The 126,464-nt window shown below is 43.5% G+C and overlaps 4 protein-coding genes across 5 annotated transcripts; 1 reads left to right on the top strand and 3 right to left on the bottom strand.

The window, feature by feature from the left end:
* Positions 1-10,420: 10,420 nt before the first annotated feature.
* Positions 10,421-19,904, bottom strand: LOC116788414 (astacin-like metalloendopeptidase). 2 transcript variants are annotated; one of them, XM_032691246.1, is made up of 13 exons: positions 19,810-19,904; positions 19,567-19,591; positions 17,496-17,512; positions 17,061-17,085; positions 16,153-16,224; positions 15,012-15,146; positions 14,270-14,387; positions 13,381-13,559; positions 13,172-13,256; positions 12,643-12,770; positions 11,805-11,920; positions 11,173-11,402; positions 10,421-10,676 (listed from the first exon to the last, which is right to left on the bottom strand). In XM_032691246.1, the coding sequence occupies exons 1-13, from the start codon at positions 19,876-19,878 to the stop codon at positions 10,646-10,648; spliced, it is 1,230 nt and encodes a 409-aa protein (XP_032547137.1). In that variant the 5' UTR covers positions 19,879-19,904; the 3' UTR covers positions 10,421-10,645. The 2 variants fall into 2 exon arrangements, with proteins under 2 accessions (XP_032547137.1, XP_032547136.1); XM_032691245.1 differs by having other exon boundaries at positions 10,421-10,680; positions 11,177-11,402; positions 19,810-19,896.
* An 18,947-nt stretch (positions 19,905-38,851) lies between these two features.
* On the top strand, positions 38,852-59,413 carry SYT13 (synaptotagmin 13). Its single transcript, XM_032689946.1, is given in 7 exon segments — positions 38,852-39,394; positions 44,276-44,498; positions 46,382-46,516; positions 48,103-48,416; positions 52,671-52,800; positions 53,583-53,695; positions 53,697-59,413. Coding segments are annotated over 7 exon segments (1,308 nt in total). The 5' UTR covers positions 38,852-39,211; the 3' UTR covers positions 53,907-59,413.
* An 8,518-nt stretch (positions 59,414-67,931) lies between these two features.
* PRDM11 (PR/SET domain 11) lies at positions 67,932-112,907 on the bottom strand. Its single transcript, XM_032689945.1, is given in 9 exon segments — positions 67,932-71,160; positions 71,162-72,951; positions 73,790-74,437; positions 77,529-77,716; positions 92,726-92,793; positions 93,753-94,015; positions 94,911-95,014; positions 95,379-95,497; positions 112,748-112,907. Coding segments are annotated over 8 exon segments (3,552 nt in total). The 5' UTR covers positions 95,495-95,497; positions 112,748-112,907; the 3' UTR covers positions 67,932-70,785.
* Positions 81,532-86,910, bottom strand: LOC116787894 (myb-related transcription factor, partner of profilin-like). The gene is made up of 2 exons (XM_032689947.1): positions 86,315-86,910; positions 81,532-84,724 (listed from the first exon to the last, which is right to left on the bottom strand). The coding sequence occupies exons 1-2, from the start codon at positions 86,751-86,753 to the stop codon at positions 84,141-84,143; spliced, it is 1,023 nt and encodes a 340-aa protein (XP_032545838.1). The 5' UTR covers positions 86,754-86,910; the 3' UTR covers positions 81,532-84,140.
* Positions 112,908-126,464: the final 13,557 nt, after the last annotated feature.

Raw genomic sequence — 126,464 nt, 5'->3', positions numbered from 1 at the left:
ACCAATTCCCATAGTACAACCATTAATGTGACACATGCTAATACAGCTGCCAGCTTCAGTCTCTCTGACCTCAGTTTGTCTCTCACATAGAGCATGATGAAAATGTCTGGAATATTTTCTCATCCCCTGAAGAAATGTAAGAATTGCTCTCCCAAACAGCAAACTAAACTGCCCAGTGACATCAGTATTTGGATGAGATTGCTCTGTTTAAAGAGACCTGGGAAACGGCTGGAGGTCTCATTTCTGACTTTTTTGGGTTTACACATAGAGAAACAAAAAGGCAGGAGAAGTCTATTATGTATGAAAATGAAGTGAAATTGCAAAAAAGGAAATCACAAGAGTTCAACAACGACCAAAAACCCCTCAAATATTGAAAGCTACTACCTTGTGGAATTAATCCTTAAAAGTAGTGAAGTGTATTGAACTGTGGAGCACAAAATCGGATTTGAGCCAGTGCTGGAGAACATTAACTTGGGAACAATGTTGCATAAACTATGATAAAAAGAGGTATCCAGTGCTGAATAACCGAGTCACAGATATAGTGAACCCTATGGATTTATCTCTAGAACCAAGAGAGTCAGTTCTTGGATGTCAGCTCTTTGTAGACTATTGTTTTAACTTCCTTATAGTACTCTTATAAAGAGTACGAGATTTAGTCAGGGATTTTGACAAGCATCTGAGGAGAAGCTGTGTGTGGTCACAGAATGGCTCATAATGAAAATTCTAACCATCAAAAATGGCAGTAAAACATTCTGCCATATCATTCTGTAAACATAACTAAATAGTTTCATAAAAAGGCTATGGATATCCTCACAAAAAAACCCCCTCTGTTTACGAGAGCATAATTTACTATTGTGGTTTCCATAGTTCCTCTTCTGGGTACAGATGATAGGCCTATGGTGAATTTTGTGATTCAATCATTTTGCCAATATTCTCCCCTTTAAAATTGACTGTTGTGAGAGAAAATTCTCAGAGGCTAACCTTTTAGACTATATGGAAAAGAAAATGTTTCCTGGAGAAAATGGATATGTTGGATAGTGCCACTTCAGAGAATCTTTGCAGTAAGATGGGTTCTGTCTCTGGAAAAAGACAAGGTAGATCTCATCAGCAAAAACTGGTATGTTCCTACATGTCTAGGATAAGAATACACAACTTCTGAATTTACAGAATATATTACAGAGAGAAATTGCTCCTGCAGCATGGAATAATTAATAAACCAATTAAAATAAATGAAATTATGCATTTGTATAGAGAACAAAAAAAGCTTGGCAACATGCCCAGCTCTGCTGTATATATGTGAGATTCATAAACAGTTCTTTCATTAAACTGACATAATCTCCCCAAATGACTAGAAGAGACAGTTAATATCTCAACTGAGATATTAGAAAAAGAAGGGATTTTGATCAAGGATAAAAAAAAAAAATTATCTACTCTATAACAGTGTTGATATTACTCTCTGATGCTCTTGCTGCCAAAATTTCCAATGTGAAATAATGAATAACTCCAAATCATATTATACAGGAAGGAAATAAATTTTCAGTTCCTGGACACTATTCTGTATCCTGAGACTACTTCAGGCATTCTTAACTCTAAGAATCTTTCACCCAATCGTGCTTTCACTACACCTTTTGTTTGAAGCACAACCACCAGATTCTGTCCCTATTTCCTCACGTTGCTTCTTCTTGGAATGGTTGAGGTTGAAAGGGATCTCTGGGGACCACCAGGGCCAATCCCTCTGCTCAAGCAGGATCACCTACACCTGGTTGCAAAGGACTGTGTCCAGATTGTTTTTAAATATTTCCAAGGACAGTGATTCCACAACCTCTTTGGGCAATCCGTGCTCAGTCATTCTCATGGAAATTGACTTATTGAGTAAGCCCTGAGTTACTCAGTAACTTCAAAATCTTTCCTTTGGCTTCTGCAGTAATTCTTTCACCATGGCCATGAGAACTTCAAGATGTTGTTAATGTCGGATTCCTACACTAAGGAAGTGGATTTCTGAATTGCATAGAAACAGATTAAAGTAGCAGTGCTGGACAGAAATGAGGAATTCAATCACCTAGGAAGCCAAGTCTTCAGTGGAAACCTTCCCTGATATTCTGTATTTCCCACATAACCATCAAGAACAAAAGTGTTTCCAGACACCAGCAATCTATAGATTTCATTGAAGCTTGTTAAAACCTGTGAAAATTTATTATTGTACGTAGAACGACATCTGCCCATGGCCAATATTTACAGAATCTGCTTTACACTTGTATAGCTACCTTTGCCTTGATTATCTCAAAGCACTTTAAAAGAAAGTTCCTTTAACCTCACAGCACCTTGTAATGAAGGAAATGTAGAATTTACAAGTAGGGAAAAAAACCCCGACAGTCATCCTAGAACTAAATGCCTAAATATCACAACTTGAATTTACATTTAATTTAAAAAGTGTTAAATACGTATGTAACTGATACTGACTTCAAAGGAACCAGAAGACAATTTATAGCCTTTTAAAAAAGTATTTCTATTTCACCATATAAATACATAAATGCCTAATTTTAAACAATACATTTCTAGGTTGTCTTTAGGAAGAATATGGAGAAAAATCTTACCTCTTAGGGTACCTTTCATCAAACTCTCACAAATGACTTCATGGGATAAACAGATTTTACTGGTATGAAGATCTCTGCAGTGTACAGTGACAAATCTCTCCTAGCCTGTAGGAACTTTTCAAAAGTCTGGAAGATGAAGTGAAGGGAGAAGGCTGTACTCAACTGAAACTGCTGAAACTGCAGGGAAACTCTAGGTCAGCATAATGTAATTACTAGACCTGGGTAAGAAGTGGAAAAAAATATACTAATATTCATTAGAGAAAAAAAAAAGGCTTACTTTAAAGTGCAAAAATAAATTTAAATGTGAAAGGTTAAATAGCCCCAAAATATATGTTTGAATGTGATTATTCACACTTTATATTCTAAAGGGGAAATATGTGGAAAATACATTGCAGAAACCATACTACTTAGGCATTTTACTACTTAGGCACTGAATTAATGCTACAGTTTGAATCATGAATATCCACAACAAATTGTTCATAAAATATTCACACAGGGAAAACATCTTCTAAATAAATTTACAAACTCAGGCAATAAAGTAATGTGAGGATTTTCTGAACATTTTGTGAACAGAAGAAAGAAAATAATGTACTGTTTAAATTATCCACCAGAAATAACCTCTTATTTTGTTATTACTGACTAGATTGACAAGAGTAACAAAAACTTTAATGGAACCAAGTATTTACATTTCATTGTACAATTTATTTGAATGGGAGCATTTAAGGATTTCAAAATTGCAAGTCTATCTCATTTTACACAGCTGTTTCAGAAAAATTACTACCACACTTGTCCTAAATATTGTTCTATGGGGAGAAGAACTGTATATCCTGCAGGAAGGGGATGTTTTTTTCTGTTTTGAAAACCACTTGAATGCTATTATAACTATTAGAATAGATTTTCTCACAGGTAATTTGGGGTAAGATATTTCGCGAAATCTAAATGTAGGCCATCCTAACAGAATATGGTAGAAAACAGAATCAGATAAGAGACTTCAGACCAAAGCAAATTAAGAATACACATAGTTTTGCAAAGATATTTATTGGTAACTCCATTTTAATATGCAGAACATAACATAAAATATTTTGGGGCAATACCAAAGGATTTGGGGGTGAGTTTAAATAGATCATTACTCCTCTTTTGTTTATAAATATTATTTATTTAAATAAATATATATAAATATTTATTTATATTTTATAAATATTTATTCTCAAATCAAACAATGCTATGTATTCATTTCCCAGGTCTAATGTATCATGTAAATATCCAACACATGCAGATGCTAGAAAGAAACATTACTAGCAGTTAGACTGTGAAACAGTTTGAATTGGAGTATTGTCCATCACCTGAGATCGTAGCATTGCTTAGATACAAAAACCAATTCCAAATTTCTGCTTAAAATTGCACGTATTTTGGCTAAAAATAATGAAGATACCTTCTGGAACCAAGCCAAAGAGGAATATGAATCCCAGTGTATCAAACATGCCTAGTGCTATATCTGCCAAAATGTCTTGCCAAGTACTGTGGAAAGAGGCAGGATCAAAACCAGATCAGATTTAATGGGCTACTTATTTTGTTTCTAAAATATATCAATGGTTTTATTGCCTGCAAAAATTAAGACTAGGTTTCATTTAGAAAAGTATATTTTATGCTCTCTTGCACAGCTGCATTCCTGTGAACAGCTGTTTTACTTCCAAGAGATTAAAGAATTACACTTGGGAGTAACCACAGGATCCATTCTTTGTCCCTTTGGGGCATTCAATATTGCACTTCCTGTGAAAGAGTCACGTTTCAGATTCTAATAATATATCTCAAATCTAACCTGTAATACCTTACATGAATGAGGTTTTGGGGCCCCATACAGCTTTGCATGTTCCTGTAACAGCTTCTCCTTTTCTATCCTTACACTCCTCTCAAATAATATAACCTTGAGTTTGCAGTCAAAATGTAATGTTGAATGCGCGTTTACATAAGCCAGGCCCATCAACTACCCCTAACTTAATACTTCTGCTCCACAGGCCTATGCCCTTATCCCATTTTACTCTAAGTGGTAATTTGCAAATGTGATAAATTACATCTAAATATATTAGGAAATCGAATTAGCAACATTCACGTGCATTTGACAAGTGGATCTATATAAGCTAGGGAAGGCAAAGTATAAGACAGTGAAGAACCATTGAGACTTAGAAGCTGAGGGCTTTCAGCCAGTTTTGGATTGCTTACTGATAAAAAATTATTTCTGAATTTCCATAAGGAGATGATCATGCATCTTCCTAAAATGCGTAAGATTTTTAACTCTCTTTGGCTAAACTCAATAGAAAACTTCTCCAAGATTGCCGTATACAAGAACAATTAAACATATAACAAATGGAAGCTTGAAAGTCAACTGAAAATAATTATAAACATGTAATCTCCCTGTGTGAATGTTCTCTCTGATTATATTTCTTTCAGTTTAAACAGATTATGCACAGGCAGTGTGACTAGATTCAATCATTACAACCCTATAACACAATGATGCAAAAGGTAATAGTTATAGATTCAAGCATCAGGAAAGATGTTCTAGAAGACAGTTATATAATGGAAGTACTCATCATGCAGATACACTGAGACAGAGGACTGGAAAGAAAAGCTAAAGATTCTGCCAACAAGTGGCTTAGCATAAAAGAATCAAAACAAATAAAATTCACAGGGGCACAAAATACCAGCAGCACAAGGCAGCAGCAAGATCATTGTGGAAACAGGCATAGCCTGTTGGTGTTCACATATTAACTCGAAATGCAGGTAGAGCATTCAGCTGCCATAAAAAATAACTCCTACCATATAGTTACTGCCTAAAACAAAGACTCATAGCTCTAGCCTGTAATTCAGACTGAAGTTTGAGAAAGATAGAAAGCATTATAATTAATCAAAGAGCTACCTAAGCATTCTCATGAGATTGAAGAGCTTTTATTTTGTAGATGGTTTAGCAGTTCTCTGTTCATGAGTCTCTGCAGTACTTGCTGCCTGGTTACCTTGGGACCCGCTGCAGAACCATCCTAAGTCTGTCCTAAATCACCTGCTACTTAAGAAACAGCAACCTTCTCAACACTATTTATTTCCTGCTCTCAAATCCCTGGGAGCACTGAGACCTTAATTAACCTGATCAGCCTCACCTGGGAACTCCCTCAAAACCTTCCGCTCATGGGCACAGGAGCCTCATAACCAGAAACTCGTTTAGTCTCTGGTTAAGCTACGTGGTAGGTGTATCCTTCTCCAGTGCTGTCACAAGTGTGCCTCTACTTGGCCATGGACCTTATTTATCCTGGCCTGCAGACCAATTTCCCAGCTTGACCTTGGACTTGTCTTGTCACTGTGAACTTTCCTGGTGATCATGTGCCTGCATCTGAGTATTCCTTCTGATACCAGCTTTACCATTTTCCTGAAAGAGATGTAAGACAGGCAAGTTTAGGCAACATTCATTTTGCCTATTAATGACAAACAAAAATACTTTATTTTCATTTCCATCGTGAGGTCTGTCACCCTTATGTCCATCCCTTTATTTAAAAGGACAGGTACTCACTAAAGATATAGAGCTACATTACTGTTCAATGAACTTCTGCATGTGCTTTTAGCTGTAACCATTTTCTTAGATTCTCCCAGTCAAGGATGATACCAATTGCTTTGAAGCTAGAATGAGATACAGAATAGTTGTTATGAATGACTGTATCAGCTACAGTTGAAAAGAGAAAGGGAAGGTTGTGGTTGTTGGTACCTTTTTTTTTTCGAGCATTCAAAGTAGTCAAAAAAGACAGAGTAAAAGTTACTACCTTTCTACAAGCAAAAAAAAATTTATACCTCTTATAAAATAATAATGTGAAAGATATTTGTGAAGAAATTTTCCTTCTCAACACAGAAAGCCTGTAAGTCAATAGAAGAACTTCTGCTCAACCAAGCTAAAATTCTTTCAGATGTATCACCAATGTATGCATCAGTTTCTACAAGAGATAAAAAGTCAATAGAAAGATTGTGAAGAAAGTGGGGTATAACATCAAATGAAAGTATAACCTATATATAGTAAAATTGCAAATAGTGCTGCTGATATTCCTCCACTGTTGGGCTTGCCCTGCTTGTTGCTGGGGAGAGGCAGGGAGAATCTGGCTGAGGCTGATGCTTCAGTTCGGGCATCCTGCTGTGCAGAATCTGAACGCAGCTCTGCAGCCAGTGGCCATGGGAGCTCAAGGGAACCTGTGCTGATCCTGTCAGGCCTTGTCCCCAGGCCAGCCTGCATCTTGTCCAGCCCCACCTGTGACTGTCTGCTGCCTCATGGCCTTAGCTCCCCTGCCTGAGTCCATGTAGGTGTCTGTGCCTTCTGTGTGTAGCACAGGGGAGCCAGAACCTCTCTGCATGCATCTCTTCTCTCTGTGGATGAGAGAAGAGCTCTCCCATGATGAGCTCGAGGATTGGGGAGGATGGGATGTGAACAAGGACAGGCAATGGGGTGGGCAAAGAACTTCAGGACAGGAAGGAGTAGAGGGTGTATGTGAGGGGTGCCACTCTCTGCATTGTTGCTACCAGCATGGACAGTGCGGCAGGATGGTGCACAGCCCAGGCAGCCCACATCTGCCTCAGGACTCTGAACACACAGACCCCAGTGGGGCATCTGGTGTTCAAGGTGACAGTATAATTGCCCCAAGTCTGCATAGAGCCTAGTGAAGAAGAGTTCAGACCATGAGGGGGAAACACACTGAAATAAGCATGGGAATTACAGCCTTCTGCCTCCCTACAGAAAAGCCCCTCATGTTCAAAAAACCTGTTTGTCATTGCTGAAAGGATACATCTTTATTCCTGCTGGGGTAACAGGAAAAAGGAATGGCACACGTAATATCTTCAAACTTGCTGGCACAAGTGCAGGATCTTCCACTGACAAATCATCTGTGCTGTTGCCTGAATGGTGTATAGAACCCTGTGGTCATGCCATAAACACTGCATTCCACCATGATCCTCCTGGGTGCAGTGTCATGGGAATTATGTCTCTTGTTATCAATACAGGCTGTTCTTGTAACCCTTGTTTGGCTGCTTCTTTCTGTGCTTTCTTGCACGTGCACATTTCCATCTCCACAGCATTCCTGGCAATCTTTGTATTTCATTCCACAAGGACTGGCTTGGCTGGATTGCTATGGATGTAGTCTGGGGGAAGAGCTGGTATCCTAAAAGATGTTCTGCTACATCCCTGGAAGCTTTTGCATATGTGAAGGTTTCCACATGCCTAAAGTGTATTTCATCCAGAAGTCCCAGCTTCATACCCCTTGGATAGCACCCCAGAAATATAAACCTGCGCAGGAGCCTCACAATATGCCTGGTGCTCTGTCCTGCCACTATAGCTTCCGGGCTAGGATTGCCTGAGGGAGATGTCCGTTACTGTCCCAGAGGAGATTGTGCACATGCGTATGGGTCTGGGACAATCCCAGCTGTGATTTTTGATGTTGCTCTACCTGCTGAAATACTACCTTGCTCAGCAGGTGTTTTCTTCAGCAAGATGGTGTCTCTGAAGATGATGTTTCTGCATTATCTGATGTTTCTTCTAGGACGAGGAAGAGGATGTAGATATGACCATGTGTTTGTGTGTGTATGTGTGACAATGAGTGTTTGGAGCTACAACTGGACCCGCACAAGGGTAGCCTCTTGAAGCCATCCCTAGGCTGACGCTCAGTGGTAGTCCTGCAACCCTGTCTGTAGTGTAGTGCATGTCCCTAGAGCTGGAGGGAAACCCCCATCTGCATGAGAGAAAGGTTACACTTGCACTATAGGGCAATAGGTAGAGATATGATCCCGTCGAACAGGGTGGCTTCTGCCTTCAGGTTGAAATTAGACTGAGGGGCTTATGTGGTCACAGCAGAAGGATGTTGGAGTCCTCAGGCTAGAAATGGTTTTCAGACACAGACAGGCAGGTTGCCTAGTACTGCTGTTCCTGTACCCTCTAGCTGATGGCCAAGAACCCAGGTGACGTGGAATCAGTGACTGTCCTGGGCTGCCCACAATGTCCTGAGCTGCTGGTATCTGTGGAGTGTTGTCCTGGGGCAGTTGAGTAGTCGCATCCTCAGGCTGAACCTTGGCTCTGTCTCTGTGACCAGCTTTAACCCTGTCCTGTGCAGTAAGGATCAAACTAACTCCACAGAGACCTGGACTTTGTTGAATGCCTCTTGGCAGGGAAGTGTTTTTCCTTTCAGTAGAATTAGAAGGGGAAACTGCAGGCTCTTAACATCCACTGGGTTTAATATTTTCTTGATGTAGATTGCTTAATTTCCCTTAAAAAGAAAACCTCTTCATTATTTTAGCAATACAGAGATGACCACAGCTTTATTAATTTCTCAACCATTGCCAACAATATTTCAGAATTTTTACTGAAATCATTATTCCTCCTTCAAGGGTAAGTATCTAATTCACCTGAAAATTCGTTTTCTTCACCCTGTCGAACATTTTAATCACATCTGAAATCCCTCTTCAAAAAAAAAGTGCTAGGATGTTGGTCCTCACCAACTGGCTTTGTGGTATTATTTCCTCCATTTTGTTTTGTAGGAGCTCAAGAATCACAACTGGTCAATTTTTTTCTCTAGAACTGCATTTTTAACAACATTTCAGAAGGGCTACTCCTTTTATGATGTGCTGATAGCAACACTTGATTGCTCAGAGTAACTAGAACAACATATCAGAAGCTGAACCCATCCTGCAATGTCTGAAGAACAGAAGAAATGTCTCTTCTAAAGCAGACTCAAATTGTTCAGAGGCATTTGCACAGTAATTGTGGATAAGGAACCAATTTTCAATGGAATTAAAATTTCTCTGCCATCAAGAACTGACTGATTCTTCATCACACAGTATAGATATAGACAGGACTTCGAGGAAATTCTTTCTGATTAAATCTTTTTGGTGCCTTGTTTAACAAAATAAAAAAAAAATCAATAATTTTTCATTTGCCATGTATATTTTACTCTGAGATTCAAATTAATTTCCCACAATTCTTTTCTGAAAATGTATTTCTATAGGAAAATTTCCCAGGTTTCTACTGTTGCAGGGTAAAAACTTGAAGGGTATTTGCTTTTTTTCAGCCTTAAAAATACAAGTATTAAATGCCCACGTTAGTCATATGTTTAACTATCTGTCTATGCTGCAGATTAAAATAGCAGCCTATTTTGCTCAGATCTGTTACAGGCTTGTCTTGGTCAAGAGAATGTAATTTTAAAAGTGTAATTGCAGGCAAAGGACTCTCCAGGATTTCTGACACTTGCAGCCCTCTGTCCTCCTTATGAGATCAGAAGAGAGAGCTTAGCTTCTTCCCTGACAAAAAATTTCTTCCCTGAACGTATGTGTGAACTCTGGCAGCCTTATCTGGTCCACCTCTCGTCCTCTGATAAGCATAATCATTTCTGTGGACCAAAAATGTGGCTAAGGAAGCACTCTTAGATGTTCTCTGTCTACCAAAACTGTACAAGGAAAACTGCAATGGGAAGCACCAGTCCTTCACTGGGAATAGATTTGTCTTGTCCATCTTTCTGGCATTTTAAGGATATAACAGAATTGTGAAGAGAGATGTCATTTTTGGAAGCTTAAATGTTAGGCTGGGATAAGAGTCTGTGTGGAAGACCTTTTCATGCTGAAGACCATGAAGACCACCAAATGAATTTTTAAAGTTTGAAGCTGGTCTCTTCAGCCAGCTAACTGAACCCATGATGATGTCAGTGGTATACTTAAGAGACATCCCTAGGGCTGAATGAGGGGGGCTGGTGGTGTGTTTGATAGTGCGTTTGAGTTGAAGTGACTACTGGAAAACAGAAAGAGAAACTTTTTTTTAAATTAAGCTCTTTATTCAATTGTTAAATAGAAAGAGGTAATAACTTAACTGTGCAGACAAAAGGAGGAGTATACAAGATGTATAGAATTTGTACATTTATATGGCTTGGGGAATAAACTTTCTCCAGAAGATGAAAACTTTGATTCTTGATAGAATTAAATTTCATACTGATCCAAGCCAGGATAGAAGCAAAGTAGGAAACATAATTTCAATATTCTTCATTAAGTCAGTTGTGGATGCTAGGTCTTCTTTGATTACTCACTGTAAGCAAAATGAGAGAATATTTAGCTTTTCTGAACAAACTGTAGCATCTCTAAAATACACGCATGCTAAATCACATTTTATCTGGCAACTAAGATTTCTTCACATTTGTGGACACATCAAAGTGGAATGAGTTTTTTTATTCTTTTTCCTTCCATAGCTACAGTGGACAGAATTATGATTTATTCTATTTCTATTGTGCTAGTGATGCAGTAACATTAAATTGATTGCCTATATTGGCACATGTTTTGTAATGGAATATATTTGAGAGGCAAAGGGAACAGTCAATCACCTGGCTAACACCACTTAATCCTGAGTGTGGCCCCATCTGCATGAATGAGCAAATAGTATCAGTATATAACTGATCCATTAAATCAAAAGCAAGAAAGGAAGTGATGGCTCTCGTGGAGAGCAGTTCCTCAGTATTTTTCCTGAGTGAAAAGTTGATTTGACATAGACTGTTTTTCTTTGCCATTCTTCCTGTCCTCAGACTTACCAGCAGCAAAGGTGGCTTGGAAACCAGAAGCTGTGTAAGCACCATCTGTGATGAATTCTACAAGCATAAGATTACTAGAAGCAACTATGTAATTTGGTATCTTTGATCCACAGGTCTTGTCCATTAGAACTGCAGAAGACCTGCTGGATCCATCATAAACTTTGACATAATCACCCTGACAGCCTCTGGTTTTCTGCAGCTCGAAGGCTTGAAAGTACAGGGAAACCTGGAAGGAAAGAGCAAATCAACCTTTAATATACATATATACTTCTTTCATGGAACCTCCATTAAAACAGACTGACTGTAAGCTGTAGCCAAGCATGAACTGGCACTGCTTACCCAGCTTTGCCTCTCATTCCCTGAGGTTGTGGGCTTCAGATCTAATGACTGAATGCTCCCATGCTCAGGCAATTTTGTCTTGATTTTGCAAACCTGAAGCCCAAAGTATTGAGGTTTTTCAAAATCACAACTCTGCAGTTGTCTTGGCCTATATCTGGCTTAAGGATATAAGAAGTAGAGACTCATGGAGAAGATCTTATCTGGGAACTGCTGTGCAGACAAAGCTTGAGGTGCTTAACATAGAAAGAAGTTCAGCCATATTTCAAGACCACTATAAACCTGTGATTACCTTTCTGGATCGGGTTCGGATGAGCCAGACACAGTTGGTGTTATCTGAATAATTTCTTGGGTAGTTGGCAGATTTCAGTGACCCAGAAGTTCCGTCAAGAATAGTGCTGCAACGACCTGAGAAAAAATGTTTGCTTCAGCACCAGGGTTGCAGAAGCTTCCACTAATTTACAAGTACAATCTGTTCAGAATGGATGGCTCTTGGTTGTCTAATCTGTCAGCATTCATTTCAGAGTACTAGTATATCTTGATTAAAATGAAGAATCATCTTGTCCTAATTTTCACATAATGCGTAGAGAAAAGTAAAGTAGTACTTGGAAAAAAGCATTATTTTTTTTATTGATTAGCTCTGTAGTTTAGCAGTGGTTAAATTTAAAGGGTTTAAACATACAAATTTAGAATGACAGCTTAAACATTTGAAAACTGGACAAGGCAACATGAAATGGTTCCAGTTCAGAGGAGCCTACAACTGTTTTGGTTTAGCTCAGGTCTTAAATACCAACTGCCATGAGGAACAGTGATCTCTGGCTCTCTTGGGATCAATAGTTGTCTGCCGAACTGTGAGAAACCAAATTACCCCATTGAAGTATGCAATGTGGTATGCAGTTAGTCCAGCAGTTAGTTGCACAGCAGCCACTTACACCAATAGTGAATGTGTTTTATTTAATTTAGAAGCAGAATATTTTCTCACTAATCACAATGTGCCTCCAGCTTCACTTCTGCATTCTCTCCCAGAGTAACCCAAATGGGTACCATGAATTTATGACAATAGTCTCACAGTCTTCTGCAACATGCCCAGATCTGAGTTGAAGATGAAAGGGTGGCTTTGAGAAACTTACTGCAGTTGTAAAGTTTGTTGATTTTGGCCACGTCCAAGTTGCTTAGCCCCTGCCTCTGTCCAATATGTACTGATCCATCAGGAATTGGTACAATTGTTGCTTTTCCAGTGGTATTAGTGAATGTGTATCTGAAAAAAATACACGAGAAATTATGTTCTCTAAGTACTATATCTTCTTTCAGGATTCAATGGCATGCTTTGGAGGGAGAACAAGAACTGTACATAAGCTGTTGCTGTGATCAGTAGTGTTGTTTAAATAGATTTTATTGAGATGTCCAGCAGTAAGCAGGGTTATTGTCCAGATGCTCTCCTTTGCTCCCAGGCTCAGCAGTTAAGGGCTCCCTAATGGAAAGCTAAGGGATATAAAAGATATCGAATTAATCCTACAGAGAGGCTTGTATGAACTGACTCATACTACTTTTCTCAGAAGCAGAACTGGGGAAACTGGTAGTTAGGAGACAGTTATGATAGAAACTAATTCTCATGTAAGATTTGAGCTCCAACAACAGGAATGCCATGCTGCTACTTACGGGCCATAGTGCATTACTGAGGAATAGTCATACGGAAGACCCAGGTTATTGGAGTTTTCAAATTTCTTGAAGTCTGATCTGTCAGCTGTAATATATGATATTGTACTTAGAGTATGCTTTCAACCTTCTCCCATCAGGGAAGAAGGGAAGGCTGGAGCAATAGGATGTATCTATACCATTTTCTACATTGAAGAGTTCAAAGTACTTACGTGGACTGATGTACTCCCACATGATCTTTACATGCTTATCTCTGTCACTTCGAGAGTGTTCATGCAAAAAGCCCAGAGCGTGCTCCAGTTCATGCTGAATTACTCCTTTCCACAGGCATCCTCCTTTCATCACAGAGACAGTCTGTCCACCTCCTACTCTCCCATAGTTGGACCAGCAGCTGAGAGAGACATAGGATTATAGGATTTTTATTGTCAGGCAGATAAAGGGGAAGAACAGAGAACCTTGCTTCCCATACCTCTTGTGGGAGTGGAAGGATTCCTTCCTCTCCACTGTGATAGTCACAGTGGCAAAACCAATCATGGTGTAGAAAAGAACACAGTATGATCATTGCTAAATCTTCCTGGAAGGTTTTCATTAGCACAGAGGCTCCTGACTTCTGACTTTACAGTGACTTTAACTCCCTTGAAATTACAATTTTTTTCCAAAATACTGAACACTGTATCAGAGCTGGAGCTAAGGTGAATAGCACTTCAAGCTAACAGGTGTTGAACAATTTTCTCATAGGCTCCAATTCTGAGCTTGAGAGCCAAATCTGTGATTCAGAAAACTGTTTATTTCATAGGTTGAAATTGGGTTTACTTGTGTAAAAAGTAATTGATATATGTTGTTCTCAAGTGTGCATTATATCACATAGAAAACATGAGCTTATTCTTTCCACTTTAATGGTGCTTTTCCATAATTTGCATTACTTCAGTGTCTGCAGTGAGTTTGTGATATACCTGTTGAGCCCTTGCACTAGTGAGGTATCCAAGGAGAATACATTGGCAATGTGATAAAACAAAGGCCTCTCTAAGGTCACGCAGAATAACTGTTGTGAAGAATTGAAAATCATTGTAGAAATAACTTGTTAATTTATCATTCACTTACCCATCGGCAGATTTAATGCTGAGGTAATCACGTTCTGTCTTGCGCTTCACAAAATTAATACAAGTCAGTGCTTCAAATTCTGCCATGGCATCATGAATCCCTTTTATGTGGCTCTCCTCTGGAGAAGAAAGGGTTAATTTTAGGCGTCACAGGAGGACAATGGCAAGTGCCATTAAAATCTCACATGTTCTCAAAAACAGGGTAAATCAGAGACAGAAACATTAGCCTAGGCTCTTCCTTGCTTTGTATTGCTTAGTACTTAATTTAATTTAAGATATCAACAGCCTGGCACAAGATCCTGTTTATCCAGATGTTTGTCCAGACGTATTCTGGTGCCTTTTTTTTTCAACCACTTGTTCTTAGTTCTAGTGATGATTGTTGATGTATCTTCTTATTGGACACTATGGCAAGCTGTTCTACTAATGAAGAGCTGGCCATTGAAGCTGCACTGTAATAGATATGAACCTTATAAAGGCAGGTATTCTGGAAAGTACCATTAGATGGAATGACCATTCTTGTCTCCGAGAAAACAGATCTAAAACATTATAGATGCAAACTTTTCAAAGACATTTGATCTTTTTCTGGTTCAGGTCTTTGTAACTTAAAATTCATCTGTGCTTGCACAGCACAAGTAAATCTTTAGAACTGATTTATTCAACTGTTTGTGTCATCACTATAAGTAGCTTTCTACGTGAATTTTACTGGATAAAATCCACTTTTTATTTTTGAAATTTAAACCCACCATAAGTAGGATCCAAGACATAGGGAACACGAACAATCCCATCATGGGACTGGGGCCAGTTGCAATGGCGACAGTTGATGGCACTGCGACTCCTTCGTGGAACTATGTCACCTTCTTGCAAGTATTGAGAGCTGTCTGTGGTAAGAGAGAAAGGATGGCAATATCTGAGCCACAGGTTGCTGGATGCTTGCTAAGCACACTTGGAAAGCTGTGACTCCCTACTAATCCACTTTTCCTATTTTTCCCTAAGCATCTGTTCCTGGCTAGCATGAGAAACAGGTTATTCAGCTAGATGGATGTTATCTGCCTCCCTAATTTTGCTGTTGTGTCCTTAGCTAAGAGGACATAGAACTGGGAAGATCCAGTTCTGTTGGATGATGTTGAGGCAGGATATGGAATGACTGAAAGCAGTTGTAATAGTGAGAGGGATGCTGTACTTTAGTACTATTTGATCATCCATCACGTGACACTGAATGAATGACATCAAATACCTCTCCAGGAAGGGTACTGGAAAAAGCAGGAGGTGTCTACAAGGAAACCCAAGAAGGCAAGCAAACCAAAAAGAGAAATGAGTCAGGAGAAAACTGTAGGTATGTTTGGTGTCTATTTTTACAGACAGTAGTAAAGCTACTTGAATGACTGCTGAAGGAAAATGTGAGAAAGACAAGCTGATAGATCGGGAAAAATTTGGAAGGGTCAAGGAACAGCAAGTCTGGAGCAGGGAACATGGAACTGACTGTAGGTCATCCAGGAGTCTGTACTACAAAGCCATATGACGACTGAATGCAAGTGATGCTTGAATTCAAGTAAAAGGCAGTTAAATAACAAAGCATCCAAATATCTGTGTTCACTCTTGAAGTCCAAAGAATGACAAAGATGTTGAAAGCTACAGCTGAAGAAACTGTCTGGATAGTTCAGTTGCCTCTACACCTGGTAGCATCTTCAGTATTGACTCTATAGGTTTGAGTTACTATAGGGTATCAGCAGTAGTCTCAGTGTCCTGTCTCTGGGCGTCTCTTACGTGATGGTGTGTAAGAAGGGAAAATATTCTCACAGATTGTGGTAAGATATTGTACCTCCCATATCACCCCCAAAAAGCAACAAAGACAGATCCATTATCAACAGGGTTTGGTGGCATTACCTTGGTTAACTTTCAGAATTTTGTTAAAAATAACTTCTTCCTCAACATCAGTCTCTGTAGGCAATGGAGATTCTGTGCAGAAATACAAGAGTATCACTTTCTCATTCCCAGGGAAAATATGAATCTTGACTTTTAACCTTATGATTTTCCAGTGATGCATGACACTGGTAGACACTAGAGACTGGTAGGGTGTTCACTCATGTAGATATTTGTTCAGTGACACAATCTTGATACCACCCCAGCTGTAGTTATTTTGGCATTAATCAAGTCCCAAGAGTCCTTCTTTTTATTTCCCTCTCTCCCTTTTTTTCCCCATAATCGTCACATTTTAAGGCCTCAGACTGCAGAGTTTCACTTCTGCATACACAATTTACACTCAACCCTACAACATAAGACACCAGAAGCAAAAACAGACGGAGAGCAGTCCTGATGCTTCCTGCTGGACATGCTGACCTCTTGAAAAACTCTTGAAACCAATAAAATTGGAACTGCATTCCTATTCCATGAGTCATACTGATGTCCCCAGCTAAGCCCAACATCAGGGCCTCCTAGGTCTTGCAAGCAAAAACAGCCAACTCTGAGCATTATGCAACAAGCCTTGACATCAGTAAAAGCAGAAACACGTGACCTCTATGCTTTCTACAACCTTTAGAAGGGATTAAATCAGGACATTATTTAAACAGAATTATTTTTAGCAAAAGTAAGAAGTGAGGTTTTTAGCAAGGCCAAACAATTGGTCAAAACCAAGAGACTTTGCTTTGCATTAAATATTGTGGTGAGTGCATTCATTTAAAATTCCTTCCCTAAGGTTAATTTGTGTTAAGCAGGTATTATTTTCTGGAGTAACTGAGTAGTTAGCAATTGGTATATCCTCTCATATACGTACTTGTAGATGGAATAATACATACCATATATATCCTCTTGTGTAGTAACCTGAAAGAATGATATATTAGTTTTATCTCACACTTTATAATATAACATTAGATAAAATAATATAACACATAAAGTATCAACAGTGTCCAGGCCCATTAAATGTATCTTCCATCAGTGCAATCTTGAGATTTATATACTATGCCATATGTAAAGAAGTACCATAGCATGGTAAATAGTCTTCTTTGATATCTTGGCAAATATAGATATCATAAAGGGAAATGTAAGGCAAATATAGATATCATAAGGGAAAGGGAAATGTGGAATAAGTTTCAGATACATTCTGACACACTGTTGATCTGAGAAGACATTACTCCACTGGTGGAGATACAGGTGGAAAACAAGAGTCTTGACCTTATTTTCACAATGTAGAACCCCAAAGTGATCAGAAGAGCTGATTTATCTGCCCTTACCTCAGTAGGTTCTGTTGCTGCAAAAAGCAAGGAAAAAAAAGACAAACAAGAGGGATAAATTAGATTCTGAATACAACTTCATGGTGTTCAATAGTATGGAATTCCTCAGCCATGGGAAGGCCTTTGCTTGGAGGGGAATGGAGTGTACTAACTGATGCGTGGGCACAGAAATTAAATTGATATTCAGAAAAAAAGCTATGAAAATTCCTACTAGATCATGCTGAGGGACAGAATTCTAGCCACTTGCCATCTAAAAATCAACAAAATATTTTTTCAGCTTCAGTGTGGAAAATTACAAAAGAAACCAGGGACAAAACCCCCTCTATATCCCCAGGTTTTTTTGCAACAAATGCAGGCTAACTAGCTCAACAGTACCCTCTGGTTTCACAGTGTCCAAGAGTAATGTTATAACGTGAGATGAAGGCTATAATTTAACATGGGAAAATAATCTCAGCTTCTGTATGTACCTGATAGCAGCATGTACCATTCTGAGTCCTAAGGTGTCTTTTTTGATTTTTACCAAATATCAGTTTCTAGACGCAAACTAGAAGTGAAAATCTGATTTGATGTGCAAATTTCTAACTTCACTGTTATAATATCATAAAAGTTTAGAAATTGCAAGGACCTCCAGAGGTCATCGATTTGTCTGCTTTCCCTAAGGCAGAAACAGTTTTATCTATATTATTACTGACCACAGTTTGTTTGACCTGTTCTTAAGCATGATGGATATGCTGCAAGCCTGTCTGCAAATCTCTTCCAGTTTGTCAATATTGCACTCTTCCTTGTCAAAATGTAAAGCAATTGCTTTTTTCTCCTATTCGACACTGACAGGGAGAACAATCAAGTAAATAGTTCTTATTTCCAAGCCTGTCTGTGTTCAAAAAGACTTCAGTGTCTTTTTCCAAATTGTTACTTCAGTTACATGGAAAAGGAAGCCCACTGTAATGATTGTGGTTTGTTATAGAAAAGTTCAGTCAATTCCCACCAGCTGCCTCAGAGAGATCCATGACATCTATAAACATTCTTCAGGGAAGAACATTTCTGAGATGAGTTGACCAGATTCAGAATTTATGCACCCAAGAGGATTTAGATTAATTGAGTAGCCAAAGTTAGTAGAAATTAGGCTCCAGATTCTTAGGCACATAAAGCCTGCGACTTCTTTGTAAAACCCAAATGAAACACCAGAGAAGGCATCTGCCAACTTCTTGATGAAATGAACATCTGGTGTGATACCGCTTTCAAAATTACACAGCTCACGTTTTCCCTGTACTGTAAATACTGAAAGAGGTTTCAAAAGGCACAAACCCCAGTAACAATGGTAAATTAAAACTCACTGTATGCATTTGTCCCCGTAACCCTGCAACTTTGAGTCCCAGAAACCGACTACTTTGAACTCAAGTAAACGTGTCCCTTGGTCTCTTCTAAATACACTGAGCAGTAATTTTACAACATCCCTTTGTTTCTATGCCATAAATAACAGTTCAAAAGAAGAATTTGTCAGTTTTCTTTAGTCACTTACTTGCTTTGAGTATGTCAGGCAAATTTTTCCAAGGTGTCTTCCTCTCACACACATTACCCCCAGTTTCTTGATGTAGTTAAAGTCTACCTACAGGTTCCTTCCCATTGTCCTCTGGAGGTCTGCAATTATCTCCTTGTATTTTGCAAGTTGCCAGAAGCTGTTCAGCTAAGCCTGTATTATTTGTTTTCCAGCCCAGAGCAAAGCAAAGCTTTCTTTGATGCCTGACATCCCTTTCTCTTACTGCTGCACCAAGGTAGGCAAGAAGTCAAATGAATAGCAGTCTTATTATAACACTCAATTTAATGAAAAGGTAACAAAAAGGCCTATTGAAATTTTATTTTCAAGCCTGTGAAAGCGCATACAAATTAACCTAACAAACCATAACCCAAAAGACTGTGTAAAGCACATCTTTGGGAAAACACATCTGCACCTACCTCAATAACAAATTATGAAACATGACCTAATTCAAAAGGCCTGTGTCAGTGCTTTCATATGCTCTCAAAACAAAGTGTGTGATGCACAAACAGAAATAGCAGTCTAAATCCTACTTACTTGTTGTGCTGTTTTCACACTTCTCCTGCAAAACCAATAGATAAAAGGCATTATTCTTCTATAGCTCACTAATGCAACAACAATAGCATCAAAATCAGGCTGAAGGGAGGAACCAAATTATTAGACTGCCTTTATATATTATTATATTACTAATATTTTCTTGTAGGAAATTTATCAAAACAGGTCTTCACAGCTTTGCTTCCAGCTAGAAGACAGAGCACAATTGCATGGAGCTGCTCTCACCTGAATAGGAAAGCCCAGGGAAGTGTGAAGCAAAAATGCAGTGAAGACCAGGAACATCTTCAGATCCATTCTGCAGTCCTGACAGACCACCAGTGCACGTCCTTCTCTCTGCCTGCTCAGGAGTGCTGCTGCTAGATATACCAGCAGAGCCTGCTCTGCCGGGGCTGAAAAATCCTACCCCAGCCAATGGGAATCTCGGCAGGAAGCAAACTTCTTTTGCAGCCTCAAAAACCAGTTTAGCCTCTGGGCATCCCCCGGTGCTGTGCTATTGCTGTCACCGTGATCTGTAGCATCCCTAGTCTTCACACTGTCATTCATGCTGCTCTCTAGAGCTGGATCAGCCTCATGCTTGTGATGCCATGTTCTTCCTCTGCCTCCTGGAAGATCCTACCTGAAGTGTTCAGTTTGACTTTTACCACATAGGAAGCAGTTGTTCCTAGATAACTTTCCAGAGTACTGTATTGTTAGGATTTCAGAGGGTAGGTGACTTTTTACTTTATGTTACTGAAAACACAGAAGGCCATGACAGTATAGTGTTGCTTTGGAACATACAACACATGGCTACTTGGTGAGTTCATGACTGTGTCTTCTCTTTTTTGTTTCCTTCTCTGTGTTTCTTTATGAAACACTGGAACATTTCCTGTGTTCTATTATTTTTGTCAGTCTGACGGTTATAGGTGCCCTGATGAGCTTTGTGACCAGCAGTGAGAGAGGGGGAAAAAACAGCAGCAGTGTAAGCAGCACTTACCCATTTTGAGAATGATTAACAGGTTTGCTGCTTGCTGGAGTGCACTTGTCCAGAAGCAGATGTAGGAAGCAGCGAGCAGAAATGCAGTGAGCAAGAAATGCTTGAGGAGGCAAACCAGCAACCACTGAGCCTCTTGTCATAGCAACCTCTTCTCAGAGCAAAGATCTGCTTAGTGAACCATTTGCTGAAGGTGCTGTAGCTGGGGAATGGTGTTGTAGTCTAGTCTCTGATACACATCTGTTTACTGTTGAGTACATTTTTTGTGCATGGAGAAGGAAACTGAATTATAAGATGCACTGATTCTCTCTCTAGACCATGCTAGTGGCTAAGATACCCTTAGAGTAAGTTTTAAACCCACTCACACTGCTAATCCCTATTTCTGTATTGAATAAGATGTTCTAGCAGTTATCCATGTTGGCGAATGAATCAAGAAGCATCTTTCCATCTATTTATCTCCAAATCATGCCTAGTCAAGGGTAGGAGTTACATGGAAATGCAATCTGAATTGTACTGGAGGGAATTACTCTTTGTTTTAGTGGAGGAAAGCTCACAGTACACACTGCTGACTATTTTAACAAAGTCTGGACAAACAAAGTCCGGAGATAGATTTTTATCACCCCCACAGGGAGGCAGCATAGAAGGATACTACTTCTCCCTTTCTGTTCCTGCATCCTGGCTGAATTTAGGTATGCCCTAGGCACCGGATAGTAAACAGCAGGGTAGCACATGGGCCTTGTGACCATGAAAGAGCAAAGATCAAGCAGCTATTGTCAGCATGTTAATCCTGCTGACATAGGCAGTTTGTGTGTCCTTTGTGCATATAAATGTTCTAACTAAGCAATGTTATGTGCCTTTTTTTGATTTTGTATTTGTGTTTCAGAGGGATGAAAATCTTCCTTGAGCTGAAGCAAAGTTGTGTGGCTCTGGTCTGCAGTGCTAGAATGGTTGTCTGGGTTTCTCACTCAACACAAGGGCAAAACAAAAGTCCGCGATGCCAGATATGGCTTGTGGTATGTCAAAACCATACCAAAACCACATCATAAAATGAGGTTTGCACATAATCTGCTTACATTAGAGCTTAGGGGGGGGAAAAGGAAAGATCAGACCATTCTCAGGGAAAACCAGTCCAGGAACAAAAGCAAGAATCAGAGGTAGTGACAGCATAAAACAAACTTAAAAAGCAAATTGGGAAGGTTGGTAACCTTTGCAGCATGCTATTGGGAAAATACTACAGCCCCCTGAATGACTGATTAGCTGCTTGTGCTCAGGAAAGAGTGAGGGAACTGGGCTGGCAAAAATGGTGCTGCACATTTTACCCTGGCATGTTAATATGTTGACATACTAAAAGGTTCATCAAATAAATTGCTGCATGCCGTGTTTTCAGTAAGCCAACAACTAGTGCTGATGGGGGAGGTTGCTGTTCTGATCAAGAATGCAGCTGTAAGTGCTGCAGCTGGCAAAGTACAAACAGAGCAAGGGGGAGTGCTGGCACTCATGGCTGCTGCCAGTCCTGAAGACTTTATCAGCTTTGGTTTGTGACTGATATTTAGATTCAATATTTCGTTATTTTCCTACATGTGGAATTCACCGGGGAGGTGTTATCAGCAGACTGTTTTCACCACCTAATTTATTGAGACTGCACTGAGTAAAGCTGGTAACTCTAGTAGAAAAAGTGCCACAGAAATTGTTTTGAACCTTTAGGAACCAAACTAGGGCTTAGTAAAAAGAAGCTGTCTTTGCATGTGTAGAAGAAAAGCATGTGGGAAATTTTGTCAAACCCTAGTTTTCTGTCAGTATAACCCATTTTCTGGTGGAAAGTAGGGACCACACAGATTTTGAAGATGTGAACAATGATTAGCAGATGTCCAAAACCAACAATGAAATGTCAAGAAATACTTGGACAGTGTCATAGTCTGCAAGGAGTCTCTCAGGAAAAAGTTTACTGCTCGTGAATAACCACTAAGAAACTTGGAGTTATGTCTGAGGGCATAGGCTGGTTTGCAGAGATCTGTAGGCATAACCAAGAAAATAATACACAGACATACCAATGAAAAAAATGTATTTTCTCTCATGTTGCATATGGGAATTCACTGGAAAGTAGACATAGTTAAAATCAAAAGAGCAGATATATAAAAGGTACACTTCCGTAGAAATCTTTCAGATTTTGCTGTCATGTGTCATTTAGTCATATGTGTAATACAGTTATTCTCTTTGGAGTCTTTCATTGTAAGCAGCTTCCAAAATATAATGTAAACTTTCAAGATCTAATTAAAAAAAGAAATTACACTAATTGCTACTAATTGCTGTGTTGTAAAATGCAGGGAAAAAAAATAATTCCAGGAACCAAGAAAATAAAAATATTTATGTTGAACAGCTAATGGAAGTTATGTGATAGCTATCATAATTGATTCATGGTAAGATACTAACTAATCTTAAAGGTTTAAAGTCATCTGCTTTACCAAAACCAACCATTGAAGCAATAGTATGGGCCAAAATATACAACTGAAATTGCTGTGGATTGGCATTACGTAAACAAACACTATGCAATTATATATACAGTCTGAGGTTAATTACAAATCTGAACCAAGAATATATTATTTTAGACAGAATTGCTCAGTATCATTTTTCAGGAATGTCTGCTTTGTGCAGCATTTCAGTATTTTGGCTCACTTTCATCTGGAAAAGGAATTCTGGTTTCCACTCTGGGTTCATTCATTCTTTAACCCAGTCTTCTGCTCAGGAAGTCTGCTCCTGTGCAATGCTTCCAGCTCGGTGCTTTTTGCCTCACTCTCGCTAATTTCAAGTGTCCTTATCACACAGAAGTCACTTCCTTTTCTGTGGTGTCCTTATGATCAGATACTTTTCAGATATAAATCAGTCCCCACACAAGCTTTTTCTGTCCTGGCTTAAAGGGCCTTCTGCCCTTTAGTCTAATTATTCAACCCTTCTTGGTTTTACAATTACAATTCATTTCAAATTGTCTGTATTTTTTTGGTGGTGCAGTGATTAGGAGTGGATAATTTAGTGGAATTCATCTCACTCAGTACTGCACTTTGCTGGTTGAGACTATTATTGATGTGCTGGCAGCTTCTGAGTGTTTCACAAGTAACCAGCTTAGACTTCAAGTCCCTATATAGAAGACTAACACTTGTTATAAAAGACAACTCTAGACAAGGTACAGTGCAGTTAGGAGCTATTTTCCAATGTCCAAGACCATACTTGTTGAATTCATAGATTTACTTTTTCTTCATTTCCCTCCCCACATTTTTTTGGATCCTACCTCCCGGAAAAGACCTAGAGTTGCTCAACATGATTCCTATTCCACTTCCTGTTATGCTTTCAATTTTTGAGGGGCTCCTGTGCGATTCTCATGTCATTGTTAACATCACCTGTAACAATGAGTCTACATGATCTGCAGATTCTTTAGCAGAACACTGACACATCCTCCATGATATTAATGACTAGCTCCAGCAGCAGTCCAAGCCCTGACAGTGTTTGTCAAAAGAACTCAAACCTAAATGATGAACATTGGCTTACTATTTATTAGTCACGTTTCTATTCAAAGAGCCAAACCTAGAAACTTTGAACAGTCTGTCATCAGAAGAAGAAGGACAATGAAGAAAAATATTTCTGTTTTTGCAAGGGATTCTTCTTCAAAAAAGAAAAATATGCAGTTAGAAAAAAACCCCAAACTAGTAAAGAAACAAGTTGGAATAGTCACACCATTGTAACTTCTAAAATAAAAGTTGAAAACAAGTTGATTTGAACTTCAAAATCAGATTTCAAGGCCAATTTTAGCAAAGAATAATTTAGCAATTAAACTAGCATTTATAATGATGTATGATCCAACGACTGTTTAGGCTGAGGAAGGGGAACGGAAGTAATGAAACTGGAACTTTAATTTGAACAACTCTAGTAATGAACTTCTGATTGTCTTGAAAAAAACCCCCAACATATTCCTTTCTTTTATCAGGAGAAGCCATCTGATTTGTCTGCTGCCCTTAGGTGAAGCAAGGATGGATCAAAGGTTTTACATGATGTTCCCAGCCCGCAGAACAATGTTATGCTGATTGCAAAGGAATCCATGTGATGGGGTAAGGTGCAAGCTGTTTGAGTGGTGCCTGGGGTTATCTCTGGTCTCTCTGTCCTCTGAAGGGAGACATGCCATCACCCAGTGCTGCCCCAGCTGCAGGTATAGCACTGTGGAGGTCTCCTTGTGACAGGTTGTGCAATGCCAGCCAGCTCCCCTGCTTGGTTTCATTTCCAGTGAGCAAGGGTGTCCCATTACCGAAGGGTAGCTTTTGGTTACATAAACCGTGGCATGAAAGTTTCCCTTGCAAGTGTTTCCTTGGCAGTTTAACTAAGGGAAACAAAATGTCGTCTCATGTGTGCCTCTCAGTTGAGTGCATGGGAACTGACTGTGTGCGCTGTAAGTGAAAAGCACATCTCTGCCTCTACTGCACACAGATCTGCCTGATAAAGAGTTCAGTGGTGATTGGTCAATGTCTCTCTCTCTCGAATACCATCAGCTGGCCCCACTTCACCAGCTTTTTTTTTCCTTTGTACCTCATCAGAGGGGCTGTCTCTGCCACCTGTTTCAATATCTTTGGTTGTTATTCACTTACTGGCTTCCCAACTGTCCTCTTGGTGGGATTTTTTAATATTTCAATTTGGAGTCTTGAGAAGACAGTTTTAGTCTTACTGTGCTTTTCTGAATGCCAGTTCCCTGTGCAAAGTGAGCCTCTCTGTGAACTACACCCATTCACCAGGTCAGTGTGCGGCTTTGCTTCCTCTTCTGGGAGGATAATTTGTAGCTCCTCTCATGCCTACTGGGCAGGTGAGTTTGGACACCTTCCCCTGCTACTTCTGACTTTATCTGGATCCACAGAAAGATATTTTAGGAAAAGTTAAAGCATAGCTGTTACAGCCTCTGTCTTGTTTTGAGAGACATGATATCTGGGCAGATAACAGTGACTGAATATTAACATTGGAAAGATTATCTGACAATAAACTTCAAGTTATTAAGACAAAGAATCTACTTGATGTTTCTGGAACCTTTTGCAAAAGAGAGTGTTTGCCTCCAAAGAAGCAGCCCTTGATCTCTGACAGCTTTGACCACTACAACCAACACAGCGTAGGTTCCAGCCAGCAGTGTGTTTTGCTAGGGGTCTGTTGTGAGCATCTAAGCAAAACCTGGTGAGTCTCAGATAGACAGACTGAGGGGCATGGTCTGGCCTGGGTGCCTAGGATCCAGGCTGGACCACCAGGGTCTGCCACCCGCCAGGTTGGACAAAGGTGCTGCAGCAGAGCTGGGGACGGCAGGGAGAGTGACTGGATGAGCAGGTTTGATGCTAGGAAGGCTAGAGGAGTGCTAGCAGAGATGCCAGTGAGTAGGAGAGGAAGGATGGGAGGCCGAAGGCTTTCCTGCTCCATGTTATTAAACAGTCCCCAAGGCAGTTTGCACAGTGCAGCCTTGGCCTGAGCTAACCACCTCTCATTGCTGTGGTTTAGCTTATACAAAGAAATAATTAATGTTTTAAAATCTACAACTGCAACTCAAGATTTAACCATGTCATCTGTCACACTGGAAAACCACCCTTCATACTCTCTGTTTCTGAGGGTTGCCTGTTCCTCAAGGAGCACAAGATTTCGTCTTTCTTTGTGCTGTGCTACGACTCCTGCTAGCAGCACATGCAAAAAAACGCACCATTATGCATTTACCCTTCCAGTTCTTCCATATGGAAAGGAAAGAAAACTTTTTCCCTTTTCTGCACAGGAGGAGATGAATGCATACATGTCCTTGTGCCTCTCTTCCCCCCCCCCCCCACCCCCTGCCCCCGTCACTACTGATTTTCTTCAAGACACCAGGAATTTCAGAGCTTTCCTGGGGCCTGAAGGATGCTGGAGGAGGTGGGTGCCAGTCTGGTGCCTTCACCATTCCTTTGGAGAAGAGTGGACCTAACAGGGAAGAGAGGATAGCTGCTACCCAAACCATGACCTATCTGTGATGTTTCCCAGGGGAGCTGTGGCTACATTAACCTTAGCTTACAGCTGTGATTACATTAAGGAAAAGGCTTCCATGGGGGCCTTTCTTTTCTGCTCATCTGCAGTGACTATGCTATTAGTTACTGAACACATTAAAGGCACATTGACATATTACCTACAATTACCAGTTCTCAAGCCCGTATCAGTGTTCTCTCTGTTACTCAGTGAACACGTCCTTCTCCTTAGAGAATGTGCAGTTGAAATATATTAGAGAGGCTGCCTTGAGATCTACTGAAGTGAAAAGCCTATCTATGTTTTCATATTTTACTTATTTTACATTTATCTAATTAGCTGATAGAAGCATGCATGGCCAGACTTTAATCTGAGGGCTTTCAAGTCTAGACTTTTGGCTTTAGATTCATCTTTGCTAATAGTTTCAATTCTCCTTAGAGAACTCAGCTTTGGCTCTCAGTTCACAGGTGTGTATGCAGGAAAACCATTTATTTGTACTGGAAGATTTGAACTGCAGCTCTGGTTTTTTTACAGGATGGTTCTGTTGTGTATCTGCAAATGATATAGTGTGAGTTCAGCAACAAATCAAGGTCAATCACTCTGAAAAAGCTTCTACTTAGACATCTGCTTCCATCCTTTACACAAGTATCTGCCTTGTATCTCTGATAAGAAATGTCATAAAAAGTATTTGTGAGGATATTTGTATTTCTCCTTTATGTAAGTAAATCTTTTTGTAGGAAACTGAAGAAGTGTGTGATATGGAATATTCAAAGTGTTTAGTCTTTGCAAATGAGAGAAGGGTGGAGTATTTATTACTTTCTTTATTCTGATAATCTCTTCTGATCTAGAATAGAGAGAGGACCACGTGATACTCATTTTGGACCACCATAAAAAGAAGAAAAGAATGTGGAGTTTGTCTCTCCAAGAATTTATGAGGGCCATAGAGGCAGTCTCTGTGGCCTGCCATTATAGGAGTTATGGTTGTAGCCTCGGACCATTGCAATTCTGATATCCTAAGATCTGTCAAAGAAACAAGGACTAAGTGCTGGTTTATGTGATGACATAACTAAAAAGAAAAGCAAAATGCAAATAGAAAAAAACCTCTTTATGTATCAAATGACCAAGTGAACCTCTTTAACCACAAAAATTGTCATTTTTTTCAGTCATGCAACTAACTGGGCAGCACACTTGCTGACCTACTGGTCCTCACAGGAGCAGGATCATGTGCATATCCTACTCAAGTATGGGTATAGTTGATTAAAGCACTCACAAACTGAAATTAATGGGGATGCTCTTTGCTGTCAGTGAACACACTTGTCCCGTATTATGAGCTGTTATAAGACAACGATATCTTTTTCACACTCCAGTGTATGGTTATTACAGCACATGGTTTGACTGCTATCCTAGGGTAATTTAGAGTAGTCTTACATTAAGCAGTATTTCCACCTAAATTCTTCACTTTTTGCTGCTTATACATACATCTTTGCTATCAATCACTTGCTAGGATTAACAAACCAAGTCTAGGAAAAGAGAAGTACTTCTTCACTTCTCCACTTCTTTCAACACTTCTCCAGAGTGATAGACACTATCACACTTTGAGTGCATTTCTCCACAGATCACATCAGAATGGGTCATTCCCCCCCAAGCCTATCCCAGCCCAGGTCCCTGCTGATGCTCAAGGGGCTCCCTCACTTCTCCTCTGCTCTCCCAGTGCTTTTCCTGCCCTGTGCCATTGAAGCTGTCAAGGACTTAAAGCTCTTCTTCCCGGTAGCATGAAGAGCAACTGAGAATGAAGGGTTGAGTACATTTGAAGCATATATGATGGTTGTGTGTCCCTCTGTTAAGTAAAACTGGTGAAGTATGGGAAACACCAGGCTGCTCCATGTGCTGAATACTGTCTGGGTTTGCAGTCCTCCACTAATGTCTGAATGTGCTCACCTGGACAGATTTGAAGGGAGCGACAGAAAAAGTGGGGAGAAAATGGGATACTGCCACCCTTTTAATGTCTGCTTGTGAGTAGCTTCTCATCTGCATTCTGTGCCCCTCACCTTTCCTAATGTTGCAGGGCACAGGGAGGGAGACCTACTCCTAACTGAGGTCCAGGCCCTGCACCCTCTCCTGTCCATCAGCAGCATCACTGGGCAGAGGCAGTAGTGAGGGGCTGCCATGTGCTAATTATGCATTATGAGAAAGGACTGGCAATATTTGCCACCTGGTAACTGCAGCCTCATTTATTCTTCTGATCACTCTAGCTGCCGATTTTCTGATTTTGCCAGAGATCAAGATCATTGTCATGATCGGAAGCGTTCCTCTTCTTGTGGCAACAGAGGCAAAAGGTTTTTCTCCTTTCTCATGACATGCCAGAAACCTGGTTTAGAAGATCAAGCTATAATTTTTTCTTAGCTCCTTCTCACCTAGTCTACCTGGGCATTGCTGCAGAGTACAGCATTACAATGTGTGTGTATGTGGTACCACATTCTGCAGAGACTGATATCTTGTGCCTTGTCTTTTCTCTGGCTGTGACATGAGATGAAGGGGGTTTGGGATCTTCCTCTTAGGGTCATTAGTATGATCTGGTAGGCACTGTGCATTCCACTGTGTCTGGAACAACCTCACCAAGATTTTCAGGATGCTTAGACCATCTACATGATTGTTACAAAAAAACCCCAAAACCAGTGAAGTCTGAATCATAGTGTGGTTTTTGTGTCCTGATCATTTCTGTGACCTGATCTGTGCAGAGCAAGCCAAACTGGGAAAGTTGTAAGCAGCCATCTCTTCTACACACCTTGTCATGAAACCACTGAAGATTACACAACTGTTCCTGTTCTAGAGACAGGGGCTGACCTTTCCCTCCTACTGTCTGGTACCAAGTGTGTCTCAACTTTGAACAGAATTTTTGACACAAGATTAATGTCTTTTGCCACAACTTAGGTGAAATGCAAAATTTTAACGTTGTTGGAACAAAACTCCTTTCTCTCCTAAAATATAGCTTTGGTGTGATTTAAACTTTATTACATACTTTTGTCTGATAATGCCATGAAACACCTTCAGTGGAATTTGTACTTCAGAGGAGTTAGGCTGTACAGAAAGCAAGAAGAGCCTGACAGTGACCAAGAAAGTGCAAACTGCTGTTGATGTGATATATGTATGTCATGCTAGGGACATACAAGATGTATGGGCTTGAGTGATAAGTGCTTTTGATACGTAACTAGTGATGTGGCAGAAGATGGTGAAGGCAACTTGCATGGGAACATCATGAGTTTTAGTATTACCATGTTAGACTTAAGCTCATTCTTAAGCTCCCAAGTCTCTTGGGAGAAGTCATCAGTTGTCAACCCGAGATTTCACACTGTAAGAAAACAGATCAGTAATCTGTTTATGGGATCTGTAATCTGTTTATGAAATATGACAGTGGGAATAGATCAGGAAAAGATTAGGTGAAGATAAGGTATAGAGGAAGAAGAATCATCTATTCTCTCAATAGATAACGGATTCTCATATGGTGAGGGAAAGAGAAGAAGACCTACAAAATGAACAGTAAGAACAGAAAGAGGAGAGAAAGGTTTATGAAAGCAGAGGAAGGATATAACTGAGTTTCAAAAGTCACAAGTGTATCCAGGAGGAAGAGGACAGAAGAGTGAGCTGGTCAGTGTAAGCACAGCAGTGATGTAGAGACTGTGGAAACCAGAGTAGAAACAACTGAGTCAAGTAAGGGAATTTGCACTAAGGGTTTTACTCTTCACTTTAACTGTGTTAGGTTTCCTCCTACCTTACCAGGGAAGAGCCTCTGACCCCCTTTGCAGTTTTGCAGCTAGAAGACAATTTACTCTGGAGCTTTGAGAGTGTCTAGGAAACAGGTGAGGACACAGGACTTTAAGTCATGGAGCCCACTGGGGAGGGGACAGTCCTTTGAAGTGTAATTTGGGCAGTTATGAAAACGAAGAAAACAATTCCCTAGAGCTATTGAAAGGAGCACACATGGGAGGGTAACTTAAGTCTTATGTTAGGGGAAGGTTCTGCCTCAACTACTTGGGAGATTGAAAGTTGTGTACAAAGCAAGTGTAGCCCTCTGGGGCAGATACAGTCAATGCCCCTGTGCTTTCCACTACAGAAGTGCCTAAATCCTGGAGGTGGTGGCTGTCTCAAGATCATTTGGATTAGGCCTGACTGCAAAGCTGTCAATAAAGGCGCTAGCAGTAGTGTAAAGTGTGAAAGACATATTGCTCTATTTTGCACTGGACGACATTGATTCTGAGTAGTAATTACCTGTCAAATTTGACCAGCGTGAGGTCAGTTCTCACTGTGATCTCAGTCTGAAAAGCTAAACATAGCAAATATTTCTGCAGACAACAAAACCAATTCCCAGTCTCAGCTATTTCAAATGAAGGCATGGAGGTCAGGCAGATCACAACAGTAGAGGAGTAGGGATACCGTAAGTATGGACCCATATCACTTTTTGCAGTTAACTCAGTGTCAGTAAACTCAGTGGAAGGTATCTATCCTGATAGCTGAAGGCTATTTTCTGAAAAGGCTGTTTTTGTAGAGAGTGTTTTTCTCTTGACTGGAATGTCTGGCTACATGGTCATATGTGCCACCTCATTTTATCAGAATGCCGGCTAAAATTCATATATCAGTGTAACAGAAAATATTCCAAAGCCAGACAGAATCTCGTGGGTCACAAGGAATAGCTAGAGGTGAATATGAACAGAATATAATTTCTCAAGTTCAGAACAAGCAACTGTGAATCTTTCTTATCTCCAGTTTCTTATCTCTTTGTTCTCTGTCTCTATGTCAAGGAACAAGATACAAGATCAAGAAATGTCATCTTAAGGAAAAAATGTTCCTGAAGTGTTCTTGATATTAAAAGGAGTAAAAGTCATTCATCATTAGGCACTAAGAACTACCACTGCTGAGGTACTTGCAGCTTCTACTGATTGGGGTACCCAGCAAAAGACTCCAATAAACACAGTGAGCAACTAAACAGAGCAGGTCAGTCCCCAGTCCGTTTACTGTGGCTTCCTATCTGTGCTGCTTTGACAGAGGGAGGGAATACATGAAAACTTTGACTGAGACTCAAAGGAAACATGGAAGTAAACAATAAGAGACCAGCAGCTGCTGCCAAACTGTTACTCTACATGAGTGACTCAAAATAACATTTCCAAAAAACTATGCTGATTCTCAGGATTTTACCTAAAAGATGTAGGAAATACAATTTGTATGGCATGTGATGTTTACTAGAATAGCCACCCAGGATTATACCACAGGCCTGTGTCCTCTGTGTCCTCTGTCTGGCATGGGCCAAAAGTGGCTGCCTAGAAAAGTACCTCAGAACAGGGCAAACATATAGGATACTTCCTCCTTGTTTGTTTTGATGTTGAGTCCTGCTTGAATCCTCCCTGTAGTCCTTATACTGGATTTGGCAAGTTGATCCTTAGCCAGTTTCCCCTGTACTTGCAGGATTTTAAAGACCTCTTCCTTCTCCCTTTGCAGTATCTCTTTTCATGGCCGAGGAGCTGTAGCTCACAGAACCTGTTTGACACCTTCAGTCATCCTTTCTAATTCATCTATGATTTTTCTTTGTTTGGTGACATCCTATTTTAGATTGGAAAGGCAAGAGCTGCATATAACATTTAAGGGAAAGGCCATCTGCTCCAAAAATGCAATTAACTCACACAAAAGCAGATGCTGCTTTTGTCACTATGTTGCTAGTTTGATTCTTGAACTTCAGTGAAAAGCACAACAGCCTTTTTTATGAGTCTTCCCTATCTTTCTGTGCAAGTTTCTTCCGCAGTGACAGTGGTATCTGCAGTCTGAGAGGCAGTGGGACGAGGAACACAGCAAAGTGGAAGACACAGCCTCCAAGCTCTGCTGCAAGTTCATAAGGACTGCTTGCCTTCTTGGGCTTTCTCACACAATGGTACCTCCTAAAGACCTGCTGTAGGTTATTTTTTTCAGAATGTTGCAAAGTGCTGCATATGTTCCAGCACGACTCCCATGGAATTTTGCCGCGGAAATGAATATTCAGCTCTTGTGTAAGTCAGTCCACAGGGTGCCCAGATGAATGTACACTAAATTAGAAAAAAAAAACCCCATGTAATGATTATGTTTATTTCCAGCTGCTTAAACTGTAATATCAGCCAGTAATCTGGAATCATATTTTTCTTTATCTAGTCCTTCACTGGAGGGAGAGGGACCCACATAAAACCCAGCTTCTTTCAGTATATAACCCTGATTCATTATCAGCCCAATTGGGCTCACACTTAACCTTTTGTTAAGCATCTTATCAAACTATTCACAGTTCATTTGGAAATAAAATGTTGCTATCCTATACTTAAATGTTTAAAGACAAGGCTGACATTGAAGTGGATAGAACTAAGGCAACAATAATTCTTGAATTTCCTGGCCTTGCAGCCTTAACATAACTAGAGATATATTTTTAACTAAAAGTACGAAATCCTAATGCTTTTCTCTGCAAAATATCCTTTACGCCATTGGAGCTGCAAAAAGCTGTGATCTCTCAACAGAAACTTAAGAAAAACATTGTCACCTCTAGGAGGCAGCAGTTTATCGCAAATACACAATGTGCAATCTGGTGTCAGGCACTTCAGAAGGTTTTGAAGTTTCTCACACCTCCTGTGATTATTAAAAAAAAGAATAAATCTATTAGAAATAAACGTATACTTGCAGTGGAACTACCTGCACAGAAATCAGCTCTGCTTCTCCAGTCACAAGAGGCAATTATCAGATGAAATTGACATAGGCACAAAACGAGTATTATTCTCCTGGATTTTCCATAGCAAATTAGCAGAGTTTGATGGAGAAGGAGAATATCTATCTGAGTCGTTATCTGCTTTCAGCAAGATACCCTCCACCATTTAGGAAAGCATTTGCTCTTTTGCTTAACTTCACCTGCCAACTGGGCTCGCACTTCACCTTTTGTTTGCCACATCACTGAACAACACTCTGTTACATTTGCAGTGATTTCTTTTTCTTTCTTTCATCCAAGTCTGTCCTGAGCTGGAGCTGATATTTTCTTTCTGAATCTCCATTACTGAGGTGTTGAGACTTCACACTAAGGCAGTTCACCTGGTAAAGCACAGACATGGTTTTTCTTCTGGGATTTGTGGTGTGATGTGATGTTCTAAGGCACAGCTGCTTTTCTCTTTGCAGCTGGCCCTTTGATGCTCTTAGAGGAACTGTGATTTTTTAAAAAACTTGCCTCACACATTAATACTTTCTTCACATCTCAAGTGGGCCTATGTAAACATGGAACAACAGAGGACACCATACTGGAGGTGTCATTGGTGGTTCAACATCAGTGTAGCTCATAACTGAATGAAAATAGTCCCATAAAAACAAGATGTACAACACTAGTCTTGATTTCAAAACTACCCATGATGGATAACCCTCTACAATCCCTCAGATATTGCTCCCAGTGAAACTATGCCCATTGTCGAAAATCTGCAACATGTTTCTACTCTGAGTTTATCTGGCATCAGCTTCTCGCCATTAGCTCCTGGTAATGCATTGTTTGCTCAACAGAAGAAGACCTCTATCATCAAAGGTTTATTTCACAACTGGGTACTTAAGGATTTTTGACCAAGACACCCCTTAGCCTTTTCCTCAATAATAAACTGACCTTCCGAATCACACTCTGATCCACTGGCTTCCAGTCTTTTATTCATTCATGTGGAGCTTTCCTGAGCTCCCTTCAATTTTCCCAATGCCTTGGCGCTCTGCTGAACAGAGCAGGGTGCAGCATCCTTCTACAGCAGTCACATCAATGCCCAATTCTGATGTTACAGACCCTTCCTATTCTTGCCCAATGGTTTTTTGTCTTATCCTCCTGTAGATCACACTATCCTTCCTGACCATTTTTGCTCTTTGTTTCCTTCTCCCTATTTTCTAGTATTGAGTGTCCTACCCTCTGGAAATATTCATCCAGTGTTGCCACTAGGAAAGCAAGAGACATACCACAGTCATGTTTCCAGTACTTACTGGTGATAGGGGGTGCATGGCAGCCTCCTGAAACAAGTGGACAGTCATATTTTTTCCATGGATCTCTTGAATTCCTCAGATATTGGTCTCAGGACAGTGTAGTGTGCTAGAGTAGAATCGTTAACCACAAACCCTACAGTGCAGGCATGCAACTAGCTGTGTCCTTTTGTGTGCTAAATCCTTACCATCATCCTAAGGGTAGCAGTGTGGCAAAAGACTACACACAGCTGGCAGGTACTCCTGGAAGTCTGGAGGTTTCAGTTCTATATCCATTAACACCAGTTGAAGCAGCATGGCTTGAAGCTCATTTTCTTGAGGCTGATCATTGTGTATCTTCCCTTTAGGAAATTATTCTTTGTTCTTCCCTTAATTAGTTCATTTATTTGATTTATATCTATAGGTATGTTTCAGTGACAGTGACGGAGGAACCAAGCCCACACTCCTCTCACAAATTTTCCTTCTTTATTTTCTTTTTGCCTATGAATATGTAGAGACAACTTCTTTGTCTTAATAGCACTGCAGAGGACTATTTCAGTGGTTTGTAATACTTCACCATCTGGTGGAGGAATACTTCACCACTTGGAGGAAGACAGAATTCCTTTCTTAAAGCTTTTTCAACCTGAGGCAACAAGCACGCAAAAGCATAAGGAGTTAGATAGAGTTATTGCAAGAACAAGCCTTTTGCCTTCACTTTTTTTTCATGACACTTCATTTACTTATTAAACAAAATGCATGACAACCATATGTGGTCTTCTTTTAATAACCGACTATTTCAGTGCCCGAAATCGGGTGGTATAAATACCTTGCTATGATCCAGAAAATTATTTTAGACCACCATCCTGTTTGAACCATCCCATTTCTGTAGCATAGAATCACATAAGTCAATACAAGTGAAAACATGAGCTTACACCTTCAGGCTAAATCTGACTGTCACAAGGATTTCCCTGGGAAAAAAAAATGCCAAAACAACTTCCTTTCCCATTTCCATCTGTTAACTCACACTTCTGCCTGGTGAAAAGCCTCAGTGAGAAACAGTGCCTCTGATACTCCATCCCAGCCCTGGATGGAGTGGGCTGAGTCAGGGAAAGTAGTCTGCAACCATCTTTCATTCAGATGTATGTCAGCTTTTCCTTCTGGTAGTGATGGATTTTGGAACTTTAATTTGTGTCTTCAGTTGCCAGAATAAAAATTGCAAATACCTCACCTTCTTATTCAAGTGATTGGCAATTACATTAAGGGCCTTTTTTTCCTGGTAAAGCATGAACTACAGCCAGGCGATACAAAAGCTCTTCTAATTCTCCGTGTGATCTGTACTATCAAGTCTTCATTCAGAGAAAGCTTCTTTCTTAGAGTCAACAGTCAGAAAGGCCCAAAATATCAGCAGAAGAGCTCACAGCAGGAACAAAGAATCTATAAGCACCAAAGGTTGACTGGTACCTTATATTTTGTCATCACAGAATATTCCTGTCTGAAATATCAGGAGTTGAAAACCATGTATATGCTTTTGTCATTCTTTTATATGTCTTCTATCAGAATCTGGAGAAAATACGTGGATAGGGTGACTGCAAAATATGTTTTCAGGCCTGAATCTGCCCCTAAAGTCTAGCTTGCAAAAACAGGCTTTCATCTTTCCACCTTGGCAAGTCTCTTTCTAATGGCAGATGTGACAGAGAAGAAAGCTATGTGATTCTGCACAGTATCAGTGTGAATGGCCAGTGAGAAAGGTCATTAGCCTGACCCTATTTTATGCTACTACTGCTTTAAAGAATAAGAAGAAATTTAATTATTTGGTGTTAAAACAAGCAAGAGAAAAGATGACTTTGAAATACATTTATGGCCCAAATTTTTTAGAACAAGATATGTTAAGTAGGAAACTATGACAGATAGATGCAGTGGTGGTACATGCCAAAGTTACAGTTAAATTATGTACATGGACCAGTTACATGCATCAGTGCACACACAAAATTCTGAAGTCTTTGGCCTGTCATTTGTAGAAGCTCACATACTACTACTATTCAATGTCTAGCAAGAGCTGTTTTGTCTTCCTAGCAATAGCAGCAAAAGGCTGATGCTTGGCTATTATTATTAAAATATAATATCCGACAATGATTCTATACATCTAACATTTCACAGCAAATACAATTTCTGGCAAGGAAAACTTAATCATCATATATAAGCAGATAGAAAACATCTTGGAGAGTATATTATTAAATTACTGTCTTACAGAGAAATTTTGTTGTGACCTTCCTTCTACAGCATATTGTAAGCAGCCTTTATATAATTCTCAGAACAGCCTGTAGAAGACACATTAAGATTGCATCTCATGAATGGACTGAATGCCTTCTCCACTCAAAACGTCTCTCACTGTATTCTACCCTTAACAGAACCTTCTTGTTTTTCATATGGTTTCCAAATCTCAGGGATCTCTGATCTAGCTATGTTGATTTCTTTAGCACTTTTAGGAAGAACCCATCCTGTGGAGGAAATCAAAGGCATCTAAAGAGTGCGCCTATTCTTTTTGTCATGTTTCAGACTCTTCTCACTTCTGCTTCTCTTAAGTGGTGGTAGAAGTCCATAACAACATGGTTCCTTCTTCAAATTCAAGATAAGACTTCATGGAACTATGATTACAGTGTTACCTGTTCAGCTAGGGGCTGAATGAAGTAACTGTTAACTAAGTCAGCAAATTGTTGGAACAGTCTACCCATGGCAAAGAAAATTCAGATCAGAAGAGGTAATCACAAGGATGCTGCTTAAGGCTTTGGAATCTCCTGAGCCACAAAAAGCAAGAAGCAAAAGGATCCTTTGGTCAGATTTCTCAATCCCCTCTATATGGTGTTCTTCCCACTGCTGAGCACAGCGAGAGATGTGCTAGTGGTCCAGGCTGGTGTGCCCATCTTTTGTTCTTGTAAAGATAGAAGGCAAAGCTCAAGGTTTTCCTTCCATGGGCTGAACTGAAAGACCAGTGTCCATGGGCTCAGCAATTTATTGGTGAATTACCTCTGCCTAAGGAATCTGTTGTGATTTGGTTCTTGATGGCAGTGGAGTCAGGAGGGTTGGAAGTGTGAGGTGAGATGTGTCTAATAAGTGTGGTAGAGTGAGGAGAAGACAAAATGACAGAATGTGCATTGCATCAATTAGGATGCTGCGGTGTTACAGAGAAATCTTTAACAATTAAAGTGAGAGTCAGATGTGTAAGGGAAGTTTTGTGTGAGGGAGGTGAACATGTTATCTATAGTGGAACAAAGGCTGAGTGAGTTGTCATGAGTAAGATATGAAACATCAAAAAAATAAAAAAGTTGAGAAAAATTATGGATAATCTGAGCTCCAGAAAGATAAAAAAAAAGAATTTCTAAACATTTCTCTGTACATAGTTCATTTTTTTCCTGATCCATGGGCATCAACTGTATTCCAAACTAGATAGACAAAGAAGCTCCCAGTAGAACTGAGTATTTTTTTTCCAGAGCCTTATAAGGAATATTTTGCGTCTTGCTTACTAGTTCCACTCAGCCCAGATATATGGTGACCAGAATTATAAACCCTTTCTGACCACTAGATTCTTCTTGTGAAGTACCCAGAAAAGGGTTGTACACGTCACAAGAAACATATCAAATGATGGCATTTATTATCCTCTTCCCCAAACTGGGCATTCCGAGAAAATAAGGCAAAAATAAATGAGTCAGTGAAAGATAACCACTCCATCATCTCAAGAGAAAACTGGGACAGACATCTAGCCCTTCAGGTCTATTCATGTACGTTCTTCTCCTGTGCTCACCAGCCCACTGCCTGACATCAGTGTGGTAAGCAGTATGACTAATATCTAGCATATGTTGTTTGCTTTCTCATTCCCTCCAGAGGAAGCAGCATATGCACTAGTGTGTCTTGTTTGGTAGGATTTTCTGCTGTCTTTTTAAATGGAGGTGCTGGTCTGCATTGATCCTACAGAAAGCAGCCCCAAAAGGATCAGACCCTGTGCTTTAATGGGAAGGTGGTGAGGCATAGGACAGTGCTTAGTTCTTGCAGTGTTTGTTCTCCCAGCCTCTGAAGAATGAGAAAGTTTTGCCTGACTTTCACACAGGCTTTACTCTGACTATAGAGTATCATGCAATGCTATCATAACACAGCTTCTCAGGCCAGCAGCTTTTGGCAGTCACTATCTTTGCCTTAAAACAGTAAAATTCAATCTCTTGAGCATATCAGCAAGTCAGGCCTGAGAAATATTGCTAGTGAGCTGATCAAACATTTGGATGCACTTTCTGTGAGTTAGCTAGCAAGGCCAGCCCCTTCTGCTGACGTCTTTCCTCTCTATCACACATCAGACTTTTCCCAGTGGAGCTGGAGAACAGGCTTCAATGAAAACTGCCTGTTTGCAGTTACATGGAGATTGCAGGCACTACAATCACTATTTCCTTAATGTGACCTGGAGCAGAACCTCCATCATCAGGATAGAAAGGTAGCCTTGTTGCCTAGCAAAGGTAGGATGATTTATCTGTGTCTCTAGATTGGTCCCTTTTCTTTCCTGCACAACAGAATTGCTTTCAGACTTCCAAGGAGAATGAAGCCAGGCTAAAAATCGGAGTGGATGTGGGAGAGCTGCTCTTGCAGGGAGTAGGATAGTCACAGGGTTTCTGCTCTTTCTGTTCTGTGCAACGCAGGACAATGGTTTTGTCTGCTCCAGTTATAGCCCTGGGGGCTACCTTAGGGACTGCAACTAGCATCCTTGCCCTCTGTGGTCTCACCTGCTTCTGCAAATGCAAGCAACCTGGGAAAGGACTCTCAGAAAAGGATCAAGAGGAGGAGACGGAAAATCCTAAGCCCAGCGTGCTTCAGCCAGTCCAGCAAGTAAGACACAATCTCTAATTTACTCCGTGATTTTTCTTAAATGCAGAGGTTGGGAATGCAACTCTTCCCTGTTAGGCTACTCAGCATGTGATTTATGCTGTCTGTTTATCTGCTTACTGTGTTCACGATGTAACAACATGCTAGTGGGAGGAGGAGTGAGGGAAAAACAGAGATGAGCTGGGTAACACACAGAATTACCGGAGCAGGAGACAGCTGCCTCATTGCCAAAGAGAAAGCTGCTAATGGCAAAAATGGGGGAGAAGGACTGGAAATGGTGTTTAGCTGTCAAGATAGATCACAAGAAAAATAATTTACTGAGAGGAGAAGGCATTGAAATTACAATAAAAAGCAAGTGAGAATCTAGACTGTGATGACTGGACAATCTCATCACATTGTGAATTTCTTTTTCACTTACTGTAAGAGCAATGTGGAGTATGAAACATGTCAGGCATCCCTGTGTGCTCTTTTATTCTTGTTAGAATCCAAATGCCCTGATTTACTCCTGAGCTCAGTGCAAAAGAGAACAGGGGAAATTACAGGACACTTCTAATATTCTTATTGATGGGAATGTCTTCTTCAAATGGAAATGTTAGATGATTTCCTTGGTGACTATGGTCTTTAGCATGAGCTTCGGTCAGTCTCTGAAAGTATTACCTCTTGGCTGTTGCTCCTGATATCTGTATTTGCCTGCATCTTGTCACTTTGACTTAGCCATTTAACCAAGTGTTATGCCATATAGTCAATTCCAAAGGCCAGTGATACATTGTATAAGTCTTTGTTTGTCTTTCAATTATTTGAGCTGCCTACTATTTTTGTATTCTTAAAGTGTGTAGCAGGAGTCCTAATTGAACTTCTCTGTAATGTTTGTAATTAAATATTTAGTCTCTCTTTGGCTTCCAATCTTAGGCTTTTAGTAGAAAAGAAACCGGGCATCTTTGTGCTCCCGTTACAGTTTATTCTGAGGAAAGATGACCAAATCTACAAACTGTATTGTAAGAACTGGTGCAGATATACAGACTGGCATTACCAGAACTTGTGATTGCTGGAGAGGGAAAGGGAAGTGAGGAAGGAAGGCTCTGCTGACCATGTATTAACATCCACGTGGAGTTTAGGACTTCTCAAGAGATTGCTGCTAATTCTGAGCCTTCATCCATGAGCATGGTGAATAACTCCTAGTACCAGTTTGCATTTTCTTAGGATGAATTTCTTCTGTTTGATAGCTTAGTCATGTCCTTTTCAGGCTCCTTTCTTGTCTTTTCTACCCTATACAGGAGATTTGCCAATGTCTATATATAAGAATGTACAATGATGCTGAGATTTTCCCAAGTTTACTGTTAACATGAATGAGAAATGTGTAACTTTGACAGTCATATCACTTTATACAGCGATTTTTCTAGCTGTTCTCTGGAGCAACGCTATCCACAGACAACTTTACCGTGAGGCTCTTTCTACAAGAGACTTTTTGTTGTTGTAATCTAGCTCAGAAACACCTCAGATCTTTATTTTAATTCCATCCTTGGACTGGACTTCTTTTCTTTATATGCCTTTTGGGAAACACCTTGTGAAAGTGTTAATCCACCCTGAACCTTGTCCACTGGCAAGTTATCCTGTTTACATGACTGAAATAAGCATTGTCTCCATATTGTCCAATTAAGCCTCAAGTACCCAACAGCTATTCAGTCATGGTCCTTACAATATTTTTACATTCATCAGATTTTGCCATGACTTACTCCAGTATTTGACCAACAAGGGTTCAAATTATTCAACCTGCCCTCAATGTATCACTACTACCTGAGCGATTGCATTATTTTAGCATTGTAGACTTTTTAATTTGAAGTATTATTTCTAATGTTACTGGCTTTGGAGTTTTTTAAAGAAATCTGGCCAAATTATAGCAACCAAGTGAACATTCTGTCACAGAAAGCGCAAAATGTTCTTAGTTTGCATATTCTGTATGTTTAGCAATTCTTTCCGATTTAAACAGTTTTCTTGCCAGGAACATGTATTTCCCTATGCTGTCACTGATTCAGAATCAGTCTATATACCTCCAAGGAATGAATCCCAATTTCAGTTTGGAGCATATGAAATTTTATCATCTCTGCCTATGTTGATAAATTGTTCTGTTGAGACTTTTTTCTGACTACATTAATACACAGTATGTCCTAGTCAGTGTTTGACATACTTAATTATTGAAGCCTGTCAGGGCAACTGATTCAGATAAACAGAGATGACAAAAGAAAGATGAAGCAAGTCTGCATTTTATTCGCTTGGCATGTCTCCCATGACAGCGATGCTTGTATTTGCTATAGACAGAGGCTCCCTGTGGACATGCCCTGCATACATGAGGAGGAAGAGTTCAAACACAAAGATACATCTACAGAACAATGAAAAACTGCTGTAAATATGCAAAGTCTCAGCAAAGCCTGCAGAATGAAGATTCCTAAACACATGCAGCAATGGCAACAATATCTGGCGCTTTGTTTGAGTGACACTGGCCAGGGACCCTGAAGGGTCAGTTGCAGGCCTCCTTGCTACTTTTGGTGTATTTGCTTTCATGCATTTTTACAAAACTGTCTGAACTGTCCTGTTCATCTCTTTATATAAGACACTGCTGCTGATTTGCAAAGAAAACTTCCATAGGGCACTGCTATGTAACTGGATTAGCAGATAGAACTCGGGAAAGAGCTGGCAGCAAAATAATAAACAGAGGCAGATGCAGTTGGAAGAGGGGTGGGCTAGTCCCACTGTGCTTGCATATGTCTCTCATCTCTAGTTCTGCAGAGCAGACAGGCAAGAGGATATTTAGACCCAGTGGAGTTCTTAGTTGCTGTGTGCTGATGGATTTCCTGACTAAAGCCTGCCTGACTTTCAGCAAGAGGAAGAAAAGATTGTACTAGCAATACCTTAAACTTGTATGGTGTTTTCATCCCAAAGGATCTCAAAGTGCTTCATGTGATAGCAGCACAGAGCAATGCAGGCATGGGGCTCTGGTGTGATGGCCATGCCCAGCAGGACAGCAGCCTTATGCAGTAGCTTCAGGATAGAGAACAGCAGAGACTGACCACCATGTCAGGCCCTGTATGTGTGCCAGATATAATGCCTCTGCACAACAAAAGCATCCTGTTTTTCAAGCTGTTGTCCAGTGATTCCTCACATATTTTGCTTGGTTGGTTTGCTTTAATTTTAGAAGAATGGAAAACTGCATTTAAGGTTTGGATGAGTAACTTCACATATCCCTAGAGGATTGATGAGGTTCACATCTCTGAAAGAGGGATCTCACTTACAGGCCCACACCATATGACTTATGTAACATCTAAACTCAGCCGAACACTAGGTGAGGATGGCACACAGTGACATCTTTTTTTTCAACCTACTTCTCATTCAGACCCCTTAAAATTAGACAAGATAAAAATGCTATATTACATGGTAAACTTCCTAAACACTGATGCACTGGCTGCCTTGAGAAGATGGAATCACTGATCTAATTAATTCTCTACCACTGCCAAGTGTTGTAACCATGGTACTATGATCTCCATAAGCAGAATATGACTAAATAGCCAACATCCAAGACTGCTCTCTTTCTTCAGACTCTGTTTCTTGAGAAATTGGTATGCTTCCTCTGGGCATACAAGCTGGGAGCTGGAAGTCCAACACAGACAAGTGCTTCGGGCATCATCTACATTCATTATTAATAGGAAACAATAAGACTAATGAAAAAACTTTAATTACAATTATGAACCTTTCTGTCTCACTCTCAATCTTGACACAAATAGGTTGGCAGGCAGCAAGGTTGGAGATAATCCCACTGCACAATAATCAACCAAAATGGCTGTTTTACTTCTGCTTTTTGTCTCTCATGTTTTGGAAACATTAATAAAATCTGTTGCAAGGATTGGGGTCATTGCTAGTCAGCTTTTGTTTTTCCCCATTGACGAATCCAAACATAAATGAATCAGGAATGATTTCAGTTGTAAGCAGACTGGATTCTTTCTTGGGACACAAGGAAAAGAGGACTGTTCTATTCCACTAAAATATTTTCTTTGTTTAGGGAGAACAATCATGCCTTTGTGTCAACCTTTGCTTGGACTCCCTGAGCATTGCACTGTCTTTCAGGTTCTTCTGCTCATCCCATTTTCATGATTCAGCAGGGAATTGAAGTGTAAGAAACAAACTCAGGCATAAATCCAAATTTCAATCCTGGTGTAATAAAGAGGAAATGTGTGTCTGAGGGTCAGTTGGAGCTCTGGTCTAGAAAGCCAGGGGATAGTCCAAAAGGCTGAGATGATCATTTAATCAACTACTCTTGGTATTTCATTGCAGAGATCATTTGTTCAACTAGTTCTCCTTTTTCTTATTACACCATGGTCGTACTTGATCCAAGCGACTATATGACCTGTCTCGCATTCTAATGCTTACTACATATTCAAAATATTCTAAAATCTGTGATGGCTGTAGCCTCTTGCTCTTGGATTTGACTTTCAAACATCAAGGTAAAAATTACCATGCATTATCACAGCAAAATTAACTTTATGGGTAATTTCTGTGCTAAGAGGAAACACAGACTTATGAAAAGACTAACTGGTACAGAAACAGGAAAAATCTAATTATAAGAACATATCTTTTTTTTTTTTTTTGCAACTAGTAGAGAAATAAATCTGAAAAGACATACATAAGTAGACATCTACCAGTAGAAGGGTATCAGCTTTGGCAAGACAGTCTCTGGACGTACAGTTAGTGGTTTCTACAACCAAAGAAAAAATGATGGTAGGACTGACCAGAGGCACCACTTTTTCTCTCTTTGTCTCAGCTCATTTAATGCTGTGAGAATTGGAAAAATGAGTCTAATTAGTTCAAAGTAATAAACAAGGTTTTAATTTTCAGTTCAACGTTAAGAAAACCGCAGAGCCAGTACAGCCTCGAGCACTCCTGAAGTTTCCCAACATTTATGGCCCCAAACCAGTAGTAACTTCACCTGAAATTGTTAACTACACACAGTACTCTCTGAAGACAACAGAAGAACCAGCTACTGGAAAACATACTGGTTTGGATGAGAGCAGGATGAAGATACAAGTCAATGAAGAGCTGTTTGTTCTCCCTCAAAACGGTAGGAGCTTTTGGTCTTCGGACTAACATTGCTTTTCTGAGTGTAGATCTGTGATAGTTCTGAATATAATGTGATTTTCTTAGATAAATAAATGTGAAAATGAAAATAGTGGATGGTTTTTATTCTCCTTTATGAGCACCTGTGAGTTCTGTCTTCAATACATTTGTTTAATAGAAGGTAGTCATGGAGTTCATCAGAACATTCAGATAACAAAGCTGTATTGTGTCTTGTTGCAATGTTTTTTTTTAACTGAACATCTTTTGTGTTGAAGAATCTGGCTCACTGGTAGCAAACAGTCTGTAGAAAAGTGCATTTAGTATAGTTTTACTGAGAGCAGTTGCCAGAGTATGTGTGAAATATCTGGCGAAAATTGGGCAGAGTATCGCCTCCAGGACAAATGCTAGCTGTCCAGCAACTGTCCTTGTCAGGGACAGTGGGGGTTGAAGCTGCAATTTTCTCTGCTTCCTTTTTCTCCGCTGGTTTGGTGAGATGGTCTTGGCTTTTTCTAATGTGCAGTGAAACGAAGGCTGACACCTCAAATATTTCTGCCACACAGAATTCCTGTTTCCCATCCAGCCCAGAGGGTTACACTCCAAAACCTGAAACATAAGATTCCTGGAGCCTGAAAGAAAATGCAATGTTAATTATATACATCTGGCAGCATAGCTAGGTTGCTTCCATACTGATTTTAACTTCACAGCTATCTTTTAACAGGACAATTGACTCTTCTGGCTATCATGCTAATAAAACCTTCCTGAAGATTGCCAGAGAGCCAATGCCATCTGTCATGATTTTTATTGAATACTCTTTTGGTTTTTTTTTTTTAATTGCTTGAGATTATATTTTTGCCATTCTGGAAGGATGATTGCTACATTCAACTCCCCACCCTGAGACTTATGAGTGTGGAAAAGAAAGTACCATGGGAAGCAGCTGCATTGGAGGAAGAGAGACTGTCTGAGGCACATCCTTAGGTGTCAGGAAGAAGATTATAGGGTGACAGAATGAAAATGATGGCTGCATTTAGGCTAAAGCTTTATGTAAGTGTGTTGGTGTAAGAGCCTCTCTGCACTGCTAATGGTACAAGCAAGTTTCCTTCCTGCTGTGCCTGATTTCGTAGCTCAAGTGGTGCTAAAATTAAGCAAGAATTGTTGCATTCTCCTTTTGATGCCACAATGAACTGGTCTAAACTGTGTTTCAGATTTTCAGAAGGAAATGTGCTGGTCCACTATTGTTTTCCATGTGAATCAGAACTGACCCAGCAGATTACAGCTTTTGATGACAAAATCTCTGGTTTCTCTTTTAGTCTTGCAACTTGCTTTATTTCAGTATGAAATACATACTCAGCTCCAAAATCACACATGGAAAAATTGTCTCCTGGATTCTCAAGTTCATTGTCTTCAGCCTGATCAGGTGCTATGGAATTAGATGTCTTTTGCATGACAAAGACTTTGTTAAAATCTAAAAAAACTTTAGAGAGGCCTGACCTAATGCAGAATTGCATAGCAGCTCAAAAGCAGACTCACATTCTCATTAGAGAGAATATAAGATTCAATTTAACAACGCAAGTTAAAACAACATTAAACAATATAACAAGTAATGAGTGTCATTTAGACATCTTGGCCTAAGAACAAGGTAAAAGAACCACGATAAAGCACAATGCGGTAAACTGCAAAAGTCTTGTCCAGGTACTGTAGAAAGAGCTGAAAGTTGAGTAAACAGAGCAAAAATGAGATATGATGATGGAGGAAGAAGGAAAATAAATTATATTCCTGCATAAAAGGTGCAGGATAGTAAGACTTTTAGAAAAGCTGAGTCAAGACAGGGTGGATTAGTTCTCTTGGGAAGGTAAGACCTGCTTGCTAAAGGGGTTTTTTCAGTTCCAGGTGTGGTAAAGGATGTGTGTGTCACAGAGCACTTGAACCCAGAGAGGGCAGCCAGCTGTAACCAGGCCCCTGAGCTGCACTACTCCCTTGTGTATGATCAACAAAGAGCTGAGCTGCGTGTGGCACTTCTGGAAGGTAAGGGGCAGAGACCTTCTGATCCAAAGGTACAAGACACCTATTGATTACATTTATAGAAAGTTCCCCTCCTACCTTAAAACCAACATGTGTTCTCAGGACCACTGGATGTTTCACTGGTTCTAGGCTTGTGGAACAGAAGTATCTGGCAATGTCACTGCTCGAAGTGAGAGTGCAGGGCATGACTTGGGAACAATTGTTTGCACAGCTCAAAAGAAGAATTCAGGAACCATGATGGGTTCCTCCAATCCTAGACATGGTACAAAGCAACCTCTTCTTTTTATATTTTCCTTTGGGGTGGAGGGGAAGGGGGTTACTATCTCCTTCCTTTCTCAACCTGACCCACTTCCTACTGCCTCTTCCTCAAGTCAAATCAAAGACTGAGCTGGAGATACCAGACTTATTTGAGGAAGAACCCTCTGGCTGTGCTTGGCCAGGCAGCCAGGTTCTGTGTCACACTCTGAAGTGGGGAACTGACAACTGTAACAGCTTCGCCACTCGGGGCTGAAGCATCATCAGCTCCTCTGGGAAAGTAAATAAGCTGACTGAATAATTCATGCACAGTGCAGATCTCTGTGGAAACCTAATCAAATCACACCCTCTGAAGTGAGAACTGAAAAGGTGCTGAATGGCAGCCACTGCTGTGGGCCTGATTCCAGCAGCAAGCACACAGTTCCCCTCCAGCATGGACACCCACGCCTGCTGGCTGTCACCCTGGCACTCCTGTGTGCATGCTCCTCCGTGGGTACCCTATTGCCCTAGGGAAGGGGCAGGGTCTGCTCCTTAGTTCTGTTCCCCTGAGAAGCCAGGAGAGCCCTTTAACCCATGCCCTGTGATCCTGGCAACCTCAGGAGCAGCTGTCCTTGGACTGGCTGCAGCAAGGACAGCAGTTTTGTCTATAAAGTCCTGATGCTCCACAACCCCTTGGAGAAAGGTGTGGTCCTCTTGCTGTGGAGAAGATGGTGTAGTTCTGTTGATGCAACTGAAGAGTGTGAAATGCCATTCTCACTCTAGGCTTTCCAACATAAAAGCAATGTAAAATTAGGGATGAGCGTCTGTTGACACAGATCTTTTTGGCTGTGGGACGGCTACTGACAGATTCATTTACCGGTGGTTGAACGAGCTGACTGATCCCCCACTGGCCTGCAGGGATGGATGTATGCCAAGGGGGAGGTCTATCCCATTTCTGATGTCTGTGACTGATCTTCCTGCTTTTAAAGTCTTTGTAAGAAGCTCTTTTAGTGTGCCAAGGTAAAAGTAAATGAGAGCTGCCAATCCCTGTGCCATGCTGTCTTATCTCATTGCTGTTCTGCATCTTCCAACAGACCATGTTCCCTTGAACTCAGCTGTTGCTCTCCCAAACACTAGCAGCATCCTTCTGCAGTGGCAGAAGGACAGGGACATTGTGTAGCACAAGGAAAACACCACAGCATGAGCCCACAGCTTAGTCTGCCCCATGCAAGCAGGAAGAGGGATCAATGTCTATGCAGCTCTTTTATTTTATGGCTCTCATGAAATAAGCAACTTAGCCACAGATATTTCAGGGCTGTCTTTTGTGAGAGGTCCTTATTATCAATCTTTTCCAGCTATGCATGGCAGAATGACTGTGGACCAAGATGCTGGCTGCCATTGCTACATACTGGGCACATTGGTGAGAAAGTCTGGTATTGCTGAGGCCCAGACAGAGCTGAAGAAGAAGGTACTTCACACCCTTTGGGAGGAGGTCCTGCGATTTCCATTAACTGAGGAGGAGATGCCAGAAGGGACACTGACTCTCACCCTGAGAAACTGCGACAAGTTCTCCAGACACAGCATTGTGGGGGAACTCAAACTGAACCTTGCTGAGATGGAGGAATCCTTTGGGAAGGCCCAGTGGGAAAGGCTAAAGAGTCCAGAAAAGGTATGGACTCAGTCTGTGCTGGTAGTCCAGAAACCCTAATGATTAATAGTTCGGACAAGAGAAGCCCTTTTTCTAGATGGCTCCATATGGGTTGGTGGCTTTATTTGTTTGGAGTAGATTTACAGGGGTGATGTGGGACTGCAGAGGTCACTCAGCAGTGCTCTGTGATGGTCTGTAGATAACCATTTCGGAAACAGAGGCCCATCAACCCGCCTTCCATCTACCACTCCCAGCAGTTAACATGTGTCACAACTCCCTCAGCTCCTCCTCAACACCATGACAATCTGACACTGACATCTGTAATTCAAAGATATGTCTAGAAAAAGGTGTGTGAGTTTCTGAGAATTTGTGATGCAGGACCACAGTGGCAAGAGCTGAAATACCAGAGAGTGCCTACAGAGCCCGATGGAGGGACTCTGCAAAGCAGTGTATTGGTAGCGCATACGATGGCATTCCAGGGAGCCTTAAGCTAGGAGTCAAATACATTGTTGGGACCAAAATGTTGGACTGAAGACCACTTATTCTTACTGGGATCAATCCACAACTATTTGCTCTGGGAGATGTCAAAATATCATTCATTGTATTGTGTTGGTTTTCTTAAACATCAAAACCTTCCTTTCCTTCCTTATCCACATCTTCCCAGCAGTATAAACAGGGAAAATGGAAGGAAGTATTCCAACAGCACTTGAAGTCGGTAAAGAGGATGCTTCATGAGCACTAACTTCTTGCACATTTCCTCAGAAGCCTTTCCCCTGCCATGGACTGGGTTATTCTTCTAGCAGCAGCAAGACCCTTAACATGGCAGCAGGGTGCTGCTACTGCTGCTACTGGTACATCAAAAAAAATAGGTGCCTGTTGTACTCTGGTGTGGTATGAGGTGAGCAATGCAAAGCAACACCAACGCTGTCGCTAAGCATCATGAAATAAATTACTGCCTGTCACCATCAGGGGTGAGGGCTCTCCACTGAGTTGGCCACAGACAGAGTACAGAGTTAGCATTTCTGATTTCCAATAATGCTGATTTATCTGATCACCACTTGAATACTAACAGAACTGTCCACCCTAAAAAAATTATCTGGCAGAGACAGAGGCAGCAGAAACAAATGTGTGGTCTAAATTAGTTTAATAAACTTCAAGCACAAGGCTGAATATTTGTCTAATATCTGTAACCCTTCCCTTGACCTCCATACTGAAGCATCTGCTTTTTCAGCAATACCCAAGGAACAGCCTGTTCACAGCAATGGTCAGTTGCCACTCCAGTGCACGTGAAGGAGTCCTGACATACTGGGAATTCTGCCTTGGTCCAGCTTCACAACTACACATAGGAACAGGGCAGTATTCATTTCTTCTCCAGGCTGACAGCACAAGGTTAGCACCAATAGTACTGCTGAACAGTGCCCCAGTTTGAGCTGAGGATGTGAAGTGAAAGCTGAATTTGCGTCATCTGGGACCTGAGAGAGCCAACCATTGCACAGATAGCTTCTGTATACAGATCCTGAATCATTCATTGAGAACCAGAGGGAGGGAGTGAGGAAGAGCTGTTCAAAAAAGAGGAGCTATTTTTGACAGTATTCATCCAGGAACAAAGTTACTGAGCTTCATTACCTTGAAATGCCAGGAAGGGCAGAAATTTCATTTGTACCTTCCCAGTAATTCCCCCACACCCAAGGGAAGGAGCTCAGAGTGGAGCTTACAGCCAACAGGTGATGCAATTATCATTCAGGAATTCATGGAGTCCTGTGAGCAATGCAAAGCATAGATACTGTAGACTGATAACCTTATCTTGTTCCTTCCCTCCCACTGCTTTGCTAATGATTGTGATGATAGTGGGTCCTTGCATAGCAACTTCCTTTGATTCCATGGTGCCCTGCACGTAATTCACCGATGACCCCTTGATGCTTTTTATCTTTACTGCATAGAAAGGAATACTGAAGCTCTGATGGTTGTATGAATTGGAAAGATTGCAGCACAAAATGCAGGTTATGGATTTAATAGAAAACGTAAACAAAAGAAAACAAAACCCAGAAAGAAAGCGAAAAAGAAGAAAATTACCTTTTGCTTGGTCTCTTCAAGCAAAGCTCCAGCAGAGACCAACCATTGCAGGTTTTGGTTTCATGTGGATGCAGGCTGGTCAAAAACTTGATCAGGATACTAGGAGTTAGAAAGTCATAAGCACAAGACGTGATCTGTGTACAATGTGTGCATTTGTGTGTGTGTGCATACACGCATGCATACGTGCACATCTACAGAGCCCTACCCCTCCCAGTCTCCACTGTATCTATCTGTGCCTGGAGCTATAGGAACCAAACTAGCCAAGAGCTATAGAATGGGACCTGGGTGAGATGTAGTGAGGACAAATACACAAAAGCAGCTTATAAACTGCTTAAACTCTGGGTTTTTACTGAGGTGGCGTTTGGGTTTGTCCCTCTGTGTACGAACACCTATTATTTTGTAGTGAACATACAGGCATCTGAATCTCTCCTGGTTTTATGCATGGTTTATTTAAGGTCCGCATCAATTAAGACAGGATTTATGTATAAGAGAAATGCATATGAGCCCTGCATTGCTATGAGTGCATGAAAAAAAGATTTATTTGGGCTGACTTAGGATTGAATTTCAAGTTCCTTGCTAATGCTCCCACCTGATTTTGCAGGACAAAATTAGTCATTCAAACCAGACAGCGATGACAGTCATGTTTTCTGGAGAGTCAATCAGCTCACAGGGAGCATACAGGGGCCTGTCCTTGCCTGTTCGAGTACCAGTCTGAAAATTAATTTGAAATATTTATGGCTCACTTAGTAGCAAGAGTGCAGAGCACAGAAATGGCCTAGAGAAGGGCTAGAGATAGAGCATGCTAAGGAGTCCAAAGGGAGTCCATTGAATTGACATTGGCTTTCTGTGGACTTGCTGGGTCATTAACCTACACTAAACCAGATTTCTGTCACAGGCTCCTACTCACTGAGAGAATAACCACTCCACTTTCACCTTTGCCATGGGCTGTCAGGTCTGCACACAACGTGTGGATTTCTCTCCTTCCCTGCTGGCTCTGAGGAAGAAGAAACTGCACTGCTCTCCAGAGGAGAGTGGTGGTGGTGTGGCTGCCTCTAGGCTTCTGCTCTGGGGCTGCTTGTACAGGTCAAGTGGGAGGGAAGGGCAAAAAGATCAGAGGTTAGAGGACAATAAGAAAGGAAAAAGAGAAAAAGAGAAAAAAAAAAAAAAAAAAAAAAAAAAAGAAAAAAAAAAAAAAAAAAAAAAAAAAAAAAAAAAAAAAAAAAAAAAAAAAAAAAAAAAAAAAAAAAAAAAAAGAAAAAAGAAAAAAAAAGAAAAAAAAAAGAAAAAAGAAAAAGAAAAAAGAAAAAAGAAAAAAGAAGAAAAAGAAAAAAGAAAAAAAGAAAAAAGAAAAAGAAAAAAGAAAAAAGAAACAAAAAGAAAAAAGAAAAAGGAAAAGGAAAAAAAAAGGAAAAAAAGGAAAAGGAAAAAAGGAAAAGGAAAAGGAAAGGAAAAGGAAAAGGAAAAGGAAAAGAAAAGGAAAAGGAAAAGGAAAAGGAAAAGGAAAAGGAAAAGGAAGTCTCCTGCAGGGGCAGGAGGGAGAGCTGCTGAGTCTTGAGAGAAGGCAGGTGGGAAGCAAGAGTACACTACTGTGCCAAGCTCACAGAGGATTTTGTCTTGGCTGGGTTTTTTCCCGTACCAAGTAGGGTGTCAGAGAAGGTGTAGCTCCAGCTCCCAGTCTGACTCAGTCCCGGGTATCACCTGTGCTTTCCCAGGGAGCCACTACACTTCTACTGGGCAGCATGGGCTGGGGGCTGTGTTCATCAGAGCCTCCTGGGAAATGAAGCAGCTGAAACAAAAAGTAATTATGAAACGCAGTAATGGAAGTAGTGGACATAAATATAGGGCAGCTAGGTGGTTTCTCAAAATAGAAGTAGCTGACTACTTGCATTGTATTCCAGACCCAAATCTTCTTCTTCTGACTAAATATTCCACTAAAAGTTGATGTTAGGAAGCAGCTACTTTCCAGTAGCATAAGAATTCAGTAACTCACATGATTGGGGCCTTATGAGCGGAGGAGCCTTTCAGGCATGTTTGGATGGTTATTCTCATCCAGTGTAACTGGAAAGATCTCCTGTACAAAGGCAGAGAGACAACTTGTTTGGTTCGTGGCCTTCCACCCATCAGTCTTGTACTACTTCGTTTTCCTAATGTTATGGCCAAGACTGTATAAAAAATTAACCCTTTCTATGTCTCCATTTCCAGGAGCCATCCATGGGCCATGGGGAGGTTCTGCTCTCTATTAGCTACCTGCCAGCAGCTAACCGCCTTCTGGTGGTGATCATTAAGGCTAAAAATCTCCATTCCAAGCAGCTGAAAGATCTACTTGGCAGTGGTGAGTGTAATAGCAAGGAAACAGAGACTGTTGTTTCTGCTATTATGTAAATCTAGAAAGAAAGTGGGAAGGGTGATGTTTGGCAGAAAAAAAAAAAAGTTTGGCTTAGAAAACCAAAGAGATTTGAATAATTTCTATAAATGAAAACCAAATATGCCCAAGATCAATATTTCTTATGTGCTCTCTCTCAGACTGATGTCACCAGTGTCACTTCTCTTGCATTTTTGGGTGTAGTTTTGGGCACCACAAAATAAAAGATCATTAGCTCCTGGAGAGCATTCAAAGGACGGCCACAAGGATGGTGAAGGATATGGAGGGGAGGCCTTACGAGGAGCATTTGAGGTCATTTGGTTTGTTCAGCCTAGAGATGAGACTGAGGAGAGACCTTATTCCAGTCTACAATTTCCTCGTGAGGGGAAGAGGAGGGGCAGGTACTGATCTCTTTGCTGCAGTGACTAGTGACAGGACTTGAGGAAACAGCACAAAGCTGAGTCAGGGAAAGTTTAGGTTGGATACCAGGAAAAAGTTTTTTGCTCAGAGGGAGGCTGAGCACTGGAACAGGTTCCCCAGGGAAGTGGTCACAGCACCAAGGCTGTCTGAGTTTGAGAAGCTTTGGACAATGCTTTCAGGCACATGGTGTGATTCTTGGGGTGTCCTGCATAGGGCAGGAGTTGGACTCGATGGGTCCTTTACAACTCAGCATATTCTAGTCTAGTCTAGTCTAGTCTAATCTATTTGTTGCATGCTCATTAATTTGGTGTCTCTTTCAACTTCCTATACAGATGTTTCTGTCAAGGTGACACTGAGGCATCAGTCCTTGAAGCTGAAGAAGAAGCAGACCAAACGTGCAAAACACAAGATCAACCCAGTGTGGAATGAGATGATCATGTTTGAGGGTGCCTCATGAGCTCCTGCGTGCCTCCAGCGTAGAGCTGGAAATGCTGAGCCAGGATGGCGCTGGCCAGAGCCATGTGCTTGGCAAGTGCAGTCTAGGCTTACATGTCACAGGTACAGAGAGGAACCACTGGGAAGAGATGCTGAGGAACCCCAGGAGACAGATAGCCATGTGGCACAGCTCCACATGTAAGGCTCATCACGATTACTGACAAGATTTACACCAGGCCTCCAAGCCTGGGGGATAAGTTGCATTCCACCTTCCATGTTCCCCTCCCTCAAATTTTCTCAGCACAGCACTTATTACATCACCCTTCTCTGATTTTCCTGCCCATCCTGGCCAGAGAAAACTGTCTGAAAAAGGTATTTAAAGGATAATCTCTCACCTAATTAAGTGGTTGTCTCAAACAAGAGGTTGGCTGCCGGATGATTTGAACGAATTTTATTAGCCTGCCCACTGTCATTTCAGTGAGGTCCCTGTTTCTGTAGCAGAGCAGAGGGGAGCAAAGTTACCATGGAACTGTAAGCCGCTCACTGGCATCTGGCACTGTCCCCAGGTCCCTTGATGAGTGCTGGCTCCAAAATCACAAACACACAACTGTTGTACCAGCCACTGCTTCTCGTAATACCTTGAAAGACTGAGAGAAATGAAGATCACAGGACTAACTGTCATGGCAGACACAAAGTATCAATATGAAAGAGAGAGTGAAGCCAACGTGCAGTAAAGGGGATACCTAGAAAAAGATGCAGAACTAAGGGAGAGAACAGAGAAGAGGAAGGGTTAGACGGTCAACACCAACATCCTGTGCAGCCTTTGAAGCAAACACTGCCAAACAAGAAGTCAACACCTTATTTACTTTTGTTTTCCAGAGAGTTCAATACCTTGTATTTAGGATTCGTGAAAACTGTTGAAAATATGAATGTTTCAGGACCTTTTAGCAGAATGCCTATATCCTTTTATCTTTCTATGGTGTCACCCAGGAAGACCCTAAACACAGATAAAAGTTATTGTCGACGTTACCTCCAAAAACTTGGACCAATTCTTTCTGTTACTGCCATCTTTCCTGTTTGGGTTTTTTTTTCTGAGCTAGAAAGTTTCAAATACTCTAAATATATTTCATGCAACATCTAAAACTAGGTAAAAGAAGTGGGATCATTTCATACCTTAGCAGCTGATGGATGGTTTGGTTTGACAGTTACTATTGCACTCAAATATTCATACCAGCATTACTCGAGACAACCCTTAAGAACTGCCATGTATTCATCACTTCCAGACAGAAGGAATTCACTGAACAGACAGGACTCTCCAAGGCTTGTTTTTTCTGTGTGCACTTTCAAGATTTGATGTGGCTTAAATGTTACTTTTTACTGCTTTTTGTGTGTGTGTAGATGGACTGAAAGTCTGGCATCAGCAGTGATGATTCATGACCCCATAAGCACACTGCCCGTCCTACTACTTCAAGGACTTCCATGGGGACAAGGCATCCAAAATCTGAAAAGAGAACCATATAGTCCACAGCACTGAAAATCTCAGAGAACTTCCTGGGTCAGATTGACCCTCTGTTTAAATCAAAATACTAAGCTAAGCTTTATTTAGCATCCAGCCCATTTTGATGGTGCAGTCACATAAGTCTAGCAGATTGTCAAGTGAAGGCTGCCATCCTATTGGCAAAGGGAAAACACCAGAACCAGTGTCTGAATGCACCAGGTACAAAGGGTTATGAACAGGGTCAGCTGGAGTCAGTAACTGGTGCGACGCAGGCTGGTAGTGAGACTGACACTGTTTACCATCTTCATAAATGAGCTAAACAATGGGGCAGAGCATGTCCTCAGTAAGTTTGTAGATGGCACAAAACTGGGAATATTGGTTGAAGGTGAGGCAGTTTTGCTGACATTCAGAGGGATGCTGAGAGGCTGGAGAAATGGGCTAACAGGAACCTCCTGAAATTCAACAAGGAGAAGGCAAAGTCCTGTACCATGGGGAAGAAAAACTCCATGCACCAGTGAAGAAGTGAGGGCTGACCATCTGGAAAGCAGCTTCCAGAAAAGGATCTGGGTGTCCTGGTGGACATCAAGTTGAACATGAGCCAGCAGTGTGGTCTGTAGCAAAGAAGGCCAACAGTGTCTTGTGCTGCATTAGACAAAAATTGCCAGCAGGTCAAGGGGGGTGATCCTTCTTCTCTATTCAGCTCTGGTGAGGGCACATCTGGAGTGCTTGTGTCTAATTTTGGACTCCCCATTGCAAAACAGATATGGAGTTTCTGGAAAGAGTGTAGCAAATGGCTATGAAGATGTTTAAGGGACTGGAGCATCTTCTATATGAGGAGAGGCTGAGTGAGCTGGAACTGTTTAGATCAGTCTGTATAGATACCTGATCTGGGAGAGGACAAAAGAAGATAGAGTCAAACTCTTTCCAGTGGTGTCCAGTGACAGGACAAGAGGCACAGGCACAAATTGCAATATAATAAATTCCATTTGAACACATGAAAAAAATTAAAGAAGAAAACCCCATTTCACTGTGAGGATAGTCAGACACTGGAATAAGTTTACAAGAGAGGTTGTTGGGAGTTCTCATCCTCAGAAACACTCAAAATCTGATGGGATATAGCGTGACAAACTTGCTCTAATTTATCTCACTTTGAGCAGGGCTGGGTTTGGACAATATGATCTCCAGAGGCCGTTTGTATCCTCAGTATGCTGTGACTGTGAAGAGATTGACAATGTTGATGCACACTGAAAACTGTTATCTTTATACTACTATTCCCTCTATGGGTGGTGTAGCCGGGAGTTACAGGATCATTTTGGAGATGATAAAACCAGCTTTGACCAAACAGACAAACAGAAAAGCTAAGTATGCCAATAAATATTATGTCCAATGTTTTAATCTCTGATATTGATCTACTGGCTAGAGGAGATGTAAACAAAAAAGAAAAATGGCTTCTTTTTTGTTCTATGGGATTTTGTTTATTAACAAAAAGCTGTAAGATACTGTGTGTAAACTAGACACAGGGGTCTAGTGGATAGTGAATTCTTAATAGTTGCTCTGATCATGATTCGCTTGTAGATATACCTATAAATTTAGAATAATTATTTCCATTTAAGTGCAAAATTCATTGGAATGTTGGCCTACTCTACATATAGGTTCCTGGCAGCACCGTGATTCTTTCAGGGATAATGAAAAGAAGGATAACGACAAAAGGATAACTTCATGGTAGGATGCTATTGGCTGGTACTGGAAAGCCTGAAGGCCCAAATATTTGCCTTGCTGCCAAGAGATTCCTCTAGCTCTGCATCCTGCTTATTTTACTGATCCTTTTATAACATCTTGATGGCTGAATTGTAAACAACATTATCTGCCTGTGCCCTGGTGGATTTTGGCACACCCTGTAATAGATAGCAGTCCTATAGCACTTAAAAGCATAGCTCCTCAGAATCTGACTTAGCTGTGACAAAACAATGTCCTCTTTTACAACAGAAAAATACGTGTATACACACTGCTTAACCACAAATCTGTCTTAGGAGCAAAGTGGTGTAATCAGTGTTAACGAATGGCATTGTTTCCTCCTTTGCTGCAGTGGGATTTAATGGGAAAGAGAGAAGAGTGAAAATGCATGCATCTTTCCCAGCTGGATCATTCTTGTTGTCTGGCATTTTAGCCTGGAAATATTCTTCACCATCAGTGCAGCCTGAACAAAGGCTGCCAGGCGTCCCTGGAAGGAGGCTGACAGCGGACATGGACACATAATGGGTGTGAGGAGCTGAGGAATGCTGCGTACGTGTGTTACCGGAGGGGCAGGGACGCCCAGCCCGGCTCTTCTGAACTCTGCTAATTGGAGCTGTTTGTCATCACATTCAAGCGTCTGTCCAGGGCTCTGCCCTCATCCCTCTGAACTGCCGTGTAGCAATACCTGTGCGTCCCTGAGCCTCAGCACCCAAGGGCCGGAGGTGCTAAACTGCCCTAGCAGACAAACAGCGGGGAGTGGTTTTGGTAGATGACAACACCATGAATATAAACGCGAAGTATTTGGAAATGCCACTGTATCAAGCAGCTTCAGCAACACAAGCTGTCCAAGTATCACTGAAGTGCAATAAGGCCAGAGGATGGAGCCAGGTAGCCCTACAGTTTTCAGCTCCTGGAGCTGAAAATACAGGAGGATCAGTGAACACCACTATGTATTAAATTAAAGGCTGCTGCTTATAAATTGCATTATAAGAGAAGAGGGGAAAAAAACCCAGTTATGGCAATTAATGTTCCTAAGATATATGTGTGACCAAAAGCAGCCATTAGAGTCCCCAGTGGCTAGTCTGTGGTTGGACTGGTTATTATGCCTGCTATAACCATTAACATGAAGAAGCTGGAAACCAAGAGACTGTAAGGAGGAAGGAAAAAAAAAAAAAAAAGGAAGGCATGGGCAGTCTACCTGGTCAGAATGAATGATACTTTTCACTAAGGGTCAGATTTGTGAGTTTCAGGACAGAGATCCCTCATCCAGTGACAAAACCCAAACATCATGCCTATTTCTAAACAGAATGAGAAATGCAGATCCCCTATTGTATCCAGCTTCCCCTGGGAGAGGTGGTCTCCTGATGTGGCCTCTGTTCAGAGGAGGGGACTGAGAGGCCAGAGGAAATAACCTGTGACTACATTAAGGAGTTCCTTGGTTAAAATATAGATTGTAGTTGTATTTTGCTTTGCCTTGACCTGCCCTCAAAGCTGGATCTTCCCAGGGAAATTATCTAGTTTGATTTCAGGCAATTTCTGCTTGAGTAGAAGGATTAATAGCACAAGTCACCAATAGTCACCAAATATCTCTGGGGTGTTTTAGACTCATTACTACTCTCAGCAACCCTTCTCCAGTTGTAAGGGGAGTGCTTAGAGCTGCTCCCCTGTAGGGTAACACTTTTCCAGTGCAGAGTTTTCCCCTCAGTTGTTGTCCCAAATATCCTTGCATGGTGATAGGAATCATGTTTGCTTTGCAGAGAGGTAATACATCAGAAAGTAATGGAAATTCCCTTCAACAGGGCTGGGAAAATTCAGGCTCTACTATTCCTCCTAGATACTACTGTGCTTTCAACATCTTGTTGAACAATACCTTGCATTTTGCTAGCATCTGTCATCAGTATTATCTGGAAGTAGTGTTCAAAACCACTTTTTTTTTTTTTTCATAATGGAGTAGGTTGTAATTTGGGCTCTAGAAATACAGCCCAAGATTTGCCCAAATTTTCTGAAGTCAAGATGAGTTGAGTACAATAACTTAATATGAGCTGGAAGCTAAGTGGCTTGGACCATGCTTCTTGCACTCTTTGAAGGTCAGTTTGAGGTTTGGCTGAATTAAAGGACAGAGTTTTGATAGCATTTTTCATGTGTTTCAGAATTTAACTATGTATTAAAATGTATTTGGTTCATTTGCTGAAAGATAAATGTGATGAGTAAATAGTAACACTCCACACAATATTATTTCTTCTGCTTTCAAAATGCACAAGAATAGTAGCAAAGTGAAGTAGTGATGTGTGGCCTTTCAGCATGAAGAGGCTTTTTTACTTACTTGGTCCTTTAGTGTCCCAGGTGTTTATTGTACAGAGCCAGATATTGTTTGTCAAGACTGTATATTGTTCTCACAATCCAAAGCACAAAACCAGAGCATGATGCTCAGCCATTGTGTCTAATATTACAGCACATGTAAAATACCGGCCAAGTAAATAATTCCAAGCTGTAACCGACACTGTGTCTGCATTATTTACTCTAGGGTAAGTCCCCTCTGCTTGCAGCTCATGTCAGGGGTACAGAGGGCTGGGATGAGTCAACAGAAGATCCTCTGAAGAGTGCCATCAAGGGATAGGATATGAGAAGGGGAGCAGTCAGCAACAGAGTCCTATCCTGGGCAAGCATAGGAAAATCTATTGGCTTCTTCAGCAAGGTGGCAGGTAAACAAGGCTGTAAAGGGGTTTCCAGCAGCTGCAAGAGGTTAGTGAACAGGATCTGGGAATCAGGTTCCTCCAGATACTGGCTCTCTGAAACTAAGAAATTAATTTAGATCCTTTTTTTTTTTTCCCAATCTCAGTACTGGTGGTGTTGTTGATACTCTGTAAACCAGAATACATAAGGAGGAATACATACTTAGCTGACCTAATACCATCACTGGAATTAGCTGGTTCCTAACAAGACATAGAGATCAAAGACTGCACATAAAAGTAAGAGAAAACAGATTTTGGAGCAGGAGTGGGAAGTATTTACTCCATTGACAGTTTGGGGGCACTCTCTCCACCCATCACAGTCAGTGTTAAAGCACAAGGAGAAAAACAAAGGCAGTCTGCTGGAGCCCCAGGCTGCTACCGGCTTCACATAGAGCGGTGCCACCAGCCTGTCAGCTGCACAGCAAGGCTGATGCCACTGAAGAATTTTCTGTAGAGGTGAAGGGAAAGGAGCTCTGGTGTTGTTGCACAGGGAGTTGAACACGGGTGGTGCATTGACAGGGACAATCCTTCCCACCTGGGGGATTCATGCAGGGTTACTCAGTAATTCCCAGCCCAGAGCATTGGAAAGCAGCAATAGTTGTCACAGAACATTCTTCTCTTAACCCTGCTGTTCACTGTCATTTCAGATTTATTAGAAGCTCCCCCCCCCCCCCCGGTATTTAAAAATTAAAATGGAACTGTTCCCTAATCCTCTGTCTGCCAGGAGGGAGTGTAACCTAATCCAGCCATTTCCAGTGGCTAGCCCTGAAGGTTTGCAGCCAGCTCCTCCACTTCCCTGAACTCCTAGTGATCAGGGAGGACAGGGCCCCAAGATGCCATTGAGAAGATAGGTCAGACCCGAAACCTACACACTATTCAGTTTTCCAGACAGCTCTCCCAAGCACCACAAAGTGCAATTGTGGTCTGGAGCACAGCTCTGCAAACCCTGACCCTCTGCTGCGTGTGGCTCCCCCTCCCAGCACTGGGACCTCCATGAGGCTCTCCCACCCCTGTGTACCTCCAGAGGTACCACCAGCATCCCCAGAAGTAGGGCGTCTGACAGCCATGCAGACACCATATTTGTTTTTCCTCTTGATCATAACAACTTCAAACAGGAAACTTCAGAGAATCAAGAAGTCGTTATCGCATATGCTGTTCTGTGGGAGCCTTTGATTATCCTGCAGATATTTTTAGAGCCCCTCGTAAATGAACTGCAGCTCTATTTGTGTGGCAACAGCTCTGCCAGAAACAGCCTCTGGTCCCCTGTGCCCACTGCTCGGTGCCACTGCAGAGCTGGACCTGGCGCTGCCCAGACACCCTGCCTCTACCTCCTGATTTAAACACCTTGGGGGGTGCCTGTTTAAATCCACATATGTGCTCAGCTGCCCATGCTTTCCCTTCCACCTCAGGAGAGTCATATAGGGAAGACAGCCCAAGAAAGAGCTGCAACCCCCTCCGGTTATGCCTGCAAGCTCTTAGCATCACAGGCACCTGTTCTCCTCTTTCTAGGAAGAAACAACACATTTGGTTTTTTTGCTAAATCAAGTTTCAAGTGCCAGCTGCTGACAACAGCCATCTCCATGGAGCATGTCTAGGACACCAGCAGAGCTGGGGAAGGGCATGCCAGGCTTTAACACTATGACAACCATCACAGAGGAATTTTTCAACTTTCTTTTTGCTCTTATTGACATGAGAATCAGTGGTCCTAAATAGGAAGGACACCTTTAGCCCTAGATCAGATGAATTTGTGCAAGTTTCCTTTCCTGACACAAGCTCAGACTGTGCACTTTGCTTTGAGAGATCTTGCTTTTAAGTTAGCAGCAAGGAGACTGATCACTGCCAGTGGCAATGAACAAGAGTCTACAGCTCAAAACTGCCTATTGGAAACGAATTACAACCCAGCAATGAATTTTACAAGCAGCTCTGACTCTTTACACATGGTTGAGCTGCTGAAAGTGAAGCATTGTCCTGCTCTGTGGGCTGCCAATTGACTAGTAAAGTCAAAACACCAGAGATGAGGTTTCAAGCTCTGACTGCCAGGTGCCCAGCAAACCCAGAGCCCATTAAACTGAAGCTAAGCCCTGACAACCACCGGGATTTTGCTGGGTTTGCTTACTGCTCAAAAATAAGTGATTTTAAATCACTACAGTGAAAGTTGCCAGAAAATAGCAAACTAATATGTGGAGTGCTTGATGACTTTGATGAAGTCACCAAAACAACCTTTTCTTTTGGATTACTAATTTGGGGTATTTTCACTTCTCAGCCTAAAAACCGCCATTTGCTTCCAGCTCCTGGGCCTCTCTCCATTGGTAAAATTTGGAGGCATTTGCTCTGAAACCAAAGCTTCTGCGCAGCCTGTTACCTGTGGGGACTGATGAGTCCACTTCCATGCTTCTCCTGGGCCTGGAGTCCTGTAAGCCCAAACCTCCCACAAAGCCAGAATTTCCATCCAAATTTCCCCTCCTTTGTGAGGACTAGCAAGCTGCACTGGCACCCTGCAACTGGAACAGCCACCAGAGCAATACAGCTGGGCGTCAAGCTAAAGCCCAAGACTATGATTGTGGAACCTCAAACAGAGAGCAAAACCCTTTTTATACCATATGTATCTATTGCATAAACCCTTGCTAGACGGGTAAACTGCTTGCCCACTCCATCTAACACTTGTTTATACACTAGTATCCATTCCCAAGACCAACTGGAAAACTTGGATCCCTCACACACCTGATTAAATTAAAGAGCCCAGTCCTGTTGATGCTTTCATTTCTACATAATGAAGCTCAGCAATACTACTGGTATCAACACCTGCAGTACACAGTGCCACACACAGGATCTATACCATCAGCTCCACAGATTGCTCCTGTGTTTTCTGCTTCCCCCCCGACACATGGACACATTTACAACTGAGTAATCAACTCTTTGTGCTGGAAGGGGGTTTCTTCTGCCTATGTTTTTCTCTAGCTATGGTTGCCACGCTGTAGCGGGGGTGGCCTAAACCTTTGCAAGGATGTCCCTGCTTGCACTACCATGCAAACCTGAGCTGCAGTGAAGGAAGAGTGATCTATAATCCCTGTGGTGCCTTTGCCATGGGCTGTATCCCTAGTAGAAGCCAGGCTCAGCCAAGGAGGCAAAGTTTTCAGCCCAGTGTTAATCCATGGACACACATAAGTGTTTCAGAGGTTGTCTCTCACTCACATTGACTCAGCAGATGTAAGACCCTCCAGGTACAAGATTAGTCTTATTTCACTGAACTGTTTTAAAAGTTACACTTTTAGCTAATCCACTGTGAACCCAGACTCAAGCCAAACTTCACGTCAAAGAACAATCCAAAGTTAAGCCAGCCCTTTATTTTAAGATACAAAAAGTCCAGTTTCCCCTGGATTTGGAGCATGTAGAGCTCAGGAAAAGTCTCTCCATCCTTCAAACCAAACCAGGCACACATGCAAGGTTTTGTCAACATGCATTACAAGCACAGCCCACCACAGAAAAGCCAACAATAATGCCACTGTACCTGACTAGAAAGGGAGCACAGAGCCTCAAGGGCACTCACTCTGCACCTCTACCCAAAAATAGCATGTTCTGACATAGCTGCACTGGTGCTGACCCAGGGCAGCCTTGGGCCTGCTGGAAGGTGTCAGCTCCTGTTCTGCCAGCTGCAGCCTTGGCACAGCACCAGCATAACCCAACCATGGTGAAATGATGCAGCTCCATCACAGGATATTTTGGACCTGATCACTGAGGTGAGGATGTTGAGGGGCTGCAGTGACACTCAGCATGTGAGGGAGCCAGTCACTCAGGAGGGAGAACTACCAGCACCTCAAGGGGTTGCAATTAACCCTTCTCAATTAATTAGGAATGGATCCGCTCCTTACAATCCTGGGCTGGGGATGTAAGGAGTGCACAGTGGCTGGGCTGGGCACAGTGAGAGTGCATCAGCTTAGACAACCTTGGTCTGGGGAAAATGACATTAACTTTCAAGAACAATTTAAATAATTAGCAAGACAACTTGATAAATTTAATTTTTTTTATTAACAATCATTTTACATTACAAGGATAATATGACAAAAGGAAAGTTCTTGTGTACATACTATGATATATCAACATAGCTCTATTCGTATCCAGTGTCCTAGGTCCTTTCACACAGGTACTATAAGCATAGTCTGTAAGTAATAACATTTTAATGTTCTCGAAAAGAGTGATATTAACATATTAATACATATGTAGTAATAGACATCTAGATATTTTCTCTCATTTCATATGTGTGTGTGGTAGGTGAGTGGGTGGGTGAGAGATCGCTTGAAACAGTTCAGCAGGGCTGTGCTTGGATGTGGATACAGAGAGGTTTGAGATAGAGCCTCATTTTCTGGAAGTAGAAATGCATTTTTGCTAACTGTCGGGTGAGTCTATGAGGATGCCATGACTGGCAGAAAACTCTGTAGCCCTCCTGTAGCATTTGGGACATTACAGCATATGAGACATGGTTCCCCCACATAGCCCAGCGAGCTTATTTGACATGAGGTGCAGTGCATGGGAGCCCCTCGCCGGGCGGCAGCACCACCGGCTGAGCTTACATGAGTGTCAGTGGCATCTGAGGAGGGGGCTGGGAGTGAGAAAACTGTCTCTGAGGTTTGTGAGGAACAGGTGCCGAGGAGATCCCCGTGGTGCTGCACAGCTGAGGGGCTGTGGCAGAGTGGGGAGCTGCCGCCAGGCAGGGGCGGCTGAGGTGGATTACCAGTTGTGTGGAGGAGAGAGGCCTGGGAGAGGGCACTGAGGTGTGCGACAGGGCTTGGGGGGAGCTTGCACAGTGTCTGCTCAGGCAATACCAGTGTAACAAGTCATTCGGACGTCAGAATTACAACTCACCCTCCTCCAGACTGAAGTCAACAAATAAAACAAACTGCAAGGAGTGCAGTGGTTGCCAGGCCTGGCATGGAGCTGCAAAGGCAAACCTCCTCCTTCAACCCTTGTGGGGAAGCAGCTCACTGAGTAACCACCAGCTGCCAGACTGGCCAGAGGCACCTTGCGGGTCCTTTCCGGAGTCAGCGAAAGGCTTCAGGATGCAGAAGGGTCAGTGGCCTACAAGCAGCTGTGTGAAGGGAGGGATGGAGGGATGAGGCACCTATCCATCCCACAGGTATCAGGAGACACCAGGCTGATCCATTGTTTGGATCCACCCCCATCCCAGCATGGAAACGCTGTCATGGGAAAATAGGTGACTCTTTGCATGGGAAGGGCAAGAGGGCTGCACCCTTCGGTGCTTCAGCCTGGCAAGGTCCATATGCTGTGTGTTGGGGCCCAAAGGCACACATGCATCACCGACCATGTCTTCCACACAATCACATCAATCTCTTTCCTCCAGAAGACCTCCCCGGGACTCCAACCAGGCAGGCTGCTCACCAGCTGAGGAGTAGCTGTGAGACCTGAGGGAGCAGTCAGTCTGACCCAACAGAGCTGAATGTGCCTCCCCAGTGGGGATCACACACTCCCATCCATATTGCTCCAAATTCATGGTTCCTTCTCATTCGTATTGCTCCAGCTCCATATACCATCCCTGCCATGTCCGACTGTGTGGCAGTAACCTTCCCTCCGCTCAGTAACACCTTTGCTCTCCTGCTGCCTTTATCCTGGCATCATGGCTGTATCACTGACCGACGGCCCCAGGTTAACCCACGCTCTCACTGCGTGCTGTGTGAGCACTGGCCAGTGCAGGGTGTCCCTAGCAGTGTGCCGGCCAACTACTGAGGAACAACAGGCGGAAGAGCAGAAAGCCACGTTTCCACAGCACCAGCACCCACTGTTGTTAAATGCATCCATGCAGAGAGACAAAAGTGTATATGAGGGTGGGATACGTATCTGTCCAAGTGTGAACACACAGGACCTCAGCAAGAGGTTTACTTGTGAGAAGAAAAGGACACTCGAGCATTTTTCCCTACCAAGACATTCCTCTATTAAACAAACCTTATTTATCACTTGGGTAACATGCCAGCAAGGAAACCCCTTGCCCCAAACACAGCAAAGCCCCTCTCCATAGAGTGCTGTACATGTAAATGTAGGCCTCAGTGTATGGCTAAAACCATTTCAAAGTCCAAAGTCTTCAGTGTTACATGCCTTGTGCCAGAACACAGGGCCAGCCTTACACAAGGGTGGTTGAGTCTATCTCTATATTATATCTTTATATCTATCGAAAACATAGAAATATATAAATATATAGGATTTTATTTATAGATATATAAGCATGTGATTTTAATCTTTTGTACTGTGTGTATATGTACTGGGATGTGCGTATATACAATATATAGACCATATGCATATGTACTGTATACATACACTAGCTTACATGCACACACATCATACATGTCTCCAAGGGAGACAGCAATTGCATAGGCATTACTGCATTGTATACAATGGCTGGGGGATCAACGTACCATTTCTCTGCTTTTAAGACCTCTTTTGACAGGGCTGAGAGGGGAATCTGCAAAGGCAAAGGCTGTTTCTGCTTATCCGCAAGCTGGCTGTCTAGGCTGTCTTACACACTGGTCAAACAAACAAACAGCAATCCTCATGAGATAAGAAAGGAGGGGGACTCCAAAGACCCCACGGGCCACCTGGTTGAGTTTGTGCTGTGAGAAAGAGATGGACCAAGCCTGAATCATGTCTGAATAGTCATATCAGCAAAAGTGTGACCAGCACGGGGGACACTGCTGCAGTTAGCTCAAGATCCAAGGCAGATGACATATCAGGACCCTGCCCACTGCGTCCCCTCACAACCCACCATAACTCCTGTGTGCTTTTGCTGGTATGGGAAGAGCTTTGGTCTCTTGTGAAGATTATCCCTGCTGAGGTCAGTCTCATGGCTGGAGGGCCCGGACCCCTGCAGACACTGGCGAGCCCTGCAAAAGGCCGTCTGAATGTGCTTCACGGATTTCTGCTTCACAGCAGGGTAAAAGAGGCAAGGAGCCTGAGCAAAAAGTGGGGAAGGGAAATTGGGAACCAAAAATCCCATGGGCTAGAAATACAAACCCAAGGGTCTAGAGAAGTGTGCATTATTCACAGTCAGATGCCATAGCTGAGATGCAGGGGGAAGAAGAGAATAAAGAGCTCATTTGAGAAAAACTGAACCCTTCTGTCTTTGCAGCGAAACAAGTTCAAGATGCTGTGAGCAACATGTTCAAAACAATTTCCTCTCACTCGCTCAGCACAGCAGGAAAGGCATCGATTAAACCTGATGCATGATGATCTCCAAGCCAAGGAGGCCCCCTCCTGTGCTCCACTGTGTCCTCCCTATGCCTGCTGCTGCCTCCTGGCCTCACTGACACCAAGACAGGCCTAGGCAAACAGGGCACAGAAATGCACCTGCTCCCAGGAAAGTCTGGGGGGCACTGGTAAGCCAGGGGCATTTTGCATCAGTATTCCTCCCTATCTTGCTCATGCTGGCACATTTCCATCCACAGACTATCCATCAAAGTAAGAGCTAGAGATCTGAGATAGGTAAGTAACCCTGGAGGGAAAGCTTGCAAAGCACCTGCATTAGCCTAGGATAAAGGCCAGGATTATTTTCTGACGGGGGTATAGCAGGGAACTGTGTTGAAGGGGCTGGTCTGGGCTAGGCCAGCTGCTCTGCCAACCTCTTGTCTCTCCCCATCACCAATGCAAGGGGTCTCTGACCTTTCCCATCATGAATATCTGCAACATCCAGTGGCAGGGAATCATGCTTCCTACTGACATCGCTTGCAGGTGTAAGCGAAGTTATTTGCTAAAGAAACAAGCACTTTCCCTGTGTCAGCTGACTGCCTGGAGAAAAAATCCCATCTGCTGTACATTTCACTCTGCCATTAGGAATAACAGCCGCCGATGAAAGGTATCACTGATGAGAGCAGGATTTGCAAGTGAAGCAAAGGAAAGGAGTGACAAATTGGAGGAATCATTTCAGAACAGGGCCTCTGGCAGCTCTTGCCAAGAAGGCAAGGCACCATTTCCTCCCCAGTGGCAAAAGTAAGGAGGCTCAGATCAGGAGTTGTAAACAGGCCCCTCAGGCAGTTCAGCACAAGCCCTGGGGGAGCACTCCTGTCTCCAAAGGTGTCTGGAGTCTGTCCTCAAGTATCCCTTCCTTCCATGTGGGCCAGGCACTTTGATGGGGTTCTGTGCCAAGGAACTTTTGCTGCTGCTAACAGAAAGGCAGGTGATTTTTCAACTCCATCCACATAGAGCTAATGGAGTTCCTATGGACTCTATGATCTATGCTCACCTTGCCCATCTCCAGGTCAGAAACTAATGGAGCAGCAATCTTTTTTTTTTTACCTTTTTGCATCTCCTTACATTTTAAAAAGGGAGGAAACCTGCCGTCTCCTCAACAGGCAGCAGCTCCATGAGCTTAGTGGCAGCACCCTGAGCAGAGCCTATTTACCAGGCCCGGAGAGCTACAAGTAACTTGTGTAGAAAGATCCCTACATTATGGTCAGGCAAACAACCGTCCGAGTCTGCACAGCTGGCAGAGGGTTTCCAGTTTAATATTTACTCCTCTGGATGAATGAGTCAATTTTATCACATCATTTATAGGGAAAAACAGAAAAAAATGCAAACAAAGCCATTTTTTTGCTTGCTAGGTGTTACATATCGATGTCCCTGTGCTGTGACAGTGTGATGCCCTGACCTAGACGGTGACATTTCCATGAGGACCATAGGGAAAAGCACTCAGTGCCTACACCCTTGACAGCACTTTGGCAAAAGGTGGGTGGCGCTGGCGCAGGTGGCCCCGGCGCAGGTGGCCCCTCCTGCCCAAGCTACCCTCAGGCTGCACATGCTGTCAGAGGTAAGGCAGAGGGAATAAGTGCTACAGAGGGTACGCTGCCTGACCAGCGCTCGCTGCTATATTCACAGGGTCTACTCTACTCCACTGGGACTGGCTGACCAAAAGGCCTCATTTTACAGAAAAGGAGGCAGAGTCTGAGCACAAGGATGGGCCACCACAAGTGCTTTGCGTGGGCTCAGTCCCTCCTCAGTCCTACAGGGACAGCGGCAAACACTTCTAAAACCCTGATCAACACCAGTCTAGCTCTTCCTGTGGGGTGTGAAAGCTGAACCAGTCCGTAGTGGCTTGGCTGCATGCCTCTGCCCAGTGCTGGCTGTGAAGTTCTACTGAAGGCAAAGGGGTTAGCAGGAGGTGAGTGAGACCTAGGTAGAAGTGTGTGTTTTCCCGGGGAAGACAGTGCGTGAACCCTGGCAGTGAAAGTGACTCTGAGAGAGATCGGTTCCAAACATGCTACATCTCCATTGAAAACAAACAAAAACGTTTAAAAAATAAAATAATATTATATATATATATATTTTTATATAAATGAAAAGCTATCATCTAGCAGCAACGGTTCTAGAGATATCTTAGCACCAAGACCAAGGGCGGGGGGGGTAACAGGAGAAAGGAAAGGTTCAGTGTTGCTGATACCACCATCATGTTTCCAAACAACACAGCTTGGCACAAAGCTCATCCCTCTGGGAAGTGAGAACATGTTGGCTTGGACACCTTTTGGACAACAGGTCTCACTCCCATGATGGTCTGGTCAGGTTGGTGCTGTCCATGCCACATCAGCAGGGCAAGGCACTAGCATCTGTGGAGTTTTTGCACCTTTTTTGTTTGTGTGGTTTGTGTTTTTTCTTTTTTTTTTGGTTGGTTGTTGCTTTTTTTTATTCTTTTTTTTTTTTTTTTTTCTAACCTGAAGTGATATTGTGTGGATGCCTGGAGCTTGTTTACTTTAAAAGAATAAAACAAAAAAGAGCCCCAAGCCCACAGAACAATCTCTTTGTGATGGAAGGTGCAAGTCCCCCATTCACATTTCAGCTGGACTCCACATTCCTTCAAGAAAGGAAGAAAGATTTCGCAGGAAGAAGCGGAGCATCCCTTCTTCCTGCTGTCATCAGTCTGCTGTGCTGTGGAACATGTTACCTTGGTCACAAGAGAATACGTGAACCTTTGTAGGACATCATCACATGAATATAATCCAAGATAATCTTGCATTGATAGCTCCTGCCATCAAACCGCAGCAGGTTTTTCTTTCAGTCATTCCAAACAAAACAAAACAAAACAAAACAAAAAACCCACAACAATCTAGGATTATAAAGACATAGTATAAATAATGTAAATTAGAATATAATTTTTTAAGCCTTTGAATCTCTGCCCAGAGATGGCTCTCGACTCATTGGCTGTCTAGCTTCCACAGCAGCCCTGGTTTTGAATGAATAGTTGTATATATATATATATATATATATTTATCTCATACAATATAAAAATATAAATGCAAAAATTTCCCCCTGCCTTCTCTATTTTGCTATTTTATAGTCTGCACATGACATCATGTTATAATATATGTATAATAGACTGGTATTATGGTTATCATAAACAGAGCTGAAAGCCAAGTATTACTCTACAGCCCAAAGGTAGGGAGAACTGAGAAAGGGGCATCACAGTTTAGTGGAGGCATTTGTTTCTAAGTCAGAATAAAAACCCAAAATCATGCCCTCAGCTCTTCCCTCCTGCCAGTAATCTCTTGAGCAGAAAAAGCTTCCATTCAACTGAAGAGAACTGGGTGGAGCTGAGAAGCTTAGGGCAACATAAACACACGGGATGCTCTGTCGGAAATCAGAAATGTGATGGTTGCCAACAAAAGGCTCAAATGGCTCAATAACTGTACTGAACAATGGAAGGAGAGGCAGAGATTAAAACTGAGGGGAAAACAAACAAATAAACAAACAACCCCAAAACAAAACCAAACCCAAACCCCAACAAACCGACAACACACATACAAAGGAAACCACCAGGAGGATGAGGCTGACAAAGACCCGTTGTGTAGCTTATAGATTGTTAAGTTTGAACATGTAGAGTATGGCCCCAGCACACGCTTCTGAAGAATGAAATGTTGCCACCTACATTGCAGCTGCCATGGTTGGAGACACCAGTAAATGTCTAAACATTGTCTCAATCTTTAAAATTCTGCTTAGCTTCTATCAGACGCACATCGTCTAACTTTTAAATTTTCAGTGTGGGTTTTTCCTTAATATAGATAATATATATATTTTATATAATATATCAAAGTTTAGAGTATAGATTAAAAAATTATTCAACTGCTTTCTGATCTGAGGCATTCCTTCCTAAATATCAGGGTAAAACTCAGAGCCATGGTCCATGCTCTGCAACATCGGCTTCTGATCAAGAGATGACATCCTGCTCAGCATTTCTGCTGACAGCGCATAACTATTACCGGACTTCTCCTCAAACCAACTATCTAGTGCCCTTTTGCAATCAAAGTTGGCAATGGGTGGCCCGTTAACAGCAATTGTCAACAGATCACTGAGCTGCTCCAGAGTGAGCCGAGAGCGGTTGTTCTTGCGCACCCTCTGCAGGGCAGTGCGCCCCTTCTCACAGCAGGCCGAAGAGGTGGGAAGGACTTTGAGGATCTGAACTATTTTATTTAGGAGGGGAAATCTCTGTTTGTATTTACAAATGTGACTAAGCAAGTCTTTAAAAACCGTTTTTGGTATAATAATCCACCTTGAGTTCTCGCCACTCCATCAGCAGACTCCCTCGGGTGTCCATCCCCTCTCTGCAAACCTCTCTGGAAAACGATGGGACTGTCTCCAGGTGTTCAAATATTTGTACCATATCCTCCTTCCCATAGCTCATGAGCTCATCAGTGCTTCTGGGCCAAGCTGCAAGGTCAAATACCTGACAGGCCTTCACAAATGTCCGGCTGCGGGAATCAAACCTTTGGGCCAGGATCACCTGGGTCTTTTGACAGATCTTTTCTCTGATCGACTGGAATTTGGCTTCAGCCACCCGTAGGTTTTTCACAGCAATGCCATTAAAGCTTTCACGGAAGTTTTCCTCAAACTCCTGCAAGTACTCCCCAGGTGAGTCTGCTAGCCGGCTGATCTCCTGGATGGCCTCCTCGATTTTATCATCCACCTGCGACACAAGAAGGTACTCCCCTTGGAAGACGTAGGCGAGGCGTGAAAGCACAGCGATCACATCCAGCAGGAAGTAGATGAGTTTAATTGACTGGTAGTCCATCAGGAACTGCAGGAGGGCCAAGGCAATGGCAGAAGCATCTGCCCTTTGGGTCTGGCCACTGACATCTTTGAGATGGGCCACAACCTCAAGGTAATCCTTGATTAGAGCATTGAGCACATTCTGCTCCCCGATGATCCACTTCACTGCTCGAATGTCCCCCAAGAACTCAGTTTCCTCACACAGAGTGGCAGCAGTGACTCTCAACTCGCACATGAGTCGGGGAGAATAACGGTAGAAACTGAGCAGCTGCTTCAAATTATTTTCCAGCTCCTCCAAACACGGTAGTTCCTTCCCACTGATGGCATCCAGAATTTCCAAGTGGGGTCTATGCACCATAAAGGGCAGGCAGAGAAGCCAGGGCAAGGTCTTTCTGATTGTCATGAACAAGTTGGCTCTGAGGCTGGCAGTAATGTTAGCACCATCAACTCCCAAGCCAACAGTTGGCTTCTCATCCTGCAATCGTATTCCCAGGCTGGAAAAAGCCCGGTCTAATGCTTGGAGGTAACTGTCTGTTGTAGAAAAGCCCAGCTCCTGAAGGGACAGGAATTCAGTTGCCGGAGGCCCATCGCTGCTCGTGTACTGCACATAGACCGCAACCGTGTCTGCAAGCAAGTCATCGCTCTGCCCATCCAGAATGATGCTGAGGAAGGGAGACTGCCGGATGCGTTCAACCAGGTCCTCTCGAAGAGCCCGGGCGATATGGTGAATTAAGATTTGGCAGTCTCCTTCATTCATGTACTGATCCACCACCTTGAGTTCACACTTTCTCAGTAGTTCTGCTAGAGGCCGAAAGTCATAGTAGGGCCTGCCCTCTAGGGCCAAGTGGTAGGCTGTATTGAAGAGCAGGGTCATATTTCGGCACATCTCTTCTGTCTTCTCTGGGTGCATCCTGAGCTTGTAAAGCTGCAGGCACTTCTTGTGGAGGTTGCTCTGGCTGTGAAGCTTTATCGTGTGTATCTTGAACTGCTTTGAGCCAATGATGAAGGCTGAAGTCCGAGAGGATTGCACTGTGTACTGCCTACAGACATGGCACCACATTTCATTCAATGTTGGGGAGTACCGCAGAAACCAAAACTTTTTAAGCCACTCTTGCTTGAACCGCCGTATCCTCCGGCCTGTCGCAGAAGACATCTTGGAAGGCTCATCTGTAGCAGCAATCATGTCATTGGAAACTGATTCATCAGCAGAATCCACCTCTTGGTCATCGTCCTCCATGATGGTGGGAACTGAGATGATGCTTTCTGAAGCTGTAACAAAAAAAATAAAAAAAGGAAAAAAATATGATATTTACAAAGTCACTGAGCTAGAGAAGCATCCTATTGGTGACAGTAGAGCATTGCCCAATGAGCTGGACACAGCCTCCCCTCTCCTGCCCACAACACATTATGGATAGAATTTGAATCATGGCTTAGAAAGGAAAAGAAGTCAATATTTCTGCATATGAACTTTGTCTCCAACATGCCACAATGAACAGCAAGAAAGGACACTACATCCTGGCCACTTGAACAATACACTGTTTGACCCAAATGTTCCCTTTACTGAAGACTCCTGGCTGCTTGACAGCATGTTCCTGGGGGAAAGGAAATGTATCTTCAGAAAGGGACACATGGTTGTGTTAAGGCAGTGGAAGAAACAGAGAGGGCTTTCCAACAAGGGACACAGCAGGACATCATTTCATACACAAAGAGAGCACATTTCAGTGTTACCACAGAGTCATTCAGATTTTCTTGGTAGCATGTGAGGTATTGTGGAGGGGCTTCCGCTGAAAGAGAATGCATCAAAAATACAGCAAACAAACTGTCTGCAATGGAATGTCTTTTTTATTGACAGTGTATTATCAATTACAATGGCAACAAATAGAGCAAGTTGTCATACAGAGTCTTTCCCAGACAGTGTTTTCCACTGTACCCACAGCATCAGCTCCTGGCCCACCCAGTCACAAAACCTGACAATGAACCTTCCATGGAACCACAGGTTCACCTGAATACTCAGAGCAAAATGCTTTAGATGGGTACACAGCACACAGGCATCTCACTACTCTCCTTAGGCAGGGTTTGGAGAATGCTCTAACTTGGCAGGGCTTACCTGTGGGGTCTGAGAACTCTTGGAGCTCGGGTACCTGGGGCGGTAACACGGGTGGCTCAGGTAACTTCCCAGATCTCAGCATGTCTAACTCAGCCTGTAGCTCCCGGATTTTCCTCTTCAACCGGATGCAGTTGGGGCAAAAGGATGTGCTGGGGATTTCATGGGAGTTGCCTTGTGCAGAGGCTAGTGACAACTCAGTTGGGCTGTCTGCTTTGAGTGACAGGGGCTCTTCTTCCTCGTCTTCAAGGATGCCCACCTCCTTGGCTGAGATGAAAGAGGAACTGTGGGGGACCTTCCATTCCCCTTCGCTCTGGTTTCTGCTGAGGCCCAGGGAGCTGTGCTGCATGGCACCGCCACACTGCTCAAAGATGTCTTCAGCCTGGTATTTAGATGCTTTTCTGATGGCAAGTGGTGTACTTGTTGCTAACTGGTTCTCATCAAACTTGGCAGACTCCAAAGAAGCCTCCAGGACGTCTTTGAAGATGAGGTCAATCTTTTTTTTCTTTGTATGGGGGTGGGATTCCCCCTCATCACAGCTGCGCTTGTAGGGGCTCTTCCCTTGCTTTAAGGTGAAGTGGAGTGGCCCCCTTGCATCCTCTTGATTTTCTGTGTTCTTTTCTGACTTTTCACTCTGTAACTTTTTGTCTCCTAGAAAGGAAAATGGGGTGTGGGGATTATCACTGGGAACTGAGCAACATCCCTCAATCTAAAACTCAAACAAAAAAAGAACAAAAAGGCAGACTGGATCTTTGCAGGTCTGCATGTTGTGTTACAAGCCAGGGAACCAACACAACTCAGTGGAAACTGAGGCTTGCAAGAGGAGAAGCCCTGCTAATGGGCATGTCTGCAAAAACAGAGACAGTCCTGGGTAGCCACAGCAGAGTAGAACCCACACACTTTAAAGAGAAGAGAAACTACAGGCAGCTTGTTCAACCTAAAGGTGTAACCAACCTGTGCTGGAAGAGGACTATGAAGTGAATGACTGATCATAGTGGAACCTAATACACAGAGCCTAAGCACCATTTTGGCTGGCTGGAAGTCCTGTGCCTGTTTTGACTTGGTAAAAGGTATCAAGTGTACAGCAGTGCAGTGAGAGATTTACACCATTTCATGATAACCCCAGCGTCCGTGCACGCCATGGCACAAAGTTTGCAAGCCCCTTTACTCTCATTCAGTTTGGAGGCTGCTCCAGAAATGCAAATGTAAAGGAGTAAAAATAACTTGCACTCTTAAAACCTAAGGTACTCATTGTCAACAGAGCTACAACGGGTGAATGCCCGCCAAGGACGGGACATGTAGCTTGTCCCGGTGGAGTCTGAGAGTATGGCCATTCAGTAATAGGAAAAAAAAAAATAAAAGCAACCTCATACAAATTATTAATTGCTTAAAATAAAGGGAATAGCCAGATTTCCTTACCTGAAAATTCAAAAGACGATAGGTTTGGCTCAATTTCCATCATTCTTCTATCTTGTAAATAACTTCAAGCATTGAAGGCTTCCCAAACAAGACGCTGCTTTATGCTGATTTTTGATTTTGTTTGCTTTTAAAGTGTATTCATGCTTTCATAAGAGTTATGGAGCAAAAGCTACCATTCCCTCTCTAAGGAGAGCAATGCTAAGAATGCAGAAAAGATGCAAGACTTGAAACAGTTAGAGTAAGGCACTGTAAAAAGGGCTGGCCTGAATGGATGGGATTTTGCACTGAGTTTGGATGCTGGCTGGGAATCCCAGCCACTCTTTTAGTGAATCCATAACAACAGATCTCATTTTCAACACATTGATGAGAATTTCTATGGACAAAGCTTTGAGTCTCTGTCTTAGTATTTTCCCTGTTACAGACTATAACAACTATTGTCAGAGGTAGGGATTTAGAGAACGAATTCTTCTTCCTTGGTGATTTTTTCCCCAACCAGCTGAGTGCTTCAGCCCTATGGAAAAGCTAAAAATCACAAGACGATCCCTCATAATATTGGTCTCAGCTCTAATGATGAGGCGAGTCAGAAACTATCTACAGAAACGAAACCCAGGAACCATGTCATTTTTCTGTGACTTAATAAAGTGTGCCACTTCACTTCATTTGACAGGCTCATCTGCGGGGATTTGAAATCTTTTAAACAGAAAGTAACTCAACAAATTTTTGTGCTGCTTCCTGACCACTTCCCAGTGCCCTCCCAGTTGAGGCTTTGATGTCTCACAAGTCTAGAAATGGCCCGAGTGATGCCCCATTTTAACAACATCTCTGCGCCCCTCTTGTGAACACAGGCTGAGCTCAGCTTGTAGCAGGATGAGGTCAACAAGACATTTCTGGAATGGTCTCCACAGCCACATGGACTTCTGCCTGAGGATGTGTTAGGCTATGGCAGGTCCTGACGAGTCCAGAGGCAGATCCTCACTGCACTTGTAGCACAGAGCAGGTTTCAGCTCACACAAACCACCACACCACGACAAACTATGACTAAAGGCATGTCTGTATGGCAGGGCAATAGCTAATACCCTTGGTGCCCCTCTACAGTAGCTGGTCCAAGGGCACAGACTGTCTTGCTGTACTTTCAGAAAGTACTAAGCCATTTGGATGACTAATGTGTGCATGTTATTGCAGCAAAATCACTGAAGCTGTACCTAATCACTCAGCGATGTTCATTAATACAAAAAAGCAAATTCATAACAATGTTCATTCAGAAGTAGGAATTGCCCAAGTACAGCCACCAAGATGTAACACTGCAAGTGCATAATAACCCTAGGTGATAGAGATAACCAGCTTTTTCAGAACATCTTGTCCACCCCATTACTGAAGAGGAGACACCTTTTACCAAGTCAAGGCAGCAACAGCAGCTGTGTAATAATATACACGGGAATCTTGATTACAAAGTTATATTTAGTGTGGCTGCCCCTCTGAGGCCCTGCCATTCTGCATCTAGCCTAGAAAGAAATGCTCCTAATTAACTTCAGGTATCAGCATTGTATAGATGAACAGATGCATTAAGAATTTCTGCTTTCCTCTAAAGCTTCTTGTATTGCTGACAATATGTTGGCCCAAAGGACTGCTGGGTTTGTTCCAACACTGCTACTCTTTAGATAAGATAACAATTTCTATCCAAGGAAGAATCAGTCTGATAATTACAAAGCCTCCTGTATGTTGTACATACACTCTAAGGTTGTGAGACTAAGGAGTCTCTAGCTGATGTCGCGCTGATCCCAAATTATCTTTCTGAAGAAAGAGGAGATAAATTAAACGAGGAAAATGGACATACAAACACACCAAGGAAATATCTTTCATAGGCCCATGAAACAAAGTGGAGCTCTCTCAAACAGGCTGCTCATAGGAGGGTGCCAGAGGGTGCAGCATGTTCAGAGGAAAAACCTAAAGCTGTCTGTAGGATCACCAGCTTGGCAATCTTCAGGCCAGAAAGTCTTGTGACAGGGGTGCTCTGTGATCCCTGGGTGTTGCATTAGGCCTTTGTAGCACACACATGACATGACACAACACAACACATGACATGACACACCACAGCATAAATCTTTCTTTCGTGATCTCCATGACAGGTTATGTTATTCTTCTTGTACACCCATCCATCCATGCCAGGCAGAGCTGGAGGCTCTCACCCAGAGATGCTCTGCTTCTAGAAATACATCTCTCATCACACAGCCTGTGCATCACCTACTTCACCCACCACACTTGGCCCAACAAGTGGGGCAGCCCAAGGGGATCAGGAGAGAGGATGGAAACAGAAGGGACTCACCACTTGTGAAATTTCTGTTGATAGTCTCCTGGGACATACTGTGCAACCGCTTCATGTAATCCTCACTGTACCACACCCGCAGCCTCTCCCCAGGGTGGATGTCACGGCAGGCACGGAAGTAAATCCTCTCGCTGTGCTGAAAGGCCATCAGGTTCTGCTCCCTCTCCTCCCGGGAGATGATGACGTACCTGAGGGCAAGGTGACAAGGCAGGTGTGAAGCACAAACTTCTCTCCTGTGCCCCACCTTGTATCAGAATGACAACTATCAAGAAGCCAGAATGACCTTCAGAGAGAGCCATCAACACAGCCAGACTGGAAAGCATGGAATTATAAGCAGTGGTGTGCAAATTTCCAGAGATACAGAACAATGAGGATGGACACCCAGGGAGTACAAAGCCAGTGGGTCAATTTCTTGCTGGGGAAGGGATGACAAGAATGCATATGCAGCCTCAAGGGGTATCTGCCAGTAAGGGTGACACAGACTCTCCTGGGCAGAAGTATCTTTGTCTAGTGACGGAAACAAGGACTTTGTGACTCCCCACCATCACTTCACATCCCAGAGCTTCCTTCCTTGTTCTCGGGAACATCTGGAATATGGCAGGGTTCCTCTGCCTATCTACTTCCCCAAAACACTGCCTTCCTTTTTAGTAGATAACAGATTTCCTTGCTTCTCTCCTCTCAGACAAGCAGAATTGAGATTCTAAGGACAGAAACATGGATACCTAATGTGCATGAAAGCATTGCTGGTAGTCCAAGGATGTTCCAGTACTGGAAGGTTTTGCAGTTGAGAGGTCAGCAGGGTGTGACATAAAAATACAAACAGCTCTGCAAGTGGAAACCCCAGCACCACATTGTGGGGATCTCCTGGCAATGCTGACAGAAAGATCACTTTCTGGGCATGGGATTTATTTTCCTGATTTGAAACAGCTAGTTTTCAGCTCAGCAAAATGTATTTATTCCCACTCCAAGCAACCTGCTAAGACAGAGACCTATCACTAGGGTCATATTATTTACTCTCACACTACTCATGTTCCTACTAGAGGACATAAAAAAGGCTTGGTAATACTGGCTCCAGCTGCCACCACCATGTGCTCGCAACACCTACCCAGGACCATGAGGAGGACCCATCATGGCATGTACAGACCCCAAAGCACACCTGAACAGTTCATAGATAAAGCTTATTCTTTTCTTATGCCATTTGCCTCTGTTATTCAGCGCTCCCTGATGCAGCAACATTAATGAAGGCAAGTGGCACATGGCTCCTCTGACAACTGCTGCTACTAGTCCTTGCTCAAGTTCCCTTATATAGATAGGTATTTCTTTGGCTTAAGAAATCTGCCAAAGTTTACTTGCATATTCTTCCCTTCTCCAGCCATGTGAATGCACAAATTAAGACACAAGCCCACCTGCACGTGATCACACTAACTCACATATACATAAGGTCACAAACTTGGTGAAACTTCCCACAAAACACATAGAACAGACCCCCTGAGAGTCCAGCAATTCCGGTTTTAATGTTAAGCAACTGTGCATGTGCCTGCAAGCAGTTGTATTTTTCCTAATGTGTGCTACCCAGGATTCTCTGCCATTTTCAGCAATTTTTTAAACAGTAGACTCTGGCACTGCCAAAATTGGCTTTTATTAACCCTTCTTTTACTTTTGGTCACAAAACAAAAGAACTTTTAAACTACCAGTTTGTGTATTTGAAAAGGAAGAAAGACCTGGACCAGCTCAGTGGGAAGGAGGCCCTGCAATGGCACACAGCTGCCAGGCTGTTGCTTCTGGGTGTTAGGGATTACTCATCACAAGGTGGATCAGGCATTCAGACAGCCATGAGATACACAGCCCTTGAAGTATACCAATGTGCTGCGGTCAGTCTGATGCCCTGCAGTACAGGAGATCCTAGAGGATGCTCTCCCCAGTCCAAGCAAAATGTCAGGATGCTTCCTAGCATCCCACTGTCCACAACAGTACAGTGACAAGATCAGGGTGCCCCTGTAAAGGAGCCTGGCTACCTGCAAAGATTTACCAACCAGAAGTCACTCAGAGATCCTTAACACAACATACAGGACTCATACCCCCACAGCCAGTGGCACTGAGGAATTCACTGAGCAGTGCCAGGATGGTCCAGTGCAGTCACAGAAAACTGCATTTGACAGTGAGATTTAGAAAATTCCCTAAAATACAACTTTGAACAGGAAGAGGAGAGTCTGGTTATCTATTCCCACCAGGGCTCGCTTTTATTATTAAGTATTTTGTTAAGCATGAGCATGCTTTTCCTATTCATCGCTCTCCTTCTGCCTCTACAGCTCTCCAAGTTTCTGCCTGAGAGCGTCCTTCAGCTCTGCTGCCTGTGTTCGGTAGCTCTGGCCACTTCCTGGAGCAGTGGGGAGCTGGGAGGAGACTGCAGTCTGGAGGGTACGAGCTGCAGAACTGCTGCAACCCTGCAGCATGCTGCCTGGCCGCTCACTCCCATCCAGCCTCCTGCAGCCACCAGCCCTGCCAATTTCACCAAGAGCCCTTAACAGAGAGTTGTGGAATAATCCAGTCACAAACATGTTTCCCCACAGCTGCTCCCAGCTACTAAGTGGTTTACCCTCCCGGAGAGGAAGCTTTCCACCTGTGATACTTCCCTCAGGTAAGGTAAATGGGATGAGATCATCCACACAAACAACCCAGTGCTGCCCAGCCCCAGGCTTCAGTGTCCCCAGAAGCTCAAGACGCAGGTTACAAAGGACTGCATAAACCTCATATCGGTCTAAGACACCTAGTGCCGCTGCACACCACAGGTGCTTTCCAAGGATGGAGAAAGTCATTCCACAAAAGGGCAGCCTGCCTGGTGAACAGGGGACACAAACTGCCTGCTGAGGAGAGACTGTAGGATCTGCCTTCTCTGACACATGTCCCGAAGCCAAAGTGCTCACATCCTGAACAACCCAACCCTTCCTGTGAAGGCTGGAAAGTACCCAGTTCCCCTCCCAATGCCAAATACTAAGTCTGGATTGAGGCAAGGAGGCTACTTTGGTTTGGATGCCCAGGACAGGCATGGTTAGGTTGACCCAAGCAACGCACACAGATGGACACAGCCCTGCTTGCATAGCAGCTTTCCCAAGGGACCATGATCCTCAGAGGAGGACTGGGGTCATACTGCTCCCAGGACAGATCCAGCCACCCTCAGCTGCACCTGGTCCTACAAAGGTGCATTGCAACCAGCCACAAATAGGTAATTTCATGTCCTGCCGAGTCCCCAGGACAGGTCAGGCTCAGATCCTGCCCAGGCTACTCAGGACCAGTCACTGTACCAATGGAGACCAGTTATAACCCAGCTGTAGCTATTGGGGTTTCAATCAACCCCATCACTGTTGGAGGCACAGCTCCTTGCTCTGCAGGACCACCTTTCTCACAGACTTTCTAGCTAGCAGCAAATAAACATCATATCGCCCTTTTTTTTAAGCCACAGCCCACTCAGGACACCAAATTGCTACATTTTGGGATGGTCAAGTGAGCATGCCCAGAAAAATGTCAAGGTATTTTTTGGCAGCTGGGACCATTCCTCTCAGGAGGAGAACAGACCCTCCAGAAGAGACAGCAAAGAGGAAGGGGACATTTTCAGCTGGAGGAAGGCTCAGGCTTTTATCTTTCTCCCCTCTGCTATCCCCCTGGCCTTGCCTCATGCCTCCCTCCTACCCACTCCGTTGCTTACCTTCCATCTGGCCCCGGGGGTGCTCTGATGTCACCCTGACAGGTAGAGTAGAGCACCGCAGGGAACAGGCCACTGGCCTTCCCAAAATCAACATTGGGCACAGAGCCAGGGCAGGAGATCCCGTGCAAGAGAGCTGCCACCAGCCCAAGCTGGTGCCCCGAGATGCCATACCCACAGACCCTGCCTCAGCACTCTGATGCTGAGTGTCTCCAGGAGACCCACATCTGTGACAGGCTTGTTACCAGCTCAGGCAAAAACTGTATGAGAGAAACAAATGACTCAACAGCAGCCGTGTTAAAAGTGTTATATATTTATTGCATTCTTAACAAAAATACTTTTAAAAAGAGAATTTTTTCAGCATGTACAAGACATGGAGATACTGGGGTTGAGCACAGCAGTTTGCTTTGATGCAGGCACTTACTTCAACAGCCAGTTAACATGATGGGTGCAGGAGGAAGTATCCTTTGTGAGCCAGTACAGAAAAGCCACTCCACCGAGGGGTCTACACAGGGCAGGAGATACGTCCCCTGATCTGGACCGATCTGTAATAGTCCACAGAGGAAACTGGGGGAGATATCATGCAGTCTACAGTAAAAAGTCCTTTTTCCTGACCAGTACCCAGCCTTTCGGGGTTTGTATTGAGAGCTGTGCATCCTTCACCAGGATTCTCTCTCTTAACACAATCTATGTGGGTGATTGGATGGCAGCAATGATGCTAACTCCCTCCAGTGCCCAGCACCTGCAGGAGTCTCCTTCCCTGCAGATCCAAGGGTTCCCAGAAGAGATCCCCCTGGACAACATCAGAGGATCTAATCTTATCAGTATACCCATGGGAGAACATCAGCAGAGACCAAATACTATAAAAATATAAAATACCACTTCTAATATATAGTAGCAGCATTATATCGACCCAGAAAGCCTTTAAAGCTTATCACCTTTTCTCAGTTCTCTCTGATTCATAAATTAGATCCACTTCTGCCAGATTTCCCAATCTCTCTTTCATCTGAAGAGAGACTGTGACTTTTGTAGAATACAAATGGTACAACAGAAGTAAAAGGACATCCTCAGAGGAAGGTGAGCAAGTTCTGCCCCGGTCTGGCATCAGCACTACAAGGAATGTCCTCTGTGTGAAACCAGTCAAGTGATTCCCCAGAAAGGAGGCTTTTCTCCTAGCCAGACCACTGCTTCCTTGAGCAACGGCCTTTTACTGCACCACTAAAAATAAATTACTTGAATTAAAATTACAGAACATCTAGAAAAAAAAAAGGAAAAGCAGGTCAAGTATGCCTGACAACAGATATACAATGATCTTTCCAGAAGAGAAGCTAGTGCACTATACTTTCAAAGGACAGGTCAGACAGACTAGAGAAGATCCCTGAAGATCACACAAAACAAGCCATTCTTCTGCTTTACCATGCTGCCTGTGTTCAATTCCCACTGAAGTTTCTGTAAATTTTTAGCCAAGTTTGTAGCCCAGACATGGCATGATGATGCTCATCCATATTAACTGGAATAGCTTCCTGCAACCTGCCTCCAAAACAACAGGACAGCCTGGAGAGCAGTGGTGTGCTATGTGTAGTTAACACCTTGGCCCTTTTCCCTGCTGATCATGACAATGATCCAGATTTTTCCAGAAATGGGGGCAGCATGGTAGATGCAGATGTGCAAATCAAGGAGAAAACAGACATGTTATAAAAGAGCTACCACATACATTATCACCACCTGAGGTGACACTATTAAAGCCTAGTTTCAGAATCAGGGTTGTACATGGGAACCTCACACAGCACTAAACAATTCAAATGTTGTAACAGTCCTTTCTTGCATCTCTATGGGGAAAGAAAGCAGTACAAAACCAACACGTCTAAGATTTTAATCTATGTAGCTGTGAATTTAGACAGTAAACTCTTCACAATAGGAGAACACAGAACAGATCCCATGCTAAATAACACTAAGTGCAGAGTAACTGTACTGAAGCTGACAGAATTACAATGAAACAAAACCAAACTGTTCTTAAGGTCAGAAGCAGGCCCTATATCTTTTGTTGTTTCTGTCCAGTCTTTCACGTTCTGAAGAGGGTGAGGTGATTCAAAACTGAAGATTACAACATGCAAGAAAATAATATGATACAATTCTCTTTAAATGTTCTCATATTACAAAATAATTGTATTTTAACTGCAACTGTGAAGGGTAGGTAAGGGTTTCAGACCTGAGCAAACAAAATTTAAATTCTTTAATATAAGTGCATGTGCTACTGCAGGATCCAGGCCCATGCCATCACAGCCCTTCTCAGAAGTCTAAAACCACCGTGCTCAGACCCGTCCTCAACATCATGATTTCTTCACTTCTCTGCAAAAGCTCTTTTAAACCCCTCTCCCCAAAACTGTGTATAAGTCACAGTAAACCCTGGATTGCTCACTATTGCTGAATGCACAATAAAAGAATGAGCAGCAAGAGTCTTTAGAGTCATAAGGCTATATTTCTGCACATATCGCCTATACTAATTTTCAGGAAAATGATGGGAAGGCAGTAGTAGGGTAAATTTGTTAGTCAATTGCAAAGGGAGCTCTTAGCATGTTGTCGCTATAAATAACATTTCACAGGTATGGGAAGAGATTCAGATAATGATTCCTATTGCATCTCAGTTTATAGAGCATTTAAAGCATGGGGAAGTCAGTGAAAACTCCCAGTCTCTATGAATAGAAAGACGTCCTACATTCCAAGATTCCTCTTTGCCGTCGCAGAGGGAAAGTCCTATTATTTAGCTGCCATAATTCATACAGCTGGCAGGGGGGTGGATGGGTTGGGTCAGCTGTTTACCTTCCCCACAGAGTACTGATACACATAGAGAAGCCATGTGAGCATGCAGCAGCTCAGGAAGAAGCACCCTTCTTTACTTTATATGACACAGACTAAAAATGTTTTCTCTTTTGTGACCTGGTAGTCCGTGCAGGAGTCATCTGTTTTAGAGGGTTTTGGTTAGATGCTGAACTAGGTTCTGAGGGCTGTTTAGGGCAAGTGTCTTGTTGACAAGACCCTTGCATGACACTAGGATCTTGTGTCCTATGGAGAGCCTGGACCCCATTACGTATTTCTGTTAGTGTTTGACACATCTGGCTGACCTGGCTGGTGAGGTCAGCCATCCTCTGACTGACGGCATGCATGCTGTCTGCCATGTCCCTATGAATGGCCACCAGCTCCTGGCAGAACTGCCCGAACATGTCTGTTTGCTGAGCATGGGAATGGAGAAGCTGGCGATCGAAGCTGGAGAGGGGTGGGTTCCTTGTGCGGGGGTGCGGGGGTCTGCAGGACGAGGTGGTGCGTGGGGATGGACAGTGCAGTTCCTGCCTTTGGCTGCTAGCTTCCAAGTGCTCTGATGAGGAAGAAGTGCGGAGGAAGGAGGGCCCGGAGAGATGATTGACTCCTGCACCAGCCCTCTGCAGCGAAGCGAAGTGCTGTTCCTGAGAAGTGCCTGGCATCTCTTCATCTTCACCAGCTTAAATAGAAGAGGAAGTATGAATTATTAGTGTGAAATCCCTCACAACTCTGGCTTCTGTTTCAGGGTATCTCAAAGAACATGTTAAAAGGGTTTTCCCCTCCCCTCAGTTTACCATTTCAGGCAAGCCTGTAGTTTCCAATGCATAACTCAACATGCAAGTGCTGCAACGTTAGCACCTGGGTGACAAGCTTAGCCATAAGAAGCTGGAAGAGTGGATGAACCCAAGCTATTATGGTATCCTGTACACAGCATCATTTGTTACTAGAATATAAATCCATTTCAGACAGTAGCAATGACTCTCTTTCCCCAAAACCATAAGTAGCTAGCACACTCCAGTATTTTGGAGGGACACAAACCCCTCATGCAAAAATTCTGCTCCTGTGTCATTTCTTACAATCCCTGCACTGAGAAAAGCATAGATGTAGTATCTGCTGCTCACAAAGTGTGTACTGCAAAGCCACTACATAGCTTGATATCACTAAGACAACGAGGCAGACAGGCGTAGCAGCAACAGCACTCTATGTTAATCAGGCAAGTATACTTGATGCAAAATCAAAACCAAAGCAAAACACTAGGGGAAAGTTCTCATTAGTCTGATAAATATATAGTGATGTGCCAGTTTACAAGTACAGGTATATCAAGAGTAAGAAGAGACAAGACTTCACTTGTTGTAAAGTGCCACTGGCTTCCAAGAGAGATGTAAATAATGACCAATTCCCACTTTTTAAGTTCTTGAAGATTTTTGTCCTTGCTTTCCCACTAACAACACTACTACAAATATGAGATCAGATCTAATGTGGTAGGACAGTGCTGCTCACGAGGTGTTAGTTGACTCACTTCCCAAGAAGTTATCCCCTTTCTCTCCTTTGTATCCCTAAAAGCTCACAGACCAAGAAGCTGCACCTCCATGATGAAAACCTGTGTGTACACAGCTATGGGAAGAACTTGCAAAAGCAGCTTGTGGTTTAGCGCTGGAAGGTGTCTGAGAATTGTGGTGGAAGAAGATAACTTCAAAAGCAGGGCCAGCAATTCCTTTAAAACCAGTGAAGAAGCAGTCGTTATCATCTATCTTTTTCATAGCATTTATGCTGATCCTTCAGACCACTACTGAGAAATCACAAGTGGCCCGGCCTCAGAGCAACGAACGCCAGTGATCACTGAGACCTCCAACAGTCCTTTTGGAAGTGACTGGCAGATGACCCCCAGCTTGATAACACTGCTGTTTTATCACAGTGAAGATCCCCTAATCCATTACAAGCATTTTCCCCACAGACTGGAGGTAGTTGCACTTCAACTACAGATGCTCCCTCACTTGTAGGATTAGGTCAGATTTATAATCCATCATCTACCCTTAGAAGACAGTATAGAAAAGAACTAGATAAACAGATAAAGAAGATGATCTTAACTTGGAAACAATCCACTTCAACACCCCACAACCACCAGAGCAGGCTGTCTTGAAACCAACCACAGCAGTAAGACCTGTCTTGACAGGCAACCCAGCATCTCACACAACACACAATGCTCTTATGGTGTCAAACTGAGGTATCCAAGCATAAGACAAAGAGGTGTTAAGGCAATGATACTTACAGCTTGTTGACAGGCTGTCAACCACGTCCAGATCCGTTCTCTGGAAGCCGTGCATCTGGTGGGATGAACGCAGTGTCGACTCGATGGCTCTCTCGTGGGCGGTCAGGACGATGGCCGAGGGCTGCCCCATGCTGCCAGGGTTGGAGAGGGACCTCTGCATGAATGCCAGTTTGTCCTTGGTCCTTCTCTTCATGTCGTCCCATCTGTGTTTAACGTCTTTTACAGACCTGGAGACCTGGCTGACTGATGTGATCTGCCTGGCTATGCCTTCCCAGATCTTGTCCCTGTCGGCATGGGATAGACGCATTGTCTCCCTCCCAAACAGCATGGCTTCATTTCGGGTCACCTCAGTGACCAGAATGTCCAGTTCTTCCTTGGAAAACTTGGGCTTCCTCTTTCGTTCAGCCACGTTCCTTGGGTTGAACATCCCACAAAGCATAATTGGGTAAAAGGAAATCAGCGCAAAGCAGCCCCCTGCATCCAACCACTTGGCCAGTGCAGCACTGGGGCAGAGGAGTTCGGTGGGATCCAGCTCCCCCCACCTGCAACAACCTCTCAGTTTTCCTCAATCACACCAGGAAAAGGCAGCTGTTTTGTTTTTAAGAGACAATTTTCAAGCTTAAGAAAAAAACCACCAAGCAACACTAGTGTGAAGGAGCCTTCTCAGCTTTACAGGTAAAATGAAATTTTACACTTCGTCTGATGCCCTGACTTACATATGAGAATTTCAGTTCAGTCTCGTATCACTTGCCACAGTTCGTACACAGAAAAAAGTGTGTAAACTCACAATCAGTCGCAAAGTTAATTAGCTTCTAAGGTGATATTGCTCAAAATTTTGATGAAATTTAGAGGTCTGAAATACATTGTATTGTTCTGCCTGGCACAACATGCGGTGGAATGTTGTTTACACCACCCTTTCTGTTACAACTTGCAGGATGTTATGCAGAGGCTGTATCAAATCAGATTTTTTTTAGAGTAGGGCAATTTTGACTAGACTCAGGCAATTTCTGCAACTCACTTTCCCTGAGGAAAGGTCTTTTTTTCAGCATCATGGTACTGCACATCCAGCATTTGTCTGCTTCACAGCAAGCTCTTGCTTCACCCAGAAATGGATGCTGTTTCCCATTGTTCTCAAAAGGAATGAGGCCACCCACTTGTTTTTCCTGGCTAGGCTTTCCATCACTGCCACTGACAGGAGCCTGCACCCAGTTTCTGGTGCTTCAAACAAACAACTCATAGCCTCAGCCCATTGAGAAGAAGAGGCAGCCATCCTGAGAAAAAGCACTTTTGTCCAAAGGGAGTGTGTGTTAATTTTTCCAGCCACAGTCAAAGGAAACTTTAAAAACAAACAAAACATTGGTCCTAACTATGTTTTTTTATTGGGGAAAGAAAAGAAGGCAGCAGATCTATTTAATAGGGACGGAAAAAACAGACTGTCTGAACATGCAGTTTTGCACATAAATAAGATGGAACTGCAGACAGAGGAATAATCGGCAGCCTGGGCAATGAACATCTGTGTATACGTATGCAGCACAGCACAAAGGAGATCAGAGGCCACATACAAGAAGTAAGATATCTTAATGGTTACAACACCTATCAACTGTATCTCTGAAGTGACACCATGGGCGGGAAAACCTATTGGTTTCTCAATGTGTTCAGTTTCTTCCTGCTTATGGCCCCAAATTAAATGAAACCAAAGATGCTACTATTAGTAGACAGAACGTTTGATTTCATTTAATTTGGGATCTATTGTTAGTATCATTGCAATGTTAGGGGAATAAATTCTGGCTGGGCTAGCTCAGATCCTCCTCTTTCGAAGAAATACAGTTAATCATAAGATCTTGGCCAACTGCCCTCTGTGCAGGCAGAAAACCCACTTGTAGTACTTTCTGAAAAATTGGTATAAGTGAAGGCTCCACATTTGTGATGGCCCTGCTGGTGCCTCCTCAGAGATAGATGCCTCTAAGCACTGCCGTGGCCCAGGACAAGATAAGTCGTTTAGGATGCACTCCTCTGAAATGTGCTTGTGGGCTGCAGAGTAAGAAAAACCTACAGAAAGGCAACGACCCTTGTCAGTTGTTGTTCTATTTTCTCCTTAGTGCTGTTAACACTGTTGTTTAATCAGTCTCACTGATGCTGCTGCCCTCCACTGGGGCAAGTGTCAGAAGCTTGGTTAAAGCTGGAAAACCACTAGGAAAAGCTGCTCAAATCGAAGCCATATACAGGGAAAGCTGGGACCTAAGTGCACAGATGCATTTCTTTGGAACAGACATAAATGCATACTTGAGATACTGTTTTGGTGGAGCTTCATTTATAGAGGGGAAGAAGGAGCGTTTAAAGAAGATGGTAATGAAAGATGAAAAGCCAGCAAAGCACTTGCTACACTGACCTCAAAAAAAACCCCCAAAAAACCCCTTACCAAATTAAAAGGAAAACAGAGTTCTCCCAGCTGAACACTGGAAAGAGGGAAAAGGCTACTCGGAACATTGAGCAAAGGAATATTCACACTATGATTTTTATCACATTCAACAAAACTGGGCTTCGTGTATATTCTCAGCAGGCACTCATGACTGCACAGTATCATCAGTGCCTCCATGCGGCAGAAACAAACCTCCACGTGGCGGAAACAAGCTGCTCTGGTGAAAAGTAACAATATTTTGCAAAGTGCTCCTGGGTAGCAGTGAGCTTGCAGAACAGAAGTCTCCCCAGAGCTGCAGGGTCAGGAAACCTGACACACCCTCTTCTCGCTGAATTCACGGCTACTGTCACTAGCAAAACTGCACTGATTGGGAATCAGAGCTTTTTTGCTCTTCCCAGACACAGTATCCCATCAAGTGCATTTAGGACAGCCTGTGGTAGGCCCGGATATTCAGATTTCAGAGTTTCCATTCATTTGCTCCAGCATCTAAGATAACTTACGGATTCCAATAGCAAACTTGCCACAGAGAGAGTAATGAACTCTGGCCAGTTTTAATCACAAATTCAATTAATGTTAGGTTCCTAGCAGGCACATTTACCTCCTCCTTATAAAAATGCAGACAGTATTACTAGCAGAGAGATCTGTTTCCCCTCATGTATTTCCTCTAGCATGCAGTATGTCCCTAGAGACAGTCACCAATATTTCCAAGCACCTCTCTGGGTTGCCATGTGGTGTTTTAGCAAGCTCCAGAGGAATCCCAGTTGTGAGGCTGTGAATTCACCTCAGCCCAGGTCAATCTGTGGTGCAAAACAGTACAGCTATTTCTTTCAAAACAAAAGACATTGTAAACTACCTGAAGACTGGGTACTTAATGATCACCCCACAAAAATATCAACCAACTCCACTATTCTTGGCCTCTAAGAAACAAGTATGTAACTCTTCCCAGGGCTTTTTTGGGTTTTTTTACAGGGATCACAGTACTTTAGGATCCTTTTGCTCTGCATAAATTTGCAATGGATAAGAACATTTGCTCCACTTGCTGCAAGGTAACAAATCAGTTTATGAAGTTCAACAAAATGACATTCATAAACTGGTGACTTTTACTCACCCTGAACACATGGGCAGTCACAGTAACCCTTTTTTTTAATGTTTATTTTTAAAAGGTCCTGTAAAGTTGAAACAGCAGCTTAGTACTTAAAAGATCTAAGTTGGTCCTGGTTTAAGCAGCCTGCTGGAGCACTCGACTAGAGCTCCCTTCCAGGCTCTATTATTGTATGAAGATCAAATCACAGACACCTCCACTATAAGGATACAGGAAGATTTATAGAACAGTCTGGCTCCCCATGACCTCTTTGTTACTATGCTTGGAGAGGAAAGATGGCAGAAAGGAAGACAAAGGAAAAAGAAGTGAGGAAGACTTGCACGAGACTTTTCATATGAGAAAGGATGAATCTGAACTGTGCCAAAAGCGTTAAGAACTCAGGTACTCGCACGTAAGAAGGGATACAGACTATAAATGCCTAAACTAGCCTGGAAACCCCAAATATGAGGCACTGCACTCCAACACTTCAGTTGGGCACCATCAGTTTGCTGGTACTTCCTATCCTGCATCTCAGTCTGGGCCAAGTGACACATAGACAGAGTGTTGTTTCCTGGACTTTCTGAATTACTTTCATTTTTTGTTCATATCCATTATTTCTAGAGAACACTAACAACTAAATAACAGAATTTCCTCAGAAGCAATCAGGAAAACGGATGGTTCTCTGCAACCCTTCAGAAGCCCCAAGAACTCCCATCAGCAGCAATTTACAGGTTGTGTCCAAGAAAGCATTAATTTCGTTTGGGGTTTGCTGCAATCCATGATAATCAGTGCCCAGAAAAATAAAAACAGAGGAGGACGTTTGCACAAATCAAAGCCATGCAGTTTTATAAAGTATTGCAAACAACAGCATTTTACTCTGGACAGAGATGAAGGGTGCATTATTCTTCCACCAGCAGCCAGCTTAGGAGAACATGCTCCCAGCATCAGGAGTTCACATTGGCTAACTGAATGATGAGAGAAAGGGCACGAGGATTCTACCATTGTCATGCCACCTGCTGTGCTTCATACTCCTTCCTCCCTGTTATCCACTGCCCTGGGTAAACAGTCACTTGAAATTAAACCAGCAAGTGCTGCAGTGTACGTATTGTCCTCAGCGGGAAAATGAAAATGGGCTCAGTGTGGTATTTAAACAACAAAAACAATAGGCAGAGATCTACAAGAAGAGAGAGGAATCAGTACAAGCTGCCCTCCCCACGCCATACCCACCTACTCAGAGGGTGAGTAGATCTACTTTGCAAAGCACTCCATCTGTGAGTGATAGCAAAGAGCACCATCTGAAAAACAAAAAGAGCGCTGTCTACAGCGTCCTGAAAGTATGGTTTCTGTAAGCAATTTCAGTGTCAGGTGATGTTCTGGTATAGGATACCAAGCACACCTCAGTTTGAAAAGTGCTAACAAACCAAATCTAGGCTTTTTGAGGACCTCTATTGCCACTTGAACTGTCAGTGAGACCCTACATAATACTACTGTTAGAAGCAATTTTCAAGAGTAAAATCAGAAAGATCAGTAACACTGGTATAACCTGCACAGGTCCTTCAGTACACCCATTTCCAGAAGAGTTGCAAACATATCCCTTCTTCAAAGCCATAACCTCCTTGCCTTTCAAGGCTGTACAGAACAGCACAGACCACACTCATCTTGAGACTGAATCATGGCAAATACAAGTTCAGGCAAGAACATTCTGCTTTTCAGTGCTAGGACCACAAGTAGTGCCCATTTAAATCCAGACATCAAGCTTATGTTCACGGCAGTAGAAAAAAGAGATCATAATAGAATTTTTGCTTTCCAAGACTGCTTTGCCCCAGCTTCACTGTCATGCAGAAAAATTAAATCCTTTGCTGAACTTATAGAACACAAATGACAGCACAGCTGCTATCCATGTAAAGACTCAAATGGAGCAAAAGTAGTGCAACCACATATGACCAATTAGGTCAATCTTGCATCTACCTGTACTTTACTCTCTTTATTCCCTCAGCTGAAAATCCTCAGGCCGACAAATCAGGTAATTCCACACTGCTTTACTCTCTAGGAAATGCCTTCTTGACAATAACTGCTTCCAAAATTCACCCCTGAAAACAGGATTGGTCTGAATGTGGGACAGGCCTCGGTATAGAGCAATGCCCTGTTCTGGCGACATACCACACATACGAGGCCTCAGTGACCTACATTTTACAGATATATGCCAATACTTGAAACACTGCATCATGGTTACACACTTTCCCTTCCTGCTGCAGTTCCCAAACCAGAACCAGCCTCACTCCTGGCTCAGTACTGAGACCCTGCTCTGCCAAGGCGTGGGGCCGGCAGAGGGAGCGCAAGCCCACACATCAGGTCTGCCTTCAGTGCTGCTGCAGCTCACTCATCTTGCCTTTCTCCTCGCACAGGACAGCTGACACTGCCAAATGACAGCCACCACAGACAGCTGTTTCAAGTGAAGCCCAGAAAGAAAACAAAAAAAGCACCTCTTTCAGTCTCTTTCAAATGGGAAGGGACAAAAAAACCCAAACCAAATCAAATGTTACCTTGGGGATAATGCAAAGCATTTTGCAAATATTTGAACATAACATAAAAAAAATAAATAAAAAAATGGAGTGAGACCCGTCAGCATTTTTAAGAATAGATAAATAGGATCATCTTTATCATTCATCCTTATTCCAGAAAACAACCATCCCTCCATACACACATCTGTCTTGTTTTAGATCCTTTCTAAAGGAATCTGACACCAAAGGATACTCATTAAAATAAATACTGAAAGAGCACAAGCACACCATTTACAAAACGGGTGGTGATATTTTTGGTTTGTTTTTCTGACAAACAACAAGTAGTGTTTCATGGTCTCTCTCTTGAAGACAGAGCCCCAAAAGGAAAGGCAGAAGAGAACTGGACTCACCTCATCCAGTTTGCTTTGGTTTCATCTGTCCCATCAATGGATTTGTAGCGGTTGTTCTTATCAACAATCTATGGAACAAGAGAACGGGTGCAGCACGTCAACCAACAGGTCCAGGCAGAAGAACGTATATGAATCTCAGATCGCTGCTTCAATTCCAGCCTCTGTCATCAGTCTCAGCTTTCCTGGTACTAACAGGCTCCTGACCTGAATGTGTGTGTGGAGGCTCCTCTGAACTAAGAGGCATTTTTCTATGTACAGATATCTGTAACAAAACTACGGATGCAGCTGACAAAATTGCTAACAATCCCAAGAAATAAAAGATTAACTTCCCTTTCAGGACAGGGCTGAGACACATTTATTTTACAAATGGAGAAGTATGAGGAGCATTTAATATGAGCAGCTCTCAGTTTTTTCCCCACCTATAACTCAAATCCCACATTGCATTTCTCATAATAATTAACATCTGTTGATCCAGTGACAGGTCTATCTCATATACTATCCAAGGCCTATATGAGGGGAAAAAATACAGGGTTTGGTGCTGGAGTCCGCACATAGATCAGTTCCTGATGGATTGGATCTCTTTTCTGCCCTCTTGGCCATCTCCTCTGCTCAGGCAATCTGGAAGGGAGTGCTGTAGGCCCATGAGAGAGCTCTGCAATCTCTAGATAGAATCCTTCCTCTATCATCAAAATGATGACCAGAGTAGAGAAATGTACTAGAGGACACCTAGACTAAGTGGAGATGGAAGAACATGGTTCTTGGCGAGAGAGAGCAGAAGCAAGTTCTGCTTCCTACAACTGTGAACTGAACTCAGGTGTCATGGCACCTGGTCTCCTTTCATGTATCTATACCCTTAAGTTGCTAATATTTCTGGTAGGTCGATGGTTGCGTCGTGCACATGTGGGTCAGCAGAAGACCTTCAGAGAAGGGGGAAGATGGCTAAGGTTTGGCACCACAAGCCCATAACTCCCCCAGCTCTGAGCTGTATGGCTGAGGTGGCACTTAGCTGGGGAGATTTGTCACTCACCAGCCACGAGAAGAATCCTGCAGACCTGTCCTGGCTAGAGATCTGCCCCTCGTATGGCCCGAAGATGTGACCTTTGGGGATCACCTCATTCATACAGCGCACATCGTTCTCCCCACTGGGCTCTTTAACCACCTCCATTCCAGGAGGGATGGTCAGCGCTGCCCGGTCAGGAATGCCAACAGGCACTGGCGTGTCAGACACAAACACTGGGGGGCCATGGTTCGGACACTCATCCACGAAGTACTCCTGGCAGGACTCGCAGACTGCAGATGCAAAAGGAACCAGGGTTAGGTTGGGCACATGTGATGTCTGTGCAGTTCACGCAGTGCACAGGATGCACAGTGCTCAGGTCAGCTCCCTGTCCTTCCCCCTGCCAAGCTGAGCCCCCTCCCCAATATCCAGCCTCCACACATGCAGTCACTTCACTGGCTGCTCCCTTGTTTCTCCACATCTCTCAGCAAGGACTCTGCCCCAACCCACACCTGCCTAACCAACACATGCACTTGCATAAACCCTGATGCTCTACACACATTCGCCACTGATGGCTGCATGCACAGGGAAAGGCCTCATCACTGCCTGCAGAGACAGAGGCTGGAGGCTCCTGCGCATCCCTGGTTAGCAGCTAAGTCCTCCAACCAAGATTTGATTCCCCACACGCCAAAGAGGGAGCTAAAACAAACATCCCTCATACTACAGCCTTCATTCTGTGCTTGGGAGAGAGACAGCATCCCCAGGCATTTTCCCTGTGTCCAGACAGGGATGCAGGTCTGCCTTTTCTGTAGGTGTGCATAAGTGGCAACAGTTTTCTTTTCCAGACTACAGGAGAAAGAGTTGTCGTTTGCACAATGCTCCCTTTGCAGTTTGTGAATTCAAGTCTTCAGTTTTTGCAGACTCTCAGGATTTTCCAATGTGTGTTTTCACATTTCCAGCTTACTTTCCACCTAGTTCCCTACCTCTGCATAACCCCTTCATGGACAAGCTGAGATGGTGCAACAGCTTCTCTTTTAAATGCGCCAGTCTTTGCAGGAGAGCATGTAAATTTGTCTCTGGCTTCTTTTTCCCCTGCTTCTTGCCCCAAACCAGTAGGGTACCAACACGGACAGACCAAAGTCTATACAAGCAGCAGTGGTGATTTTCCCTCACTCACAATATACTTACACCAGAAATCCACTTGCTGAAAGCTCTTGGTCATGATTAAATCCCGTTTCCCTTTCAGTTTCTTGGGCTCCATCTCTATGGACTGTGGGTCAGGCCTTCCAGAGCTGAGGAGGGAACAACAGAAAGATGATAACCTACCAACACATTCAGACTGCACACAGAGAGGAGGTGAGGCAATGGGGCCTGACAAACTCCTTTAGTCCTAAAACTGCAGCAGAGAAATAATTCAATTTGCCATCCAACCTGCCAAAAGCTAGTACTTGAGATGGCTTAAGGTTAAAGCCTACAGCAGGTAGTGGCTTCATCTAGAGTAGGTGCAGTAGTAGGGACCACCCCTGCCAAACACCCCAAGGCAGACCTCACAAGGGAGGGCTTTAGTAACTTCAAGAAGTTCAAGTATATTCCCCAAAACTAGTTGAGGGGTAGGTGGAGAGAAGGAGTACATCAGTCTGAAGCTCAGCCACGTACCAAGGCTGTCCATACTCCTGGTCCCGGCACGGAGAGCAGGCCTCTGTTTTTATTGTCACCATCTCACCTAAGGAAGCCTGGGTCTGGATCAAACAGTCCTTCAAGTTCTCACTCATGTTCTGAAAGGGAATGAAGGAAGGGAGGAGAAGTATGAGCATCAGGAAATCACAAGCTTCCTCTCACAGGCCAGGATACAGCCAGCAGAGCAGGCTCCCTCTTGGCACCAAGAGCTGCCATCACACACTGGAGTGCCTACATATGCATGTAGGTGGAAAAGCCTTCAAGGGCTGGGGAGGGAAAAGCAGTTGAGCTCTAGGTCAGATGAAGAGCATGAAACACCACAGAGCAACCTGAGGCAAGGAGAATCTGAAGTATGCTTCACAGTGCCCATTAAAAATGTTGCATATGGAATTTAAGACTGATGGGTGTGATATGTTATGGGAACATGGAGCATCACTACCTCAGAGCATGTCTTTGGGGACAGAATGACATTAAAGAGGAATACAGATTGTGGCATCGAACCAGGATCTGTCTATGGACATAACATATGCCAGTTTCCATCTGGGAACAGAGCGCAGTGTACTACAGCCCTGTGGATGGAGCTTTCCATGTGCTCTAGACGCCCCTCACAAACAGGTAAGTGCCTACAGTGCCCTTCAGGACTCCACCAAGATTGCACAAATTATGGTCTCAATCTTCCTGTCCTTTGCAAGGTCCAGAACTGAGCCACCCCTCTGGCACATGAGTCTGCTGTAGTGAAAATGCCTCTCCCTTTGCTCAACACAAGAGCCAGGAGCCACTTCACAGAATCACAGAATCAACAGTCACTTAATGATGTCTAAGGACAGCAAGCTCCAAAATGATAACACTTCCCTCCTCATCCCATCATGGGGTGCTGCTGAAGAGAAAATATAGATGTGTCAAGTGATGATAATTCGGAATGGGTTTAATTTAGATTTTTGGAAGGGCCACTAAGCTTAAGAGCAACCCAGCTTGAGAAGAGCAATAAAGCTGAGTGCTGGTCACTTCATTGCATTCATTTTAAGACTTCCTCCAAAGCACATGAACTGGCTGCTCTGAAGTACCATACCAGATCAGACAGATTTCACACTGCTCCCCCCAAAGCCCCCTGGGATCGCCCTTTCCATGTCCACTGCTGGATGACATGCTTTGTTATGCTGCATACCTGCAGTGCTGCTGGAAGGGCCTCTAAGCAGCTGATCAGACCCATTCTGTCGGGGGAGCTGGTGGAAGAGTCCATTCCCATCATGACTCAGCTCAGGGCATTCCTAAATTCAAGTTCTAAGCTCATAAAACCCTGAAGACAGGAATTTTTTTATTCCACACATGCTTGTCTAGGGCTGAACACCATGGAAGTCTGATCTTCATTTCTGCTCTGTTTACAGCAAGAAGACTATCCCCAACCTTTCTGGCTCCTCTTTGTGCCAGGGAACAAATGAATAGTTTTTCCAGTCCCACTTCTCATACGTCAATGTGCACCCTGAAAGACATTTATCAGGGCTGTATCAAGGAGCATTACTTAATATTCATATGGTGGCCTGAAAGCAAAGCCTCAGCATAACTACAACTAGACACAGGCAAACACATGCACTTTTAAGCCTGTACAGGATGCCAAAAACAAAACACATTTTCTTTCAGAATCACCACCACCATTCAGAAGGAAAGCGATACTAAGGGCAAAGAGGGGCTCATTGTTTTGGCAAGCTGAGTCCCTTGTCTGTGCTCTCTGGAGCAAGAGGGAAGCTCTCCAGTCCTGTGCCTATGCACCAGCTGGTGGTGCAGGTAGGGCCTACTTGCCCTTCCCAAAGGAGAAGGAGAAGTCTTTTCTGGAAAGTCTGCAGTAAAGTAGCTGAAGAGGGTGAAAATGTTAAAAGACAAGAAGAGACAGGTGCCCCAGAGCTGGTTAGCTGTGGGGCCTATACTGGCACAGGAAAGGTGGATGCTGGCTGCAGGGCAGATGCTCTCAGTCAGAACAACCAACCACTTCCGTTTTGGATGCCTGGAAGACGGGACACCTGGAGTTAAAACACCCATATCCCCCAAGGCTTCAGTAGGAAAAGTTACAGACATCTGTCTCTGAAGATAAAGTGGCTTTTCCTTTCCCACTCTTGCCTCATGGAGACTTACAGAGCAAGAGAAACCCTGTGATGACACAGTCTGACCTTCTGCCAAGGCAGGTCACTGTGCTTCCTTCAGTGAACTTCAGGCTAAATTACAGCATACCTCCAAACAAGGGAAAGAAAAAAAAGGGAAGAAATACAGTGTTTATTTTGCACACAAAGCTCCACATTTTACTGTATGGCACATTTTGCAGCCCTCCCTTCTCATGGTGCCTCCTGAACTCCCTCTAACTTATCAGCAACATTCCTGTGCAGCACTGGCCACAGCACTCCTGTGCTGGCAGGAGCAGCACCTTGCACCAAGATAACACCCTCCCTGGCCCTGCTCTGGATATCCATGCTTGTGTCCAAGTAATGCACTTACTTTCTGCCAACTGTGCCCAGCTCGGGTTCTGTTTTAGGTGAGCTGCCGTGCTGCTGTAAGAGCTCTCACTCCTGCAACAGCTCCCAGGCCACCATGCATCCCATCGGCCCCCCCACCTGCTCTGAGACTAGATGACTGCTTTAAGGCTTTCACACACCTCTTCCTTGTCTCACTCAGCACACATTCAATCCCAACTCCACCACTGACTCACCTCTTTTCATTACTTGCAACTTGCCCAGACTTTATGTTGTCCACAAACATAACCCAATTTGATGGGTTTTCTTCCAGGACACCAACAAACTTAAAGGATCATTTTGGCTGCAAATGACCTCCACGATCATCGAGTCCAATGTAAATCTAGCACTGCCAAGTCCACCACTAAATCATAGAATCATTTAGGCTGGAAACAACCTTTAAAATCATCAAATCCAACCATAAACTTAGTATTGCCAAGTCCACCAATAAACCACATCCTTAAGTGCCACAGCTATGTGTCTTTTAAACATCTTCCAGTGAAGGAGACTTGGCCACTTCTCTGAGCAATTTCTTCCAATGTTTGATAACTCTTTCAGTGAGGAAATTTTTCCTAATATCCAATCTAAAACACCTCTGGTGCAACTTGAAGGCATTTCCTCACATCCTATCACTTGTTAAATGGGAGAAGAGACCCACTCCTGCCACTTGATTAGCATCAAGCCAAAAAAACTATTCCCAGATGACACTACTACAATTATCAGCAATGGTTCTCCTTTTGTTGTCACAAAAAAAGTGACCTTTTATTTAGTCAGGTTTTCCTTTATGCATTGAATCATAGAATGACTTGGGCTGAAAGGGACTTAAAGATCATCTAGTTCCAATCCCACTGCCATAGGCAGGAACACCTTCCACTAGATGAGGCTGCTCAAAACCCCATCCAATCTGGCCTTGAATATTTCCAGTGATGGGACAGCCACAGCTTCTCTGAGAAACCCGTTCCAGTATCTCACCATCCTCACAGTAAAGAATTTCTCCCTAATATCTAATCTAAATCTATCCTCTTCCAGTTTAAAGCCATTCCCCCTTGTCCTGTTCCTACAGGCCCCTCTAAAAAGTTTGTCCCCAGCCTTCTTACAAGTCTCCTTCAAGTACTGAAAGGCAACAATATGGTTTCCCCAGAGTCTTCTCTTCTCCAGGCTGAACAACCCCAACTCTCTCAGCCTGTCTTCACAGGAGGTTCTCCAGCCCTCTGATCTTCACAGCCCTCCTCTGGACTCACTCCAACAGTGTGTGTGTGACACACTGAATCATCCTACCTGTTTATTCCCATGACCTGTGGCACAACTTCATTGCAATAAACATGCAAGACATACCAACAGTTTTACCTTTATCAAGTAAAATTACAGCAACACCAGAAAATCTCAGTTAGAAAAGAATGATTTTAAAAAAAATCAGTACAGACTGAATATTACAATTAACACCCCCCTCAAATCATGAACAAAACAATACATATCGGCTATTACATTATTTTACTGGAAGCAAACATCAGACTGCAGTTAGTGTTCTAGTTCGCCCAATTAAACTTGAAATTGGCTTACTTGCTTATGAATAACACACAACATTTTTTCAGTCTAAGTCATTATGTATGCTTTTTTTTAAAAAAAAATTATTTTTAAATTAGCATTTATGACCCAGAGAGCGCTGCTCAGCCAACCCTTTTAGAATCCCTGAATGCAAGTTAGTCAGAACAGCAAACTTTAAAAAGTACTGCTCTAGTAGCTGCTATTTGGTAATTTCCCAAGCTACTGCTACAACGGAGAGCATTACGCTGCTGCTGTAACTGGTACCATCTTCTAGCTTTTCTGCCAGAAAAGAAACACATGAGATTTCTCCAGTTCCACACCTCAGCAGATGACTGTGCTTTTAGGACTCTTTTATCTTCTGATTTATTTAAAGCGGTGTTTAATTTTTCCTAATTTCACTGCCCATTAGTTTCTCTTTCTTGCCCTTTCTCCTCCCCCTTTGGTTTTCCACAGCTACAAGAGTTCATATTCTGCAGTTTTCACTCCCTCCACTTCATTGTTGTGGGGTTTTATTGGCAATTTTTATAGTTGTGTTTGTTCTAGCACCTAAATATGAAGAGCCTCTGAAGATTTCAGGTGATGTCAAGAACCATAAGGAGAGCAGGCTCCTTGGTTACTGCTGAAGGTATTCCCAAGGGGTACTTGGCCTCCCATGTGTATGTTCCTGTGCCCACCAGGACGTTCAGCCCTCCAAATGTCAGTGTGCGCATAGCCTACTATAAAGTCCTAGCAGCATGTCAGAGAGGACAATCCCCAGGTGAGAGAGATGCTGTGACGTTCAGGTGCTGTTTGCACACAACATCAAGCTCTTTGGACAGCAAAGGCAGTTGTGGTATGAAGCACAACGGTCCTCAGTGGGCCCAGGACACCCGTGTGACTGCTACAAATCCCAAGAGGCGTCCCTGGGTTGTCCCCAGGTTCACAGGCACTGCCACATAACCTCTCCTGTTTTCTTCAAAAGTAGACGAGGACCTGTCACATTTCTGCATGACACAGGTTAAGATTCCCAGTGATTTCACCATATTGCTCAAAATCAGGGAAGTAGAAAACACAAGAACATCTGAGCTGTTAATCTCTAATGCAGGAAAAAAACTCCAAATGGGGTTAAACATGAACAAACCTGTGAATTCCTGTCCTCGAGTATGCTGCCTTTATCACTGCCCCTCTTGTAGTTATTAGTTAACAGTCACAGACTCTTATCTGCGTGGATCAGCCTCCAAAACAGAGCTTTAATTTTACATTTTACTGGCAGGTTTCCCAGACTGGGACATTCTTGCATGTGAAACAGTCATATAGGAATCCATCCCCTTCTCAGCACACAGCTCCTTCACTCAGTTTCTCTCTGCTGGCCTTCTGGAGGTCATCCCCTCTTCTTTTAAGAAAGTTCTCGCACAGCTTGTACCACGTTTTAAAGTGCAGGCCCATGGTGAAAGATGGGCTTGAGTTCATACGCTTTTTCTACAGTTGCATATTATTACCAGAAATAGTAATCCAGAACAGTTGGCTACTGATGAGCTGAGAAGGGGGAATAAAGCACAGCATTCAAGGCTCTGAGCTCTCCCCCCCATGCAGCCATGGAAGACCCAGGCTGACCGTTCTCCCTGAGGTGAATTCACTTACCAAGGTCCTTGGCCATGCCAACCACTTCGGGTCACTTTATGAAGTACCAGCTGGCTATGCAGCTCATGCTCGCAGCCAAATCAAACACTGAAAGATCCCACAAAATAAGAGGGAGAACCAGTTTGCTCAGAGGAGGACCACTATCCACAGACGGATATAACCCAATGCACCACTAGGAAAATTGCTTTTGCCTTGGCAGTTGCCACAGTGCTGGCATAACTTTCCCCCCAGAAGTACAACGCTCCTGTGGATGAAGCTGTCCTCCACCCTGTGGTGCAGCAAAGCAGCGTCTCGGCACAGTGAAGACTGGTGGTGGCACAGCAAGAGCCAATGACCTGCCTCCCAACCTGCTGCAAAACCAGGACTCTTCTCTGACGGCCACAGAGCAGGGCTGAATGCAGCCAGCACAGTTGGAGACAAGCTGAAGCAGTCACAAATTCAAACTTAATTAGTGAAAATTATAGGGCATGCATGATGTAGGATTTGAGCAGCCATGGACTGTGACCAGGACTTGTTTAAATCATTGCAAATTACTCCACTACATTCTTTGAGTTTCGAAAGAACACTGAAGAATGTCAGGACTACATGAAAGATACCTGGAAAAATTACCAGTTTTTCTGCAGCTTTCTGAAGAAGGTTGGAGAGGAAGCTTCAAAACCGCAAAGACTTAAACCTGTTTTCCAGCAGGGAGGGTTTAGAGTTCACAGTGGTTTAATGACTAGCCCAAGACCAGCAACTGACATGACAAAACAGCATAGGGGTGCCACAACACCAAATTCCCCGCTGTCATCCTGACTGCAGACAGGTTGGGAATAGGGAAATTCCCATTTGCCAACCTGGAACTCCTCCTGTCATTTCAAATGGATGCAAGATGTGTTCACACTGTCACTCCTAAATGGTTCATTGGCAAAACAGGTTATCAAAACCTGCCATGATCCACTTCATGCCAGATGCGTTTCAGAGGGGGAAGAAGGAAGAGAACCTCTGAAATAACCCCTGAACCAGTCTTAAGTTTGTTTTATGGTGGCTTCTAGTGAAGATGGAAAATGCTGATGACTAAAAGATTTGACACGAAATTCTGTATTATGGTCAGTTGGGAGTATTTGCCCTTTGTTGATCTAAGAGTAGGAAGATGACCCATATGCTGTCATGGACCAGCACAAGTGTATGCAAACCAGGTATTATTTGATGCAACTTCCCTATGTTAAGTGCTGAGTAAGGACTCAAAAAACCAGGATGCTAACAAGATAAAGCTCCCATGCAGCCTAAAAGCCTCTGAAACAGTGTGACACGCCACAGAACCAAGGCAGGTACTGCAGCTGAAGGAATATGTGACTTGCAGTTTTAAAATACATGGAAACTTCTCATTTTTGTTGTGCTCAGCTCCCTGCATTGATCTCAGATTCACAGTTTAAGGGTAGGAAGGAGAATTAGGTCAACCTGACCAATCCCCTGTACGTCCCATTCCCTCACCTTTAGCCTACAAACAGGACAAAAGCCTCCATCTGAGTCTAGCAAGAGGGAGAGAAGCCAACACTTCATCAGAAGTTCATCTCAACTGTTAATCCCTCTCAGAGACAAGTTTTATGTGACTTCTCTAGTTCTGGGCACCAGTCAGCTGTTCTTTCAAAGGGCCCTGCAACTAGGTGGGAAAGGTTGAAATATCTGACATCTTGGGATATTGCTTTGAACAAATGGAAAGAATTGCTTCCCAGGTTAATGGTTGTAACAAACCTCACCATCTTTGGTCAGAACTGCCAGTTGCACTTCTTTGCCTTTGGCTTCTTCAACATAAATATATACCTTCATTTATAAAGTTAGAACAAACAGACACAAAACCCCAGTACTAAAACTAGATGCTATTCCACCAACATTTTTCTCCCCAAGGACAGAATAAGTGTACAACTAAGTGGCAGGTGTAAGCCTTCTTCCTTAAAGCACTACTGAAAGGTATTTGGATAGCAATAGTGATAAGCACTGAATTAAACCACATACATAGCAGAGCCCTGGATATGTACCCATGTAATATCTTCTCAGTTTTCCCACAATTTTCATGATTCTACTGTGTAATCCTTCCAATTTTCTCTTCTTTGCTTCAAGATGCTGGCACTAGAAAGCCACACTGATGTCAGACAGAGTCTGAAGTAAATGTAAGGCTTACAGACATAAAACTACCTCCTCACCCTGATTCATTACCGCCCTGTTTGTGTCCAAAATCATGGTTGTCTTTTCCAGCTAGGACCTGGCACAGAAAGCTCCCCAGAGCTGCCTGCCCATTCTGACCCCCATGTTCTCACACGAGACTGCTCAGGACACAGCCTCCCTTCGCAGATCACGTTCAGGACGTGCTTTTCCAGATTCATAACTCTCCACTTGGCTGCATGAAAATTATTTTGTTTCAATGGCTCCATTTACCAAACCAACTGCATTATACCATCCTGCCCCTATCAACAGCTACATGTTTCATCTACACATGTTGTCAGGGGTGTCATACTTTCTTCTGCATCACTGAGTAAGTGTCAGGCAGAACTAGCTTCTCCCTTCCCCTCATCTGAAGGGAAGGGTCATCAAGTCTACTTCTTCGAAAATGCAGCCTCCACATATCATGTTGCAGAGACTCTTCTGTAAAATGATCAAGCTCTAGCTTAAAATAGCTGGATTATTTGCTCCACTCATCTAAAGTGGCAATGCCAGAACTGTGATCTTTTGATGCTGAAAAACCATTTTCTATGTTCAGCTCAAAGTTAATCTGCAAACAGTTGATTTATTAGTGTGCTAATACTGTCCTTTACCTTAGAGTATCCTTCATCCTCTTTACTATTTATACTGCCACTTCAGTATATTTATTGGATGCTGACTCTCTATCAATCACTACCTTCAGTTCCTAAGCCATTCGTATTTTATTAATATTCCCTGGCATTAGATATTAATTGGGTTCTCACGCACTGACTTAACTGCCTTATATATGTAAATATATCATATCTACAGATCTTTCTTTAAACCAATGATAAGCTTCTCAAAGAACAAAATCAGACCTGTTTTAAGAAGCACAAGACACGTTCTGTAACACCAGTTTTCAAGCATGAATAACTTTATATTCACCCAGGATTGGTGTCATGCTACTCAGCCTATCATTTCCTGGGCCATCCACTTGGCAATTTTCAAAACCGTCCCAATATGATTACTCTTTCAGTCTCCTGTATTTGCTGTGATCCCAAGACTGAATAAAAATGAACATCAGCAAGCTAGAGACCTCCTCTCATTCACCTAATGCTCACTATGTTTAATGGGAATGTGCTTTTTCCTTAGCACAGCTGCCAGCAAAACTTTGCTTACCCACAGGGCCCCAAGCTATACAACTGCTATGTGTGTCCCTGGATCCCTACTTGTAGTGCTCAACTTCTGGATAATGAACTTATCCTTTCCCTGCTGCTGGCCCAGACGTCAGCCTCAGTGGAAATCAAGAGCACACAGCTCAACAAAGGGAAGCAGAGATGTGACTTTACTACCCAAATGACCTACTCTCGTCCATGGACAGACAAAAAGGCTGAAGTGAGGAAGTGCTTGGGTAGGCATGCAACAGGCTAGGCCACCGCCACACTCCTACTCTTCTGCTGTGCAGGGAGAGGGAAAAGTGCCTTTAATGTTTTATAAGGCACATGCAGGAAATTCAAGATGCCCCAGTGAGGTCCTGCCAGCCTCACTGTGCACCTGGGACCCTGCCACATAGCACTCAGCACCCGCCTGCCACCCCCATTGCCCAGCCACCCACACTGAGGTCACGCACATCCAGAGGACCCCTGCACTTGTGCAGGTTGGCCAGCCTAAAAATTTCTGTGGGTGAGCAACACTAGTGATTCATGTATTTGAACAATGATGGAGGTAAAAAGGGAAAGGGAAGGGAAGGCGCAGGGGTGGGCAGGAAGCGAACCCCAGACACTATTTTCTAAATAGCAGATGTGGCTATTCTGGCTAGCAAACTTCCACTTTAATTTCTAACCCGCAGAGATGGGAAATGATTCATGAAAAATCAACAGGATAAAATTAGCTGGAAGGCAGAGAGATAATTCATGCAACCCAACCGTCATGAGCTGAAGTGCCAGCACTACCAGCAGTGCCTGGCATTTCAGCCTCCGGTGCCCTTCAGTGACTGGCACCCGGCCAGCAATCAGCTCCACATATATTTCCTTAGTGTCCAAATTAGCCCCTCTGAAAGCACATCCATATTCTAACAAGACAGGCTTTCACTTAACACTTTTCTAGAAGTTCCAGCTTTTTCTTTTCCTAAAAAAAAAAAACAAACAAAAACACATTACCTGCAATACTGTCTTTTTCTTCCAGTGTCAAATGTTTAGTGGTGGCAGAAGACCGGACAGGACGGACAGGCTCGCACACACACCTGTAAGCCATGGCCAAGCTATGCATTAAATTCAAACTGCCCCACTGAGTCAGAAAACTCAGTGCACTTTGCTGGAGCTCCCTTTTCCTGCACAAAGCCAACACCACACTCAAAAGCAACAACCAACTGCTGGTCTGCCTTTATATACATCGATTTTTTTTTGTAAGACTGCCCTTAAATTCTGTCACGAACAACAAAACACAATTTCACTCTTGATACAGCCACATGATGGAAAGTTTCTTGAGCAGAAGGTATTACTTACAAATCACAATCCAAAACTCTTTATCCCAAAGGCAGATGAGAAACTGCCACCCTTCCAAGAGACCTCTGGACTTCCAGTAGGCACCTGGTTATTGAGCAATGCCCCTTCCCACCACCCAACTCAAAAGCTTTAGGAATCAACTGTCAAATTGTAAAGCCTCTGTAGCACGGATACCTCTAGGCAGGCAGTGCCAGGTGCAGGGGGATCCCCATTCCATTGGGACCTGTGCATACAGATGCAAAATAAAGATAAAATCCTGCTTTGGCACCATTTATCCAGTCGGTGCCTGTTCATTTCTGTTGAAGGATGTTACATGACAGTTCCTCTATGTTTGTTACAGTGGTTTCACTCGAGCTTCAGGACAAGGCATGTGGCTCCTTTCTTTTTACTTGTTCAGCAAAAAGGGAAAGAATATTTGGGGGGAAATGAGAAGGTAGGAGCAAATCATACTTGTTCCCAAAATTCTGACAAACTAGCTCAATCTTTTAAAAGCACTAATGAACACAGCTGGAAGAATGAGAACAAATCAACAGTTCCACAAAATGCATAGGAAGCAAAAGCAACAGCCATATTTATTTCTCCTCATTTGTACCCTCTTGCAGGCCATTAGGAAGATAAGATCTCACAGCACAACAGACATTATTCAGAGCTGGTAAATCTGTCTACAGGTTAGGGGCTCATGTTACGCGGCTTGGATGAGTACTGGTTGAGCATGGGTCACACTGACCCTTTTCCTTGGGGCAGGCAGGAGTCCAGATACTCCAGTGTCGGATCTGCCAAGAAATCAGATATCCGTGTGCTGAATGCACCACTACCACCACTTGATCTGCACATTCCCTTCCATACAGAGAGAGAGGTGTTCAAACTCTGTAGATTGTAACACAGCTAACTAGAAAAAAATTTCCAGCAGGGGCCAAGTACTTCTGGTCCATTTGTGCAACCCCTGCTCTTCAAGTGCATCTTCTACATAAAGGTATTAGTTTGCACAGAAATACCTGGTCCTTTATGCTATGGACAATTTTAAAACGCTGATTAACAGAAGCATGAAAAGAGCCCAAGAACTCATTCGATTCCAGTCCAATAAGCAGAGGGAGCACGTCAGAGTGACTTCACATACATAAGTCACTGAGGGACTACAAAAGTTCACCAATTACCCTAACAGAATTCAAACCCAACATTTCATCACTTGACTAGGAATGAGACCTAGTTAAAAAAACCCCACCCAACCACCGGTTAAGTCCATCAAACCTAAAGAGGATACATTAGCATCTGATTTAGTTGGTGCAAGCTCTCAACACATCCAGGAGATGCAGTAAGTGGATCCACCATCCTGGAGGCACTGTCTTTGCAACAGCAATGCAGCATTAGCTGGTGTGACTCCGTGCCGAGGGTGAGATACCACTACACCCAAACACTGTCCTTAACTACTTGATTTAGGTAAAATTTCTCAAGGAACAAAGCAACTTACACACATATCATACCTAAGAATGTTCTCTTTCCAATCAAGAAGGAAAGAGAAAATTAGTAATTAAAAAGTTTCTTCAAAAGCTGATTGAACTAATTTGATCTCAGAAAAGATAGTCTGCATGCCCCGGTGTGAAATATGACAACTACAGACCATATTTTATTGTTCATAAAAGTATGTTTCTGTCTGATCAGTATTGATTTTTCCTGAAGTCAGTTTCCAAGTGTTTTCATTCATTTCATCTGAAGGAATAAAAAGACTGGACTCTGCAAACTGTGTCATATTTAATATTATCATGAGCCTTTCCAAGCAAGAGGTTTCCAATGTAAAGAAAACAGAAGACCACATGAAGTACTCCAGCAACCTCAGAAGAAGAGAGATTTTAAAATACCAAACAACAGCAAACCCCCTTGATATACACAGCCATGAGGAAGTCAAGGTTTATAGAAATGAAAGGTGTAAAGAGGAACATGCTGGGAGCGGAAAGGTAACCCCAGTCAAACTCATGACATCTTTCCAGGAAGATGCTATGTACACTTAATCTGCAGCTGAAGAACCACATTTAACTCCACTCAGTATATTATGATACAGCTTATATGATACATTTTCAAAATCAAGCTTCATTGTACCAAAAAAAAGAATGTACTGGCCAATATTTCAAAATGATTTTCAGCCTGCAAATGCCTGATGGTCCTGACCAATATCAGCTCCAAGTACCAGCCTTCAACACTGAAAGGATGTCAGCGGGGGCCATTGAAGCCCCAGATGGTCTGATCCATAGTCAGGAGCCTGGAGACAGTGCTCTGCAGCATGCAGCAATGACTTGGCTTGGGGGGTGGCAAAGGATGCTCAGTGTATCAGCTCCCCAGTGCGCAAGGCAGGAGCACCGCTGACTCTCAGGGGGAGCTAATTACAGCAATTCTATAGCTGGCACACAAGATAATCCCCCACATCACCTCCCATGCACTTTTACCACTCTGTCCTTATACATCTCACCCAGTACCCACATTTAAGTTTCCACCGGCAAAAGCCAGTCCTCAGCTGACAGCAGCACAAGGCAGCCTGGTTGAGCCGCTGGGAGTGGCAGCCCTGGTAGGGCTCAATGCCGAGACTTTAGAACAGCAGTCCCTTCTCTGGGACAAGTCACTACAGGCGAAGTAAAACTAGTCTTTCTGAAAAGCCAAAGCATAAGGAGGAGAGAAGAAAGGGGGCAGAGAAACCAAGCCATTTATCAGTGTGTTCAAACTGGACAACTTGGCTTATGATTGACCCTTCTGATGGGCCCCTTGCTATGGCTGTCCATGACTGAAGGACTGCACTGAAACAGTTCTGCAGTATGCATTACTGATCTGCCTCTGGAGGCTGCCAGTTTCTGCAGCTTAAATCTTAAATTATATGTATAATGTTTTTACCTTTTGACTGCAGGGAAACTGTTCTCAGTCTGAAATGCCAGAGTACTGCCTCCCAGCCCTAAAGAGTAAGGAGGCATTTGAGCAATAGCTCTGAAGGATACAAACTATCCTGCTCCCACAAACGGATCAATGACCCAGAAACATAACAGCAAAGCCTTAAGTATCAATGTTCTTAATTGCTTGATTGTCTCTCTGCAGAAACATAGGCTCTGACAATTATGTGTAGAGGTTGGAATGAAGGAGGAAAAATGCCAGTGCTAGTACCACCTTCACTGACTCTAGCGGAAGTCCAAAGCCTACGTGGTGAGGACAGTGACTAGACTTCTAAAAAAACCACACTGCAAACATGATTCTAGATGTCAAGTCAAAATTTACTTCTGCTTTTTTGCCTCCTTGCTCTCAATCCTCCTGGTCTTTTCTATCAGCATTGCAGTGCCTATCACATGCTGGGCATTATAAAGAAAAGGTTCTCTAATATGGGATACTTGTGTTGCCCTCCTCACCACATTTCTTCTCCATCCACCTTGCCTGCTCCCACCTTTTAAAGATACCTCAGAATGGCTGTGTTTTCCATTGCTTTTCGGCCTCTTTTATCTGCAGACTTCCTCCCTTTCCAAAGCACTTTTCCCTCATCTTCTTTCTGAAGATGCCATTAAGGGTGATACAAACCTCTCACCTTATCTCTGCTTTTTCTTTGGGTGGCTGGACTTGCTAGGGGAACCCACTTGTACAGGCAAGTTTAACTAGCAGGGATTCCTGAAAAGCAACATTTCACTATGCAGCTTTAGATGGAACATTGCTCTAGAGGCTTTATTTATAAACGCCTTCAGTAGCGGAGAAGAGGTCACGGGAAGAACGGAAAAGCCTGTGAAATTAAAGCCTTGTCTACTCCACTGCTGAAGAGAGGTCAGTGCAAGAGGAGGCACTAAAACTGTCTGCAGCTGCACAAGAGCTCGGGTCCAAGAAACTTCACCCACTACAACAGAGCCTCAGGCAGGAGTGCTGTACAGACGCACTTGCAATGAAATACACCACAAGCATGACAAGGAGCGAAACATGAAGCAGCAAAGCAAGCATCCCACAGCCGGGCTGCCCAGTGGCAGGTCAGCAGGAATTTTGCCACTTGCTCAATGCAAGCTCAATTGCACGTACTGACTCCCCTTCCCCAGCCTGTGCCTCAAGCAGCTCTCAACCCTGGGGTCCCAAGGGTTTGTGCTCAGGTGATAGACCAGATCAGTCAACTCAACACTGATGCAAGAAGATACATCAAGCATACCCTGATGTGCATCCAACTGACTCCAGATTTCTTAAAAAATGCCAGAAAGCTGCAATCCAAATTGAAGAATAAAAGGGATGTTTGCTTGTTTTGGTTTTACTTAGGAAAACCATAGGTCTCAGATACACATGTTCCCAATGCAAAAGAGGCATCAGAAGTTCCCACCTGCACTCAAGCCACTGGGAACAAGAATAGCTACTTCTCACAGCTACCCTGACTTGTATCTTCAGATCAAATTTTAACAGCTTATTTCTTCCTTCTGGAGGACCCCCAGTTAACCTACAGTATTATTATTTATCAAACTAAAACCAAACCCAAAACATTTTGTCTTTGGGACTATTTTAGTTTCTCCGTGCAAATTTTCACACCTATGTAACAACACTGGGTTGGGAATAACAATTTTAAATATGCTACTCCAAAACAACACGAATGTTGGGCAGTATTTTAAGAAGCCTGGAAATGGTTTAGTAGCACTTACAGCTGAACCAGCAAGAGACAGGCCCTGCTAACAGCAACTTTAAGAATAAAGAGCTAGGTAAAAGCACATACTTCTCTTACATAAATGGACATGAGGGAAAAAAAGCTTAAAAACCCACAACTCCACTTGGGAATTAACCAGCATGAGACAAGAGTTATGAAAGGAAAAAAGAATATTAAAAAAAAACACAGAAGGATAAAGTGTACACAGTACTCTCTATAAAAAGACCTCTCTTGCCTGGGCTTGTTGTTTTTCTCCTCAATATATATATATACTTTGATTCCTGACTCAGGGTGGCAACTTTCACTGACCACAATGCCTGTGGGCCCCCAATCACAATACCAGCCTGCTGCAGTGGAGGAGCCCTCCCGCTTCAGGCTCCTCTTGCAGTACTCATGGACACAGCCTTTACACTGCTCCTATCCATCTCAAGCAGGTCCATCACTTTCCAGTAAGAAATACAAGCAACAACCTGCCCCCACCCCGTTCCAATTAGATGGACCTTGCCTCAGTTCATAAAAAATAAGAGAAGTTTCAGAGAAGTTCTTGCTTTTGCCATTACTATTTAAAATCAGGTATCACACTCACAATAATCATCCTCTTTAACTGTCAAAAAAGTGCAAGTAATCGCTATCAGCAACCAGTAAGGCTCGCATTGAGAGAGTCCCCCATAAAATGGCCCAGAAAACACCATGCCTCATGCATGGTCCACAAAGATGCTAAAGGAGTAACAGGCTGGTATCCCAAACCCAGAAAGCTCCACACCAAAGCCAGCACTGAGTTGACAGCTGCAGGACTTCCTTCATGCCCCACAAACAGCCAGAAGGAACAGCAGCTTTTGACATTACTCCCAGGCAGGAGGGAACTGTGACTTCCCCTATCCTGCTACTTCACACTGCAGTGGGATTGGCCAATTCAGCATCTAGCCAAGAGCCAGGGCAACCTTCAGCATCTCCTGTGGCTACCTCAAATCCTCCCTGGTGAGCAGTTCCAGCTAGCCAACCCTTCCTTCACTAACACAGTCCTTCTGCTGGTCCCACCAGCAGCCCCAACATTTGAACTCTTTGCAGGCTGCATGTGATTCAAGAGCTCTACGTCACTCAGCCCTGTGTTAAACTATTCTCTTTTGAGCAGAAGCACTTTTGGTCCGAGCACCCCTTGCAAGAAGCAAACACCCATCAACTGAACACTTTCATTTCCGATTGCAGCCTGCATTTGAAAAAACACACTATCCTCATCAGACATGTGCATCTATTGTGGGGTTTATACAAAATCCATCAGAGAGACAGGAGAGTCATTTCCATTTCGGTTTTCACTGCTTATAATCTTGGTGACTGGACAAACAGAAATTTAGGGGACACAAAGCCCAATCCAGGCAGTGAGCTCATGCTCCACCAGTCTCTCTGGGATTCAAGGGAGTCAAACCTCACCAGCAGGACTGGATCCAGGGGGCTGCTGGATATTTGGGACTGGGGCTCTTTTGCTGCTCAACAGAACACTGCACACACCTGCAGTACTGGAAAACAACCTTATCTTACAGTTAGGCTGGTATTTTTTTAAGCTGGTTCTGCCAGTTCTCCTCCCATTAATGAGAGGCATTAATCACAGGAGAAAGAGGAAGCAACACTAAGCCAACAGTTTTGCCCACAGGCCAGCTTTTTTTTTCTTCTCTGGAATCTGAAAGGCAAGGCGGGAGGCATCTTCTGTTTCCCTTAGAAATACGACACGGAATATAGGAACATTTATAAGGAAGCTTGAAAGATTCTATAACTTTAAAAAAAATAATAGAGGGAAAAAGGCCCAAGAATATGCATTTGCAGTTTTTCCATGTGAGTTAACAGAGCATCCTGGTTAAGCTATGCCAGGGCAACTCTTCCCTGGAGCTCTGCACGGGGCCCGGGTGATGCTGCAAGCACGGTGCCCGCAAGCAGGGTGCAGCCACCGCCGAACTCCCGTTTCCCTCGGGTCCCGATCCCGGTCCCGGTCCCACTCCCCCGCCACCGCCCCCAGGAGCGCCCCGCGCGGCCCCGCCCCCGCGTTCCAATGTGGCGCGCGCCCGTCCGCCCCCGCCGCCCATTGGCCGCCGGGCGCGTCAGTCACGGGCCGCGCTGGCGGCCGCGGGGGTGCGGGGGGGGCCGGGCGGGCGCAGCCGCGGCGCGGGCGGGAGCGGCGCGGCGGGAGCGGCGGGGACGGGCCGGGCTCCGCGCTGCCCGCCCCGGAGGGGAGAGCGGGGGAGGGGGGTGCGATACTTGTGCCCGCGGGTCGCTGCCGCCGCCCCGCCCGCTGCGGGCACCCCTTAATCCGGACACCCCCCCCAGGCTGGGACGGGTCCCCCCCCAATCGCTCCGCAGCCATTTTCGTGGCCACCTTGGCTACCAGCGAGGCTGACTCACCTCGGCGCTGCGGGCGCGGGGAGCCCGCCTCGGCGTCGGGGGGCCCGCTCCGCCTGGGAGGGGCGGGGGGAGCCCGGCTGGCTGCGCCCTCCCAGCCCGCCGGCCCCGCTGGCTAGTCCCAGGCGAGGACGGGTCCCGGGGCCGGGCCGGGCTCGGCGGAGGCGGCAGCGGCGGCTCCCTCCCTCCCGGCCGTGACCACCATCTTATTAGCACAGGAAATGACATGGAGAACGGAAGAGAGGGGCGTTCGGGGGCCGAGCCCGGGGACCCCCCGAACCGGGGGGAGGTGCCGCCGGCCCGCCCGGCCCGGTCCGGCCCGGCCCGCCGAGTCTCTGCCGGGGTAGCGGTGCTCCCGCCTTCCCTCCAAATACCCGAGCTGGGAAAAGAGGAGGGGAAAAAATAGTAAAAACCAACCCCAAAAAGCCGCACAAAGCAGGGGGAAAAAAAACCCCTAAACAAACCCAGAAGAAGCCGAGCAAACCCAAACCGCCCGCGGTTCCCACCTCCTGCTCCCGAGCTGGCGAGTTCCGCGCGGAGCCGCCGGCGATCTGCGCCCGCGGCCACCCGGGGGCTCGAGGGGGCTCCGCAGGACACAAACCGCGCGGGCGGCCCGCGGGCACCGCGCGGGGGGAGCTGCCGGCCGGGGGGGCCCGGCCCGGTGGAGCCGCCGGGCTCCGCTCCGAGCGCTGCCGCGGCCACCACCTGCCACCGCCCGGCAGCCGCCGCGGCGCCCCGCGGAGCCGGGCCCGGACCCGGCAGCCCGCGCCCTCGGGGCCGCCCGCCTCCGGGCGACGGCGGCGAGACGTGACCCCCGCCCGGGGCCGTGCCCCGGGGCTCCCCCGTCGGCCGGGGGCAGAGGCGGAGTTGCCCCTGGCCGGGCGCCCCTCTCACCGGCAGCGCCCCGCGCCTCTGCTCGCCCGTCGGGAACGTCATGCTCTTCTGTGAGAAAAATGTCAGCACCAGCCGTGTTTCCCTGGCGCTCGGAGTTCGATCATATTTCAAATTACCCCCAAAAAAAGTGATCCACCCAACGGCAACAGCAACAACCAGCCCTACCCTCGAGATCTGTGCAGAAATTGCGGGCAACGTGATGGATGACAAAAAACTAGGCATAATTTAATAAACAGAGGAAGCATGTCTCACCAATAAAACAGATTCTAAATAAAACCATCTGCAAGCATTAAATTTGAAACAATGCAAACTCTTCAGCTGCTCTGCCAAAAGAGGCACAACGGGGGGTAAAAAGAAGGATAGATAAATAGCCATAATTTTCCAGTTTCTTTGGTTGACAATGGGCTTGTATGCAAACAGGGCTGTGGTGACAATGTGCCCACTTGGATATTTGAAACTACTTCCCTTTTTCTGTAGCCCTGAGAAACACCATTTTCTGCAGTCCTGAGAAATAATACCCTTTCCTCATACCTTCCACCCTGAGGTGCCTACTATAAAAGAGTGGTGTGAAGCAGAGAATAATTAAGTCAGCATGAAAAGTAAAAAAGCACATAGCCCAAGCACAATAGAGGCCTGCTTCTACCATCCTTGAGCTGCTTCCATTGCTGTCATTGAGCATTGAGGGGTGGCAGAACTTCAGGGTTAGGTCTTGATGTATGACTAAAGTTAAACTACCTGGCAAAACAACAAGGAAGGTAATCAACTTGGGTTCTAAACAAGCTTGCTTTGCAAAGGCAGCCAGTGTGGCACGGATAATTATTCAGAAGTTCATAGGAGTATCATTTGTCAGATCTCCAGCTGTAATATACTTTTTGTTCCCCAGTTCTAACCTCTGGGGAGAGGATTCCTTCTCAGAGGAAAAGCGTGCTCTGTAATTTTACCCCTTCCAGTAATTGCAGATAGATGGACTTTGAGGCACTTGCACTTGCCTGGGAGAGACATACCATAAGCTGTCAGCACCTTCAGACTCCTCAGAAATATTAGAGATCCTAATAAAGCTGCCCTAGTTTGTAGTTTCTGTCTGTGTGCTGAAATGTGTGAGAACACTAATCTGGCAGTCAGTACAACGGATTTGTAAATATGATTGATGAATGAACTGAGAGAAAAAAATAATAATTAACAAACCAATAAAAATCAGGGCAGTAAGACAAATGCACACTGAATGCCATGCTAATTTGAAGTAATAGTTTAGTTGTAGCTGCTGTAGTCAAAGGCTGTAAGAGCAGGCTCAAAGGGAGGCATAAAGCTTTTATTTATGAAGAAAATATGTAAGTACAATATAAATAACAGCTATTATGTCTTCTTGTAAACACAGGCATGCTAACTTATTGAGAGGGAGTTGCATTGTCTTAATGTGTGTCAGTTGCCTTAATATGTTTAATAGTCAGGTGTGTTGGGTTTGTGTGGCAAAGTTTGGATTGTGGGGGGGCAAAGGGGTGGCTTCTGCCAGAAGCTTCCCCTGTGTCTAATAGATCCAAGACAGAGCGCTGCTGGTCAAGGCCAAGTCCATCAGCAGCTGTGGTAGTGCCTCTGGGATAACACATTTAAGACGGAGGAAAAAATTGCACAACAGCAATTGTGGCCAGAGAGACGAGTGAGAATATGTGAGACAAAGAGCTCTCCAGACACCAGGGGCAGTTGAAGGACGAGGGGCAGTAGGTGCTCCAGATGTCAGAGAAGAGGTTCCCTGGCAGCCTGTGGAGAAAACCATGGTGAGGCAGGCTGTGGCCCTGCAACCCATGGAGGTCCATGCTGGAGCAGATATCTACTTTTGCCCTCTGAAGGATCCCACGCTGGAACAGCTGGATGCCCAAATCAGGCTATGATCCCATGGGAAGCCCACACTGGAAGCAGGCTCCTGGCAAGACCTGTGGACCCATGGAGAGAAGAGTCCTCAATGGAGCAAGTTTCCTGGCAGGACCTGTGATCCTGTGGGGGACCTGCACGACAGCAGTTTGTGAAGAACTGCAGCCCATCAGAGGGACTTCACGCAGGAACAGGGAAAGAGTATGTGGAGTCCTCCCCTTGAGGAGGAAGGAGCAGCACAGACAACTTCTGAACTAACCGCAGCAGTGCCCCACTGGTCACCTCTCCCATTCTCTTCTCTCCCCCCCGCCCCCGCCTCCCCCCCCCACCTCGCCGTCCCCTCCACTGCTGGAGGGGAGGAGTTAGAGAATTTAGGAGTAAAATTAAGCAGAAAGAAGGGAGGGGTGGGGAAAGGTGTTTTAATATTTAGTTTTTATTTCTCGTTGTCCTATACTGATTTGATAAGCTAAATTTCTCAAGTTGAGTCATTTTTGCCCTTGATGGTAACTGGTGAGTGATCTCTCCCTGTCATTATCTCAAGCCATGAGCCTTTAGTTGTGCTTTCTCTCCGCTGTCCAGTTGAGGAGGGGGGCGATAGAGCAGCTTTGGTGGGCACCTGGTGTCCAGCCATGGTCAACCCACCACATCAGGAAATAAAATCCTCGTGAAGAAGATGTATCTTTTCTGTCTAGAAACTAACACAGTGCAAACTTGTACTGTCTCTGCAAAAATGTTACCTTTGGGGCTTGGAAAGGCTCCCCTCCTTCAACAAACTGCCTCTTCACTTATTAAGATATAGGATTAATTTGTTTTAATGAGTGCATTCAGCCCCACTCCATCACCCACACCAATTCCTCTCTGTCTGACAGGCTCTCAGAAAAAAACTTTACAAATGGCAACATCAGTAAGGAATGAGGTAATTAGGTGTCCACTTTCCAGTATTATACCATCAAATCTGTTCCTCCAGGAAATGCTGGATAGTCTCCTGCAGAGGCAAAAAGGTTCTTCTACTGACACAGAGCTTTTAGCCTGTGGTATGAAAAATAATGTGTGTGAAAGTGGCTAAAACTGAATTGAATTTGTCAACAACCACGCTTAAATGGTCCTCAGAGCTCAAAGTGCTGGGGGTCGGCAGGTACATCTGCAGGTACATCTGTCGGCTGTGAAATTCGATCCCTGCAGCAGAAGAGTCTGGATGTATTTTGTGCAATGAGTATATCATTCCCTAAAAAGGCCTGGTGGCTCAGGCTCAACATTGCAAAGAGAGTGGAAGTTAGGACCCATTCTGGAAGTGGGGTGGTGGGGGGTACCTGACTGTCTTCAACGGGGTGCCTAAGGAAAGGCAGAAAAACGTACGGGTTCTTCTGCAAGCTGTTGCACACAGCAGCTCTGGCATTACTGAACATTCTCTTGTTTAAGATTGTCAACATCCTGCATAACCACATCAATACCAAGAGGCTGACATCTGCTTCCCAAGCTTCAAGGAAGTAGTTGCTTGGGGCTGAAGTTTGTCTTCCTCCAGGAAAAGTCACTCTGTTGCAAGTAGAAAGGTTAATCCTACTGCTATTATCCAGGCAACACCTTTCCTACACACAGAAAAGATTCAGATTTGCAGGACCACTGCGCTGATGCTCTCACTCAGTGTTAACTGTATTTTAGCATTAAAAACACTGGTAAGAAGCCACACAAAAATTAGGTACATTTCTCTTCCACATTGATGGGTTGTTGGATGGTGAAACAGAATACAAGTTTTTCCCTTTGAAAATCTGCAAATGTCCCACAAAAGAAAAGGAAATTACATGACTGAGAAGGAAACTCAGCCAGAAACCCATAGTTACAAATTACTGTAGCAGGGTGGGACAGGCACTGAAAGAGGTGCGGGGGAAGAGCTCTTTGAAGAGCATGTAACTGTGCAGAGCTGCAGCTTGTGTTTTTATTTCTGCTGTACAATAGAAACAGCAATGACCTTTACCCAGCAGTGCTGGGTCTTTTTCCTCATCATGCTATATGAGTCTTCCACTGTTATTGGTAGAAGAATATGAATCCTTTAGCAATGGAGTGCTCTCCTTGAAGTTTATGGGTGTCACTGGAATAAGCCTGATGAACCATTCCCACAAGAAGGAAGATACACATTGCTGAGTTCAACTGGTAAGCAAGAAACTTCTGGGTGCAACCTTCTACCATTCACTCTGTTCTCCAGGCTTGACCGGTTGTGCCACTGAGCCTGCTCACCCCGGAGCCACAGCAGCTCTGGTGCTAATAAGGGAGCAGGAAAAGGCACTTATAGAAACAGCGGGGAGAGAGGGATGATCCTGCCTGGGGTTTAGCATAGTATATGGAGCCAGCCCTTCCTGGGAATGCTGTAGATCTACATGGGTAATTGAGGGTGTCGTCTGATGATAGAGATAGGGTGATGCAGCAGGTAGGTAGAGCCACTCCAGCAGTCCTTAAGCTACTCCCTCTGAGCTGGATGCCTAACCCAACAGAGAATTAGCCACGAAATTGCCAACATCAGCAAAAAGAGCTGGTGGGACCATGCTATTGGGGGAGAGGAGGAAAGCTGGACCTTTCCCTTGGCAACAATGAACCAGGCATCTGCACCTCTGAGGCAGTGATATCTTTAGGATTTCCTGCTCTGTGGTGGGTGGGTGCTGTCATGGCTGCTCAGCCCTGGCTATGCTGACAAGGCTGTTTGCAGACCATGAACTGGAGCAGAGAGCTGAACTGGTTTCACAGAACCAGAATATTCTGAGTTGGAAGGGACCCACAAAGATCGTCAAATCCAACTCTTTAATGAATGGCCTGTATGGGGATCAAACACATGACTTTGGCATAATTAGCACCATGCTCTAACCAACTGAGCTAGTCTCAGGGTCATAACCCACTAAAAGAAGTAGAAAGCTGCTTAGTTATCATAGTACTGGTACCCAGATTGGTGTCCATGCCTCAGGCTGCAGGGATGGCAGCAGAATGAGCACTCAAATCATAGCCAGAAAGAAAGAGATTAAATCACCTAGCCCAAAACTTGTCCTGAAATTTTTGGACTAGAGGAGGCACATTCAAATAGTGCCTTTTTCAAACAATAGAATCTGAGAATTTGCACTGGTATATTTTTAATGAATAACCAGAACTGCTTTTCCATATGAAATGGTCTCTCCGTAGCTGGCCCAAAGACTGGAAAGAGAGGAATGTCTCTGCTCACAAGCACTTCAAAATGCAGTGGTTTGTTTCTAGGCATCCATCACATGTTTTGGCAGTCCACAGGAATGTGCACTCCTGTATATCACAAGTAGCTGCCCTGACTTGAGCCAAATAACTTGTGCTTAACTATAAAGCTGTCTTTAAGAAAGACACTGAGTTCTGATCTGCAGAAATCAAGAGATAAAGAATTTATCTTTCCCTTTGTTGTCACACCACCCCCACCCCCACCCCCCCATTATGAATGTGGGCTTGGATTCTCTGTATGAATTTGGCTGCATTCACCTTCTAGCCACTGGTTCTTTTTATACTTTTCTTTATGCTTTGATACATTCTCAATATTTTCTTCCTGGGAAGATATTATCTACATTGTCATCTTGTCAATTCAAAATATTTCTTTCTGCTAAGTTAAGAAATTTTTCTCAACAGAAGTTATTTATTTTTACCAATCCTTATATTGTTTTCCTGGTTTTTTGTGTGAACCCCGCTCAGTTTTTCAACATCCTTTTTAAAATATGGTTGCCTGAACTGCCCCCTGGCTATATAGGATCCACTTAACCAAAAATACACGCATGTATTTATATACAAATATCTCTACATCTTTTTTTTCGGGATCATCATAATATTTTGTCATGTCATGAAACTGCAAGTTCCTCATGAAGCTGTTTGTCCTTTTACCCTTTACAGAGCTGCTGTTACCCAGGAGATGTTCCTTCACCCCTTGGGAATGGCTTGTGCTTGTACTGCCATGCATGGCACTGCACACAAAACCCCTTTCTGGGAGTGGGTCCATACTTCTCACATCAAGCACTTCCAGATCAGATAGCATAACACCTCCTCTTCCCTAGTTTGCTAATCTTGATGTCACGTGTGAATTTTATCAGCAGTAATTTTAGATTTAATTTTCTGGTCTCTGACTGAAATACTGAATGGGTTAGATGTAAATTCTTCTTAGAAAGTCCTACAATATCACCCATTTGCTGGGGGTTCTCCATTGACAATTTAGACTTGACATCTGGAAGGAACCAGTACTTCATGTAGTTAATTGGTGCATTATTAATATAAATCATACCGTTCTGGATTGATTACAATGTCATCTGTAGTATGTTACCAGGTTCTACATGCTGACGGTACTTATTGCTTATTCCTATATGCTGACAATTCTTATTCCTTCCCCAGGGGTAAAAAATCCCTGCATTGGCTTCTAAGACAGAGAGAAAATAATTCCTCTCTTACAAACAGCTAACATGGTTTTTGTTTCTTCAGGATGATGAATTTGAGTGTGTATCCCAGCTGCTCCTTCCATGCAGCTAGCAGAGCAGCACCCTGCCTGACCCACGTGGGCACTGGCTGCCTGGTTTCAGCCCCCGTGTGGCACTGCAGGTCCAGCTTAGTGCTTCCTTCTGACCGCACACTGGGAAGTAGGACCCCAATACACTCTGCTCCTCTGTCCCAATGTACTGAGAATGTTGTTGAGAAGAGAACTGGGAATGCTTTCAGCTCTCTCCTGAGATCCATGGCATCGTCTGTGGCATTGGGGGAGCTTCAGATACTACTACACCATTGTTTTGGCTCTATATTCTCTTCCGGGGATGTTTATACATTTGTTACCAGTTGTTTATCTACTGCAGTACCTGGAGACAGAGATCCCGAGAAGACAACACAATTTGAGAGAGGCTGTTGTTGTTTCAGCCCAAGTCTTACAGTACATGTTGACCTTCTACCCATTCTTACCAGGGAGTCACAGCTACTCTCAGCTGCTTTTGGGAAGGCTGGGGTGGACTTTTATGATGCTTGTTGCATCATGAGAGGATGGCCCTTGTCAGGCAGCTCCTCCAGTTCAGCTTCAAGACAGTCAGATGGAATGCCTCCTGCACACATCATTTATTAGTATTTCATTTTATTGCTAGGGCAGTATTGTTGCACTTCCAGAAACACTAACATGGTGTGCTACAGACAGTCTCTGCTACAGTTATCTACTAGGTGGTGTTATCCTTAGCAGGCTATTTTATTAAAATAAATTAATACAAATTCACAATCAGATCAGAGAGCTCTAAAGCAAATAGTTCCGGAAGATTTTCACAGGCAGAGCCTCTACCATTCACTGCTGCACCGGCATATTATGTTACAGGCACTACATTATGAGAACATGATCTATAAATCTCAGGATTCTCCCTTCCAAAGTAGAGACAGGTAGATCAAATTCAACTCTGAATTAAAGTTTTATTTAAAGTAGCCATATTAATCTACATCAAATAAATACTTCCATGTGATTTTGAAGTCCTAGAGGGAAAAAAAAATGAAGGTTTTTGTAGCAAGTTATTTCCTGCTTGTTTTGTTGCAGTTCAAACCATTTCATGTTGTTCTAATACATCAGTCTGAAAATTATTGTGACAGGAAGCTAATAATAAACAAAAAAGTAAAATGACTTTCTAGACTTTACTGTCCATAATGAGAGGAAAATTGGATATAATTATAAACCTTTGATTATTTTTTTTTAAAACTAATCTCAGCTGTTGATAATAGCATAATTGAAGATGATCAAATTGCTTGTAAAAAGAGCATTTACTTAAAGGGCACCATATTGCACTTAACCATAGTATTGAAGAATGTAAAGGCAAAAGAATCTTTAATTTTGCATTAAAAACAGAATCTGAAGGAAAACTGTGTTAGGTAACCACAGTGCTGCCTACTCTCATGACACTTGGTATTTTCCTTAAAGCTTCTGATTACATGGGTTTCTCGGCTTTCATTTTAAAAATAGTGCTTTCTTGTCCTCTGGCTAAGAGGCTGCAGAAAGCCTGAGCTTCTGTACAAAATATTTAAAGATTCCTAAACTAGAACTAAATAAAAGGCAGTCACCTTTTTATTATTACTTTAAATGTCATGATTGTAAAGGTAATTCTGGCTGCTCAGTTGCTGGCTTGTTGTTGTTGTTGTTCCTGAACTCTGCAGTCTGCCTAATCACAATGTGCTTAAGTCAAGAAGCACATTTTTGTGTTCTGTGTTTGATTAGCACTTGGGTCATCTTACAGCCTCTACATCTTCCATTAATGAGAGTAATAGTAAGGACTAATACAAGTAACAACAATGACCATGATGCAGGGCAGTTTCAAAATATACAAATTACTTTATTCAAAGCATGAACACTGAAGTATTCAAGTTGAAGAAATCCATCAAAAAAGACCCACTGAGCTGAAAACAATGTTTCTATACGTACAAATGGCATGGATAAGAGATTTCAAAAAATACCTTTTTTTAAAAAAAAAAAAAAGTAAAGATTCTTATCTCAGTTTCTTTGCCTGTTCCTTTTTATGACTAAGCTTCATTTTTAAGTGCGGCTAAAATATCATGGGTTTGCCCAGTGAGAGCTTTAGTTTCCCCCAAAGGTTGAATACTATTTTCCTTTAGTAACATTGTCAATTACTTAAGCTTATCGAAGGCAGTTTGGTTAATACAAAGTGTCAAAAGTGTTTCCATAACAATTTCAGTATAAATAGATACAAACAAGAGGAAATCAGTAAAAGCTTCGGGGTTTTTGATTATTTTTTTTTACTGTCTCAAGTTAAAACAGATCCAATACTTAAAAAAATTTTCACTGAAATGGATTTTCCCATTTGATCAGCTGTAAGACCATTTGGGAAAAAAAATACCTTACAAGCATGGGGTAGACTCCATGGATTTTCCTACTAAGAATGATTTTATCTTTAATTTTCACTCAGTTTCATCCAGACTTGCGTGAAAATCATGTGTCATGGTTTTATAAGTAACACTTGCAGTAGGAGAAAGTTGGAGGAGGTATTTTTCCCCAATTTACTTTGTGAATAAGTTAGTACATTGTGTATATTCTGTTTCATTGTGTGGCTTATATGGGCACATAGGCGCCTTCGCCTGTTTGTGTAGGTCCTTCATGCTTTAAAGCTGAACTGAGAAAATGCCCAAGCCGCCCCTCTAACCCTTGCAGGTTTGAAGACTCTATTGCCTTCAAATCATGTTTTCAAACTGGCCGGTGCCGAATATTTTGAACATCTTTCCCGTGCCCTGCGTTGCTCACTCTGTTGGCCCCCCGCAGCCGCCGAGCTGCAGGCTACCCGCCAGGCCAGGAACCCAGCCCCATCCAGGGAAAACCCACGGGCTTCACTGACCGCCACTGCCAATGGTGGGGCCGTGCGGGGCGTGCGCCTTCCCAGCCCGTCGCTCCCTCCCGCTCCTCGCTGGCAAGACCCGCGCCCGGCTCCTCTCCCGGCAGGGCAGGCGCCCCTTCCGCCGCGGTGCGGGGCGCGGTCCAGCTCTGCCGCAGCTCGCCCAGGCATTTCCAGTCCTTATTCCGGCGTTATGTTGCCTATTTCCCCTGTTTACCCCTCTCTTACCCTGCCAGCGGGATGTTCCTTTTTACAGGAGCCGCGCTCCCCCCGCCCTCTGCCGGGCGGCCCCGGCGCTGCCGCGGGCGGGTCGGGCTGTGCGGGGGGACTGCACCGGACTCGGGCCCCGCAGCGCTCGGGGGGACCCGCAGCACCGCAGCCTCCCTGCGCCAGGGACGCTCAGCTGCCCCTGCAGTGCCGAAACGCGAGCAGCAAACAGGCCGATTTGGGGCTTATTAGACAAAAAACAGGTGGGATTGTCTTGTCCCGTCCACTGCTTCAAGCCGAACGGTACAGAGAGCTTACTGCAGCCCCAAATGTTTGAGGGGTGCAAGGACAGAGACTTTCTGTCAGGGCCTGTAGTGACAGGGCAAGGGGGAATGACTTTAAACTGAAAGAGAGTATGTTTAGATTGGATGTTAGCAGGAAATTTTTTACTGTGAGGGTAGTGAGGCTCTGGAACAGGTTGTCCAGAAGAACTGTGGATGCCCCATCTCTGGTAGTGCTCAAGGCCGGGTTGGATGGGCTTTGAGCAGTCCGATCTAGTGGAAGGTGTCCCTTGGAATTGGAATTAGATGATCTTTAAAGTCCCTTCCAACCTAAACCATCCTATGTTTTTATGATTCTATGAAAATTTTCCATCTGTTTATATATGACCTAGATTAAAACCAATTTTATTTTGGGCCGCTACAGAAATTTAATTGCCAATTCCCTCTAGGCCACTCAGTTGCCATCACTACCAATAAACAAAGAATAAAGGATGTAATGAAGTGTTAGAAGATGAGTCCACTCACTTTATGCTCCATTAGGAAGACATTAAATGTTTGCCAAAGATTTAAACCCCCAACACTTTAAACAAAACCAATCTTTCTTCAGGTTTCCTGGAGACTATGCAGGCAGAACAGCAGCTTTAGAGTGGGATCTTGCAAGGCTTTCCCTGGAACTCCTCCTTCACCTGAAGCGTAGCAATTAAAGTGTAGTATTCTTTCCACAAAGGAGAGCATTGTTTCTCCTTACCTTTGGTGAATCAGCAGAAGCAAACTGATTTGTGAATAAAGCTACATCTCTAAATGTGAAGTTTTTCATATTTTTCATACCCAAGCTAATTTCCAAGGAAGATAGCTCCCAGAGGATCAGAACCAAGTCAGAGCAAGATGGCATTGTTGGGAAGGTATTTTTGGACTGGAACAGCCTGTATCAGAGAGAGAACAATGTAGGGTAAAGCAGTGGGGAAAGAAAAGCACTGATAGAAAAGTGTGGGGTGTGGAAATACAGGTATCACATCACACAGTGATGCTCAACCCTGCGAAGCCCCTGTCGACCCAGCACTGCCGATCTCTCAACCAACATCAAAGCCTTCTGGATGGCAGTCTCAGAGCTCCAATTGCCCATGTGGGTGGCTGGCTCATGTTAGTGTAGTGAAAACATTTTCTACATAACTGAAACAATCCAAAATCACTCCCCTTTTTAAGTTTGTAGTATCATAGAATCATACAAAGATCATTTGGTCCAACCTTTCTTGCCAAAAGCACGATCTAGACAAGATGGCCCAGCACCCTGTCCACCCCCAAATCTTAAAATTGTCCACTATTGGGGAATTCACCACTTCCCTGAGGAAATTATTCCAATGCTGACTGTTCTGTTGTTGAAAATTTGTCCTCTTGTGTTGGAATCTCCGCAGGAGGAACTTGTACCTATTCCGCCTCATCTTTACCATATGACTTCTTATGAAAAGGGAATCTCCATCCTGTTTGTATCCACCCTTTAAATATTGGAACATGGTGATAAGATCTCCCCCTAAGGCTTATTTTCTCAAGGATGAGCAAACTCAACCTCTCCTCACATGACAGGCTTCCCAGTCCTTTGATCATCTTCCTGACCCTTCTCTGCACCATCTCCGAACTGTTCACATCTTTATTTGCACAGTGAAGACCAAAACTGAACCTAGTATTCCAGGTGTGTCCTGAGAATCACTGAGTAGAGTGGGATGATTTCTCTGTCTCTCCTGGTGATACCCTTCTTGATGCAGCCCAGCATTCCATTGGTTTCTCTGCTGCATCATCATGCTCTTCACCCATACTGACACCTGGGTCCCTTTCCACATAACTGTCACTCATCCAGGTAAATCCCAGCCTGTGCTGCACTCCTGGATTATGTTTTCCCAGGTGCAAGACCTTAAATTTGTCTTTGTTGAATTCAATTTGTTCTTTATTCTTCTTCTACCTTTAGTTGAGCTGAGCCCACCCTTTAATCCTAAGGTTCATCTGCCGGGGCCGAGCAAGCTTGGACGGTGGCAGTGAGGTCCTCAGGACGTAGGTTTGTTTAGAGTGACCTTCTCTTAGATGGATGGCCTTACAGGGCTGACGAGCTCCATCTACCCGGGGGACTCCTCTGACACTGTGTCTCACCTAAAAAATCCACTGCGCAGGCTCGAAGGGCAAAGACCCTTCCCAAATCTTCGTTCGCGAAGACTGGCCATACATACAAAAAAAAAAAAAAAAAAAAAAAAAAAAAATACATATAAGTAGCCTTAAAGCCTTTAGTTGGCTCTGTGCAAGGTTTGGGTTTCTTCGTGATGCAGTCACAGCACGACAGATGATGCCAAGAGGAGGGTCCTGAGCTGGCCTGGAGCTTGCGAACTCAAGCACTGGAAACAGTCTGTGGCAATGCAGATCCCAGGGTGGACCACTGCATGGTTAGGTACTATCAGGACACTAGTTAGTTATTTTAAAGTTATTTCCACCACCTTTATACTACAACACAGTTCACTTTTATGTCATCTTTCTCTGTGCCATATGACCAACTAATATGATTTCCCACATACCACAGCCCCTGAAGTGGTCATTCTGGTTTTAAAAACAGGAGAACATGAACTGTATTTCATCAGACATACGGAGCCAATATACACTACTCTTATGCTATTTTGCATCTTAAGTTGTTTTATTTGTTAATTTTTTACTACTGGAAATGAGTTTTAGGCAACCTCTTTGTCCTTGGGAACATAGATTCATGATGTACTCAGCTTTTGTTCTCCACTTTACTGTTTTCATTCTTTGTGTTGTCCAGACCTCTGTTATGCCACTGTTTCTCCAGCAAGAGGCATGCAAGATCTTCAGCTGAAGCCTAAACCTGCTTTACCGTGGCTTGCTGGGTTCTTGGCAAAGCTGTTTCTTGAAGTCCAGAGATGGCAGGTTTTTGTGCATCTCTGAGTCATCTAAAAGGACTGAATCAAATGAATGCTCAAGATACATTGACAGCCTGCTCTCTGATGCTACCCCCATGTGATAGTTTACACCAGTTTGGGTCAAAGACTGGCAGATTTGGAGTAGATGTAAAAATAAAGTATTCCTCTTTCATTATGCATTTACAGGCATTCTGGATACTTGTGGTGGTACAACGTG

This window comes from Chiroxiphia lanceolata, chromosome 6 (assembly GCF_009829145.1).
Source record: "Chiroxiphia lanceolata isolate bChiLan1 chromosome 6, bChiLan1.pri, whole genome shotgun sequence".
NCBI lineage: Eukaryota > Metazoa > Chordata > Aves > Passeriformes > Pipridae > Chiroxiphia > Chiroxiphia lanceolata.
The sequence above is the reverse complement of the archived record's forward strand: the minus strand, read 5'-3'. Positions and strand labels throughout refer to the sequence as shown.

Excerpts from the sequence above, each read along its gene's own strand:
- LOC116788414 (XM_032691246.1), bottom strand. The coding sequence starts at position 19,878 with ATGGATCTGAAGATGTTCCTGGTCTTCACTGCATTTTTGCTTCACACT. Across the intron at positions 13,257-13,380 it reads GTGGGAGTACATCAGTCCAC|CTGACAGATCAGACTTCAAG; the intron begins GTAAGTACTTTG and ends CATATATTACAG. Across the intron at positions 12,771-13,171 it reads TCAGTAATGCACTATGGCCC|ATACACATTCACTAATACCA; the intron begins GTAAGTAGCAGC and ends TATTTTTTTCAG.
- LOC116787894 (XM_032689947.1), bottom strand. The coding sequence starts at position 86,753 with ATGCTTTGTGGGATGTTCAACCCAAGGAACGTGGCTGAACGAAAGAGG. Across the intron at positions 84,725-86,314 it reads TGACAGCCTGTCAACAAGCT|CTGGTGAAGATGAAGAGATG; the intron begins GTAAGTATCATT and ends CTTCTATTTAAG.